Source organism: Argopecten irradians, chromosome 5 (genome assembly GCF_041381155.1).
Source record: "Argopecten irradians isolate NY chromosome 5, Ai_NY, whole genome shotgun sequence".
In the NCBI taxonomy this organism is placed as follows: Eukaryota; Metazoa; Mollusca; class Bivalvia; order Pectinida; family Pectinidae; genus Argopecten; species Argopecten irradians.
In genome coordinates, this window is record NC_091138.1 from 5,568,886 (window position 1) to 5,713,064 (window position 144,179).

General features: G+C 35.6%; 5 protein-coding genes and 1 long non-coding RNA gene across 7 annotated transcripts; 1 reads left to right on the forward strand and 5 right to left on the reverse strand.

The window, feature by feature from the left end:
* Positions 1-2,561: 2,561 nt before the first annotated feature.
* Positions 2,562-9,077, reverse strand: LOC138322719 (carboxylesterase 1C-like). Its single transcript, XM_069266773.1, has 3 exons — positions 8,426-9,077; positions 4,355-6,023; positions 2,562-4,008 (listed from the first exon to the last, which is right to left on the reverse strand). The coding sequence occupies exons 2-3, from the start codon at positions 5,887-5,889 to the stop codon at positions 3,750-3,752; spliced, it is 1,794 nt and encodes a 597-aa protein (XP_069122874.1). The 5' UTR covers positions 5,890-6,023; positions 8,426-9,077; the 3' UTR covers positions 2,562-3,749.
* A 19,654-nt stretch (positions 9,078-28,731) lies between these two features.
* LOC138324229 (uncharacterized) lies at positions 28,732-29,943 on the reverse strand. Its single transcript, XM_069269306.1, has one exon. The coding sequence runs from the start codon at positions 29,941-29,943 to the stop codon at positions 28,732-28,734; it is 1,212 nt and encodes a 403-aa protein (XP_069125407.1).
* Positions 29,944-39,691: 9,748 nt separating this feature from the next.
* Positions 39,692-53,158, reverse strand: LOC138322720 (uncharacterized). The gene is made up of 4 exons (XM_069266775.1): positions 53,019-53,158; positions 44,300-46,031; positions 43,376-43,556; positions 39,692-42,364 (listed from the first exon to the last, which is right to left on the reverse strand). The coding sequence occupies exons 2-4, from the start codon at positions 45,545-45,547 to the stop codon at positions 42,222-42,224; spliced, it is 1,572 nt and encodes a 523-aa protein (XP_069122876.1). The 5' UTR covers positions 45,548-46,031; positions 53,019-53,158; the 3' UTR covers positions 39,692-42,221.
* Positions 53,159-53,261: 103 nt separating this feature from the next.
* On the forward strand, positions 53,262-72,707 carry LOC138322721 (L-xylulose reductase-like). Its single transcript, XM_069266776.1, has 7 exons — positions 53,262-53,399; positions 54,421-54,518; positions 55,284-55,438; positions 55,602-55,644; positions 58,780-58,944; positions 69,255-69,372; positions 69,560-72,707. The coding sequence occupies exons 1-7, from the start codon at positions 53,348-53,350 to the stop codon at positions 69,661-69,663; spliced, it is 735 nt and encodes a 244-aa protein (XP_069122877.1). The 5' UTR covers positions 53,262-53,347; the 3' UTR covers positions 69,664-72,707.
* Positions 72,708-73,384: 677 nt separating this feature from the next.
* Positions 73,385-74,356, reverse strand: LOC138322722 (uncharacterized). The gene is made up of 2 exons (XR_011208462.1): positions 74,248-74,356; positions 73,385-74,198 (listed from the first exon to the last, which is right to left on the reverse strand). It is a non-coding gene; the product is annotated as an uncharacterized lncRNA (long non-coding RNA).
* Positions 74,357-74,378: 22 nt separating this feature from the next.
* LOC138322723 (AP-4 complex accessory subunit Tepsin-like) lies at positions 74,379-109,312 on the reverse strand. 2 transcript variants are annotated; one of them, XM_069266778.1, is made up of 12 exons: positions 109,187-109,312; positions 80,572-80,644; positions 79,603-79,694; positions 79,286-79,379; positions 78,621-78,688; positions 77,903-77,981; positions 77,542-77,613; positions 77,134-77,328; positions 76,590-76,719; positions 76,019-76,214; positions 75,352-75,486; positions 74,379-75,087 (listed from the first exon to the last, which is right to left on the reverse strand). In XM_069266778.1, the coding sequence occupies exons 4-12, from the start codon at positions 79,374-79,376 to the stop codon at positions 74,881-74,883; spliced, it is 1,173 nt and encodes a 390-aa protein (XP_069122879.1). In that variant the 5' UTR covers positions 79,377-79,379; positions 79,603-79,694; positions 80,572-80,644; positions 109,187-109,312; the 3' UTR covers positions 74,379-74,880. The 2 variants fall into 2 exon arrangements, with proteins under 2 accessions (XP_069122879.1, XP_069122878.1); XM_069266777.1 differs by having other exon boundaries at positions 76,590-76,722; positions 109,187-109,305.
* Positions 109,313-144,179: the final 34,867 nt, after the last annotated feature.

Here is a 144,179-nt window from a genome sequence, read left to right on the forward strand (position 1 = left end):
ATGACGCACTATTTTCTTACGTCTCTCGTTGTAGACTTGCACAAGCCCAGAAACTCGCAATTTTTTAACAAAAATCAACAAAAATCTAATACAATTGAATTGAAATATAAGGATTGAATCTTGCTTTGGTCGATTTCATGGGGTGATGAATTGAGTTGCTCTTGAAACAAATTCAACATGAACTGCTTCGCAGTTCATTCAATTTGTTTCAAGAGCAACTCAATTCATCACCTCATGAAGTCGACCAAAGCAAGATTCAATCCTTAAATATATCAAATAAAATGAATATTGAAATGTGGAGAAAGTGTTATTAAGGCAGTCAATGACGGATGTAGGAAATAATATTTGGACAGTGGTAAAGTGACACGTAGAGCTTTACTGCATCTTTGTGATGAAAGTAGCGCTAATTTTAATGTAATACTAGTATTCAAGCTGACTCCAACTTCCTGCCGATTCAAGTACTTTCACAAATAGTATGTTTCCGTTCCACTTCCTATGAACAGCCATGATCACACCATACTCATATAGCTAGACCTCTCATCTACATTCTTAATCTCAGTATTACGTCTGGTAAGTTCCCTAGTGAATGGCAACTTGCTAAAGTTTTACCCGCACATAAAAGTAGATCGATGTTAGATGTTTCAAATTTTAGACCCATATCTGCTTTAAATGTTTTGTTAATTTTTTTGTTAATGTTTATGTACATACAACCTGTCTGTATCTTCTCAATGTGGTTTTAGAAAAGATAATTCTTACTTAATTCTATGATTGTAATTTGTGGTCGTAATTACCAAAGATATTGGGAAGAATTGTTACTTTATTTATGTAATTACAATTACCAGACAGAGAGTGTTGTTGATTTTATGTACATCTTCAAAATTGGTAATAGTTTCTTGTGATGCATTTATGTTTTGTGAACGTTTTACAAGTAGTTTTGTTTGTTCATTTGTTGTCGTTACGACCGTCAAATAACACTATACCAGTTTCAACATATCATAATCATTACAAGTGCTACGATTTACAAAATGTGAAGAGTTACACAAGATATATTTGTAAAATTTACATAAACTTACTTTAATATGAGACTAATATAGATAAATTATTTGTATACAACTATGTATAACGATCATTCTGAACGATGAAATTATTATGAAATATCATTTATCAATCATACCGGTGTATATTTTTTCTAAATTGTTAAACTTTATTACCGCTCTCAAAGAAATGTTATGCTTTAAGTGAACAAACGGTTTCATCTCTTACTCCGGTGGACGTAAAGCATAAAGTTACGGCTGCAAAATACTTTAACAGTGTAATTCCTTTCATGTCCCAGGGGGCAGGTGATCGAGCGAAGAACCACGCGCGCGCGCACTCACGTGGATCAGCGGAAAGCTCTATAACTCAGAGTCGATCAATCACCAGGTGTTCCCCTGATCGAAAATACAAATGTCGTCTGACGTGTGTTATGTCAGGGGTCACTAACAAGATACAGATTACAATAAGTGCATCATCAAATCTGTCTAATACCCGGTTATCCTATTCTCTCAAGGACCACATGGCTTCAAAGCAAGTTGTACTATTAACTTTGAGCACATATATACATTGGATAGCACAAATTGAAGGAAAGTTGTAAAATTATACAGGTAGTATATATGCTATTTCTATAGATTAAAGAATTAGCCAGCTTGTTGTCACACACTGCCATGATGTAGGTCAAAACGATAATTTATTCTTATTAAGATGTTGGCAAATTTTGACAATAATCTGAGCTACATGTATTTGTAATTTATTGGAGACAATGTTGCACAGAGTAGATATTATATATTTGTTTTCACTGATACATTTATTGATCTGGCCACTTTTTATTCAGATTTTGTGCGAAAATTTTTTTTTTCTTACTTTTTAATCTACATTTGTGTTTTCAGCATCTATGGTGTTGTTTTGAAAATGTCTTATATATAGTGTCCTATTCCTGTGTTCGTATCGGGTTGTTTGTAAAGCTACGATAGAGTAGAGGAGATAACAGCTATATAATCCATATCTCAGGGGTAATATAGACCTGTTTACAAATATTCCCCTTCCTTAATTTGCCCGGGCTGATGTTCCACTTGTAGTAAAAGAACTTACACGCTACGTCGAGATTACCAAACAAACACACCAGCATAAAAACGGAATGAAAAGCGAGTAACATAGTGTTGCAGACGAAAGATAGCGTATCTCCGTGTATATTTCACACGTCATCAAAAGCGGCACCGCGACACCCGACAAGATAGCTTCTCTACACAATATCTATAGATAGTGCCTTCCAGGATTATTAGGATACAGTAAACAGAGATGAACTAGTGACCAGATTATTGTAAATACAGGGATATTAGAACGCAATATCTCCTTAATAAAGATATGTATATAAAGTTAAACAATTCATCAATTATAATGTAAAACATAATTTTCGGTACCATTTGATATAGAAACCACGCAAGAAATAATTAAGCCACTTCCATCGAATATCAGAGTGAATATAATCATTGATAGTAGTGTAAATAAAAAACGATGAACGAACCTGATTTCGCTTAATTTATTATTTTAGACACTTTGTACAAAATCACACGCTGACTCTTAACGTGATCGTATTCCACATTCCAAACACTTAAAAACATTTATTCAGACTAAGTATCTTATACGATCTGCGCCAAACACGTAATGTAGAGGATGTTAAAATGAAGCATGGGAGTATGTAGATAGAATGTTGTACAGTGATCTGAGGAACTGTTGTGGTGATGAATGTGAAGGACAGTTGGTAAATGTTACTTGCATATTTAAGTACAATCTTCATTTAATATGAAAATTCGTCAAGCAGGACATTACTTAATTGATTACAATAGAAAAATGAATACACAGATATGTGTCCCACACAAGTTACCACCCAGCAGTTCTCTACGGAAGGCCATTTGATACGATAAGGTGTGTCTCAATGTTTGGAATATATCAATCAACAAACAAACAAGCTAAACACTTATTCGGACTTGAGTGTGTTTCTCTATCTCATAACAAAAAAGCTAGCGTTCGAGCAGGACACGGCGATGAAAAAGTTTAGATAAACTGATAGCTTTATTTAATTATTATGATATATTTAGACAATATGTAGACAAAAACATTTAATTTTTATGAGTCAAACTATTACATTGTAGATTGATCCTTAGCACTTTCCTTTACTTTATAACATACAAGCTATACATAGTTTATTTTCTAATTCTTAGAATAAAATACAAATGTAAAGTTATTTTGTTCGTCTGTATATATCTTGTTGCTATTGAAATAAGTGATTAAAATAATAATCAATATAAATACATAAATATTAACACATTATTATGAAAACACCTGATACCTGAACACCTTCACAACAGGCCCTTGTTCAGAACGGATGCTGGTTATAAAGAAGGATAAGAATGGCCATACTTTTATATAGCTTTAAACTTTTTTCAGATGTTTCAGAGGTAACAATTTTCACTTTTCATAGCATGACTTTAGCTGTGACCATGAAGTTGTATTTCACGTCACAACATACAAAATTGTATAGTTGGTCATTAGCTTACCAAGCCATTAACAGAATAGAGCAAATATCACCTGTGATTATCAGCATCAACCTGTTTGCGATTTGAATGCATTCAAACAAGAGCAATTAAGGTACTGAGCAGTTTTTTCATCTCTCATATGAATTCTAACAATATAACGCTAATGACATTCAATAATTACATTCTCATGAACCAAAATAAATAATTAATAAACAAGATAATAGGTCCTATCCATCTGACCGTCGTTAGGGACGCTGCACCACCCGTCACCATTGTGCTGGCGATCCTAGGAAGATCAGTTTCCCAGAACTTTACACGGTCACTGTACATTGATTGATGCTGGGAGATTGACGACGCTGTGAGGTCAATATAGCTACGGTTTACTGAATCGTACTCTGGCCATCGGTCACCGTCACCGATCCCTCGATTAGGGTCACTACAAAAAAAGAGATTGGGATTAATATGGATAAAACACCTAGTAAATATATACTTAAGAATATACACAAGCTAGAGACAGCAATAAATGATAGCATATGTGGTTAGTTTGAAATTTATATAATGTGCATTACAAACTTTTTTTAATGTTTAAATTTTTTTATCTGACTTTTGCATTGTTACAGACGTTTTAATCATCTGTGTGCTCATGTTTGAATACCGTATATTTAAATTATCTATGATTCCATCGATGATACAAAATGTAACAAAGAACTACAATTACTAACGAAAATATTAAAGCTTCAACGCTTTTGCGTTGTTCAGATCTTATCAAATAATATCGTTACCCGTATTTGGCGAAGTTAGCCAAGTAAGTCCTAAACTGCATAACAAAGCCCTTGATAGAAGATGACATAGGTACATTCATTTCTTCCATTAGTTCCAGACCGAACAAGAACATCACGTCTGCACCATGTTCAGCCCAGGGGAACCAAGATGGCGGCGGCATCCCAGATACGGGCAATGGATTTTGCTCACTAAAGAGGTATTGGAAGGTCTTGCTCTCTGTGTTATCAGAGGCGTGTAAATCTAATGCTTTTATCATTGGTACATAGAAAAAGATATCGCCGTATAACTGAACAATTTTCCTTGCCTGGATTTCGTTGTCACTTGAACCAAACTTGTCTACAATAGCTTTCAAAACATTGCTTTTGTTATTGTAAAGCTCTTCTGCTATCATGCGAGCAAAATACGAGCGTAGTACTGAAGTAGGCACTCCTGCACTTGTATTAAATCCGAACGTATCTTCCATATACGGTAAAATAAAGTTAATTAGCGATCCCTCGCCATCAACACAGCCTGCCATTACATCAAGCGATTGGAAGAAGGTATATACATCCGAGGAGGAATTCTTTACTGACAACATTGGATCCTGTTTAATGAGCTCACCATCAATGACTGGCGCACATGACGGATGGAAGAGACTACCAGGGGATAGCATGGCCATGCGAATGGCGTTTTTCTGAGTTGGAATGATGGAATCAAGTGGAAGGCGTCGGGCACAATCTAACATAGCCTGTGAAGTTTGCATATTTTTACACTGAGCAAGATAGCTGAAGGTGATTGCAAAATCCTTTGGTTTTTCGTTAACAGCATATGCAGAACTAAACGCACCACTCTGCATAATCACTCTATTGAACAGTCCCTTATTTTCTGGTATAAGGGCCAGAAGAGAAACACTAAATCCTCCAGCTGATTGTCCAAAGATCGTAACAGAATCAGGATTTCCACCAAATGACCTAATGTTATTTTTCACCCATCTAAGAGCTTCTATTTGATCCCAAAGACCATAGTTTCCCTTTGCTACTGAGTCGCCCGTGCTGAAGAAACCCAAAACTCCCAACCTGTAATTTGCTGTAACTACAATGACATCCCCATTCAGTGCCAGGCCCGAACCGTCGTACAACTGGGATTGACCTGTTAGATACGCTCCTCCATGAAAATACACCATGACACTTTTGTTAGCCGTTGTTGTTAGCCCACCAGAAGTATACACATTGAGATGTAGACAGTCCTCAGATAATTCTGTGTTCTGTAATATAACTTTTGTGGCTGCAGGAATCTCCTGTGGACAAGACGGACCATGCTCCGTTCCGTCATGAATGCTGCGCCATCTTTCTGCTGGCACTGGCTTTTTGAAGCGTAATTCGCCTACAGGAGGTAGCGCGAACGGAATATTCAGGAACTGATAAATTGTAGCTCCAGATTCTAGAGTCAAATGTAGTCCCGTGACTTTCCCTAGAGGAGTGTCTAATGTATAATACTGAACCGGTGCCACCAGTGGCAATACAGGGATCAGACAAAGAAGGACTGTCAATACCATTGTACGTGGTTCTGTGGTGGAGACGTATTAATCCTCTGTACTGATATTAGGTGACTGTGTAGATACGTGGTGGAATACGCCGTAATGTTTAAGTTGTCATCATTTCCGACCCGATGTTCTAAAAATAAAAGCAACTGTAAAATAAAAAAAAAACTCATTAGTTACATAATTGACATTAGTTTGACTTTGTATAATGACGTCTCCATTGTTTTTATGCTTTAAAAAATCATATTGTGTGTGCAATTTATGCAGATTACGAAACTTGAAAAAGCATGCAGAATATTTTTACACATGTTATTTTGATAACTAAGGAACTCTTCATATGCCTTACCCACAACACGAGGGAAGCACATCCATAATAGTGAATGCGTGTCGGGCTGATTCTAAACAATATGTACAGACCTACTTACAACTACTTATAAGATCGCATTAGTTTTCATGCGGTTTGGAACAAACTCTATCATTGAGTACCGGTACACCTGTTAGAAGAGCTCTATACTGAAACAGCCTTGCCAGAGAGACATCATCACCAATAGAGTAACATAGGCACCTACAGGATATCGACATCGGCTAATTCTAGATAAAAACGCCATTTCATTCCAACATTAAAACATATTTCTCCCAATCTCACTTGTCATCCTATCGCAGCCGACAGATATGTACGGTATCTATTTTCTACATCGCACCGTTCAATCTGATTTTCCCATACCTCGAATCCTACGTAGTGTATTTCAGTACAGACCTTGGGGATTCCTACATCTGGTATTAAAACAATACAACTCATTGTAATCATAACTGCAGGCAATAACATCAATGTCAACTGATCTAGTTTGGCAGACGCACAGATGTACGGTGTCTTCACCAACATACATACACCGTGTCTGTGATAGCAAGCTGTAACAATGAAAACTGGCCTATTTGTTTGTTATAATGATAAAACTCACCTATTTTGTTTGTTATATTGATATAACAATGACAATTAACCTAATTTGTTTGTAACAATGATAGAACAATGACAACTGACCTATTATGTTTGTTATATTGATATAACAATGACAATTAACCTAATTTGTTTGTAACAATGATAGAACAATGACAACTGACCTATTATGTTTGTTATATTGATATAACAATGACAATTAACCTAATTTGTTTGTAACAATGATAGAACAATGACAACTGACCTATTATGTTAGTTTATTACAATGATGCAATGTATATCCGGTCTAGTGCGTTCACTATAATAAGATTCCACATGACAACTTGCCTATCTTTTTGTAATATTTGTATCTTTGGTTATAATGACAAGTGATTAGTCTAGTAACTGAGATTTTGTAACTTATGACTACTGGCGCTGCATTTGCATTACAACAATTTACAATGAGCATGAGCGCCAAAACTCTCCACTTTCCTGCAGGATGTCAGCCATATTCCCATGACCATTGCGATTGTACAATACACTATTTATATGTAACGTATCTGTCAGAATATCGTAGCTTACAGGATAATGCAGTTAAAGCCATTAAGGGATCATAACAGACCTCCACAGCCGGACAGGAAGCACTACTAATATTGACCCACAGATCCGATATGGCCATATTATAAAGTTCATGCACCGATATATATTGATTCACACTCTTGACGTTTAGGCAATGTGGCAGTAGAATCATGCATCAATCAATATTAAGTCGTGTTTACCAAGAGATTGGGTGCGAGATGCTGCCAAATGATTGTCAGTGGACTTGTTTAAATACCAAGGAATATTAACAGTCTCTACAAACATTTCGATTAGGCTAAATCGTTGGACTTACACCAGACCGACAATACATGTTTTATGATATTTAGTTACGTAATGCATTTGTCACTATCTTTTGCTGCATAGCATAAAGTCAAAGTAATGTAACGGCTACATCTACAGGCGCAAACTTTAATAACGATGGTGCAGCAGTATTTTATTGTACTAAACAAAAGATCTAAATTACCAACTGTATATAGATTAATGTATATGAAAATAGGACAGTCCTGGTTCGACGCTATATATCAATGAGTTATAATAATGAGTTAACGCTGTATATGTTTACAGCGTCCACCACTTAATGTCGACCTGCTTCCCGAAGGATGACAAATTGGGCAGACACCGAGACTGCATGTCACACAAGTGGACACACTTGACATGTAATCACATGTTGTCTGGTCATACGAGTCCATACTGTATCATGTCTCTGTAGAAGAGATCCAATAGAAATGAAATGGTGTTATGTAATTTGGAACACATGATGCACGGGACTTTCCTGCTATAACGATAATACAATGTGGTATGTATACCTGCAGGCAAGGATATAAATAGAATACAAAACACCTAACATTCCACACATGACCTCGTACATCATACGTATTATACTACCGAACTCATATACACTAAATTAGTTCTACCAAAACCTGAGAAAACCTATGTTGAAACAAAACATTTCGATCTTACTTTAATTGGCCAGACAAGCATGCACATTTCAATTTAGACAATCAATCAAGTCATTACCTGTTGTTTTCCCTGAGACTTTCTTTCGCCGAGAGAACTGTAATCCCCTGTTTCAAATAGTTTATACCAAGTCCAGTGGCGTACACTTCGTCACTCATATCTTGACTCTCCTCCTCGCTGGCGGACAAACCCCTCCCCACCAAGGGTGATATGGTACGTGCTGCTGTGCTACTATCTAGTCAGTATCGGATCCACCAGAAGATGCGCGTGTATTAAAATATAAAGTAATGTCGTGGCAGGCCTGGAAGGTAATGTATACAACGCGATCCTCTTAATGTAACGAACATAAGTGTACGAGAGTTACTGATGGGGATGGATGGATGTACAGACGAGCCATGCTACACACAGTCTGGTTAGCTTGAAATCAGTCTCGGTGTCAATAAAAAGTATGTCTGATGGTCGTGTAATTCTGGGTATAACTAATAAGCTAGTGTGTAACTGTAGGAAGCGCTATACCAGCAGATTATATAAACTCGCCATAAGATATTAACGACAGGCGATATTTATGCCTAAGCCCTTGTCTGCTAATCACGTGCTGTAGTAGACGTCCAAGCCAGTGTGTGGAGGGGAGATACTATTGCATTGTATTGATGAGTCACATACGCGGTGGGAAAACAGTTAATCGTCCCGCGCGCGCGCTGACATGAGAGATCCGGCCGGTACCCACGTGCACGTGCAAATCCAAACCTCAGTTGAATGGTAGAAGCATTGGCAATATATAATAAGGATGTAAGTTGCCGCCTAAGTTGCTGTATCGATTGCTGCCACGGTGGGAAATGTTAAAGTTCATATCCAGCATTTCATCAATTACAAAATACTGATAAACGTTATTGGCGCCGACTCCCAATACAAAATCAAATAAGGACTACTTACATCAATACATGTATGGATAACAGTTCGCACGGATGTTTTTTTCTTTTACGCACAGTATTTTGTTTTGTTTGTGATATGTTTCACGTCGTGTCAACCGATTTGTCATAGAGACCAAAGCGACATATGTGTCATATATATGTATATCATATATATGTACCTGTTCTCTACAACCACAGGTGTATCCTATCCTATAACTATATAGCAAGCTTATTTAGGTGGAAAACACCTATGCCATATCTAGCGTTCATCTATCTTTAATCCAAGTACACACTAGTTACAAAAAGAAAAGTGGTTTAGAACTTCTGTCGTCTTTATCGGAGGGGTAGATTTTAGATTTTAAAATAATAGTATATTACGAGTTGAAACTAACACCTTGATGAGCATACTGGTTATAAAATAGCTCTCTCCCTCCCCACCTCTCTCTTTCTCGTTCTTCTCTCACTCTCTCCCTCTCTCTGTGTCTCAAATACAACTTTATATATTATGTATATATTCTCTTTTAAATGCCATCTTGTCTGTAATTTGAATGTTTTATTATTTTTGGGAACGGGCTTCATATAAGTTGTATAACTTGTGCCCAATCCCATTGCACATTTTGCAATAAAATATGTTTAAATCAAATAGTTACAAAATGTTTCTAGAAAAACAGAAATCAGAAAATAAAATATGGAATGATATAATTTTATTTAAATACTATGACAACAATACAGTCTGTTCCATTCTATTAAAGATGCTCCACCGCCGACAGAGCACAAACTGATACTCATCATTTGAATAGTAACTGGTGTTTAATTGTGTGTGTATATATATAAGCCTAATTAACACAAAAAAATAATATAAAATAATTCATTTTGTTTTTCGTGGATGCAATATCAGAACTTCATTCCATATAGGACATAGTGCCACGGATTTTTTTTCGGGATGAAATTAATTACGTTTGATATTTTTTCTTGAAGTAAAATTAGAAACTCAACTTTTCAATGGTGGCATTGATCTTAAGTAAATAACTTTTGTAACCGAAGAAAAATACAAAAATCGTCTGCTCCTATTTTTTATAGAGAAAAAAACCCAGGCGCTATTCTATTAATCTGCCACCCAGATTGTATTTAATTTACCACTAGTGCAATCTAATAATCCTTTCATTATTAATTAAAACACGACATACTACAAACTCAGACTACATCCCTTCTAATGTCATATCATTACATAATCATGTTAATCTCCAAATACACAAACCTCAGACCACATCCCTTCCAGTCTCATATCATTACATAATCATGTTAATCTCCAAATACACAAACCTCAGACCACATCCCTTCTAATGTCATATCATTACATAATCATGTTAATCTCCAAATACACAAACCACAGACCACATCCCTTCTAATCTCATATCATTACATAATCATGTTAATTTCCAAATACACAAACCTCAGACCACATCCCTTCTAATGTCATATCATTACATAATCTGATAATCTCCAAATACACAAACCTCAGACCACATCCCTTCTAATGTCATATCATTACATAATCATGATAATCTCCAAATACACAAACCTCAGACCACATCCCTTCCAGTCTCATATCATTACATAATCATGTTAATCTCCAAATACACAAACCTCAGACCACATCCCTTCTAGTGTCATATCATTACATAATCATGTTAATCTCCAAATACACAAACCTCAGACCACATCCCTTCTAATGTCATATCATTACATAATCATGTTAATCTCCAAATACACAAACCTCAGACCACATCCCTTCTAATGTCATATCATTACATAATCATGTTAATCTCCAAATACACAAACCTCAGACCACATCCCTTCTAATGTCATATCATTACATAATCATGTTAATCTCCAAATACACAAACCTCAGACCACATCCCTTCTAGTGTCATATCATTACATAATCATGTTAATCTCCAAATACACAAACCTCAGACCACATCCCTTCTAGTGTCATATCATCATTACATAATCATGTTAATCTCAAATACACAAACCTCAGACCACATCCCTTCAATGTCATATCATTACATAATCATGTTAATCTCCAAATACACAAACCTCAGACCACATCCCTTCTAATGTCATATCATTACATAATCATGTTAATCTCCAAATACACAAACCTCAGACCACATCCCTTCTAATGTCATATCATTACATAATCATGTTAATCTCCAAATACACAAACCTCAGACCACATCCCTTCCAATGTCATATCATTACATAATCATGTTAATCTCCAAATACACAAACCTCAGACCACATCCCTTCTAATGTCATATCATTACATAATCATGTTAATCTCCAAATACACAAACCTCAGACCACATCCCTTCTAATGTCATATCATTACATAATCATGTTAATCTCCAAATACACAAACCTCAGACCACATCCCTTCTAATGTCATATCATTACATAATCATGTTAATCTCCAAATACACAAACCTCAGACCACATCCCTTCTAATGTCATATCATTACATAATCATGTTAATCTCCAAATACACAAACCTCAGACCACATCCCTTCCAATGTCATATCATTACATAATCATGTTAATCTCCAAATACACAAACCTCAGACCACATCCCTTCTAATGTCATATCATTACATAATCATGTTAATCTCCAAATACACAAACCTCAGACCACATCCCTTCTAATGTCATATCATTACATAATCATGTTAATCTCCAAATACACAAACCTCAGACCACATCCCTTCTAATGTCATATCATTACATAAAATCATGTTAATCTCCAAATACACAAACCTCAGACCACATCCCTTCTAATGTCATATCATTACATAATCATGTTAATCTCCAAATACACAAACCTCAGACCACATCCCTTCCAATGTCATATCATTACATAATCATGTTAATCTCCAAATACACAAACCTCAGACCACATCCCTTCCAATGTCATATCATTACATAATCATGTTAATCTCCAAATACACAGACCACAGACCACATCCCTTCTAATGCCATATCATTACATAATCATGTTAATCTCCAAATACACAAACCTCAGACCACATCCCTTCTAATGTCATATCATTACATAATCATGTTAATCTCCAAATACACAAACCTCAGACCACATCCCTTCTAATGTCATATCATTACATAATCATGTTAATCTCCAAATACACAAACCTCAGACCACATCCCTTCTAATGTCATATCATTACATAATCATTTTAATCTCCAAATACACAAACCTCAGACCACATCCCTTCTAATGTCATATCATTACATAATCATGTTAATCTCCAAATACACAAACCTCAGACCACATCCCTTCTAATGTCATATCATTACATAATCATGTTAATCTCCAAATACACAAACCTCAGACCACATCCCTTCTAATGTCATATCATTACATAATCATGTTAATCTCCAAATACACAAACCTCAGACCACATCCCTTCTAATGTCATATCATTACATAATCATGTTAATCTCCAAATACACAAACCTCAGACCACATCCCTTCTAATGTCATATCATTACATAATCATGTTAATCTCCAAATACACAAACCTCAGACCACATCCCTTCTAATGTCATATCATTACATAATCATGTTAATCTCCAAATACACAAACCTCAGACCACATCCCTTCTAATGTCATATCATTACATAATCATGTTAATCTCCAAATACACAAACCTCAGACCACATCCCTTCTAATGTCATATCATTACATAATCATGTTAATCTCCAAATACACAAACCTCAGACCACATCCCTTCTAATGTCATATCATTACATAATCATGTTAATCTCCAAATACACAAACCTCAGACCACATCCCTTCTAATGTCATATCATTACATAATCATGTTAATCTCCAAATACACAAACCTCAGACCACATCCCTTCTAATGTCATATCATTACATAATCATGTTAATCTCCAAATTCTACAAACCTCAGACCACATCCCTTCTAATGTCATATCATTACATAATCATGTTAATCTCCAAATACACAAACCTCAGACCACATCCCTTCTAATGTCATATCATTACATAATCATGTTAATCTCCAAATACACAAACCTCAGACCACATCCCTTCTAATGTCATATCATTACATAATCATGTTAATCTCCAAATACACAAACCACAGACCACATCCCTTCTAATGTCATATCATTACATAATCTGATAATCTCCAAATACACAAACCTCAGACCACATCCCTTCCAATGTCATATCATTACATAATCTGATAATCTCTAAACATGGTACACAAACCTCAGACCACATCCCTTCTAATGTCATATCATTACATAATCATGTTAATCTCCAAATACACAAACCTCAGACCACATCCCTTCTAATGTCATATCATTACATAATCATGTTAATCTCCAAATACACAAACCTCAGACCACATCCCTTCTAATGTCATATCATTACATAATCATGTTAATCTCCAAATACACAGACCTCAGACCACATCCCTTCCAATGTCATATCATTACATAATCATGATAATCTCCAAATACACAAACCTCAGACCACATCCCTTCTAATGTCATATCATTACATAATCATGTTAATCTCCAAATACACAAACCTCAGACCACATCCCTTCTAATGTCATATCATTACATAATCATGTTAATCTCCAAATACACAAACCTCAGACCACATCCCTTCCAATGTCATATCATTACATAATCATGATAATCTCCAAATACACAAACCTCAGACCACATCCCTTCTAATGTCATATCATTACATAATCATGTTAATCTCCAAATACACAAACCTCAGACCACATCCCTTCTAATGTCATATCATTACATAATCATGTTAATCTCCAAATACACAAACCTCAGACCACATCCCTTCTAATGTCATATCATTACATAATCATGTTAATCTCCAAATACACAAACCTCAGACCACATCCCTTCTAATGTCATATCATTACATAATCATGTTAATCTCAAAACACAACCTCAGACCACATCCCTTCATGTCATATCATTACATAATCATGTAATCTCCAAATACACAAACCTCAGACCACATCCCTTCTAATGTCATATCATTACATAATCATGTTAATCTCCAAATACACAAACCTCAGACCACATCCCTTCTAATGTCATATCATTACATAATCATGTTAATCTCCAAATACACAAACCTCAGACCACATCCCTTCTAATGTCATATCATTACATAATCATGTTAATCTCCAAATACACAAACCTCAGACCACATCCCTTCTAATGTCATATCATTACATAATCATGTTAATCTCCAAATACACAAACCTCAGACCACATCCCTTCTAATGTCATATCATTACATAATCATGTTAATCTCCAAATACACAAACCACAGACCACATCCCTTCTAATGTCATATCATTACATAATCATGTTAATCTCCAAATACACAAACCTCAGACCACATCCCTTCTAATGTCATATCATTACATAATCATGTTAATCTCCAAATACACAAACCTCAGACCACATCCCTTCTAATGTCATATCATTACATAATCATGTTAATCTCCAAATACACAAACCTCAGACCACATCCCTTCTAATGTCATATCATTACATAATCATGTTAATCTCCAAATACACAAACCACAGACCACATCCCTTCTAATGTCATATCATTACATAATCATGTTAATCTCCAAATACACAAACCTCAGACCACACCCCTTCTAATGTCATATCATTACATAATCATGTTAATCTCCAAATACACAAACCTCAGACCACATCCCTTCTAATGTCCATATCATTACATAATCATGTTAATCTCCAAATACACAAACCTCAGACCACATCCCTTCTAATGTCATATCATTACATAAACATGTTAATCTCCAAATACACAAACCTCAGACCACATCCCTTCTAATGTCATATCATTACATAATCATGTTAATCTCCAAATACACAAACCTCAGACCACATCCCTTCTAATGTCATATCATTACATAATCATGTTAATCTCCAAATACACAAACCTCAGACCACATCCCTTCTAATGTCATATCATTACATAATCATGTTAATCTCCAAATACACAAACCTCAGACCACATCCCTTCCAATGTCATATCATTACATAATCATGATAATCTCCAAATACACAAACCTCAGACCACATCCCTTCTAATGTCATATCATTACATAATCATGTTAATCTCCAAATACACAAACCTCAGACCACATCCCTTCTAATGTCATATCATTACATAATCATGTTAATCTCCAAATACACAAACCTCAGACCACATCCCTTCTAATGTCATATCATTACATAATCATGTTAATCTCCAAATACACAAACCTCAGACCACATCCCTTCCAATGTCATATCATTACATAATCATGTTAATCTCCAAATACACAAACCTCAGACCACATCCCTTCTAATGTCATATCATTACATAATCATGTTAATCTCCAAATACACAAACCTCAGACCACATCCCTTCTAATGTCATATCATTACATAATCATGTTAATCTCCAAATACACAAACCACAGACCACATCCCTTCTAGTGTCATATCATTACATAATCATGTTAATCTCCAAATACACAAACCTCAGACCACATCCCTTCTAATGTCATATCATTACATAATCATATTAATCTCAAATACACAACTCAGACACATCCCACATCCCTTCAATGTCATATCATTACATAATCATGTTAATCTCCAAATACACAAACCTCAGACCACATCCCTTCTAATGTCATATCATTACATAATCATGTTAATCTCCAAATACACAAACCTCAGACCACATCCCTTCTAATGTCATATCATTACATAATCATGTTAATCTCCAAATACACAAACCTCAGACCACATCCCTTCTAATGTCATATCATTACATAATCATGTTAATCTCCAAATACACAAACCTCAGACCACATCCCTTCTAATGTCATATCATTACATAATCATGTTAATCTCCAAATACACAAACCTCAGACCACATCCCTTCTAATGTCATATCATTACATAATCATGTTAATCTCCAAATACACAAACCTCAGACCACATCCCTTCCAATGTCATATCATTACATAATCATGTTAATCTCCAAATACACAAACCTCAGACCACATCCCTTCTAATGTCATATATATCATTACATAATCATGTTAATCTCCAAATACACAAACCTCAGACCACATCCCTTCAATGTCATATCATTACATAATCATGTTAATCTCCAAATACACAAACCTCAGACCACATCCCTTCTAATGTCATATCATTACATAATCATGTTAATCTCCAAATACACAAACCTCAGACCACATCCCTTCTAATGTCATATCATTACATAATCATGTTAATCTCCAAATACACAAACCTCAGACCACATCCCTTCTAGTGTCATATCATTACATAATCATGTTAATCTCCAAATACACAAACCTCAGACCACATCCCTTCTAATGTCATATCATTACATAATCATGTTAATCTCCAAATACACAAACCTCAGACCACATCCCTTCTAATGTCATATCATTACATAATCATGTTAATCTCCAAATACACAAACCTCAGACCACATCCCTTCTAATGTCATATCATTACATAATCATGTTAATCTCCAAATACACAAACCTCAGACCACATCCCTTCTAATGTCATATCATTACATAATCATGTTAATCTCCAAATACACAAACCTCAGACCACATCCCTTCTAATGTCATATCATTACATAATCATGTTAATCTCCAAATACACAAACCTCAGACCACATCCCTTCTAATGTCATATCATTACATAATCATGTTAATCTCCAAATACACAAACCTCAGACCACATCCCTTCTAATGTCATATCATTACATAATCATGTTAATCTCCAAATACACAAACCTCAGACTACATCCCTTCCAATGTCATATCATTACATAATCATGATAATCTCCAAATACACAAACCTCAGACCACATCCCTTCCAATGTCATATCATTACATAATCATGTTAATCTCCAAATACACAAACCTCAGACCACATCCCTTCTAATGTCATATCATTACATAATCATGTTAATCTCCAAATACACAAACCTCAGACCACATCCCTTCTAATGTCATATCATTACATAATCATGATAATCTCCAAATACACAAACCTCAGACCACATCCCTTCTAATGTCATATCATTACATAATCATGTTAATCTCCAAATACACAAACCTCAGACCACATCCCTTCTAATGTCATATCATTACATAATCATGTTAATCTCCAAATACACAAACCTCAGACCACATCCCTTCTAATGTCATATCATTACATAATCATGTTAATCTCCAAATACACAAACCTCAGACCACATCCCTTCAATGTCATATCATTACATAATCATGATAATCTCCAAATACACAAACCTCAGACCACATCCCTTCTAATGTCATATCATTACATAATCATGTTAATCTCCAAATACACAAACCTCAGACCACATCCCTTCTAATGTCATATCATTACATAATCATGTTAATCTCCAAATACACAAACCTCAGACCACATCCCTTCTAATGTCATATCATTACATAATCATGTTAATCTCCAAATACACAAACCTCAGACCACATCCCTTCTAGTGTCATATCATTACATAATCATGTTAATCTCCAAATACACAAACCTCAGACCACATCCCTTCCAATGTCATATCATTACATAATCATGTTAATTTCCAAATACACAAACCTCAGACCACACATCCCTTCTAATGTCATATCATTACATAATCATGTTAATCTCCAAATACACAAACCTCAGACCACATCCCTTTCAATATTCATATCATTACATAATCATGTTAATCTCCAAATACACAAACCTCCAGACCACATCCCTTCTAATGTCATATCATTACATAATCATGTTAATCTCCAAATACACAAACCTCAGACCACATCCCTTCTAATGTCATATCATTACATAATCATGTTAATCTCCAAATACACAAACCTCAGACCACATCCCTTCTAATGTCATATCATTACATAATCATGTTAATCTCCAAATACACAAACCTCAGACCACATCCCTTCCAATGTCATATCATTACATAATCATGTTAATCTCCAAATACACAAACCTCAGACCACATCCCTTCTAATGTCATATCATTACATAATCATGTTAATCTCCAAATACACAAACCTCAGACCCATCCCTTCTAATGTCATATCATTACATAATCATGTTAATTTCCAAATACACAAACCACAGACCACATCCCTTCCAATGTCATATCATTACATAATCATGTTAATCTCCAAATACACAAACCTCAGACCACATCCCTTCTAATGTCATATCATTACATAATCATGTTAATCTCCAAATACACAAACCTCAGACCACATCCCTTCTAATGTCATATCATTACATAATCATGTTAATCTCCAAATACACAAACCTCAGACCACATCCCTTCTAATGTCATATCATTACATAATCATGTTAATCTCCAAATACACAAACCTCAGACCACATCCCTTCTAATGTCATATCATTACATAATCATGTTAATCTCCAAATACACAAACCTCAGACCACATCCCTTCATGTCATATCATTACATAATCATGTTAATCTCCAAATACACAAACCTCAGACCACATCCCTTCTAATGTCATATCATTACATAATCATGTTAATCTCCAAATACACAAACCTCAGACCACATCCCTTCAATGTCATATCATTACATAATCATGTTAATCTCCAAATACACAAACCTCAGACCACATCCCTTCTAATGTCATATCATTACATAATCATGTTAATTTCCAAATACACAAACCTCAGACCACATCCCTTCTAGTGTCCATATCATTACATAATCATGTTAATCTCCAAATACACAAACCTCAGACCACATCCCTTCCAATGTCATATCATTACATAATCATGTTAATCTCCAAATACACAAACCTCAGACCACATCCCTTCTAATGTCATATCATTACATAATCATGTTAATCTCCAAATACACAAACCTCAGACCACATCCCTTCTAATGTCATATCATTACATAATCATGTTAATCTCCAAATACACAAACCTCAGACCACATCCCTTCTAATGTCATATCATTACATAATCATGTTAATCTCCAAATACACAAACCTCAGACCACATCCCTTCTAATGTCATATCATTACATAATCATGTTAATCTCCAATACACAAACCTCAGACCACATCCCTTCCAATGTCATATCATTACATAATCATGTTAATCTCCAAATACACAAACCTCAGACCACATCCCTTCTAATGTCATATCATTACATAATCATGTTAATTCCAAATACACAAACCTCAGACCACATCCCTCATGCATATCATACAAATCAGTAATCTCCAAATACACAAACCTCAGACCACATCCCTTCTAATGTCATATCATTACATAATCATGTTAATCTCCAAATACACAAACCTCAGACCACATCCCTTCTAATGTCATATCATTACATAATCATGTTAATCTCCAAATACACAAACCTCAGACCACATCCCTTCTAATGTCATATCATTACATAATCATGTTAATCTCCAAATACACAAACCTCAGACCACATCCCTTCTAATGTCATATCATTACATAATCATGATGTTAATCTCCAAATACACAAACCTCAGACCACATCCCTTCTAATGTCATATCATTACATAATCATGTTAATCTCCAAATACACAAACCTCAGACCACATCCCTTCTAATGTCATATCATTACATAATCATGTTAATCTCCAAATACACAAACCTCAGACCACATCCCTTCTAATGCATATCATTACATAATCATGTAATCTCCAAATACACAAACCTCAGACCACATCCCTTCTAATGTCATATCATTACATAATCATGTTAATTTCCAAATACACAAACCTCAGACCACATCCCTTCTAGTGTCATATCATTACATAATCATGTTAATCTCCAAATACACAAACCTCAGACCACATCCCTTCTAATGTCATATCATTACATAATCATGATAATCTCCAAATACACAAACCTCAGACCACATCCCTTCTATGTCATATCATTACATAATCATGTTAATCTCCAAATACACAAACTCAGACCACATCCCTTCTAATGTCATATCATTACATAATCATGTTAATCTCCAAATACACAAACCTCAGACCACATCCCTTCTAATGTCATATCATTACATAATCATGTTAATCTCCAAATACACAAACCTCAGACCACATCCCTTCTAATGTCATATCATTACATAATCTGATAATCTCCAAATACACAAACCTCAGACCACATCCCTTCCAATGTCATATCATTACATAATCATGTTAATCTCCAAATACACAAACCTCAGACCACATCCCTTCTAATGTCATATCATTACATAATCTGATAATCTCCAAATACACAAACCTCAGACCACATCCCTTCTAATGTCATATCATTACATAATCTGATAATCTCCAAATACACAAACCTCAGACCACATCCCTTCTAATGTCATATCATTACATAATCATGTTAATCTCCAAATACACAAACCTCAGACCACATCCCTTCTAATGTCATATCATTACATAATCATGTTAATCTCCAAATACACAAACCTCAGACCACATCCCTTCTAATGTCATATCATTACATAATCATGTTAATCTCCAAAACACAAACCTCAGACCACATCCCTTCTAATGTCATATCATTACATAATCATGTTAATCTCCAAATACACAAACCTCAGACCACATCCCTTCCAATGTCATATCATTACATAATCATGTTAATCTCCAAATACACAAACCTCAGACCACATCCCTTCCAATGTCATATCATTACATAATCATGTTAATCTCCAAATACACAAACCTCAGACCACATCCCTTCTAATGTCATATCATTACATAATCATGTTAATCTCCAAATACACAAACCTCAGACCACATCCCTTCTAATGTCATATCATTACATAATCATGTTAATCTCCAAATACACAAACCTCAGACCACATCCCTTCTAATGTCATATCATTACATAATCATGTTAATTTCCAAATACACAAACCTCAGACCACATCCCTTCTAATGTCATATCATTACATAATCATGTTAATCTCCAAATACAAAGAACAAACCTCAGACCACATCCCTTCCAATGTCATATCATTACATAATCATGTTAATTTCCAAATACACAAACCTCAGACCACATCCCTTCTAATGTCATATCATTACATAATCATGTTAATTTCCAAATACACAAACCTCAGACCACATCCCTTCCAATGCCATATCATTACATAATATGATAATCTCCAAATACACAAACCTCAGACCACATCCCTTCTAGTGTCATATCATTACATAATCATGTTAATCTCCAAATACACAAACCTCAGACCACATCCCTTCTAATGTCATATCATTACATAATCATGTTAATCTCCAAATACACAAACCTCAGACCACATCCCTTCTAATGTCATATCATTACATAATCATGTTAATTTCCAAATACACAAACCTCAGACCACATCCCTTCCAATGCCATATCATTACATAATATGATAATCTCCAAATACACAAACCTCAGACCACATCCCTTCTAATGTCATATCATTACATAATCATGTTAATTTCCAAATACACAAACCTCAGACCACATCCCTTCCAATGTCATATCATTACATAATCATGTTAATCTCCAAATACACAAACCTCAGACCACATCCCTTCTAATGTCATATCATTACATAATCATGTTAATCTCCAAATACACAAACCTCAGACCACATCCCTTCCAATGTCATATCATTACATAATCATGTTAATCTCCAAATACACAAACCTCAGACCACATCCCTTCTAATGTCATATCATTACATAATCATGTTAATCTCCAAATACACAAACCTCAGACCACATCCCTTCTAATGTCATATCATTACATAATCATGTTAATCTCCAAATACACAAACCTCAGACCACATCCCTTCTAATGTCATATCATTACATAATCTGATAATCTCCAAATACACAAACCTCAGACCACATCCCTTCTAATGTCATATCATTACATAATCATGTTAATCTCCAAATACACAAACCTCAGACCACATCCCTTCTAATGTCATATCATTACATAATCATGTTAATCTCCAAATACACAAACCTCAGACCACATCCCTTCTAATGTCATATCATTACATAATCATGTTAATCTCCAAATACACAAACCTCAGACCAAATGTCATATCATTACATAATCATGTTAATCTCCAAATACACAAACCCAGACACATCCCTTCTAATGTCATATCATTACATAATCATGATAATCTCCAAATACACAAACCTCAGACCACATCCCTTCCAATGTCATATCATTACATAATCATGTTAATCTCCAAATACACAAACCTCAGACCACATCCCTTCTAATGTCATATCATTACATAATCATGTTAATCTCCAAATACACAAACCTCAGACCACATCCCTTCTATGTCATATCATTACATAATCTGTTAATTCCAAATACACAAAACATATGTTCTTAATCTGATCTCCAAAACACAAACCTCAGACCACATCCCTTCTAATGTCATATCATTACATAATCATGTTAATCTCCAAATACACAAACCTCAGACCACATCCCTTCTAATGTCATATCATTACATAATCATGTTAATCTCCAAATACACAAACCTCAGACCACATCCCTTCTAATGTCATATCATTACATAATCATGTTAATCTCCAAATACACAAACCTCAGACCACATCCCTTCTAATGTCATATCATTACATAATCATGTTAATTTCCAAATACACAAACCTCAGACCACATCCCTTCCAATGTCATATCATTACATAATCATGATAATCTCCAAATACACAAACCTCAGACCACATCCCTTCCAATGTCATATCATTACATAATCATGTTAATTTCCAAATACACAAACCTCAGACCACATCCCTTCTAGTGTCATATCATTACATAATCATGTTAATCTCCAAATACACAAACCTCAGACCACATCCCTTCTAATGTCATATCATTACATAATCATGTTAATCTCCAAATACACAAACCTCAGACCACATCCCTTCTAATGTCATATCATTACATAATCATGTTAATCTCCAAATACACAAACCTCAGACCACATCCCTCTAATGTCATATCATTACATAATCATGTTAATCTCCAAATACACAAACCTCTATCAGACCACATCCCTTCCTATGTTCATATCATTACAATAATCATGTTAATCTCCAAATACACAAACCTCAGACCACATCCCTTCTAATGTCATATCATTACATAATCATGTTAATCTCCAAATACACAAACCTCAGACCACATCCCTTCTATGTCATATCATTACATAATCATGTTAATCTCCAAATACACAAACCTCAGACCACATCCCTTCTAATGTCATATCATTACATAATCATGTTAATCTCCAAATACACAAACCTCAGACCACATCCCTTCTAATGTCATATCATTACATAATCATGTTAATCTCCAAATACACAAACCTCAGACCACATCCCTTCTAATGTCATATCATTACATAATCATGTTAATCTCCAAATACACAAACCTCAGACCACATCCCTTCTAATGTCATATCATTACATAATCATGTTAATCTCCAAATACACAAACCTCAGACCACATCCCTTCTAATGTCATATCATTACATAATCATGTTAATCTCCAAATACACAAACCTCAGACCACATCCCTTCTAATGTCATATCATTACATAATCATGAGCATTACATGTCAATCTGATGTAATTATATGACTTTAATTATACATTACTAGATCGCTAAATTAATGTCAAAATTTAAATTTAATATGTTTAGAAAAATTACATTTACTACCCATAACTATATTCTACTTTATAATTACATTTTCTTGGTTTTCAAATACCAAACTGACTGGCGGTGATTGTTTCTAAATAGCACAATTACTAAATAATGTTAATTCAGAATGGAAAATCGATTGTACTAACAGGTTATCTGTACAACTGTGATGACCCCTCAAAGTATCTTGTACATGTTACAAATTGAAGATAAAACATCTTGTAACGTACAGTTAGTATCATTTGTATTACAAGTTGTATCTTGTACGTATCATGTTACTTACTACCCAAAAATATTATCTTGTACGTACAACTTAGTACTTGTTGTACGATAGTATCTTGTACGTACAAGAAAGTCAATCTTGTACGTACAACTTAGTATAGCTTGACATATACGTACCAGTTAGTATTTTTGTACGTACAACACAATAGTATCTTTGTACGTACACTATAGTATCTTGTATACAACAATGGTTGTATCTTGTACGTAACTTAGGTATCTTGTTAGTATCTTGTACGTACAATGATATAGTATAATAACGTACAAGATTAGTATCTTGTACGTACAACTTAGTATTTGTACGTACAAGTTAGTATCTTGTACGTACAAACATTAGTATACCCTTTTGTATACAAGTTAGATTATCTTGTATGTCACATTTGTATAGTACATATCTTACTCTTAAAAGATATCTTGTACGTACAAGGGGGTTAGTATCTTGTACGTTGGATAGTATTATCTTGTATTGTACAACTTGAAGTTAATTGTAATATACACAAATTTACAACTTTAGAATCTTTATACGTACAAGTTAGTATCTTGTACGTTACAAATAGTATCTTTACGTACAACTAATGCAAGTGTTTCTTAAATGTTGTATCGTACGTACAACTTGGATCGTATTTTTACGTACAACATACATTTTGTACAGTCAAGTTGAACAAATACTGTTATCGAATCACCACAGAATTGAGTCTTAACCCGCCTGATATTTTTACGTAATTAAAGATAATCAGTATAATTTTTATTTTTACAATTCAAGTACGATCACAGGTTTATAAACTTCATTTGTTAACAATATTAAAAATATAGATATATATTAATGAGGACAATACTTTTTCACAATCGTAATATGAAATTGCCGGATTATGAGTTGAAACTGTATAGTCACTTGCATTATTTTGAAACTGACACTGTATAGAATCCTTATCGAGGAAACTGTATAGTCGCTTGTTTTATAGACAAGATACATTAGTGATAAAATGGAATGATACATCTCCGATGAATGATAAGTTTTATCTATTAAAAAGAGTTTGAGCAAACAAACAAATTCGTAATATGACTTTTTTCTTCAGTAATAAAAGTTAAATACTTCACACTTGTGCCATTATTGGAAAAGTTGAGCATAACACATTTTATTTTTACTTCAGAATAGTAGTATTGAAAATAATTAACTGCCTCCGATAAAAACAATTTTAGGCATTATGCCCTAATTCGAATGATTTACTGATTGCACAGACAACAAAAGCAAAACAAATTATTTCATATATGTTTTTTTGTGTTTATTAGACATATATACACACACACATCAATTATTGTCAAAATGATGATCATAGTTAATACTCTGTTATAAAACATTTACATATATATGTAATTCGGAAACTTATCACAGCATTACAAATCCACATAACATCAGATAAATCGCAAGGTATTCTTTTTTCCCTTTGGCTTATACAAAGGGTTTACGTAATTACGTATAGCTTCATGCGAAATACCATGGTGACAGTACTGTCAGCAACACACAGCCTTTAATACCGAGAGTTTCAACATTTATATATCTTGTACGTACAAGATACCACAGAAAAATATCATACTTTACAAAGTATAGTAATTCAATGTTGTACGTTACAAATACTACTAACTTGTACGTACAAGATAAACAATAACTATTGTACGTACGACAAACATTGAGGTTGAGTACGTTCTTTCAAGATTACTACTAACATTGTATCGTTACAATGAATACTAACAACGTACAATAACATTCTTTTGTACGTTATCTTGTATAAAGCATAGTACTGTATTGTAAACGTACAAGATACTAACTTGTACGTACAAGATACTAACTTTGTACGTACAAGATACTAACTTGTATGTACAAGTACTAACTTGTACGTACAAGATACTTATTTGTACGTTGAGTTACTAAGTTTACGTACAAGATACTAATCATGTACGTACAAGTTAACTAACGTCTTGTATACAAAAATTATGATACGTACAAGATACTATCTTTTCAATCAATATATTGTTTGTACGTACAAAGATATACTTGTACGTACAAGCATACTAATTGTACGTATGTTTTAGGTGTTAGTATGAGAGTACTGTACAAGATACATTTAACTTGTACGTACAAGATACTAGACTTGTACGTACATAATTGACGTTACAATGAAGGTGATGACGTCTTGTATATGGGTACCTTGTACGTTTTAATACTAAAGTACTAGTACAAGTACTTGATACTTAACTTGTACGTACAAGATACACTTTGTTGTCGTACAAGATACTATCTTGTACGTTACAAGTATATACTAAGTTGTACGTACAAAGATACTAACTTGTACGTACAAGACCCTATAACTTGTTACTCCAAATACTAACTGAGTGTACGTAAAGATACTAACTTGTACGTTGTCAGTGTATACTGATAAAACGATGTAGCGTACAATTAGTAATTTATACATTATTATACATTACGTTGCGCTAAATTATTCAATAATTTAAATTTATGTTTAGAAGACATTACATTACTACCCATATATATATATATAATTATTTTTCTTGGTTTTCATACCAAATCTGGCTTTCTGATTGGCCAATATTTTTTTTGCATACCACTATGAAAAAAAAAAAAAATCCGAGAATGGCGCGAAACCCCGACGTTATCGTGACGTCACAATAGAGACACTGACGTTGCGTATTGATTCGGAAAAAAGAATCCCTTGAAAAACCACTATAATGTTACATTTAAACATACTTCATTTTATCAAATAGAGTATAAAATTAATTATAAGAATTGATGTCACTATTTTTTAATTTTATCGGGTTATGAAAACAATTTTTTTTGCAAACTTTTGTGAGAATCCGCTACGCGGATTCACACGGTTTGCAAACAATTTTTTTTTCATATCCCGATAAATTAAAAAAATAGTGACATCAATGCTTAAAATATATTAATTTTTAACAGTTATATTTCATACTTTATTCAGTTTCATGTGTATATTTACATTTAATATTTAGTTAAAGTTTGTGATTTCGTTTACATCGTATAAATAAGTTTAAAATGGAAACAGTATCTATTTAAAAGAAATGAAAATATTTATAATAATATTGTTGAACTGTCAACAGCTGTTTAATGTGGCAATATTGATTAATAACAGTGTGCTTATTGAATAAAAAAATGCAAGTTGTAATATTGGAATAAAATATGAGCTTATCAATTCTTATCACTGTTGTTATTACCATCTACTTTTCAGCTGGGGAAAATACCTTTTATTAGACAAAATGTTTTACGTTATCACATTTTAACGCAAACTTGATTTTTAAGAAGCATAATTAGCGTAATAATGAATTCCCGCACTTACAATAACTGCTCTAACAGATATACTGAAAAAAAACCCAACAATTATCACTAATTAATAATTGAAATAATATGGCTAATACACATTAGCCATATTATTCTATCATATTTATCTGATTTATTCTATCATACGGGAATAAAATGAAACGTCATTTAATATATAAGAATCAGTACATCTGTGAAGTCATATAATTGACATATATAATTGTATAATATATGCGGTTACCGTTTAGTCACGGAAAATTAGTACGGTGACATACTTTTTTATGTCAAAGAAAAAGACAATAAACTTCCACAAATAATACTAGAAATGTCGGTCTACTTTAATTAACATTATCAATTTATTTATTTTATTTCATTTTTTATTAGTTTTTTTTGTAGGGGGAGAGGGGGCGCAGTTAAGCAACTATTTTTATTACCTTTTTCGGCGCAGTATCTTGTAGGCTCTTTTTCGTCCTGTATTCAAACAAAATATTTCATAAAATGTTTTAGCATAGGTACCTGCAAGCTCAAGAAACACTATTTACGTGCAAAACCCAAAGTGTGTTCAGTGTTATGTTGATATAGTGAAATGAAAACCGGTTTTACAAAACTGCTCTATTTAAACCCATGTTTATCAACACTGGTAACTAGGTGTCCGAAAATAAAAATGACCCCAACCTCATTCGAAGCGAAATAAAAATGACCACCAAGTTCATTCGAAACGAAATAAAAACGACCCCCAACTTAATTCGAAACGATGAACGATATAGAGGGGGTCATCTATAAACAAGGTTTGAACGAATTAGGTTCATCTAAACACGACTGTCTCATTATAAGTTTACATGATTTACACTCACCCCGTCCAGGTATGGTACTAGAGGCATTGCTTCGGTTTGGTGGCGTTCCCGTCCATACAGATATCCAGAAATGAAGAAGGCCGCGCTATCTGAGCTACTGATAGCGTGTGTACCATTATCAATCGCCTGAATCCCCGTGCAAACAGATGAATGTCCATCAGTAGTCGCCACCTTGAACAGGGGTAGAGTAGCATCATCAAGTCGGAGAGAAGTATTACAGTAGGCAGTGACTACCAACGTATATTGCATATCAATTCTAAAAGCTGGCAAATGAAACACAAAATATCCGAGATGTATTCTTCTCATCGGCTGTAGTATGGTCATAGTTGCGTCCATGCCACCTCCATCAATTTCAATCGCTATTTCCACAGGTTCTGAGGTCAAAATGAAGCACACTGCTGCTGAAGGTGGAAATCGAAGGAAATTGCCAGTCTGCAGTGTATAAGTCATTTCAGGATGATTTGAACATTCGATGCTGATATGGGTATCGTTACACACAGCAACAATTGTCATGTTGTATATAGTGTTCTCGTCTGGCGGGAGAGCAATATGATACGTGCCCCACAATGCCACTGTTGGAAGTTGTTCGACTTGAATGCTTGATCCGGAGAACCCATTTCCACTAAACACACTGACTTGCGCAGATGACCGTATCCTTGTACCAGAGAAATCCGTAAAGGGATATTTTCCGGCATTTTCTACCAATAGTGTTTCGTATTCATTCAATGTTTCTTCGATTGTTTGTCCAGATTGGTAAATTGTATTTTGATATGATGCATTGTAGCGCGACTGAACAGTTATATTCACTGATGTGTTGGAATGGAGGCCAACAACAAGTAGCTGGGCTCTATTGAGCCCTGTAATTACAGAGTACACCTTTCCCAACGCTTTCTGTGGAATGCTGAGAAAGAAATCTGTTGATGAACGGATTGTCGATCTGCTGCTACCATAAACAAGTATGGGGAGATCAGAGCCGATCCGAATACCTTTAATAGATTTACAAGACTCGTTCACAACAAACTTATCAAGAGGTATGCTGATAGAATCATGTTGTCCAGTTTTCAGTAAAACCTCATTGGTTGGAAGCAAATAACTTGAATGAAAAGAAAGATATGCAACTGTATCAACCTTGTTTGGGTTAACAAGTGTAATCTCTATTTCAACATCCTCATCCTTGTAACCCATACTAGGAATTTTCAAAGTTATAAGAAATCTTATTTTTCCTTTATGATATTAGAAACATGTACGTTCCATTTGCATGTGTATTTTTACTGACAGCCAGTGCATCTTTCACCAGGACGTTGATGTCTTTTTGTGAGATCCTTCTTAAATAGCATAAAGCTTGTGTGTTTATGAAACAATCTAAAGTAAACTGTCCTAATTCAGCCCTGGCAGCTATATTCAATGCATACTTTCCAACATCCAAAGCCATTTTGCAAAATTTCAAATTAATTTGCTCGAATGGTGTTTTATCAATTAAGGAAAATGGGTTAACAATGCTTTGTTCGAGCAAGCTCTTTTACTAGCATACAGTTCTATTGTGACACTCGATGGGGTTTTTGATGGCTGTAAACAGTTGGCTAGTTCTTCCAATGGCGGTCAGTGCTATGCTCAAATGTTTTACTATGGGTGACATTAACTACCTCTGAAGGCACTCTATTTCATATGTTTTCGGGTATCCATTCGCGTAGCCTGTGCGTTCTGTGTTTATATATAATGTTAGTTCGTGATCTCTCCTGACGCTGTTCTTGTTGAATGTAATGAAGGATGACACCTCTGGTTCATTTGTTTCTGGCGTCAATTTTATGTACATGTAGTTCTATCATGACACATCTAGCTCTTCGTTATACTATACTTGGCAATTTTGTCCCATGATGCAGATTGTTAGGTGAGTTGTGGACTCCAGACTTGGTTGCCATACTCAAGGTACTGGCTCACGAGTTCATCGTATAGAGATGTCAATATTTTCTATGTTAAGAGCTGTATAATATATGTTGTTTGATCCATGAATAACATCGTCCGCCTAATAACTAATAACAACCATTACGGAGCTGCTCTTATTTTTTGTTCGGATATTGATACTAAATGTTAATTTGTTGTCGATTATGTCATCAATATGTTTTTCGTTTTTTTTTTTCTATTGGGAAGTTTCAAGAGGTCAGTTTAGTCGTTGACCTGTTGCTATTACTTGTATCTGATGGAAAAGGTTATTTTCCGTTTCTAGTTCAATATGATTAAAATACAGATCCTTACAAGCACTCCCTATTTCAATAAGAATCTGTCAGATGACCTTTCCCCCTGTACTTTCAGATCAAATGCAATTTCAGCCCATACTACACTCAATTGAAAACGCCATTTTCGTCCCTAATAGAGAACACCATTGACAGATGTACCTTCATAATCTTCCTGTAAATATTTACACAATCCTCGCATGTATATGGAGAGACCATCTCAAATTTAGAGCTTTCCGATTTTTTTTTCTTTACGAAATGTACTGTAATCACCGTTTTTTGAGGTCTAGATTAAAAAACAATAAAAAATCATACTGTTGTAATCTCAGAATAAGTCAGATTCAATCAGACCATTTTAGACGTTCTAGAGGTCTAGATTAAAAAAAACATAAAAATACTGTTGTTATTAAAACATTGTTTGAAAACATTGTTGTGATGTCTACGGTGGCTGGGAGCGGACATGAAATAGATAAAATTATTAGATTTATTCTATAAGGAATAAATCAATTTATAAATGGGACAGCTTATAGGCTACTTAGGTGTTGAATTTTATATTTCGGTATATTCCGGATCGGTGTTGCCGTGACATAATTTACAATGACCCGGAAGTTGGAAGTTTTTTGAGCGGGCATGCGTAAACGTCCTTTCTTGTCACGGCTCTGAGAAAAGAATTCATAAGAAATTCTCACGTCTTAGAAAAAAATCATGCCCAGACCCAGTAAACGGTTACAAGACAAAACGGCCCGTGGGACAACTCATCCATATGCCCCTTCAGTGAGGAGTCTACCTCAACCCTCCGGTCCTGAGGAGATGAGTCTACCTACACCCTCCGGTCCTGAAGAGAGGAACTTACATACACCCTCTGGCCCAGCAGAGAGGAGTCTACCTCCACCTCCAGCACAGAGCTTTGAGAGCAATCCGCAGATTGCTAATACAGGTACTAATATCGGTACTCCAATATCTGGGGGTCATCATGTTATATCCTGTGAGGAGGTTATAAACCCCTCACCACTACTTAGTGTATGTAACCAGCTTGGGGCTAATGTTCCTTTGTCAGTTAAGGATAAAATATGGAATGGCGAATTTATCGAGCTAGGAACTTTGCTGGTAACAGATCCTGAAAAGTTTAATAACCAGTCTTTGATCATTAAGAATGGTATCATCCAGGTTAAAAACTCAATCAAGAAAAAAATTGAGTCAATTGACGAATGGACTGATGCTATTATTATTTTCGTTAGCCTTCTGTTGGTCAGATCACCTGAAAAGGCTCAGAAGTTATTGAAGTATGTGAACACAGGTCAGCTCACTCTACTTTTGGAGGTATGGGTTGGTTAACTTATGACACTCAGTTCAGATTGCGTCAAGCGAGGGACCCATCCCGATCTTGGGGAAGCATTGATGCAGAGTTATGGCTTACTTGTCTAGGCACTGGCCTTTCTACTGTTCCTCAGAATAAAGGTTTCCAAAATACACCTCAGATTAACCCAAGGGTGTGTTATCCATATCAGCAAGGGATCTGTCAGCGTAGGCCTTGTAATTTTGCACATATTTGTATGCGTTGCAGGGGTTTGCATCCCAGTTCAAACTGTTACAAGTCTAATCGAACATTAGCTAGGGGCACAGAGAATTTTGTTTTCCCTCGTCCTCAAAACCCAATGAGTTTTCGCCCCTCCAATCAGAATTCATTCAGAGGTAGAAACCCGCAGCAATTTAGGGGAGCTAGATTTAGGCCAAATCGACCATCAATGTAACAATTCCAGCCTTTCCATGCTAGGTGTTACTCCAGTGAAAGTTGAAGTTTTGAGGCAAAAAATATCATTGTACCCTTTGCAAGAAGTAGCAGAGGAATTAGTCAGAGGTTTTCAGGAAGGTTTTCATTTGCATTATGAAGGTCATAGAGAAGCTTTTGAATGTAAAAATCTTAGATCAGCATTCACTAACCCTGAACAACTTAGGGATAAGCTTCAGTCTGAAACTGACTTGGGCCGGATAGCAGGCCTCTTTAATGAGAGACCATTTTCAAATCTTAGAGTGTCCCCTATCGGTTTGGTTCCGAAAAAGTCTTGGGGTTGGAGAATGATAACCAATCTATCATATCCAAAAGATTTTAGTGTCAATGATTTTATAGATCCGAGCTTGACTGCTACATATTATACTTCCTTTGATAAAGCAATAGAAACTGTTCAGAGGCTAGGGGTAGGTGCCTGGCTAGGTAAGAAAGATATAAAATCAGCATTTCGTCTCTTGCCTATACATCCAGATGATTATGTTTTGCTTGGTATGAAGTTTCAAAATAAGTATTATATAGACAAATGCTTGCCTATGGGATGTAGTATTTCTTGCTCTCTTTTTGAAAAATTCTCATCTTTCTTGGAATGGTTAGTCATCAAAGAATCTGGGCATGACACTGTGGAATATTACCTAGATGATTTTCTATTTGCGGGGATAGAGTCTGAGAATATGTCTGAGATCCCTGGTTCTGTATGTCAATCTTTGATGAATGATTTTGATAGACTATGTTCTGAACTTAGTGATCCTGTTGCTGAAGACAAGACAGAAGGTCCCACACATAATTTGATATTCCTTGGCCTAGAAATTGACACTATTGAGATGGTAATTCGAGTACCGAGAGTGAAAGTGGAAGAGGTTGTTCGGTCAATAAGGTCTGTACTCCCTAAATCAAAGGTCAAATTAAAAGAATTGCAGTCTTTAGTCGGTAGTCTTGCCTTTTGTGCCAGGGCAATGCCAGGTGCTAGGGCCTTCTGTAGAAGGATGTATGGAGCCATGTCTGGAGTTACTCAACCATTTTATTACATTCGCATTACTCATGGGATAAAAGAAGATCTCAAAATGTGGTTAGAGTTCTTTACTCAATTTGATGGTGTCTGCTACATATCAGAATCTAGTTGGTTGACAAATTCTGACTTGCAGTTATACACTGATAGCGCAGGAAATGCGAACTTGGGTTGTGGAGCTATTCTAGGTAAACAATGGCTTGTTTTAGCATGGCCTTTGGAATGGAAAGGCTGTGATATTATGCGTGATATCACATTTTTGGAATTGGTGCCAATAGTTCTGGCCTTGTATGTGTGGTCTGATGTGTTACGCAACAAAAAAGTGGTTTTTCATTGTGACAATTTAGCCTTAGTGAATTTGTTGAACAACAAAACTTCAAAGTCTGATAGGGTTATGAAACTTGTTCGCCCACTAGTTATGTAGTTATGTTTGCCTTAAGAAAAAATGTCCAATTTAAGGCGCGTCATGTACAGGGGGTCTGTAATTCTGTTGCTGATGCTTTGTCTCGATTTCAGTGGTGCAGATTCCGACAACTGGCACCTTGGTCCTGCCCAGAGCCTTGTACAGTTCCTCAGGAGTTTTGGAACAGTTTCAAGTTGAATTCGATACTTTAGTTTCGGCATCCTTAGCGGAAAATACAAAATTTGTTTATGAAAATGCAAAGCGAGTTTTTGAGGACTTTCGTGTTCAATTTGAGTTTAATAGCCACCACCTCTAGCTCATTTGGTTAATTTTGCCTTGCATTTGTCAAACAAAAAGATAGCCCCTTCGACAGTTAGGACATATATGGCTGGTCTCAGTTTTTATAGCAAATGTTTTGGAGGTGAGGATCACACCCATAACTTTTTGTTAAAGAAAATTTTGGAAGGTATGAGACGTACTGTGTCATCAAAAGATACTAGGGCCCCCATAACATTGGATATGCTTAAGAAAATGCCATTTGCTTTGCAGCAAATCTGTAGTTCACATTTTGAATCCAAGTTGTTTTTGGCTTCATTTTTATTAGCATTTTTTGGTTTATTATGGGTCAGCGAAATAGTAGTGTGCAGGGGAAATAGTGAAAGAGTCTTACAAATTGAGGACATTTCTTTGAATTCTAACTCAGTAGAAATTAACATCCGTTTTTCAAAAACGGACCAGTTGGGTCGTTCAACAAAACTGTCTATAGCTGCAACGGGTGCATCTATATGTCCTGTACAGGCAATTAAACAATATTTAGCTATCCGTCCTAGTACAGCGAAAGGTCCGTTATTCTGTCACTTCAATGGAAAGGCAGTTACTCGTTTTCAGTTTGCTACAGTTCTTCATAAGGCTCTAAAGTTTGCTGGTAATGATGTTTCATCCTACAAAACTCACTCGTTTAGAATAGGCGGAGCAACACAAGCGGCTATTAAGGGTTTAAGTAGTGATACCATTCAAAAATTGGGAAGGTGGAAATCTGATGTCTATAAACGGTAAATTCGCTTACCTGTGTCAAATTAGAAATACCAGGTAATCAATGTACATACTATAATTTTACTTATAGTAACTAAGATTGTTTCAGATCCTATCAAGATTTTCATTGTTGGCTCCTCCATTGTGAAACGTGCCCAAAACCACGCCATGCTTTGGGGAAGATTTAGGTTTGTATCATGATAGAGGGGATAAGGTTTATTGGAGAGCTCAAGGGGGCTTAACAACGGACAACTTGGTTTTTTAAGTGTCCGAGTTGGTGAAAGAAGCAGGTAGGCCTCATATGTTATTGCTGCATTGTGGAGGAAATGACATAGGTCAAGGAGCCAATACCTTCGAATTAGGGGTTTCCATTAACAGCAATTTGGAATTCTTAAAAAATTCTTATCCAGGAACTTTACTAATTTGGTCACAAATTCTCCCTATGTTCAATTGGAGAGTTTGGTCACCTTGGGGCCATCATTGGTGTGATAGGGCCCGTTCCCGTGTGAACAGATCGGCAGCATCATATATGTTACAATATTGTCATGGTGCATACATCAGATACCCAGAGTTAACATTAAGCAATCCAAACATGTTCAACAAGGATGATGGTGTGCACTTGTCTGATATTGGAAATGACAAGTTTTTGGGCACAATCAAAGCTGCACTATGGTCATTTATGGTTTCAGAAAATAAAGTTTCCCCCCTTTAAAAATAGAATTTGGCATTAGGTAGCTAGGGTATACAGATCAATTAACATTCCATCACCTCCCCCCCCCCCATCACCCCCCCCCCCCCCCATCCCCTTTATGGCACAGCTTTGTTTGTTGTTGTTAGGCGCCTCTCGTGTTATCACATTGGCGGTGGTTTCCTTTCCTTGGTTCAAGAAAATGAAACCATTTGGCGGAACTTCGTCAAACCAGAATCATGGTATTCAGATTATGGCCTGTTGTGGAGAGCCTCGGGCATATCAGTATTGAACTATTTGTGATAAAGGGCCCGTTGTGGAGAGCACTTGTTGGAACACCGATTAAATGCGGCATATGGCACTGGAAAATTATACTCTAGCATAGATTTAAATCTCTGACTCTAGTAATAAGCATGATTATCAGAAGAGAGAGCGTGGTATTTTACTGTTAAATGTTTGTAATTACAAAAAAAAAAAAAAAAAAAAATAAAAAAAACCTGAAAACCTGAAAAATGACGTAAATTGGGCCTTTAACACGGTTGAAATCAATTCTTTACATTTGCTTTTAATTTTAAAATCAAATTTCCTAATATTTTATTATATTTCATGCATTTTGACATCTTATAATTAAAGTTGCTTGAAAGTAATTATTGGAACTCTTACACTATATACTGTATATATCTTTTTTAATCCTGATCATCACTTTAAACATGGAGGGCCAACCATCCCTGATCCACAGTCTGTTTCATCATATAATGTTTTAAAGTAAATATTTGATAATGCAATAGAATATATTTAATTAAATAATATATTTTAAACAGATTATTGATATTTTTTTTCAAATTTTCATATACATGTGCATTCCAAAATCTATACCCAACCTTTCTTAATAATTCATGTATTTAAATAAAATGTCTCTTATTATTGAAATGTGACCTATAGGCCTATTTGTTTTAATCTGGTGTATTGTACTTTTATGTACAAGCTTGCCACACCCTTCATATAACAACTTTTTAACAACTTTAATCGATCGTCACTGCTGTGCATCTGACACAAACAAAGTTTCATAAATTCGTAGAAAATTATAGGAAGGAAAGTCAATATTTCTCATACAGCGATAGACTTTATTAAACAAAAGACTTAAGTGCCGAATTCTCTTCAAAAAGTGCCGAACATTCCAAATGCCGAAAATAAAAGTGCCGAGATTACCAAGTGCCGAATATCAAAGTGCCGAGGTCTCCAAGTGCCGAGACGTCTATGATTCCCTCGATACAGTTCTCTCTCCCACATATTGTACAGTTTGAGGCTTATCTCCATAACGTACTATATATCCTTTCGACGGCCGGCAGGATTCGAACTTGACTCAATTTTGATAGTAGGTTATTACAAATGCCATCTATGAAAGCAGTTTGCATCTAGATTTCGGTTTGATGCCATTTTCACGATGATAACAAACAGTACACACTACAAACAAGCAAAAACAGTCACCGGAAGTCCCCTAAAGGTCACCACGCACGAGTCATGGGAGGCAGAAACCTGCGCGTGGGACTAATTAAGCTCACAAACGACAGGTTTCCGGGCACACACTAAAATCCGGATTTCAGACCTCAATTTTTGACTTATTTGGGCATGTTCAAAGGTGATTTGTGACGTCACTAATGCAATGATCGCATCAATATTGTCATGCTATATAGGGATGAACATCTCCTTTTCAAAAAACTAGTATTTAGTTTTCAACGGTCTCAGTGGGGCTCCAGAAGGGTGCATGAAATGGGGCAAATGAATAATTACGCATAAATACGTTACGGCCGTCCAAAGGATATATACGTATATGATATTTACCGATTTGTTGTCTAGAAACCTGAAACGTCTAAAAATGGTATTGGGGCACTCTGGTGGGTCCATGATTATATAATCTGTAACTAATTCTCAGATTCATGTGCATAAAACGCCAAAAATGGTTGATGGCATTCTGGTGAGTCATAATTATGTAATCTGTAAGTAATTCTCAGATCCCTGCATCCTCGATACTCCAGGAGTTCCGATTACTTTCGATCTCTACACCCCTGGACTATCTCATAGTGAAATTGAAGGCAGCTCAGCGGAAAACATTTGACCAATCACAGGCTAGCAAAGATTTCCTTTGAAGACTACAGAGAGAGCGACGCCTAACATTAAAGCCACACAGTCAACCACAGTGTACCGTGATACGGCTCTTTTGATGTACATCAAATGACTAAATTACCTGTTCTATTCTGTTGCCTCCAGTTTTACTATGAGATAGTCCAGGGGTGTAGAGATCGTAAGTGATCGGAACCCCTGGAGTATCGAGGATGAGATACCTGTGGCTGTAATATTAGCTTGCCGTCATTATTTGAGTACAGTTAAGTCACTGTACGTGTTATAGGTGTTGAAGGTTATTAAAAGCGGAGGATTCTATTTATGTAACAAATTACTTCTTTTAATATCCTTTTGAAGGCTGTGTAGGCCTGGGGATGTTTTGTTACGTTGTATTATTTTATTCCTTCGTTCTCCGCGAAATCTGGGCTTTCCTCTTGGTGAATACTGGTATGAAAAGAATGGACTACACTTTGAACAACTTTTTATCCATATCGATTCGGGTCGTGAGATGCTGATCTTTGCTTTTTGGTTTAGTTTTATATTGATCACAGTTCCAGAACTTGTGCTGTTTTTGGAATTTGCGATTCGTACATGAAAGTATTCTTGGAACATTATTGGATTGGTTGTGTTTAGTTCGCTGTCTCATCTGACGTTCCGATGGCTGTTGGGCTGGCATGTGGTGCAGACCTGTATATGGATGCATTTAATGTATTCCAGTGTTCGTATAGAAAGCTATCTCGAATAGTTTTTACAAAGAACTCAAAACTTCCCACGTCGTATGAACATGTTGACCACTGACGAAGATGTTTGTTTTCAAGTCTTCCAGGATGTTGGTCAGAAATTATTCGTGTTGTTAAGTTAGGCATCTGCAAAGTTTAGATTTCGTATGAATATTCCATAAGCCAATGATAACAAAACATGTACCACACTATTGTTCATTTTGTTCGGTACTTTCAACTTCTGATTTTGAGTATAGAGGACGCATGACCATAGTACTAATTATATAATGTAATAGAGATTGTAAGATGGCTGGTCTTAATTCAATCCAGACAGGGGTTCTGTGGAAAACGATGTATTGTTTGCAACATGATATAGAATGGAGATCATTACCTTGACCTATGGACATGAACAATCATCCCATGCACACTATTTGGCTACTGGCGTTATGTAGGAAGTTTGAGTTTATTTTTGTCAGCATGTAATGGAGCTTTGGACCACCACGTCTTGACCTTCAGAGCTGTGAAACACTGGGTAAGAAGGCAAAAATCGCCTTCATCTTTTTTGTCTCTACCAGGGGCGGATCTGGAAAAAGTTGAAAGGGAGAAGGCCCCCATGGTGGCCGCAGGCCAGCGCTTCGTGGCCGAAGGTCGAAACGAGGGTATGGGGGATCATTTGCGTAGGGGGTTATGGGTGGATCCCCCCCCCCCGAAAAATGTGATATTCTTGATGCTTCTCAGCTAAAAATTAATGTAATTAGTCATTCATCAAAAATATGCTAATTCAGTTCCATCCAACAGTTCAAAAACTCTTGTATGGGGGGGGGGGGGTGTCTCCATGCACTTCATCACATGATAAACCATGAGACATGTATGTATGAGAGTACATACACTTTATTGAATATCATACTGCTTTAACTAAAATGAATATCAGAAGACAAATAAGATTGGGTTTAACAAACACTTTATTAAGATACAAAGAGTTTTTTCCTGGTTTCCTGATGCATTATCACAGAAGTAAGCAAAGGCTGTAGGCATACAGGCATCACTATCATCTCATCTGGATCAGTCGATATATGTGATAGCAGCCTTGGAGAGGGCGTTTGTAACACGAGGAGCATCAAGGATACAGTTTTATATAGATACATTTATATGGTAAGTATAATAATCACAACCTAAGTTTCTTTGCATCATACAACCAATCAAACTTTCTGTTAAAATAAATAAAATAGCTCTTACATGTATCACAATGTTTACAGCAACAGAAATGTTTAGAATGATTTCCTGCATAGAAAAATAGATTTCTCAAAACCTAACTAGTGTTAGTTTGTATAATTATAATGTTTCACTCAATTCATGTAAATGTTAACTCTATTCAATGATGGAAATGTCTTCATTGCATACTTATTTATTTTCACACATCCTTAATTTGTATATTTTTACAAATGAATTAGATGCAATTTAATTAATTGATATTCTGTATTATTTTGTTGATAAAAGAAATATGCTTTAAAGCATCTACATGAGGTATACTGTATATATGGTGAATATAAGAACTATTACACATGTAGCTCTTTGGCAGATTTTTAGTAATACAAAGCACTTGTAACACTGATTGTCTATCAGTTATGGAGGCCATATCAATCAAATAAAGGTTTTTAGTGTATTTTGTAACAGAAACTAAAATCTCCTATCACATAAAGTACAAATAGTGTAGTGTTCGGCAAAGTGACTATAAATCTATCAACAAGCAAGCGGTATATAAATCTAAATGTAAGAAAATTTTTATCTTTAAATTTATTTATATATTTTTTTCTTATGCAGAGTTATATTCCCTTTCATATAATTGATTGTCACTTTTTTTCAACAATTCATGTCATTGATTTCAAAAAAAATAATGTAATATTATGCTCAAACTCACTTCCAAGAGTAGATAACTCTGGCAAACCAAATAGTAAAGCTTTTACACTGCCAGATCTGTACACTTGGTCTTAATTTTTCAGGTGGCAAAGGCAAATCAGTTGATAGTTGGTTTTTTTTTAAATAAAAGAGTTTGTAAGAAAAGAATTTGCAGTTTTTTTCTTGATTTATACCTAGTACACTAGTGTTGATTTTGTATACAATGTAAACCTGGATTGAGACAACACAGCAATGCAGTCTCCCAACACTATAGTGAAGGATATAGTTTGTACAATGTAATTCTTGTAATGTACATACAGCAAATCACTGTTATATCAAACCCTTGCAGACCACTTTGTTATAAGCAGTTTTTCTAACACAAAACGGTATATTCTATAGGAAATTTGACAGGGAAAGAAAATACAACATTATAATCATAAATTTGTTTGTAAGCATGTTCCTTATAAACACATTTGACTGTATGTGTATGTAAAATGTCAAAAATTACAGAAGGTCAAGAGGACCACACTTTGGATGTCACACTCTGCCTTTCCTGAAGCAAAAAATACCCCAATTTATATAAAGTTCAAGTGACATGTAGAGCCCAGAAAATATAATTTAAGAAATGCTGGGCAAAAGGACAGGTAAACACAAAGAACTGTAGCTCTACCCCCGCCACTGATACTGGTTAAGGATAATCAATCAGGGGAGGTAACTGTAACTTAAAATGCACCACACTACTAAAGATGTCCAAGGACATTCCATTTGTACATTGTGTAATCGTAAAAATAAATTTGTTTCCTTGAAACCAAAACACAACATACTTTATAGTATTTCGAACAACACAATTAAAATATCACACATGAAATTAATACTAAGTAATTTCAAATATTAAATAAAAATAAAATATAAATAATTTTACAACTGTAAATAAGTCATCTGCATATAAAGTATCACAAATACTAATGAATTTTATGTTACATTTTTTAAGTTTGTAATACTTTATATCAAATTAACCCAATATGAGCATAATTATGTTGTATCTATATTTCACTGTTGAAAGGTTAGATCACATAATCACATTTAATGTGATTTACAATTCTGTAGCCACATAAACAAAATAATATTGTTTTTGATAGATATGATCAAACTACTGTTCAAACAATCAGTTTAGACAACATTTCTATTTCAAGTTACCAGTGCCAAATTGATTTTTACAACAAGATTATATAATATTGGGTTTGAAGAATCCTTCAGAAACATCTATCTTTTAGTACACTAAATTATCTTTTAGTACACTAAATTACTAATTCTGTGTGACAGGTGTGTAGATACATATGTACTGCTTTGAATTTAATAATAAATATATATCTAGTCTTGTTTAAGAAAAGTATCGCATAGTGTACTACATTATTAACAATCAAGATAAATATGTGCAATCCATTCTCATGTGGCACTTTAAAAACATCTCAAGATATTCATGTATGTAGTATTTCCTCTCAAGCTTTTAGAAAACAAAACAAATACGTTGTACTCATAATAAATATAATGCTTATCAGGATCCATACATTCAGCTTACTATAGTCCTGAACATTCTCTCAGCACCCGTAACGTAGAAAAGCTACCAAACTGTTTCGCAATGTCCTCTGCTGTCATATCTCCCATCTTCAGAGACCAGTCAGCTTTTGCTTTGATAAGCATCTCAACAACATTTTTGTGTCCTACAGAAAATAAAAGATGCAATGGAGTCACATATTTGTCCTTTTAGATTGTATATTTCTGTTTTTCTTCACAGTTTTTTCAGCCATTAAATGTCAATTTAATTAACATGTTTAAAACTAAAAAAAAAAAAAAAAAAAAAAAAGATTTATAAAAGACAGTTGTCCAATAACAATATGAATAATATATACCATATCTGACCTAAAGAGGGCGCAGGTAACTGGCAATGGGGGCGCCCTAATTAAGTTTGTCACTAGACAGTCGTTACTTCAAAGTAAACTGCCCAAATTTTAAAACAGACTTTTGCGAGTTTACCTGTGAAAATCCTTTAATGTTTTCTAGCATGTGGACCTGAAAACTTCAATAAAAGGAAATGCGTTAACCTGTCAACTGTCACGATGAACTAATTGTTTAAAGGTTTCAATCAGAGCAATGTTGATGTTGCTCAAGGAGTTTATTAAACACCAGCTCGGATGTGTACAATTAATGTTAAATTGAGCTATCTGAAAGCAGCGACTCAAAAAGTGATATTGATATGGTTGACGACTGCTATGACTGTGCCAGTCCAGGTCATTGACATCCAAACTATATCATATCAGATAAATATGTGGCTGCTTTTTTTTATTCTGTTATTTGAATAGGAAATAAAAATCTAAAGAAAGGTGAAGTGCGCTGTTTATTTGTGATACTAGCTGGACACTGCAGTATTTGATTTTTTAGGAAAAAAGGGAAGGTCGCCCTTATTACTGCAGGCGCCCTCTTTTAGGTCAAATATGGTATTTATACAAAATTCAGAAAAAAAAATTAATTTCCATACTTTTATAAATAATAAGTATAAAAAAACCAAAAAATATATTTTCCTTTTTTGATATTCAGACAAGAATAAAAATCGTTTGGTACATAGATAATACCATATAAAACTTTTATCATTTTATTTTCATAATGTTTTCTTAACACAATTTTGGATAGACAAAAACTGTCATCTTTTATATATATTAATTTGTAATCATTACCGTGCATCATGGCCAGGTGTAAAGGAGTGGCACTCTCACACTGTGGATTGATGACATTTACATCGATGTTAGGACATTTCAGCAGAATTTCAACAAGGCGATCATTGCCACTGTTAGCTGCTGCATGTAGTGGTGTGTTACCGGTGTCTGCAGGCTGGTTCACATCTATCGCAGGCTTCACCTAGTGTACAAACAAATCGACCATAGCTAGAGTCAAAAATTAGAAAAACAGATAACTAAAACTCGCCTATGTCACCAAAAAATGCTAGATTTCTAGCATAATCTGTTTACAGTGCAGATTCATTCAATGTTTAAACTGTTTTGCTGTCTTGTAGACTGATAATTAACCAATGCATGGTAAGGACAACGGTGGGAAACATAAGACGGCCTGAGTTATCAAAATAACAATACATTTGATTTATTTTAATTAAATTGTTTAAAAGGTGACGTAAGTGTAGTATTAATAGTAAATTTATAACTTTTGCGACTGTATTAATTTACCAATCTCGTTTTACATTCCCATTTTAAAAATTAAATGTTGTTTTGGAAAAAAAAAAAAAAAAACTTTTAATTTATTTTACATTGATTACGAAACAAGTTATACAACTTATGCAAATCACTCTCGATGGCCCTGATGTAAGTGCGCGTGGGAGCTTAGTGTGGGATGAAACCAGAGTCCCAGGAAAAAACACATGTGATCGGGCAGGTGACCCCTAAACTTTTTACGTCTGTGCTGGGGAGCGAATCCCAGCCGGTTAGGTGAAAGGTGAGTGGCCATGGCTTAACCACTACACCATCTGATCACCTTGGAAAGGTAGTGGGCCTTTAAATCCAATCTACCTATGGCCATAACCTTATGTTTATAACCAGATTATATTTTTAAGTGTATAGTATAGCCAAGTATAATACAGATTCATTACTTACCCTGCTGATCAAGTAATGCAGGACATTACACTGGTTGTACATGACAGCGGAAAAGATAAAGGTGCGACCATGTGTATCGATCAAGTGTGGCTTGACATGACCTTCAGTGAAGTAGTAGTGCACTACATCTACAAATCCCAGTCTGATGGCCTGTCCTAGTCTCGTCAGGTTGATGTCCTCATCAGCAGAAGTGCGACTTGAGGACGGTCTTATTGGCGATACCTTTCCCAGTAGATTGCGATAAAAGTTCACCACTGCTGACCACACACTAACTAAGGCAAAAGAACGAGTGGCCAGTATCCACTGAGCATACTGTTTGTTTTTGGTAGAACACTTCACATCTGACAGCAGTGTCTTATACTGAGCATGTTTCTGAGAAGACAGAACATCCAAGTGGTTCAAGAACATATTGGGTCCCTTGGTACTGAGCAGTTTATCTGGGTATTCTCTGAACAAGGCTCTGATAAAGTTATTAATGTCTCTTTGATTCACTTTGCCCTGGTCTTTCCCTACAGCAAAAGCAAAGCTCATTTCCTCAATTAGAATACTATGCTCTAGATCAAACAATTCAATTTTCTGAACATCTTCAAAACCAGAAAACCAGAAATGTGCGAATGTAACAAAGTTATCCTCGCTGTTACAAAATGTTGTTATATCTGACACCATACTGTTGGCTCTTTCTAACCAGTTGGAGACAACAGTGGCATCCATGTAACACAAGATGTCATCAAAGTTCCCCTCAGCCTGAGACTTTGTCATTTGTGAACCATACCTATGTAAAGGCCTAGATTCCATGTCCACATCAGAGTCGTTATCAGAGCTGAAACTTTTCTTGTTTTGAGATCGCAATGGAGGGATTCGGGGTGGTTTTGGTAATTCATGTCTAGAGGGTTCTGTGCTTAATGCTTTATGTGGAGTCCTTTTCTTCTTCCTCCTGGTCTTTCCAACCTTGGCTGGGATGGGCGGAGATTTGACAACAATGGGCGAGGTTGGCACTTCCTCCTCCATTGGTATTTCTGGAGGAGTGCTGCCATTAGTGACACAGCCCGAGTCTGGAGATATGTGTCGTCCTCCATTTCTAGCCTCAATGCCTCCAACGGAGTCCGAACTACTTATTGATAACTGATCAAAGTCTTTTACTACCACCTCTTCATCAGAGAGAAACTGGGGTTCTTCGTCATCACTGGCCCGAAATGTCAGACGTGACACACATATCAGTTCACGCAAATCTCTTACACCACGACTCATTGTCAATAAAATATCACAGTTTCTTTGGACGGAATGTGAAAAGTATTTTTTTACAACTAATTACATAATTGTGGTGTGTTTGTCAATGCATAGTTTGACAATCTAAAGGAAATCAAATGAATTTCCAAAGCTATTTTTATCCTACATTTTGAAATTCAATCATTACTCGAACACGAATATTAAGTGTCCATGCTGTTACAAGAATGCTCGGTAGGGTGAATCTAGATTGCCAGGCAAAACGAAAGAAAAACATCAAAACTGATGATAATCTTCCTGCCAGCATCACATATTTTTCACACAAATTTGTTGCAATGACAAACATCAGAGAAATGTGTTCAGTCAATATCAATTAGGATATAATATATTTCCGGTGTTTGAAGATTAACATAAATTAACTAATGCTGCAACTGAACAGATGAATGGTGGGAATTTGTCCATATCTGGGAGGATATCTTTTTCCATACAATATGCGTCATAAGTGTACCTGAAATGAAAAACAAGAAATAGTAAGCATACTAAATGTGTTACAAATATCCCAAACAACATAAAATGTTAAGATTTCAGTGGTCAAAATGAAATGATTTGTAGCTTTTACTTGTACACATACATGCTACACATACATGATTTATATTGTCACCTACTAATTTCAGGCTATGGAGAATCTCCATTTAGCTCAGTAGATATAGAGCAGTGAACGAGTATATCCATGCAGGGTTGTGGGTTTGATCCAAGCTCAGAGCCAAAATTTATACAAACTCTGTTTACCTTCCCCCAAAGATGTTTCTGGCCAAATTTGGTTACATTCCATGCAGAACTCTATGACTAGTAGCGATTTAAAGGAAATGTTTACAGACGTGCAATGGACTGATGACGGACAGATGGACTAACGATGGACGGATGGGCGGACGAGAGACGTCCCTTCAGGACAGGCGAGCTAACAAGACTTAAGTGTATTAGGCCTAACCCATGTACATATGTACATGTTGTAAATATTGAAGCGGTGGTTAATATTATGGATTGAATATAAAAACAGAAACCCGCTGTAAAAAAATAATTAAAAAGGAGGAACAGAAAGGGCTACATCTATAACAAGAGGCCCAGAGGGCCTGTATCGCTCACCTGGTTTGTAATGCCAAGTAATGTTCTGAATACAGGTTCATTGTTTCTTTTCTGAAGGAATTTTAATATTAACCTCTAAATCCCCTATTGGGCCCCACCCCTCCTGCCCCGCAGGGGGTCAGAGCCAAAATTTATACAAGTTCTGTTCCCCTTCCCCCAAGGATGTTTATGGCCAAATTTGGTCACAATCCAAGCAAAACTCTATGACTAGTAGAGATTTAAAGGATTTACCTCTATTTCCCCTATTGGGCCTCGCCCCTCCTGCCCCCGGGGGGTCAGAGCCAAAATTTATACAAGTTCTGTTCCCCTTCCCCAAAGGATGTTTGTGGCCAAATTTGGTTACATTCCATTCAGAACTCTATGACTAGTAGCGATTTAAAGGATTTACCTCTATTTCCCCTATTGGGCCCCGCCCCTCCTGCCCCCGGGGGATCAGAGCCAAAATTTATACAACTTCTGTTCCCCTTCCCCCAAGGATGTTTGTGGCCAAATTTGGTTACAATTCATGTAGAACTCTAGGACAAGTAGAGATTTAAAGGATTTACCTCTATTTCCCCTATTGGGCCCCGCCCCTCCTGCCCCCGGGGGACCAGAGCCAAAATTTAAACAAGTTCTGTTCCCCTTCCCCAAAGGATGTTTGTGGCCAAATTTGGTTACAATTCATGTAGAACTCTATGACAAGTAGCGATTTAAAGGATTTACCTCTATTTCCCCTATTGGGCCCCGCCCCTCCTGCCCCCGGGGGACCAGAGCCAAAATTTATACAAGTTCTGTTCCCCTTCCCCAAAGGATGTTTGTGGCCAAATTTGGTTACATTCAATTCAGAGCTCTATGACAAGTAGCGATTTAAAGGATTTACCTCTATTACCCCTATTGGGCCCCGCCCCTCCTGCCCCCGGGGGGTCAGAGCCAAAATTTATACAAGTTCTGTTCCCCTTCCCCCAAGGATGTTTGTGGCCAAATTTGGTTACATTCCATTCAGAACTCTATGACTTGTAGCGATTTAAAGGATTTACCTCTATTTCCCCGGAGGGGCCCCGCCCCTCCTGCCGCCGGGGGATCAGAGCCAAAATTTATACAAGTTCTGTTCCCCTTACCCCAAGGATGTTTGTGGCCAAATTTGGTTACATTCCATTCAGAACTCTATGACTAGTAGCGATTTAAAGGATTTACCTCTATTTCCCCTATTGGGCCCCGCCCCTCCTGCCCCTGGGGGATCAGAGCCAAAATTTATACAAGTTCTGTTCCCCTTCCCCCAAGGATGTTTGTGGCCAAATTTGGTTACAATCCATGCAGAACTCTATGACTAGTAGTGATTGAAAGGATTTACCTCTATTTCCCCTATTGGGCCCCCCCTCCTGCCCCTGGGGGGTCAGAGCCAAAATTTATACAAGTTCTGTTCCCCTTCCCCCAAGGATGTTTGTGGCCAAATTTGGTTACATTCCATTCAGAACTCTATGACTAGTAGCGATTTAAAGGATTTACCTCTATTTCCCCTATTGGGCCCCGCCCCTCCTGCCCCCGGGGGTCAGAGCCAAAATTTATACAAGTTCTGTTCCCCTTCCCCCAAGGATGTTTGTGGCCAAATTTGGTTACATTCCATTCAGAACTCTATGACTAGTAGCGATTTAAAGGATTTACCTCTATTTCCCCTATTGGGCCCCCCCCTCTGCCCCCGGGGACCAGAGCCAAAATTTATACAAGTTCTGTTCCCCTTCCCCCAAGGATGTTTGTGGCCAAATTTGGTTACATTCATTCAGAACTCTATGACTAGTAGCGATTTAAAGGATTTACCTCTATTTCCCCTATTGGGCCCCGCCCCTCCTGCCCCCGGGGGACCAGAGCCAAAATTTACACAATTCTGTTCCCCTTCCCCAAAGGATGTTTGTGGCCAAATTTGGTTACATTCCATTCAGAGCTCTATGACGAGAAGCGATTTAAAGGATTTACCTCTATTACCCCTATTGGGCCCCGCCCCTCCTGCCCCCGGGGGGTCAGAGCCAAAATTTATACAAGTTCTGTTCCCCTTCCCCCAAGGATGTTTGTGGCCAAATTTGGTTACATTCCATTCAGAACTCTACGACAAGTAGCGATTTAAAGGATTTACCTCTATTTCCCCTATTGGGCCCCGCCCCTCCTGACCCGGGGGATCAGAGCCAAAATTTATACAAGTTCTGTTCCCCTTCCCCCAAGGATGTTTGTGGCCAAATTTAGTTACATTCCATTCAGAACTCTATGACTAGTAGCGATTTAAAGGATTTACCTCTATTTCCCCTATTGGGCCCCGCCCCTCCTGCCCCCAGGGACCAGAGCCAAAATTTATACAAAATTCTGTTCCCCTTCCCCAAAGGATGTTTGTGGCCAAATTTGGTTACATTCCATTCAGAGCTCTATGACAAGTAGCGATTTAAAGGATTTACCTCTATTACCCCTAATTGGGCCCCGCCCCTCCTGCCCCCGGGGGTCAGAGCCAAAATTTATACTAGTTCTGTTCCCCTTCCCCCAAGGATGTTTGTGGCCAAATTTAGTTACATTCCATTCAGAACTCTACGACAAGTAGCGATTTAAAGGATTTACCTCTATTACCCCTATTGGGCCCCGCCCCTCCTGCCCCCCGGGGGGTCAGAGCCAAAATTTATACAAGTTCTGTTCCCCTTCCCCCAAGGATGTTTGTGGCCAAATTTGGTTACATTCCATTCAGAACTCTATGACTTGTAGCGATTTAAAGGATTTACCTCTATTTCCCCGGAGGGGCTCCGCCCCTCCTGCCGCCGGGGGATCAGAGCCAAAATTTATACAAGTTCTGTTCCCCTTCCCCCAAGGATGTTTGTGGCCAAATTTGGTTACATTCCATTCAGAACTCTATGACTAGTAGCGATTTAAAGGATTTACCTCTATTTCCTCTATTGGGCCCTGCCCCTCCTGCCCCCAGGGGACCAGAGTCAAAATTTATACAAGTTCTGTTCCCCTTCCCCAAAGGATGTTTGTGGCCAAATTTGGTTACAATTCATGTAGAACTCTATGACTAGTAGCGATTTAAAGGATTTACCTCTATTTCCCCTATTGGGCCCCGCCCTCCTGCCCCCGGGGGGACCAGAGCCAAAATTTATACAAGTTCTGTTCCCCTTCCCCAAAGGATGTTTGTGGCCAAATTTGGTTACATTCAATTCAGAGCTCTATGACAAGTAGCGATTTAAAGGATTTACCTCTATTTCCCCTGAGGGGCTCCGCCCCTCCTGCCGCCGGGGGATCAGAGCCAAAATTTATACAAGTTCTGTTCCCCTTCCCCCAAGGATGTTTGTGGCTAATTTTGGTTACAATCCATGCAGAACTCTAGGACAAGTAGCGATTTAAAGGATTTACCTCTATTACCCTATTGGGCCCCGCCCCTCCTGCCTTTGGGGACCAGAGCCAAAATTTATACAAGTTCTGTTTCCCCTCCCCAATGATATTTGTGGTCAAATTTGGTTACAATCCATACAGAATTCTAGGACAAGTAGCGATTTATAGGATTTACCTCTATTTCCCCTATTGGGCCCTGCCCCTCCTGCCCCCGGGGGGGGGGTGGGGGGGGGGGGGGGTGGACAGAGCCAAAATTTATACAAGTTCTGTTCCCCCTCCCCCAAGGATATTTGTGGCCAAATTTGGTTACAATCCATGCAGAACTCTATGACTAGTAGCGATTTAAATGAAATGTTGACGGACGGACGGACGACGGACGCCGCGCCATGACATAAGCTCACCGGCCCTTTGGGCCAGGTGAGCTAAAAAATGAATATTTACGTGTTCGTGTTCTACATTAAGTCTGATATGTGTACAGATGTGCATGTCTTGTGTTGCATACTGGAGGAACGAGTAAGTCTTTTCTAATGTTTAATTTAATATGTGTTATTCGATGAAGCATGGTTAGTCGCATGTCTTTCCTACAGTGTTCTAGAGAGCGCCAGTTTACATGTTGTATCATGTCACCAACACTGGAGGTGTTTGTTGGTGACAAATCTTGCTGCTCTTCTTTGTACCATTTCAATTGTACTGATGTCTGATTTATCATAAAGGTCCCATACTGAGCAGGCATACTCTAGTGATAATCTAACAAGGGTCTTATAGACCTGTTCTTTATTAGAGGTATAGCCGATCTTAAAGTTGTATGGTCTATAACTTTCACTCTTTTTGTCATAGTGAAAACTGTTTAAGTGTTATACATATTTTCTCCGTCTGTCTGAGGTTTAAACTTTCTAATTTTACCACTTTTTATAAAGTTGCAGCACTGGAAGTATCTTTAATTATAAAAGTAAAAAATCTTTTTAACGTGTACACGTGAAAAATAGGCTCGAAAGATGACGAATCATTCCGAACTCTTCCGAACATCGTCGCGACAATCTCGAAGTAAAACGAGAGTTGTGAAACCAAGAGAAAATATCAACAATTTTTCATAAACAAAATATGTGGTCGACCTCATCAGACTCTATCTACAAAGAAAATAATGCCCGCACATTACAATATTTGATACACACAACATTTTACGGTAATGTGTAATTTGGCTGTTTCAAATACTCTATCTGTGGACATATACTAGCATGATTTGCTCATATAGGCCAGAAGGAAAACGTAAACAAACACATGTGTGCTTACGCTAGTTACCTGGCTGACCACGTGCAGGTCGTGTCGAACGTCAGTCACGTGATACGATTAGGAATCCGACAAAACCCGAAGTCACTGAACATGGCGGTGATTGAAGGCGCTTTATTCAAAACCAGGAATATATGATTCCTAGATTTCGGCTCTCTTATAGGCCGACTTATGCTTTTGGGGAGCTAAATCATCAAGTTACTTGTCAATGTTTAAATATCAAATGTTTAAGTTACATATCGTTACAGTGAAATTAGCAGCAATACAACTTTAAGGTTTCTACGGAGAAAGCCCAGGGTGACGTTGGCTTTTCCACAGATGTTGGATACAATAGATAAAATGTGGTGGACCCCACTAATATAATTGGAATGGGGTTCCAGAAAAAAGAGTGGTATTCTTTTGATTTCCATGCTTAAAACCCATATAAAGACGGCGTAAACGCAAACCATGCTGTAGTCTAGTTAGTCTATTGCAGTATCCACTGGTGGATATAAAACTCTGAATTTCCTCGTTTTTGGGTAGTTTTAACCAACAACTCTGAGTTTTTCAGCGTGTCACGATTATATTCAGAGTGGTGAGGTTATATTCAGTGTGGTCAGGTTATATTCAGAATTGTAACAGAAAACTCAGTGTGTAACATTGTATTCAGTGTGAAGACTGAAATCTCAGCGTGTTACATTATAGTCAGAGTGAAGACCGAAAACTCAGCGTGTTATATTATATTCAGAGTGAAGACCGAAAACTCAGCGTGTTATATTATATTCAGAGTGAAGACCGAAAACTCAGCGTGTTACATTATATTCAAAGTGAAGACCGAAAACTCAGCATGTTACATTATATTCAGAGTGAAGACCGAAAACTCAGCGTGTTACATTGTATTCAGAGTGAAGACCGAAAACTCAGTGTGTTACATTATTTTCAGAGTGAAGACCGAAAACTCAGAGTGTAATATTAAATTCAGCGTCTCAGATTAAACTCAGCATGTTCGGTTATATTCAGTGTGAAAATCTTAAACTCAGAGAGTAAGATTATATTCAGCGTGTCAGATTAATCTCAGCATGTTCGGTTATATTCAGAGTGAAGACCGAAAACTCAGAGTGGAAGATTAAATTCAGTGTGAAAATCATAAACTCAGCGTGTCCGATTATATTCAGTGTGTTCTGTTAAATTCAGAGTTGTCGGGTTAAACTCAGCATGTCCGATTATATTCAGCGTGTTCTGTTAAATTCAGAGTTTTGTGTCAATCAAACTTGCGCAGAGCGGGGACCCCGGGTCAGTCCTACCTAGCCAAGGGGGGGCATCACACCTCGTATGCTACTGCTCAGCTGAGCTGTCAATCACCAGCACGGTACAGGCACTGTTCCTTATGGCAATTCAATCGACTCCAATTAATATAATATAACACGCTGAGTTTTCGGTCTTCACTCTGACTATAATGTAACACGCTGAGTTTTCGGTCTTCACTCTGAATATAATGTAGCACACTGAGTTTTCGGTTACAATTCTGAATATAACCTGACCACACTGAATATAACCTCACCACTCTGAATATAATCGTGACACGCTGAAAAACTCAGAGTTGTTGGCTAAAACTACCCAAAAACGAGGAAATTCAGAGTTTTATATCCACCAGTGAACTGTCTGCTTATAATTAGACTACAGAGCCACTTTTGAAAATCTAAATAATGTTGGTATCAGATAAAGAATTGTTGTGCATACTTACTCTTTATAGCTTCTTTAGCAGTATTTTCATCCTTTATTTGATTTTTCTTCTACACGGACAAATCTAAGCTAGCAGCTAAGTTTGTTGTAGACGAAATAAACCCTAGCGTCAAGGCATTTTTCTATCCGTCCCTATCAACGAAAAGCTTTCACTTATTAATTAATTCAAGCGCTGCGGAGATCATGATCGCTATGCAAAGTTGAGTAGACGCTTCATGTTATCTCATATATTTTTTGGCGGACAACAAGCGTTTAAATGATCCAATTTTTACTTGTTTCGTCGCGTCGTCTGCAAGCAGCTGGCACAATATAGGCTTAGAACACTGCACGATGGAAATATCTTTTCATGGTAAACGTGCCCTGGTGACAGGTGCAGGAAAAGGTAGCTAGCTATTGACAAAATTAGGATATTGTCAAAATAGGGCGTAATATGTGATCTTGGTGTTGGGCCTTCTGTTAGTGTACGTCCATATCACGATGACCTAGAACATGTGTAACGTTATACGTATTCCAGGGTTACTAAGTATCCTCGATGATACAGGGTTACTCAGCTACCATTGTCGTTAGGCCCTATACGTACCTATATATCCATCCCTGTCCTAGCAAAACGGAAGCTTAAAGGCTTATAGTGCATCAACAGAAAGACAGATAAGCTTATATAAGTCATCAAATGAATCGAATTACAATTTGGTGCATTACATTTCTGCATCGACATTCTCTTTGCGATTTAAAGGAAATTTCTGTAGTTTTGTGATATTAACCCCTGGAATATTGAGGGTTTTATATTGTATAACTAACAGGAGAGGAGAAAATGTAGCGGTCAGATCGGAATTCAAATCCTGACCTCCAATTATTTGCTAAATGCTGTATCGCTGTGCTATCTGGTCATATATCATGTAGTACATGTACATGTATCTAGTCACTGATAATCGACCCAGTCCAATCCCACTACACAATACTGTACATGTAGATTGACAGTTCATATTGTGGTCATTAGTCTTAATTTACAGATATTGTCTGATGCAATTATTATTTGTTTTAGATTTTTTTCAAAATCATTTAAACGGGAACAGGAAGGGATCCCAAAGTTGCTTGCAGGCACAACTTTGGCGATTGTAATGCCAAAAAATTACTTCACAAACACCAGAAAGTGGGACTAATCAACTTTTGTTTACCAATATCATTTCAGAATTAAAAACCGACCACTTATTTAGCATGTTTTAAAAAAATATAAGTCATCCTAGATAGCTGGGTTATAATAGTAAAAGAAAAAGGGACAAATCAGATAAGTTGGATAAAAGTTGATTTCAAATATGGCTTTCTGATACATGTTTTATCTATGTTAAGCTAATCTTTTAATATTGGAATCTCAATGTGTTGTGAAAAAATGTTTGTGATTACAGGTATTGGGCGTGAAATTGCAAAGAAATTAGTAGAATGTGGAGCAGAAACTTTTGCCCTCAGCAGGACCCAGGCAGACCTGGACTCATTAAAGTCTGAGGTAACATTTAGACCCAGGCAGACTTTGTCTCAATAAAGTCTGAGGTAACATTTAGACCCAGACAGACCTGGACTCAATAAAGTCTGATGTAACATTTAGACCCAGACAGACCTGGACTCAATAAAGTCTGAGGTAACATTTAGACCCAGACAGACTTAGGCTCAATAAAGTCTGAGGTAACATTTAGACCCAGACAGACCTGGACTCAATAAAGTCCGAGGTAGCATTTAGACCCAGAGTGAGACAGACCTGGAATCAATAAAGACTGAGGTAACATTTAGACTCAGACAGACTTTGTCTCAATAAAGTCTGATGTAACATTTAGACCCAGACAGACCTGGACTCAATAAAGTCTGAGGTAAAACTTAGACCCAGACAGACCTGGAATCAATAAAGTCTGAGGTAACACTTAGACCCAGATAGACCTGGGATCAATAAAGTCTGAGGTAACCTTTAGACCCAGACAGACCTCAGGACTCATTTAATCTGAGATAACATTTATCTAATGAAATCAATAAATGTAATGTATTTATGGTGGATAAATCTCATAATTTGTTCAATTAAATGATAAATAAAAACATTTTAAAAAAAGAAACATGAGCTTTAAAGTATTTAGTTATTGCTCTTGAATTGGAAATAAAGGGGAGACAATTTGGCTATAGAATTCCATTACAAACAAACACAAATAATTTGAAGGATAAGATTATTTAAAAGTACTGGGTGTGTACAACTAAGTACATTTTTGTGATATATTTTTGAACACAGGTAACTAGTATGAATATTGTGCAGGCTGATTTACAAGACTGGGATGGTTCCAGGAAAATCCTTGAACAGCTTGGTCCCATTGACCTTCTCGTTAACAACGCTGGAGTGTCATCCCCTGCACCGTTCATGGAGGTTAAAAAGGAGCAACTCGATTTGTATGTAATTATTGAGGATTGGTTTTGGGAGTTTTAATAAAGACTTAATGGAAAGTTCTCAATTTTAATGCAATAACAATTGGATTAATTTGAGTAAATTTTCTACGCTCGATTGAATGATAGTGTGATTCCACTGAACTTTTCACTTTTTTTTTTCTTTCAGTACCTATGACATTAATGTGAAAGCCATAGTTAATGTATCACAGGTAAGTATACATGTAATTATGTAGGAAAGGGGAGATAACTTCTCACATATGTAAAACATCTCATCTGAATAAAAGGTAATAGACATTTCAAAAAGTAAGCGTAAACGTACTACGCATGCGGACTCAGACGCGTACTAGACGATTTCTCGGAGTTGTCTCAAAATCAAATCTGTAAAATAAATGTAAAGTAGGAAAATGAATATTGAGTTCATATAATTAAATACAAACAATCAAAGATTAACACAAAAAATGATATCATGAATTTTTTAAGGAACATTTGAGTCTTTACAATGCCAGAAATTTAGATACTATCATCTCAGACAATGTACAGTATATATATACCTAATATATATATGCATTTTGTATTTATAGATGATGCATACATTACTGGTATGCTACATATTTTTAGTTTTTGGTTAACAGAATAATTAATTTATAAAACAATATGTATGGAATAGTATTAAACATGCAAGGATTTTTTTTAATATATTTCATACAGCCGTCAAGGTATGATAAAGAGTGATCATAACTCACGATTAAACCACTGTCAGTGGAATGTACTTGATGGTCAAAGTTCATCTGACTAAATCTATCAATACATGCAATATCAGAGAAATGGTATGGTATTTCCCTCTCACTTGATAGTACTTAATCAAACATAACATATTACTGTATCTCTGCTGAGATATATATAATATACATATATTTGTAACCTGCTAGTTAATGAAAGCAATGGTTTTGTACATTAGATGTCAGAAACAATTAATTGCCTTTTGTACCATTGCATTAACACTTTTGATTGCTTGTTTGTATTTTGTAAGTATCTTATTGTCTACACACAGAAATCTCTCATCTGTTATTGGCATTTACAGACACACACACTACACTGCTACACCTATGGTAGGGCTTTATTTGTGAGTTCAAATGATAACAATCTTATGCACTGAGCAAGCCATTAAAATTTATGACAGACCATTAGTTGACACATTGTTGAATTCTGTACCTAGGATAGCGCCAAAGAGTGCTTAGGAATCTATACATTTTGATCTCTCAGAGGACATGTAGCCAAATGGTGATGATGAACAGGTTGTCGGGTACTGTATAAACTCTGTACACATTCTGATTGGCTAACACGACGAACTTTGACTGAACTACTATTTTGTTGGTGCCAATTGATATCTTTTCAACGTCATCAATAATAATGGACTTCAACTCGAATACAATAGTTTGATGATTATTTTTTTGATGAGTGTTATATGATCGCACTACGTACGACATACTAAAAACCAGCGTGAGTACACCCTGCAGACATCTTGCACACATATTGCACCCAACTGTGCGATGTGTGGTACAGACCGCACATTTGTGCGATTTGTATTATACACAGCACATTTTGGAACGTAGGGTTGATTAACATTACGAAATCATTAGCTGGCATAATTCTTGTTTACATTACATGATATATTACACTACCTTAGTAATTGTTGTTTAACTACATGTACATACATGTACAATGATAAATGTTTAGAAGTGGAGTCGTACATTGTATGTTTGCATAACTGTACTACACAGAAACAAATTTCTACTTGATAAATTTGAAGTAGGGGTGGGGTGGCTTCGTGTGAAAGCTGGGCGGTGGGCGGTCACCATGAGGGCAAGCGCCCCAGAGACAATACAATATTTTAATCCCCCCACCCCCAATGTTTTATTTCTGTGTTATGTGATATATTTCAATTAATCACAGACACTGCTATAAACATGAGGTACAATATTAACTGCAATTATGTAATCTGCAAATTGTGAATGAATTATAAAACATTTTACATATTGTCAACAAAATACATCGTAATGACAGAAGAATGTCTGAATTAATTATTCAATATTTATTCTATTATAATTAATGGATGTGGAGTACTGTTTAAAATTACGTTCATTGCAAATAGGAACTTTTCTTTTGAGAGGACCCCCAGAAATTGACTAGTACACATCCGAGTACGTGCGCGTAGGATGATGGCACCAATAAGGCAATTGTCTTTTCTGCTTTTGTTGATAATATGATATTTATCATCTTTTAGTTCGATTAGTGCCTATATAAAGTACATTTGAGACATTCAATAGTGTTTAAAAGGGACAATTCAATGAGGCTAATTCTTTTACATAACCACAAAGCAAATATGACATAAATGTATTGTTCTACATTGCTTGTGAAACATGTAACAAGAAATATTGACAAATTCCATATCATTGTTAAGTTATATTTTAATTGAAATGCCTAATCGTTGATCAATATACCACACAGATCTGGCACGAAATTATTTAACCAACAGTATTTATATATATACATGTATATATATTATATATTATAGTATCAAGGATACTATAATATACTGTATATATGTATACTGTTGGATAAAAAAGATTGTGCCAGGTCCCTGTGATCAATACATTAAGCAAGTAAATGTATAACATGTATGCTGTACCCATACCCAAATGCAATACATAACCACTGCAAAACATGCACCTAATAACGTAAACACACTACTGTAAGAGCGATTTGAGTTAAAGTTCTAGACAAAAATTTCTTTACTACTCTGGCAAGGGCCAGAGTTCTGCATACAAGACGTCCGACCACAATGTTTAATAGTGGACCACAGGGACCTGGCACAACACTTTTTAACCAACTGTATACATATTTATATATACATGTATGTTAAAATATATGTATGTATACTGTTGATTAAAACATTTTGTGCCAGGTCTCTGTGTAGTGGACAGCAAGGGAGTTTGAAAATTTCACATACATTTCACTACAGTGGGCTTTTCTGGCATATCACAGTTTTAAAACCAACTAATCTAACTTCCATTAGAATGGTCTGTTTCCGATATACATGTATATGCAAAGCTTAATGTACTCTTAGACTGTATTGTTCCTTTAAATACTTTGACTGTATTGTCCCTTTAAATACTTTTGTAAAATCTGTTTTACCAATTTAAACAAATGACATATTCAAATTCTAAGAACAGCTTTAGGGCACTGTAAACATTGTACATGTTTTAATGTGAGAGAAATGAAATGAAAATGAATGCATGTAACTCTTACTAAATTAATTATATTGAAAAAATTCCATGAAACAGGTGTGCGCTAAAGGAATGATAGAGAGAGGGAAAGGTGGTGCTATTGTTAATATGTCCAGTGTAGCGTCCACTATGGCATTAAAAGGCCACACAAGTTATGGATCCTCTAAGGGCGCTGTAGACATGCTGACCAAAGTCATGTGTCTGGAACTTGGTCCTCACAAGGTTAGTTAGACAGCTTGTTATCAAGAAAGTTACCGCTGGTAAAGAAATAAAAATAACAAGGCACCTTCACATCAGGCACTTTTCAGAATGTTTGTGGCCCATACCCCATACCCTGCTGAGATAAGGTGGCCCATACCCCATGCCCTGCTAAGATTAGAGTGGCCTATAACCCATACCCTGCTAAGATTAGAGTGGCCCATACCCCATACCCTGCTAAGATTAGAGTGGCCTATACCCCATACCCTGCTAAGATTAGAGTGGCCCATAACCCATACCCTGCTAAGATTAGAGTGGCCATTCCCCATACCCTGCTAACATTAGAGTGGCCCATACCCCATGCCCTGCTAAGATTAGAGTGGCCTATACCCCATACCCTGCTAAGATTAGAGAGGCACATACCCCATACCCTGCTAAGATTAGAGTGGCCCATACCCCATACCCTGCTAAGATTAGAGTGGCCCATACCCCATACCCTGCTAAGATTAGAGTGGCCTATAACCCATACCCTGCTAAGATAAGGTAGGCCCATACACCATGCCCTGCTGAGATTATAGTGGCCTATAACCCATACCTGCTAAGATTAGAGTGACCCATAACCCATACCCTACTTAAATTAGAGTGGCCCATACCCCATACCCTGCTAAGATAGGTGGCCCATACCCATGCTAAGATAAGGGTGGCCCATACCCCATACCCAGCTAAGATTAGAGTGGCCCATACCCATACCCTGCTAAGATAGAGTGGCTACCCATACCGCTAAGATTAGAGTGGCCCATAACCCATACCCTGCTAAGATTAGAGTGGCTTATAACCAACCCATACCCAGCTAAGATTAGAGTGGCCCATACCCCATACCCTGCTAAGATTAGAGTGGCTTATAACCCATACCCAGCTAAGATTAGAGTGGCCCATACCCCATAACCTGCTAAGATTAGAGTGGTTTATAACCCATACCCTGCTAAGATTAGAGTGGCCCAAACCCCATACCTGCTAAGATTAGAGTGGCCCATACCCCATACCCCTAAGATAGAGTGGCCCTACCATACCTAGATTGCTAAGATTAGAGTGGCCCATAACCCATACCCTGCTAAGATTAGAGTGGCATATAACCAATACCCTGCTAAGATAAGGGTGGTCCATACCCCATACCCTGCTAAGATTAGAGTGGCCCATAACCCATACCCTGCTAAGATTAGGGTGGCCCATACCCCATACCCTGCTAAGATTAGAGTGGCCCATACCCCATACCCTGCTAAGATTAGAGTGGCCCATACCCCATACCCTGCTAAGATTAGAGTGGCCCATACCCCATACCCTGCTAAGATAGAGTGGCCCATACCCCATACCCTGCTAAGATTAGAGTGGCCCATACCCCATACCCTGCTAAGATTAGAGTGGCCCATACCCCATACCCTGCTAAGATTAGAGTGGCCCATACCCCATACCCTGCTAAGATTAGAGTGGCCCATACCCCATACCCTGCTAAGATTAGAGTGGCCCATACCCCATACCCTGCTAAGATAAGGGTGGCCCATACCCCATACCCTGCTAAGATTAGAGTGGCCCATACCCCATACCCTGCTAAGATTAGAGTGGCCCATACCCCATACCCTGCTAAGATAAGGGTGGCCCATACCCCATACCCTGCTAAGATTAGAGTGGCCCATACCCCCATACCCTGCTAAGATTAGAGTGGCCCATACCCCATACCCTGCTAAGATTAGAGTGGCCCATACCCCATACCCTGCTAAGATTAGAGTGGACCATACCCCATACCCTGCTAAGATTAGAGTGGCCCATACCCCATACCCTGCTAAGATTAGAGTGGCCCATACCCCATACCCTGCTAAGATAAGGGTGGCCCATACCCCATACCCTGCTAAGATTAGAGTGGCCCATACCCCATACCCTGCTAAGATTAGAGTGGCCCATACCCCATACCCTGCTAAGATAAGGGTGGCCCATACCCCATACCCTGCTAAGATAAGGGTGGCCCATACCCCATACCCTGCTGAGATTAGAGTGGCCCATACCCCATATCCTGCTAAGATAAGGGTGGCCCATACCCCCATACCCTGCTAAGATAAGGATGGCCCATACCCCATACCCTGCTAAGATTAGAGTGGCCCAAACCCCATACCCTGCTAAGATTAGAGTGGCCCATACCCCATACCCTGCTAAGATTAGAGTGGCCCATACCCCATACCCTGCTAAGATTAGAGTGGCCCATACCCCATACCCTGCTAAGATTAGAGTGGCCCATACCCCATACCCTGCTAAGATTAGAGTGGCCCATACCCTGCTAAGATTAGAGTGGCCCATACCCCATACCCTTCTAAGATTAGAGAGGCACATACCCCATACCCTGCTAAGATTAGAGTGGCCCATACCCTGCTAAGATTAGAGTGGCCCATACCCCATACCCTGCTAAGATTAAAGTGGCCCATACCCCATACCCTGCTAAGATTAGAGTGGCCCATACCCCATACCCTGCTAAGATTAGAGTGGCCCATACCCCATACCCTGCTAAGATTAGAGTGGCCCATAACCCATACCCTGCTAAGATTAGAGTGGCCCATACCCCATACCCTGCTAAGATTAGAGTGGCCCATACCCCATACCCTGCTAAGATTAGAGTGGCCCATACCCCATACCCTGCTAAGATTAGAGTGGCCCATACCCCATACCCTGCTAAGATTAGAGTGGCCCATACCCCATACCCTGCTAAGATTAGGGTGACCAATCCCCATACCCTGCTAAGATAAGGGTGGCCCATACCCCCATACCCTGCTAAGATAAGGATGGCCCATACCACATACCCTGCTAAGATTAGAGTGGCCCATACCCCATACCCTGCTAAGATTAGAGTGGCCCATACCCCATACCCTGCTAAGATTAGAGTGGCCCATACCCCATACCCTGCTAAGATTAGAGTGGCCCATACCCCATACCCTGCTAAGATAAGAGTGGCCCATACCCCATACCCTGCTAAGATTAGAGTGGCCCATACCCCATACCCTGCTAAGATTAAGAGTGGCCCATACCCCATCCATCCCTGCTAAGATTAGAGTGGCCCATACCCCATACCCTGCTAAGATTAGAGTGGCCCATACCCCATACCCTGCTAAGATTAGAGTGGCCCATACCCCATACCCTGCTAAGATTAGAGTGGCCCATACCCCATACCCTGCTAAGATTAGAGTGGCCCATACCCCATACCCTGCTAAGATTAGAGTGGCCCATACCCCATACCCTGCTAAGATAAGAGTGGCCCATACCCCATACCCTGCTAAGATTAGAGTGGCCCATACCCCATACCCTGCTAAGATTAGAGTGGCCCATACCCCATACCCTGCTAAGATAAGGGTGACCCATACCCCATACCCTGCTAAGATTAGAGTGGCCCATACCCCATACCCTGCTAAGATTAGAGTGGCCCATACCCCATACCCTGCTAAGATTAGAGTGGCCCATACCCCATACCCTGCTAAGATTAGAGTGGCCCATAACCCATACCCTGCTAAGATAAGGGTGGCCCATACCCCATACCCTGCTAAGATTAGAGTGGCCCATACCCCATACCCTGCTAAGATTAGAGTGGCCCATACCCCATACCCTGCTAAGATTAGAGTGGCCCATACCCCATACCCTGCTAAGATTAGAGTGGCCCATACCCCATACCCTGCTAAGATTAGAGTGGCCCATACCCCATACCCTGCTAAGATTAGAGTGGCCCATACCCCATACCCTGCTAAGATTAGAGTGGCCCATACCCTGCTAAGATTAGAGTGGCCCATACCCCATACCCTGCTAAGATAAGGGTGGCCCATACCCCATACCCTGCTAAGATTAGAGTGGCCCATACCCCATACCCTGCTAAGATTAGAGTGGCCCATACCCCATACCCTGCTAAGATTAGAGTGGCTCATAACCCCATACCCTGCTAAGATTAGAGTGGCCCATACCCTGCTAAGATTAGAGTGGCCCATACCCCATACCCTGCTAAGATTAGAGTGGCCCATACCCCATACCCTGCTAAGATTAGAGTGGCCCATAACCCATACCCTGCTAAGATTAGAGTGGCCCATAACCCATACCCTGCTAAGATTAGAGTGGCCCATAACCCATACCCTGCTAAGATTAGAGTGGCCCATACCCCATACCCTGCTAAGATTAGAGTTGCCCATACCCTGCTAAGATAAGAGTGGCCCATACCCTGCTAAGATTAGAGTGGCCCATACCCCATACCCTGCTAAGATTAGAGTGGCCCATACCCCATACCCTGCTAAGATTAGAGTGGCCCATACCCCATACCCTGCTAAGATTAGAGTGGCCCATACCCCATACCCTGCTAAGATTAGAGTGGCCCATACCCCATACCCTGCTAAGATTAGAGTGGCCCATACCCCATACCCTGCTAAGATTAGAGTGGCCCATACCCATACCCTGCTAAGATTAGAGTGGCCCATAACCCATACCCTGCTAAGATTAGAGTGGCCCATAACCCATACCCTGCTAAGATTAGAGTGGCCCATACCCCATACCCTGCTAAGATTAGAGTGGCCCATACCCCATACCCTGCTAAGATTAGAGTGGCCCATACCCCATACCCTGCTAAGATTAGAGTGGCCCATACCCCATACCCTGCTAAGATTAGAGTGGCCCATACCCCATACCCTGCTAAGATTAGAGTGGCCCATACCCCATACCCTGCTAAGATTAGAGTGGCCCATACCCCATACCCTGCTAAGATTAGAGTGGCCCATACCCCATACCCTGCTAAGATTAGAGTGGCCCATACCCATACCCTGCTAAGATTAGAGTGGCCCATACCCATACCCTGCTAAGATTAGAGTGGCCCATACCCATACCCTGCTAAGATTAGAGTGGCCCATACCCCATACCCTGCTAAGATTAGAGTGGCCCATACCCATACCCTGCTAAGATTAGAGTGGCCCATACCCCATACCCTGCTAAGATTAGAGTGGCCCATACCCCATACCCTGCTAAGATTAGAGTGGCCCATACCCCATACCCCTGCTAAGATTAGAGTGGCATATAACCCATACCCTGCTAAGATAAGGGTGGCCCATACCCCATACCCTGCTAAGATTAGAGTGGCCCATACCCCATACCCTGCTAAGATTAGAGTGGCCCATACCCCATACCCTGCTAAGATTAGAGTGGCCCATACCCCATACCCTGCTAAGATTAGAGTGGCCCATACCCCATACCCTGCTAAGATTAGAGTGGCCCATACCCCATACCCTGCTAAGATTAGAGTGGCCCATACCCATACCCTGCTAAGATTAAGAGTGGCCCATACCCCATACCCTGCTAAGATTAGAGTGGCCCATACCCCATACCCTGCTAAGATTAGAGAGGCACATACCCCATACCCTGCTAAGATTAGAGTGGCCCATACCCTGCTAAGATTAGAGTGGCCCATACCCCATACCCTGCTAAGATTAGAGTGGCCCATACCCCATACCCTGCTAAGATTAGAGTGGCCCATACCCCATACCCTGCTAAGATTAGAGTGGCCCATACCCCATACCCTGCTAAGATTAGAGTGGCCCATACCCCATACCCTGCTAAGATTAGAGTGGCCCATACCCTGCTAAGATTAGAGTGGCCCATACCCCATACCCTGCTAAGATTAGAGTGGCCCATAACCCATACCCTGCTAAGATTAGAGTGGCCCATAACCCATACCCTGCTAAGATTAGAGTGGCCCATACCCCATACCCTGCTAAGATTAGAGTGGCCCATACCCCATACCCTGCTAAGATTAGAGTGGCCCATACCCCATAAGGCTTATACCCCATACCCTGCTAAGATTAGAGTGGCCCATACCCCATACCCTGCTAAGATAAGGGTGGCCCATACCCCCATACCCTGCTAAGATAAGAGTGGCCCATACCCCATACCCTGCTAAGATTAGAGTGGCCCATAACCCATACCCTGCTAAGATTAGAGTGGCCCATACCCCATACCCTGCTAAGATTAGAGTGGCCCATACCCCATGCCCTGCTAAGATTAGAGTGGCCCATACCCCATGCTAAGATTAGAGTGGCCCATACCCCATACCCTGCTAAGATTAGAGTGGCCCATACCCCATACCCTGCTAAGATTAGAGTGGCCCATACCCCATACCCTGCTAAGATTAAGGGTGGCCCATACCCCATACCCCATACCCTGCTAAGATTAGAGTGGCCCATACCCCATATACCCTGCTAAGATTAGAGTGGCCCATATACCCCATACCCTGCTAAGATTAGAGTGGCCATACCCATACCCTGCTAAGATTAGAGTGGCCCCATACCCCATACCCTGCTAAGATTAGAGTGGCCCATACCCCATACCCTGCTAAGATTAGAGTGGCCCATACCCCATACCCTGCTAAGATTAGAGTGGCCCATACCCCATACCCTGCTAAGATTAGAGTGGCCCATACCCCATACCCTGCTAAGATTAGAGTGGCCCATACCCCATACCCTGCTAAGATTAGAGTGGCCCATACCCCATACCCTGCTAAGATTAGAGTGGCCCATACCCCATACCCTGCTAAGATAAGAGTGGCCCATACCCCATACCCTGCTAAGATTAGAGTGGCCCATACCCCATACCCTGCTAAGATTAGAGTGGCCCATACCCCATACCCTGCTAAGATTAGAGTGGCCCATACCCCATACCCTGCTAAGATTAGAGTGGCCCATACCCCATACCCTGCTAAGATTAGAGTGGCCCATACCCTGCTAAGATAAGGGTGGCCCATACCCCATGCCCTGCTAAGATTAGAGTGGCCCATACCCCATACCCTGCTAAGATTAGAGTGGCCCATACCCCCATACCCTGCTAAGATTAAGAGTGGCCCATACCCCATACCCTGCTAAGATTAGAGTGGCCCATACCCTGCTAAGATTAGAGTGGCCCATACCCCATACCCTGCTAAGATTAGAGTGGCCCATACCCCATACCCTGCTAAGATTAGAGTGGCCCATACCCCATACCCTGCTAAGATAAGGGTGGCCCATACCCCATACCCTGCTAAGATTAGAGTGGCCCATAACCCATACCCTGCTAAGATTAGAGTGGCATATAACCCATACCCTGCTAAGATAAGGGTGGCCCATACCCCATACCCTGCTAAGATTAGAGTGGCCCATACCCCATACCCTGAGATTAGAGTGGCCCATACCCCATACCCTGCTAAGATTAGAGTGGCCCATACCCCATACCCTGCTAAGATTAGAGTGGCCCATACCCCATACCCTGCTAAGATTAGAGTGGCCCATACCCCATACCCTGCTAAGATTAGAGTGGCCCATACCCCATACCCTGCTAAGATTAGAGTGGCCCATACCCCATACCCTGCTAAGATTAGAGTGGCCCATACCCCATACCCTGCTAAGATTAGAGTGGCCATAACCCATACCCTGCTAAGATTAGAGTGGCCCATACCCATACCCTGCTAAGATTAGAGTGGCCCATACCCCATACCCTGCTAAGATTAGAGTGGCCCATACCCCATACCCTGCTAAGATTAGAGTGGCCCATACCCCATACCCTGCTAAGATTAGAGTGGCCCATACCCCATACCCTGCTAAGATTAGAGTGGCCCATACCCCATACCCTGCTAAGATTAGAGTGGCCCATACCCATACCCTGCTAAGATTAGAGTGGCCCTACCCATACCCTGCTAAGATTAGAGTGGCCCATACCCCATACCCTGCTAAGATTAGAGTGGCCCATACCCCATACCCTGCTAAGATTAGAGTGGCCCATAACCCATACCCTGCTAAGATTAGAGTGGCCCATAACCCATACCCTGCTAAGATTAGGGTGGTCCATACCCCATACCCTGCTAAGATTAGAGTGGCCCATACCCATACCCTGCTAAGATTAGAGTGGCCCATACCCATACCCTGCTAAGATTAGAGTGGCCCATACCCCATACCCTGCTAAGATTAGAGTGGCCCATACCCATACCCTGCTAAGATTAGAGTGGCCCATACCCCATACCCTGCTAAGATTAGAGTGGCCCATACCCCATACCCTGCTAAGATTAGGGTGGCCCATACCCCATACCCTGCTAAGATTAGAGTGGCCCATACCCCATACCCTGCTAAGATTAGAGTGGCCCATACCCCATACCCTGCTAAGATTAGAGTGGCCCATAACCCATACCCTGCTAAGATTAGGGTGGCCCATACCCCATACCCTGCTAAGATTAGAGTGGCCCATACCCCATACCCTGCTAAGATTAGAGTGGCCCATACCCCATACCCTGCTAAGATTAGAGTGGCCCATACCCCATACCCTGCTAAGATTAGAGTGGCCCATACCCCATACCCTGCTAAGATAAGGGTGGCCCATACCCCATACCCTGCTAAGATTAGAGTGGCCCATACCCCATACCCTGCTAAGATTAGAGTGGCCCATACCCATACCCTGCTAAGATAAGGGTGGCCCATACCCCATACCCTGCTAAGATTAGAGTGGCCCATACCCCATACCCTGCTAAGATAAGAGTGGCCCATACCCCATACCCTGCTAAGATTAGGGTGGCCCATACCCCATACCCTGCTAAGATAAGAGTGGCCCATACCCCATACCCTGCTAAGATTAGAGTGGCCCATAACCCATACCCTGCTAAGATTAGAGTGGCCCATAACCCATACCCTGCTAAGATTAGAGTGGCCCATAACCCATACCCTGCTAAGATTAGAGTGGCCCATACCCCATACCCTGCTAAGATTAGAGTGGCCCATAACCCATACCCTGCTAAGATTAGAGTGGCCTATAACCCATACCCTGCTAAGATAAGGGTGGCCCATAACCCATACCCTGCTAAGATTAGAGTGGCTTATAACCCATACCCTGCTAAGATAAGAGTGGCCCATACCCCATACCCTGCTAAGATTAGAGTGGCCCATAACCCCATACCCTGCTAAGATTAGAGTGGCCCATACCCCATACCCTGCTAAGATTAGAGTGGCCCATACCCCCATACCCTGCTAAGATTAGAGTGCCATACCCATACCCTGCTAAGATTAGAGTGGCCCATACCCATACCCTGCTAAGATTAGAGTGGCCCATACCCATACCCTGCTAAGATTAGAGTGGTCCTACCCATACCCTGTAAGATTAGAGGGATCTATACCCTGCTAAGATTAGAGTGGCCATACCATACCCTGCTAAGATTAAGTGACCCATAACCCATACCCTGCTAAGATTAGAGTGGCCCATACCCCATACCCTGCAAAGATAAGGTGGCCCATACCCCATACCCTGCTAAGATTAGAGTGGTCCATACCCCATACCCTGCAAAGATAAGGATGGCCCATACCCTGCTAAGATTAGAGTGGCCCATACCCCATACCCTGCTAAGATTAGAGTGGCCCATACCCCATACCCTGCTAAGATTAGAGTGGCCCATACCCCATACCCTGCTAAGATTAGAGTGGCCCATACCCCATACCCTGCTAAGATATTGATTAGAGTGACCCATAACCCATACCCTGCTAAGATAAGGGTGGCCCATACCCCATACCCCATACCCTGCTGAGATTAGAGTGGCCCATACCCCATACCCTGCTAAGATTATAGTGGCCTATAACCCATACCCTGCTAAGATTAGAGTGGCCCATAACCCATACCCTGCTAAGATTAGAGTGGCCCATACCCCATACCCTGCTAAGATAAGGGTGGCCCATACCCCATACCCTGCTAAGATAAGGGTGGCCCATATTCTGAGAACACCCCGGAACTACTTTTATAAGTTGACTTTTTTGTCATAATTTTTGTTGCCATGGTAACTCGGTCATTACACCCAGGTTTTTGTCGAAAAAAAAGGTTCAGACAATTCATCAACATCCTTAACTGTCGAAAAAAAGGTTCGGACAACTTATTGACATTCTTAACTATGATCATTTCTATGCAACTTTGCACTCATGTTTGGGACCAATATGTACAGATGTGCATGCAAGTTTTTGTTTGTAAAAATTTGGTTGCCATGGTACCAGGTTTCAAAATATGTCTAACAACTTCTAAACTACTTGATCAAATTCAATTTAACTTAGCAGTATTGATATTGTTTTGGACAATGTGTAGATGTGCATGGCGCTTTTTGTTTGTCAAAGTAGATAAGTCACTAGACAAAGGTGTTTTGTTAAAAAAACCAATGTACGAACAACTCCTCCTAAACAACTGGATCAATTTCAATGCAACTTTTTACTAATGTTGGGGACCTTACAAACATATTTAGTCAGCCATCGACTTACAATTCTAGTTTTTTTCTGTTATAGATAAGAGTGAATGCTGTGAATCCCACTGTGGTATGGACCGATATGGGGAAGGCGTCATGGACCGATCCAGTTAAGTCTGGTCCCCTGTTGTCAAGGATACCACTGAATAAGTTTGTAGGTGAGTTTAACACAATGAAAGCAGCTGTAAAAACAAAGTATTTATTTATTAGTTAAAGATAAATGTCAGTAATTTAATAGTCATAATTAAAACAAATGTAGGGCTCCCTTATTTAGTCATAAACTTCTATTGAATTAAAGATTGTATTGATGCTGTGTCATAATCTCAAGTCTGACTTTTTTGGCAGAGGTTGAAGATGTTGTAAATGCCACCTTGTTCCTGCTAAGTGATAAGAGCACCATGGTCAACGGTACCTGTATGTTACTGGAGGGAGGACTGTCCTGTTGTTAGCCTGGGAACACAGCTGTTACACTGTACATACATTGTACAGTACAATCATCCACTTAATGTGTAACATAACAGTTGATCAAGATGTATTGATGAATAATTTTGTATGGTTAATTTTGAAATGAAGATTCATACATTTTACAATAATTATACTTTCACTTTGTAATTGATAAGAAGTGATTTTGATAAGAAAATTATTATTTGTATGGTTTATTTCAAGAGACGATATTGATAAATGATTTGTATGGTCTGTTACGAGAAGCGACTTTGATAAATGATTTGCATGGTTTATTTCAAGAATTAAGTGATATTATGATTCATAAATGAATAGTATGAATGAGATAATATATCATGATATAATTATAACATACACATTTATTATGCAATATTTATCCTCCGCAAACACCTTTTCCATGCTATAACTCCAAAACCGTTCAACGCAGCTCCTTGAAACTTGAAAGTGCCCTAGTTGGGCCGTTTGCTATTGTGGACCTTTCATGTTAAAGATGCTCCACCGCCGACAGAGCATAACTGATATTCATCATTTGAACAATAATTGGTGTTTACTTTTGTATATATATGCCTAATTAACACAAAAAATAACATAAAACAATTTAGTTTGCCTTTGGTGCACGTGCAATCATTACTTCATTCCATATAAGATATAGTGCCACGGAATTTTTTCGGGATGCAATTAATTATTTTTCATATTTTTAACTTGAAGTAAAATTAGAAGCTCAAATTTTTCAATGGTGGCTATGGTGTAAAGTAAGTTACTTTTGTAACTGAAGAAAAATACAAAATCGTCTGCTCCTGTTTTTGATAGTGAAAAAATACCTTTTGTCAGCGGTGGAGCATCTTTAAGTGGTTTATCTGTTACCATGGAAACTTTGTCAAAAATACCAGATTACTGTTTCTTTCTGTTTCCGGGCTATTACTCCAAAACTGCTCAACAGAGCTCCATGAAACTTTTTGTATATATCAGACAATTGCCCTAGTTGTGCATTTTGCTGTTACAGACCTTCAGGTTTTGGAATTTTTTCTGTAACCATGGAAACTCAGTCAAAATACCAAATAATAGTTTCTTTTTGTTACCCGCTGTCATTTTTTTTACAGGTTTACAATACTCTCATACGTTTAAAGTTATACTTGAATAATCGTTACTTTGACCTTGATGTATTTGTAACTGCGGGGCGCGTGGGATAATACCACACTTTGCAGCTCCTTATTAGGTCATCTGATCCCAAGGGTCAGGATGACATAGTCATCATGTTTCGTCCGTCGTTATGCGCCATCCCCTGTCCGCTGTACGTTAACTTTTCACATTTAAAACTTCTTCTCATGCAAGTTCTAGTGGTGCGATTTAGCTGAAACTTGCATGAAAAGATCCTGACATGTTCCCGACAAAGTGTTGTTATTTTTCGGGTCGATCCGAAATCCAAGATGGCCACCACAGCAGCCATCTTGAAAACACATTCTGAACTTCTTCTTAGTTCTATTTGGCTGAAACTTGCATTAAATTATCCTGACATGGTCCCGACAAAGTGTTGTTATTTTTCGGGCCGATCCGAAATCCAAGATGGCCACCACAGCAGCCATCTTGAAAACACATTCTGAACTTCTTCTTAGTTCTATTTGGCTGAAACTTGCATTAAATTATCCTGACATGGTCCCGACAAAGTGTTGTTATTTTTCGGGCCGATCCGAAATCCAAGATGGCCACCACAGCAGCCATCTTGAAAACACATTCTGAACTTCTTCTTAAGTTCTATTTGGCTGAAACTTGCATGAAATTATCCTGACATGGTCCCGACAAAGTGTTGTTACATCTCTGGGTGATCACAAATCGAAGATGGCTACCATGACACTATATCTAATTAATTTCCTTTACGATAATTTGCCAAGGTAGTCAGATGACCGTTAAGGCCCTAGGGCCTCTTGTTTATATTTCTTAAGTTTATGAATAGTATTAATTTAATATACATTGCAGTTAAAAATGTATCAATTTTTCTTTATATAAATACTTTAAATCTACCTTGATTATAAGTCACTATCATATTGGGGATTAATTTTTGCTAATGAATTTCTTGAACAGTGCATTCTTAAAATTCATCATGACAAAATCAAACAAAATACATGTATGCTGTTTGATCTAGTTGATATGCAGAACTACTTGGTATTTTTGTATTATTTTAGAACTTCATTATTAACATACCGGGGTACCATGTTTTAAATGTGTTCTACTTATATTACATGAAGGTCTGGAGTTATACATGTATAGTGCTATGAGAGATTTACAATTTACATTAAATCATATACTGGTCTGTTAAGCAGAAACATTTATCCATTGGAGCAATCTTTATTGGTGTATATTGATGAATGGAAGTATTAATTCATGACTGTTTATTAATATAAATTGTAATTAAGAGGATACATTTGTAATTGTTTGGTGTAAATGAGCTGTAACTGCATGATAATTTGTTAATGTGTTGTGAGTATATATGTGGAGAACATTTGGGCATACATGTAGCCTCTGATATTTATACATATTGATTTTATAGACAACATCATGGGGCATCAATTCATCTTATGATTTTAAAACTAAATAAATGTTTCCCTGTATGAAATTCAAAATTGATTGTTTTCTGTTATTGATTTTGTGCACCTATATTTAAAACACATGGTTTATATTTTCGAACAAATGTATTTATCAAGAGGCACATTATTTTTGCCAAATTAAGCACCTAAATGGCATTAATTCCAATGGTTTTAGTTCATTCCTTTAATATCACATCTTAAAGTTTCAAAATTTGTAAGATTATCAGAAGTGTAAAACTATTGGAACACATGCTGGGTACTTTGTGATATAATCCAAAATGAATGAGGGTGTTGGATTTTAATGTCATGTGATCCGAAGGGTCAGGATGACCTACATCTCTATGTTGTCATCCGCTGTACGTTAACTTTTCACATTACGAACTTCTTCTCAAGTGTTACCAGTGCGATTCAGCTGATGCATAAAATTATCCTGATATGGCCCTGACCAAGTGTTGTTATTTTTTGGGTCAATCTGAAATCCAAGATGGTTGCCACAGCCGCCATTTTGAAAACACATTTTCAACTTCTTCTCAATTTAAGTTCTACCAGTGTGTTTTAGCTGAACTTACATGAAGTGATCCTGACATGGTCTGATCAAGTGCTGTTATTTTTTTTATGATTGATCTGAAATCCAAGATGGCCAACACAGCCACTATCTTGAAAAACGCATTTTGAACTTCTCAAGTTCTATCAGTGCGATTTAGCTGACGCCTGCATGAAATGATCTTAACATGGTCCCGACCAAGTATTGTTATTTTTCGGGTCGATCTGAAATCCAAGGTGGTCACCACAGCCGCCATTTTGAAAACACTGTTTGAACTTCTTCTCAAGTTCTACCAATGCGATTTGGCCGAAACTTGCCTGAAATGATCCTGACATGGTCCGACAAAGTGTTGTTACATGTATATCTCAGATTGATCCCAAATTGAAGATGGCTACCATAATACAATATCTAATTGTCTATAGGACTATATATATTGCAAAGGTAGACAGATGATCGTTAAGGCCTTTGGACCTCTTGTTTTATAATTAAACTACAATCCTAAATCAGTTCTATCAACTTTATTGTATGTTATTATTGTGATAAATGTATTATAAATATCATTTTTAAAGAACAAAGCCAAAAAATGTTACATATTAACTTATTTCATAAATCAAAGTACCGGTACACTACTTCCTCCACAACTTTCAGCATTAAATCAGCAGACATCATAAAAATAATATATTGCACATATTCCTAGGCAAATGTTGATACATGAAGAAATAATAATAATCCAGGTGGAAGATGTATACTGTATCAAACACACATTTTTGAGTGACGGTTTGTTTAGACTGGGGTCTGGTTGTAGTAATGACTCTATATCTCAGACTTATACAGACTAAGACTGGGGTCTGGTTGTAGTAATAACTCTATATCTCAGACTTATACAGACTAAGACTGGGGTCTGGTTGTAGTAATAACTCTATATCTCAGACTTATACAGACTAAGACTGGGGTCTGGTTGTAGTAATAACTCTATATCTCAGACTTATACAGACTAAGACTGGGGTCTGGTTGTAGTAATAACTCTATATATCAGACTTATACAGACTAAGACTGGGGTCTGGTTGTAGTAATAACTCTATATCTCAGACTTATACAGACTAAGACTGGGGTCTGGTTGTAGTAATAACTCTATATCTCAGACTTATACAGACTAAGACTGGGGTCTGGTTGTAGTAATAACTCTATATCTCAGACTTATACAGACTAAGACTGGGGTCTGGTTGTAGTAATAACTCTATATCTCAGACTTATACAGACTAAGACTGGGGTCTGGTTGTAGTAATAACTCTATATCTCAGACTTATACAGACTAAGACTGGGGTCTGGTTGTAGTAATAACTCTATATCTCAGACTTATACAGAGTAAGACTGGGGTCTGGTTGTAGTAATAACTCTATATCTCAGACTTATACAGACTAAGACTGGGTCTGGTTGTATAACACTTATATCTCAGACTTATACAGACTAAGACTGGGGTCTGGTTGTAGTAATAACTCTATATCTCAGACTTATACAGACTAAGACTGGGGTCCGGTTGTAGTAATATCTATACTCAGACTTATACAGAAGTAAGACTGGGGTCCGGTTGTAGTAATAACTCTATATCTCAGACTTATACAGACTAAGACTGGGGTCTGGTTGTAGTAATAACTCTATATCTCAGACTTATACAGACTAAGACTGGGGTCTGGTTGTAGTAATAACTCTATATCTCAGACTTATACAGACTAAGACTGGGGTCTGGTTGTAGTAATAACTCTATATCTCAGACTTATACAGACTAAGACTGGGGTCTGGTTGTAGTAATAACTCTATATCTCAGACTTATACAGAGTAAGACTGGGGTCGGTTGTAGTAATAACTCTATATCTCAGACTTATACAGACTAAGACTGGGGTCTGGTTGTAGTAATAACTCTATATCTCAGACTTATACAGACTAAGACTGGGGTCTGGTTGTAGTAATAACTCTATATCTCAGACTTATACAGAGTAAGACTGGGGTCCGGTTGTAGTAATAACTCTATATCTCAGACTTATACAGACTAAGACTGGGGTCTGGTTGTAGTAATAACTCTATATCTCAGACTTATACAGACTAAGACTGGGGTCTGGTTGTTGTAATAAATCTATATCTTGTCCTGTGCTTGCATTAACGTCCTTGACTTCAAACTGTGATCCCAAAGTGTCACACTTAGAAGCACCGGTACCGGCTATTAAAGACTTTGCTGTATCTCTATCAAGTAAACTGCTGTTTGATAACTTCTCCATAATCCTAATGATCTGAAAATTAACCAAAACACAAGTTTAAATGCATGAATGGTTATCAGGCTTTAAATTTTGTTTTTAGAATTACACTTATAATGAATTATCTCCCTTTTAACAATAATAAAACAAGATGGCTGATGCCCATTGGTCTTGCTCCAAAATTATCAAATTTTAAAATATTTTATTTGTGTGACCTTGGAATTAAGATCAATTCTCTAGGACTATCTCTATAAATCTTTAATCACTTAACTAAAATATTTAATGTAAACCCTAACAAACCTTATTTGCCTTTGATGCTATCGGTCCTCTACAGTTGCCCACCAACCAGATGAGATTATCTGTACATGTCCGAATCATTCTGTCCACATTGATTAAGTCTGTAGTTAACAGATTCTCCACCAGTAACAGGGACCTCTGCAAGGTTATCGTTCTCAATTTAGTATGTATAAACATTAATGGGTTTTTCATTGAGTAATCATGCTTTTTCAATAAACTTAAACATTATACATTTGATAAAACTACACAATTGACCATTCATACAAATTAGCTGGTAAATAACTGCAATCACCGGTAAATCAGATTTGTATTTCCTCCAGGAAGATTTGCTGCTTAATTATTTGTAATATTCAGTTGGAATTAAATACATTTAGTGTTCTCAGAATATTTTCAGATCTTTTGAATTATTTGTAATCATGACTTTAGCCCCTTATTTTCACAGTGATTTAAAACTACTTACATATTCAGGATGTTGAAATTTTGTGATCTAGAATTTTATGATACTTATTCCACTTTACTTGTGTTCGAAACAATATTGCAACATTTTTTTTGTGGTTTCCTAATACCACACAAAATTTACCACATGTGAAAATCAGTTGGTTTACAGTAACAAAACAATGGTACTCGGTAACGTTTTAGTGAACAGAACTGGTTTCACAGTAACACTTACCATTGTATGGTTATTAACTCCAGATTTAAGTCGCCGATTCAATAGTTCAATAATTTTAAAGCAACTTAATTGGTGACAGCTGTTTATAAAAGCTTTAATCTCTGTCCTTGTAAGTAGAAATGCTTGACCATTGTCCACTGTACTGGTCACTAGATTTTCTTCTCCACTCCAGTCTTCTAGTGTTATACCATCCAACCTACAAAAAGTACAGAAATTTAATGAATAGAAATTATATACAATCACATGTTAATAATAATCATTTATAGTAATGTCAATTCTTTCAAAAAGATTTTAAAATATAGAGTATTTGGTTATGTGTGCTCAAAAGTAAACTACATAAATTGTCTCCCCTTTTTCGGACTATTAATTCTTTTGTTGAAATTACCAACCATAAGAAAAAATCAGCCTCAACTCAGGAAGCTTCTTGAATATGTCTCTCATTTATCTTTGACATTGCCAGATAATTAGAAAATATTCATTTTACTGTAATAATAACTTTTCCCCCACTTATAATCATCATTATTATTTAATTCTTTCAAATGACCTGCACATAGCATTTATCAAATATTACCTGCTATCTAACATATCGTTACTTTCTGTACTTTTCTTGCCGGAGGAGTGGCTGTGTGCTGGGTAACATTCGTCATCACTGTCGTCCCAACCACCACCTGCCTTCCCTGGAATGTGTTTCCGTAAAGGTTCTGCTGCATTAAGGCAAAGATAAAAGCCATTAGAATCTATAGCATGAAACACTTTGTTAGGATCAAATATTCAATGATATAAATCTTATTGTTACATACCTTCATACTTTTATCATACAACTGGTTATAATACTCCCATGGATCTACTTATTTAACACACATAAATTATGTACTTCCCTTTAATCCCCTCAAATAATTGCAAAATACATGTGCATGTAGTTTAAGATCTGGATGAAGTAAATAAAAAAAATCCTTGGATGGCCTGGCATTCAGCTGATGTGTTGATTGATACATAATAGTCTATCTATACCTTCTAGTTATCTGTCTTTAATCTATAAACTATGCAGCCTCAAAGAGTAATGGTTTTCTATATAGTTGGGTAACAATATCATGTATTGTTTATACCAGATGTACCTGGGTGAGATTGAACTTCACGTTTTTTGAAGGGAACAACAAGTGGGGGTATATCAGCTGGATAGTTTGTTGGTGGTTTGTATCCTCCAACATTCTGTACTGTCTTTAACAGCTCCCTCTGGCGGTCAGCTGGCTGCTCACTCATTTTCTCAGTCAGTTTGTATACATTGTCCATCAGGCTGTCCCCAAGAGTATCTTTGAACATACACAAATAACTCTTTCATGTATAAATTTAAACGGGGAAAACTATTTTTTTCAGGGCAGGACTTTCTCATGTTATATTTTAATTTTGTTGCTGGAAATCATTTTGAACGAACTTTAGATTCTCTTTTAAAATGGTCTATTTAATGACATTAAAATAATTTGGAAATAAAATCCCATTTAAACATCTTTATAAATATAAGTTACTTTTTTGCACAGCTGGAAAATTTCCAAATCCTTCCAATTTTCCTTTCTGAGATCTAGATGAACCAATACTGTCTGTCAACAGAAACAACATATACAAGAAAAATGACTTCATCTATCAATCATGATAAATACAAAACATAATCCAAATAATCAATACCAAATATAATATATGTTGGCTACTGATTTATTTTTTATTTGGCAAGACATTGGTCTGATAATGATATAAACTTCACAGTTATGTATTTATTGATTTCTATGGTGTTACTTTGGCTCTGAATTTTGGTCCCTTCAGCTGAAGAGCCGTGAGAACAGCATGAAGTTAAATATTATTTAAAGAAGAATTCTGTTACTACATAAACACCTGTTTTAATCTGCCTGGGTGGCTCTCCTTCCTGATTGGCCTCAAACATTTCTGTATCAAACAAAACTTCTGACAGCTCCTGTAACCAGATATTGATCACCTACATGTAGGTCATGTTTTAATTTTTTATTCTAATTATAAAGAGTAGCTATTTGCTGCCCAATTGGTGTGTTGGGTTGTAAAGATATCAAGACTTGTTGGCTACCTATACAGTACTGGTTATCTTTACTTACATCCACACAAAGTACTTAAATAATCTTTCATTACATAAACCAATGATATCTGTTGTAAAAGTATTGTTGTAATTCATGTGTGTTGCAAGACAAAAAAATGGCTATCTGCATGTACATTACATTTTAGTACCTGATTTTAAGATGTATCAACTCTCCTATTTAATTGCCACAATGAAAATCTATCCACATACATTATACTATGAAGTATACTGTAACTGTTATTCAGCAATTTGAGCTTGATCTAACAAAAGATCATGAGTTATTGTACAGAAACAAGATTTCTTCTTGCAGTAAAGGGCCTCCATCTTTGATCTTTGGACTAGAAAAGATCTCCATGCTATAAAGTCTGGTTAACAATTATACATTGCAAACTTAATAGTCAAGAGTTGTTTCTTAGAAACCTTGGTGTGGACAACAAATAGTTACAAACAATGATACCTATACATGTATATTGAAGAGATCACAAAAGTGACAATATGATTTACCTGAGCAACTTTGCGGACCATGAGAAAGGGAACATTTCCATGTAGAGGATCAGGCGGACCACTAAATTCTGATAAAAGAAAACATTCTGTTTAAGTATTGCGTTGTGTACATTAGGGTGAATTTAAAGCTTGATTTAGAGTAATTTATATACACAATTTATTTAAAGATACTCCACCGCCGACACAGCATAAACAATACTCACCATTTTGACAATAATTGGTGTTTAATCGTGTATATATGTGTCTAATTAACACAAAAAAATAATATAAAAAAAAATTATTTTGCTTTTGATGCATGTGCAATCACTACTTTATTTCATATAGGACATAGTGCCAGGGATTTTTTTTGGTATGCAATTAATTATTTTTAATATTTTTATCTTGAAGTAAAATTAGAAGCTCATACTTTTTAATGGTGTAAAGTAAGTAACTTTTGTTACTTAAGAAAAATACTAAAATGTCTGCTCCTGTTTTTCATTGAGAAAAAATACCATTTGTCAGCCGTGGAGCATCTTTAAAACAAGTCAATGACATGTCTAAAATTGAAAAAATAAAAAGTCAGAGAGCAATATATCAATATAAATTTGACACCAGCTTTGTTCAAAAATTCTTTTTAGAAGCATAAAACTTCGACATATATAAATTAATTCGGTTTTGTCACTTACTGGTGGCCGCAGTAATACCGCCTGAATTTTTCAATAAACCAAATCTAAAGTTTCTGTGGCCGTTTTCTAGTATGTATTTCATCACTTTCATCACCTTCAAAAATAAGATACATATACTGTATCAATGAACATACATATATATTAATGGTATCTAGACATTATAGAAAATGCATACGTTCTGTAGATTGAGCGAGAATCTACATAATTTTCATCAAACATTTGGCTTTATTTTTTTTACGCTTTTTATAAACAAACAAAGTATAATTAGGTTGATATAAATAAACTGTTTTATCATAAATCATAATAAAATAAACAACCTTTAGTTTTATGTGACATGAGTCCTTTGCCAGTCTGTCAACAAGAAACTCCAGAGTACTTTCACAGTATCCATCAGATTCATATGTGATTTCTGGTTATTATCATTAAGAGATTTAAAAGTACACAGTTCTCTATTTGATTGTATCAGAAAGTATGATGTATATTTCCATAGATTAAACAATTTCAATCACAAAAGAGATCCATGTTACCAGTATTGGAATGAATTCAGACTACGTAGTCCCTTCAATGATTACAGTAAAACATGGTTATAACGAACCTCTAGGGACATTTTAACAAAATCACTTTGTTGTAAGCAAAGTTCTTTATATAAAGTGTACATTGTATATATATATATACTACAAACATCCAGTCGTTGTAACAGAGTGTTTAAAATGTCTCTACATATTACCACAAGCCCTCCACCTATATGGGTCAAGAGTTTGAATCCCACGTGGGGCAGCTGCCAGGTACTGACTGCTGGTCAGTGGGTTTTCTCCCAGTACTCTGGCTCTCCTCCACCAACAAATCTGGCACATCTTTACATGGCCTTGGCTGTTAATACGACGTTAAACTAATAAAACCCAATAACATCTTATAGGAACATTCTTGGGGAATAAAAATTACTGTGATACATGCAACTATGAATTTTGGTGAAAGCGTGTTTGCTATTAAAGTGTTGTACTGTGCATTCAAAAGCATATATATGCACATATCTTTTAATATATGTACACATGTACACATGACAGCTTAGATAGGTCTACCTAAATGGATTTCAAACAGCTAGGGTCATGCAATGATGCATCAGGTTTAATTTAATAGTGGAGGAATTCAGAGTACACAGAGAAAAAGCACAACCAGTAGTCTAGGCCTGGTAACTGCCCAATATAGTAAGTTTTTTTAGTAACATGCCAGGACCTCTTAACCACATTTTTTAAATGGACTGTATCAAATTCATGAGTAAAGGATACTGCAAATTTCTTGGTAAAGATAGCCAGGTATTGGTTTGTCGTCATCAGAAGTTGCCTTCAATATTGTGCTTATCTGAAAGTATACAAAGAAGTAAAACAAAAGTAAAACCTGAAATGTATATAATGTACCACAACATGTTAACAGAATTATTACAAAAAAAAGTAAACATAATAAAAAAAATGTAAATAAAATAAATAGAAAACCATGCAACCTAAAGATGCTCCACCGCCGACAGAGCATAAACAATATTTATTATTTGAACAATAGTGTTAAATTGTGTATATATATCTCAAATGAACACAAAAAATAATATAAAATGATTTCTTTCGCCTTTGATGCATGCGCAATCAGTTCTTCATTCCATATAGGATATAGTGCCATGGAATTTTTTCGGGATGCAATTAATTGTTTTTCATAATTTTAACTTGAAGTCAAATTAAAAGCTCAAACTTTTCAGTGGTGGTAACGGTATAAAGTAAGTAACTCTTCTAACTTAAGAAAAATACTTAATCGTCTGCTCCTGTTTTTGATAGTGAAAAAAATACCATTTGTCAGCGGTGGAGCATCTTTAATTGTACTGTGTACTGTATGGACAATAAAAGTTGTGTCATCAACATGATAACATCTTTATAGTGGGAACCCCTGGCTACAAGAGCCAAAGCTAGAGTTACCATGCCACACAAATTCATAAATAAGCATGTGGATATCGACCCATCACAACATATAACATCAGGCGACAGGAGAACAAGAGGGACACACAGATTAAATCAGATACCATCTAGCAAAAACCTCTACAATTTTTCATTTTCCCTCGTACCATCATCGAGTGGAACTCACTACCAACATCCCTAGCCCAGGAGCCTGTACTGGACAAGTTCAGGACAATCCTGGCTAGACACAACCTTCCATAATAATATACACGGCCTGTTTTTATCTATCTAATATATAAAAAACCATATATTCGCTCAATATTCGCTCAGTTGACATCATTGGTAAGCTAAGACTAGCTTGTGGAGATGTATTAAAGTTTCTTCAAACAATGACATTGTGTACTCCTAACGCGTACTATGCACTTCCGGTTGCTTAAAATAATGTATTATAATACAGTCATTTCATTAATGTTGAAATCCTTTTCCGTTGTTAGGGGAACAGGAGATATATATATACACAATGTTACTTAATCTCATAGTAATGAGATACCGACACATATATGTAAGTGCCAGACACTGATAAAAACACTGATTAAAAAGTTTCCATGGGTTTAGAATATTCACAGGGTTTGCTGTCCGTTCCTGTGAGTAATTTTTTCACCCCGATTTATACAATTTTGTCAGAAAGATGGTTGAAATTTTGCTGGGTGGTTTTTCCAGTACTTATTGAGTCTTGACTTGAAGGTGTTTAGAGATGGTGAACACACCACTTCCTCTGGTAGAGAATTCCAGATGTTGATAACTCTGTTGCTGAAGAAGTGGCCTGATTTTCCCAGTCTGAATTGCCTTTTATATAGTTTTCTGGAGTGCCCCCTTGTTGAAGTTCGTCCAATTTCATCGAATAGTGACTCAACGTTCAGTATGTCCAAATGATTTAGAATTTTGTAGGTTTGGATGATATCTGCACGCTCTCTACGATATTGAAGTGTTGGTAGACTTAGACTCTTTAAGCGATCTTGGTAGGATAGATGTTTTAAACACGGTATCCTTTTTGTTGCTCGTCTTTGTACATTTTCAATGACGGTCATGTCTCTGACCAGGTGTGGTGAGGATACTGGTGTTGCGTATTCCACAATTGGACGAATAAGTGATTTATACAGTGCCAGGAACATTTGAGGGCTCATATATGAGAATGATCTAAACATTTAACCGATGATTTTGTTGGCCTTTGAGCTTGACGAGTTGGCATGAATTGAGAACTGCAGGTTTTGGTCAATGTTCACTCCTAAGTCCTTTTCCGACTCTACTTTTTGTACTGGTGTTGCGATGCCATCTTGACTAATAGTATAAACATGGTTTCCTTGAGATCTGCCTATCTCCAGGTATTTACATTTGGATGTATTAAGTTTCATTAGCCAGATCTGTGTCCATCTACACATTTGGTCTATGTTGTGCTGCAGGTTTTGTCTATCATCCATATTGTTGATTTTGGAGTATAACTTTGTGTCGTCAGCAAAAAGTTTAATTGTACAGTTTAGCATGTCTGGCATGTCATTGACATAGATCAAGAAGAGGATTGGTCCTAGTACACTCCCCTGCGGTACTCCACTTGTAACTGGATGGGGTTCTGATGTTGCTCCATTTACCGTTACTCGTTGTGTCATGTTGTCGAGAAAGGCTTTGATCCATCCCAACAGTTCACCGTTGGTTCCGTACTGGTTTTAATTTATGGAGGAGGAATTTGTGCGAGACTTTGTCGAAAGCCTTGCTAAAGTCCAGATAAATGACATCAACACTTTTTCCTGAATCTATGCTTCTGGTCCAGTTTTCCATGGATTCTAGTAACTGAGTGACACACGATTTTCCAGATCTGAAGCCATGTTGATGAGGAGTAAATAGGTTGTTGATATCCATATAAGCTACAATTTCATCCCTCACTATCCGTTGCATGATTTTTGATGGGACTGATGTTAGGCTAATTGGTCTGTAATTGCTAGGATCGTTTTTTGCTCCCTTTTTGAATAATTGAGTGACTATGGCTTCTTTCCATGCTGATGATAATTTACAGTTTTGTAGGGACTTCTTAAAGATAATTTTCAAAGGTCCTTTTAGTTCTTCTGCTGCTTCGGTTATAAACTTTGGGTGAATGTTGTCAGGGCCAGGAGACTTGTTTGGGTTAATATTCTTAATGGCTTTTAGTACCTTTTCTTCTGTAATATCTATGTTGACTATGTCGTCTTGTTGATGTCTTCGGGGAAAGGGAGGTAATTCGACATCTTGGTCTTTGACAAATACACTTGCAAAGTAGTTGTTTAATGTATCAGCTGTTTCCTTGTTGTTGGTTGATAGTTCGCCATTTGGTTTTTTTATTTCTCCTATGGTTGATTTAACTCTGGATTTGGATTTGACATGAGACCAGAATAGTTTTGGGTTTGTTTTGATCTTCCCGGCAAGGTCCTTTTCGTAGTTGTATTTCGAGGATCAAATTTGTTTTGTAGCAATGTTTTCTGGCAGATTTGTAAAGTATGAAGTTATCTTCTGTCTTACAATGTAAGTATTTAATCCAGCGACAGATGGCTGACTTGGCCTCGTGACTCAATTCACGGTTTTGAGGTTTGTTGGTGTTTTCTCCCCTTACTCACTGGTATAAATTTCTCTATAATGTTGTTAAAATGAACAGTAAGGGAATTCCAAGCTACATCAACATCTTGGATTGAGTCTAAGCGATGACAGTCTATCTTGGCTAGGTTACTTTTTATCTCTGTGTACTGACCCTTGAAGAAATTTCGATGAGTTGAAGTTTGGTACTCTAGAGGTGTTTCCTTGTAACAATAAAGTCTAAACTGGAGACTTAGATGGTCACTTTTCCCCAGTCCTGATTCATAGGATATGTCTCGTATCATTTCTTCTTCGTTGGTAAAAATGAGGTCTAAAGTAGATGGAGTCTGATTTACTCGGTAACGTGTTGGACTAGTTACGTGTTGGATCAGGAAATTGTCACGTGTTGCTTCTAGGAATTTTGTTGCTGGGTTATTTAGGCCTGACAGTGATAATCTGGTTTTTCCAATCAATCTCCTTGTAATTAAAGTCACCGAGTAGCAATATGTGTGAGTAGCATTTTGTGTTTCCCAGACTGTCTATCAACTCGTTCAGATGTTTATTGTTGTCCTCTGGGCTGTTTGGGCTTCTATACACACAGCATATCAAAAGTTCATCTTTTTCGTTTAGTTTTACAGAGATTGTAGTATATTCTTGAAAAGGTATGTGCTGATCAGTTTTTTCAGTATTCAGTGTATCTCTGGTGTAGATTACTACTCCTCTGTGATTGACTGTTGAGATATTAGTTGTGTAGTTTCTCAGATGGTAGGAATCCTCGTCGAGATGAAGGCTTGTATGTTTTGGAAAAATTTCAGTTAAACTGATGATATCTGGCTTGTCATTTTCAATAATTTCTAATAGCTCCAATTTTTTGTCTGATGATAAGGTGTCAACATTTGAATAGAAGATTTTGATGTATTGCCTGTTGATTCTGATGGAAGTGTCTTGATTTGGTAAGGCGTTAAAATAGTTAAAACCTGAATCCTATGTTCTATCCACCACAGGTGATGTAGGTTGTTCTGGTGAGGGACTACACGATAGACGTGAATCAGAGTAGATTATGGTAGAGTCTTCATTGTTTGTGTCATCCATAATGGTGTTGTAGTGGTATGCACTGTTATTCTGCATGCTTGATGCACTTTCATTTATTATTGGACTCAGTGGGAGTTGCATCTGTTGTTTTTCTTTTTGCTGGGTTACCCCAGGTCGTTGCCGTTCCATATTTGGACTGGTGATACTCTGTGGATTTGCCCGTGGGGCATTTATGTTTGAGACTTGGGGAGTTCGGCCAGGATTTTTGGCAGGCATTTTCAGCGAACTTGAGTCGGAGCATTCCCCAAACATCAGGTTACTACTGAATGTCCTGCCAAAATTTTCTATGTGAGGAACGATATGGCCCAAGTCGGAGCATTCCCCAAACATCGGGTTACATCTCGTCCTACGTAGAGCTGATTCTGTTGTATCTTCTTTTACTGAAGTTTGGTCACCCCGGTCTTGTAGTGCTTTTTTATCTTTTCTTTCCCTCCTTTGTTCTTGTGTTAGGTCCCGTGTTAAGATTACACGGATTAGATTTTCTGGTACGGAGTCTTTTATTTGACGTGCCTTCTCAAGCAGTGATTTTCTCTGTTTTTTGTGTTCTAGGACAGCAACAAGTGGTCTGTTTTGTCCCTGTTTTCTTTTTCCCATCCGAAACTGGGCAACAATAGCGAGGTCGTCTGTTCCTAGTGATGAGGCAATAGTCTGTATTGTTCTTTCATCTTTCCGTTTGTTGTCCAGTGGGTCTTGACTGGTTTGCTCTGGAACGTTAAATAGGATGATGTTATTACTTTTGTTTTTCCTGTCCTCAAGTTCCTTATGCCTGGCATCTACCAAAGAAGTTACATTTGTTGCTAGGGTTGTCTGGATGTCGTGCTTGGCCTTGGTGATTTCGTTATGTACCAGCTGCGGAGTTTCTACTTCCAGTTTATTTACTCTCAAGTCTATTTCTTTTAAACGTTTTTTCGTTGGTAATCATCAATTTCCTCATTGAGTCATCAATGTTTTGTAATGTTGGTTGAATTCTTTTACACGACTTACAGTGGTATGAAGTACCTACTGTTTTATTACCTGCTAGGTGAGTGTAAACTTCTTTAGGGATTCCAGTACAGACTTGACAGAAAAATAGACCACAACAATCACATTCAATATGGTTTGTGTCATTTCTCAGTTGTATGTCACACTTTCCACAATACTTTGATCCTGAGTAATCTCTTCTTCTCTTGTTGATATTAGATAGGTTATCATCTTCACCACTACTGTACTCCATTTTGATAGTATTTACAAACTGTGTGTTGTGGGAATGAAATCAGAGTAGTTAGTTCGTAACAGTTTAATGTGTTCATACACAGTGAGTTTTCACCAGTGTTACTATGAACCTCCTTAGCCAATGTTTAGCTAACATATCACCTGGGTGAACTCCATCTTTAAGTAGGTTGTATGAGATTTTCTTAGATGTATTGTTCCTGTTGTGTTTTCAAGATGTACACATATCTTCAGGGAATTTAGGAGCATGAATTTCGAGTGACCTGTTTAGGTCTCGAATGATGTTGTTGAGTTCATCAATAGTCCCTTCTAGTTTTTTTGTATTACATTTGAATACTTCGCTGGCGTTGTGACCTTTCAGACAATTCCAAATTTCGATCGAATAATAGAGGCACTCCAGAAACACTATATGAAGGTTGTTTCCATAACGCTGACCGATTTGTGTTAACCTTTCGTATTGTTCAACGATGGATTGAGGTGTGACTCTGTCGTTTATGTCGATAAACCGATCAACTTTCCTTGTCAAATCACAAGTCCCTGTCCATATGGCCAATAAAATGGATCCATATCTTCTAATCCAGGAGTCTATATTTTCAATCACAAAATTGATGATGTATCGCGAACCTTTCCCTGGTTTAATGTACCAAACTATGTAGTTTCTCTCATCGCTGGAGGCCTGCTCACATAATTATCTCCCTTTACTGTCCGATACAATAATCAATTTACGTGATGTGCTCCCCAAATCTATAAGATCTCGTTCAGTTCTTTCCAGATATTTGGATAGTCTTTGAACACTCATTTATAAACAGTGTAGTTAGCTACATATACTCACAAAGTATTGGTATCCTCACTGACTTTTCGCCATATCAAAATCGGTGAGTAGATCGCACCTCCAACGTCCAACACATACTTACACATTTAACGCTTAAGCGTATCAGTTAAGTTACATTTTTGCTAACCGAATAGCTTCAGCATGACATGCCTGATAGTTCTGTTAACTATTTAACCTATTTTCCGAAGATTTCTCACTAAAAATTTCCAATATTTTCAATATATAATATATTGATGCCACCTCCCCCTCCCAGGGACAAATGCACTAAAACCTTTGAGTCTGTCCCTTAAATTGGAGGAAGAAGAAGAAGAAGAAGTAGTTCTTTGACTTACCAGCGTGCTAAACACTTATGATGTAGCTGTTGAGACACTGATCATGAGTAAGTTCGTGGTGTTTGACAAAGCAGATTACTTTTAAAGTTAATTGACATGAAACTAACATAGTCAAAAATCATGTGCTAACAACTGGAGACTAATACTAAGAACCCGTCACTAGAATTACTGAAAATTGTTTGGTTTTTATCGGGTATTTTATGTAAATAACGAATAAATAGGAACTCACCTTATTGAAGACACAAATGACATGTCGAAGTATTGAAAGTACTATAATCCTCGAGATAGAAGGCTAAATTTTCGACTTAATACTGGGTTGATTGAGCACACAAATCACGCTATGGTTTACATGTATATATAAAGTTTTTTCTGACATTAAATCTAAGTAAAAATATATTCTTGTGAATTTTTGGATAAGTCAGCTTTTGTATTATGTCTGCTATGATTTTTTCCCAGGTGTTTTCGTTTTCAATATATATATCCTCCTACCCACCTTAATATTTCACTTATGTACCAAATGGGAGCTATCAAAACGTTTTCCTGGAGGATTTTCTTATTCTGTTTTGAGCTTAACATATGCAACGATTTTAGGACATCACAACAGATATGATAGTTGACAGTTAGTAAATAAATATTTGCCATTTTTGATTTTTTTTTAAACATTTTTTTATGAGGAAATTACAGGGGCAGAAAAAGGATCATTCAGGGTAGGAAAAAATCCTACTATTCCTTCAGTAAAGATTTTAGTCTGATAAGCTTTTTGTCAAAGATAAGTTTTGACATTTCATGGAGATTCACACTAAATAACAATACCTAGAAATTCAAATATTTCCTTTCTCTACTGTAACTTAAGTTTAGGGAAAAATGAGTCTCCATTATATTTCTTGCTTCCAATACAAATTCCTTGAGTTTTATCAACATTGATCACTTTACTGTTCAGTTACCTGATTGATATTTGTAGAGATTTCTCGGAACCATCTAGTATAAGTGAGGTATCTTCAGCATACTAGGATAACAAAATTGGGCAATGTTCAACATTTACACTTTCACATATTTATTATGTTATAGGCAATAACTTCAGTGCAAAACATGAAAAAATATGGCGCGATTGAATCCCCTGACGGTAACCCCTCCTACTACATATTTATCCTATTAGAAAGTATCAGATGCAATGTTATAAAAATGTTCTAAAAGGATATACGTCTCCCAAATTACATGCAATCAACTTCTTTGACGTAGAGACAAGTCTTTGAGAACATCTTCAATAACAAAGCCAGAATATCATAAAGGGGACACATCTTGTGTATTTCTTTTTCGTCGTTATCTTTCATTCATCATATTATGGGAGTGTAAGAAAGTGCAATTGTTACTTAAAGGTTTTGAAATATTATTGTAAGGCTTAGCTTTCGTCACATCGTCACATGCATCAAAAAATGCGTAAGGCATAAACAAACAAGAATTTTACAGTGTATAAATTCTGTGTTGTAACTAATGTTTAGAAGACATCATACATGTTTTTCTGTCCATTTGAATGGTTTTTACAGCTGGATTTATCAAACCGAATGGTTTTTAATAGATTAGTGAAGAACAAATAGCATGTCAATTTTTTTGTCCTTATAGCACATGTAACTTAAATAAGAAATATCTCATTTTTGCACTCTTGGATGATAGTTATAGAGTGGACAATGAAATCATTATAATTATAAAGCAATGCATTTACAGAATGATATGTTTACAACTTTACATAGTACATCAAGCATGCAATTCAAAAACAAATTTAAATAAAAGATGACAAGGTAAACTTAAATATGAAAATGAATGAAGAAAATGGGGAAAACTAATCAACCAAAAGTTCATATTGTCACGCATATATGTTATTAACCTTTTAAATCCATTTTTACCCTCCAGGTCTCTAGTTTTTTATAGATTAAAACAAAAAATGAAGGAAACTTTAAAAACTGTAAAACAACAATTTATACAGCAAATATTGGCCTAACAACAAAGCAACATAAGTACATGTAAACATTGGGTAACATTAACATCGCTTTATTGTTATGATGTAACTGTAAAATGAGCCTTCCAATTTTATCTCCACACAAAGTTATTACCTTGCTGTATATATCAGTCATCACCTTTAATTGATTGTCATATATAGTGCCGGCCTCATCAGCTTTCGCGTTATCGGTACACCCTCGGATAGTGCAGATGTACGGATGTTCCACGATTAATAACTGAGTCAGGTGCACATCATTGACACAAGGGATAGGAATAACAATAATGGGCAGTCGTGGAATGAAATACAAATTAGAAGCGCCTTTCATTACATGATTTATGATTTTCATTTCATGTATTAGCTAGAGTTTACTAAAACGATATTGAAGTTTTTGATGGAGTCCTTTGACAAACACTTGAAGATTTATCTTTCTATCTGTGCATCTCTTATATCTCAATGTTTTATTTTGTGTGTGTGTAGGTGTGTGTGTGAGGGTGTATATGTGTGTGTGGGAGTGGGTTGCGGCAAGTTGTATAATTTTCTATCTTTTGTTAAAGAAATACATGAAATTACATCCATGCGTGACGAATAGTACATTTCTCTCTCGTTAAAAATTAAAAAAAGATAAAATATTTGCTTAAGATATTCTTTATTTGACAATAATTACAGTGAAACAATGCAATGCCCCACTGCATAGAGAGATTTAAAATAAGTGCAAATAGGGCAAGGTACCGTGCACCGAAACAGGATATGAGTAGCATAATACATGTCTGACCCAGGGACATTTGCTATTCTTGGAAAACCGTGCTATTTTGATAGGGTATTGAGGATTGCTGCTGGTTTTATTTTTAAACTTTATCTAAAAGGGGGCTTTCAGTTTGTTTTATGAGTGTCGTACATATATGAACAGCTCATTGATATTTTTGCATGGAATAATGTCTCGTTCGTAGGCCTAGCGAACAATTCAATTTACATGAAAGGGGTATTTTCCCACTGCAGTTCTACTGTCTGAAATGAAAAATATATACATATTTAGTGTTTCCCTGTAGATTAAAATTTGATGCTTAACATTGCATTAATAAAATCTCAAGATGTGGAAACTGAAACATACAAAAACAAATAAAATAAAAAGTAAGGATATACACCATGTTGATACCTAGACGACATTGTTCATCGAATCACTTAGAGCTGAAACAAATTAAGTAAGTAGATTGTTACTATCACGTGTTTAGAAGAGTTGTGCACAGGAAAATGTTGGTGTACTTAAATATTGGATTTCAAAACCGAACTTTATTTTCATTGTTTTATTTCAGTTTGAAAAGCAAATATTCAAAATTGACATTTAAATAAATACATGTAGTCACAACCATACAAACTATACATTGAATCTTTTGATTAAGTAACCTTGTATAAATCTTTTTATCTCAAATTTTAATGGCATCATTCTTTTTTTATTTCTTTGAGAAGCTTTGTATAACATAACCAAGTTCGTATTCCATGGGGATCTCTATTCATAATAAAATCATTTCAAAGTCATTTTAGGACTTCTCTTAAATTGTTACCATTTTCGCGTGTTACTGCTATAACCTCCAGTTGACATTCCTCTTTTTTTCTAACTGTTTTACTACACATTTTTTTTAAATTTTGATACACACCTATTTCATAGTGATTCACAACTAAAAAATTCTGTGCCAAAGAGCTGAACAAAAAGAGATTCTGAAGTATTGGTTATAAAACAGTCGTGGCCTGCAAAATAATGTACATTGTTAAGAAAATACTATTATTCCGATCATTCATTAGCCAGGTAGGGCTTATTAGATTGATATCTACAATTAAATTAAAAAAAAAGAAATGACAAGAAATCCACATGAATTTGATCAGAAATCATCCAGAATATGAACTTTAAAAATTAATGTGAAATTCAGGCCGATTTCAAGTGAAATTAAGGTTAGATTTTAAGCTCGTTTCGGGTCAATTTCAGGTAAGAATTTTAACCAAATTCTGGTTAATTTCTGGTCAATTTCTGTGTATTAGTTTTATAGTAACTGTTGCGATTTTGTGATTAATTTGAGTTGTACTATGTTTTAAAAATTAGTTCTACTTTAAAGTACATGTACGTTTAAGCGTGAACTGAAATTTATTCATTATCTTATGTGAAAAGACAAAAATAATAACAGTAAAAAAGCGACAGAAAGAGAGATTATATGGAATATCAAATGATGATGAAAATAATGAGGATGTAACATTTTGTGAGTGAGAACATTTATGTACGTATTCTTAACACCAGTTTATGCCTTAATGGAAGAAAGTGAGACTTCAGGAATGAAATAATGCATGTTACGTGACATTTGATTCCTAATTTTCCCAGGAATAGAATAATTACCAGACTTCTATTGACTTGATAATTTTGTTTGAAAAACGTTATAACATCGACAAATAGTGTGTGGTTTATTAAGAAATATTGTATTTGTATTTTGTTACAAAAACTACTACATTTTATAAAGTTTGAAACGTGTGATATTTTCATTTATCTTTAAAGTCAAACATATTCGTCTGCGCTCTTAAATGATCATCACGAGTGTTAATTTCATATGAAATTCTACAAATAGAGTCTTACAAGATTTCATTTTGAGATTTCATCAGATATCATATTAAAAATTTGAAATACATTCTATCACATAACTACTACACACTACATTTTGAAGACATTCTACGTCAAAATGTGTTGCAGAAAAATCCAATATAGGCATCCATTTTGCCTCGCCGTCTTCGAATACTGATGTCGAGTCATTATTTTCTGACGTCACTTCATTGTTTTTGCCATGCCGTAACAATGAATTTACTGCCCAGCACAGTCAATGAAATTCGTCCCAGATTATATTATGCGACACCACCAAAATAAATCATCTACATCATACTTTCAGGTGATAATCAAACCTGAACAGTAAAGCTATACGTGTATAACGAACACACGTCCATCAAATTCGATATCCAAGTTTCGGTAAACCTTCTATCCTTTACATCAACGGAAAGCTGGTTTACCAGAACAGCGAATCACGGAGTGATTTTATTGTTCCCCAGAGGTTCCTTGTAACCGTGTTTTATTATTCATACTGAGTTAAAGATGCTCCACCGCTGACAAATGATCAAAAACAGGAGCAGACGATTTAGTATTTTTCTTCAGTTACAAAAGTTACTTACTTTACACCATTACCACCATTGAAAAATTTTGAGCTTCTAATTTTACTTCAAGTTAAAAATATGAAAAATAATTAATCGCATTTGACAATTAAACACGTAATTTCTGTCAGCACTGAACTATTAAAAGGTATAAAGATTATAGATAAAATGTCGAGAGCTTGAAGTTATCTAGAAAACTATGAATAATATTGTGTAATTTCTCGACAGTTTTTCAGTATTTGAAAAAAATCACGAGTTTAATTGACGAGTACCCTTTTCACGCATACAGCTGTATTGATGCATTACACTGTACACCATGTGACTAACTGATACCTATACGTTTATTCACAGATGGCTTAAGTAATTGATTTTAGACGTCAGTATGTATTTGTTAATATCTTTAACATATATTAACATGACCAACAACGCATTTAGAAACAGGTTATACCTTAAAAAACGAATTTATTCGTTCCATCAATTAATTCCAATGGCACTATAAAATACCACTACATTCACATTTATTGTAAGCTTATTCAGCTGACACCATAAAATACCACCACATGAACACTTATTGTGAGCTTATTCAGCTGGCAACACCATAAAATACCACCACATTCACATTTATTGGCAACTTATTACGCTGGCATCATAAAATACCACCACAGTCACATTTATTGTGAGCTTATTCAGCTGGCAACACCATAAAATACCACCACATTCACATTTATTGGCAACTTATTCAGCTGACACCATAAAATACCACCACATGAACAGTTATTGTGAGCTTATTGAACTGCAATAATAATCGCTCAGTTTTATTCGGTTGCGATTGTATTGAAATATTATGATGTGTTTGCCGCAGATGCTCCATCGCCGACAGAGCATAAACGATATTCATCATTTAACAATAATTGGTGTTTTATCGTGTATGAATATGTCTAAATGTCTAAAAAAAACGCAAAAAATATAGGGTAATTTATTTTGCTGTTGGTGCATGCGTAATAGGTAATTGAACATTTTGATTATACCTGTTTTATTTTTATGGTTATTGCCACAAAAATGACTTCTGGTTAAACTGTTGTTAATTATACTTTTTTAAAAAATGTGATTTGGAAAATAATAGTTTTGTACTACGGGACATCATTGATATCAATGGAATCTTTCTACTTCATCTGACGAAATAGTCCAAACATGTGATAAAAGTAAAATGCCTATAACTGAAAAGCATTTTATTTGTCTGTCTATATCTGTCTATGTTTCGATAGTCCTGATTATAATTTACAGAACAAGCAATTTACATTGTAACCCTATGAAAGAATCTTTCCGTTTCAATAAGGTCAAATAGATTATACGTTTCTTTTTTGATCTTCCGTCCTTTTTATTGAATCTTTAGAATACATATTTTTTAAATTTAATTCCAACAGTGATTAAAAGGATTAGGTTTTTAAACCGCCAGTAATGTAACTTTGGACATTCTTAAAGATGCTACTCGACAGTAGAACAAGAACTGATGTTTAATCATGTATATATGTATGTCTAATGAACAGAACAATACATATTAAATTCATCTTGCTGTTAATGCATGTGTAATCAGTACTTCATTATATATAGGACATAATACCAATGTCTTTTGTCGGGACACAATTAATTATTTTAAATATTTTTTTCTTGAAATGAAATGGCAATATTGTGAAGCAAGTAAGTTTTGTAACTGAAGAAAATACTAAATCGTCTGCTCCTGTTTTCGATACCATTTGTCAGCGATGTAACATCTTTAAAAATACCAAAACAACTAGCTTATTTAAAAGGAGAAATTCGGTTATTGCTAAATCGTTTTACATTACGCATCAACAGCAGATTTGGTTCAATGGGAGGTCTGGAGTAGCCGGATGGCATTTGCTGTATTTCCTTGTCCTACGTAAACATGTCTCTGACTCATCTTAAAATCACATTTAAATAAAGATTTCAAAAAACATTTTCTTAAAAAGAGGACATGTATAAAAATCATAAAAAAGTCATCAGTTGCAATGTGTGACTTCACACTAGGTAAACCTATATTCTATAAAAAAAACATATGAATTATAATTTAACAATCAGTATGCAAAAAGGAAAGAATTGCATTACAAAATCACTTTAATACAATTAAATAAACAAGCAATCCTAAACTAAGATACCAAAATAATATACGCTTGTAAGCTTTGCCTTCTTTTTGATGTAGACAAAGTGATTTTTATTGTAAATAATCCGTTACTTTAAAGCAAGACGATGAAGAACACCCTCCTTTTAAAGTGCCAATACACATGTTAGTTTGAAGAGAGGCTTGGATAGGGCGAAATGAGGTTGGAATAGTAAATTTGCTTTTGTTGGTGACTTTAATGCCAAAACACAATGTAATAATGATTATATACAGCCTGATGATACTCTTATTGATGTTTTAGATATCAATTCTAATGATGAACTCTATAAATACTTTTATGATCTACAAAATCTAAGTGATGCTGGTATTTCGTTACAGAGAACAAGTCAGTGTAAAGGAAGACTTAATAGTTTTGGATATAAACTTCTAGAGTTTTGTAAAAATAATAATATATTCATTGCTAATGGTCGGATTGGGAAAGACAGATTTATTGGAAAAGTTACATGTAACGAAACTAGCGTGATTGACTATCTACTACTTTCATCTGATTGTTTCAAGCACATATCTAACTTCGAAGTATTTGATTTTGACCCCTTATTTTCGGATGTTCACTGTAGACTTGAATTTTGCGTCTCTAACAAAATGGATATAGCTAGAACAAACAGAGAAGATATAGAGAACTCTTCAGCAAATAAGTATATAAAATGGAATAATGAAAAATTAATGGCTTATGTTAACCATATCGAAGAAGATGCGTTTGGTAGTCTTCAAGATATCATTGGAAAACTGGACAGGTTAGTAGTTAAGCCGAATGAGCTAGTCACCGCTTCTGAAATAGACAATGTTGTAAATGATTTAGGTATATTATTCAAAAATTCGGCGAAGCATATTTTTGGCGAAAAGAAAACATCCCACCATTCATTTAGATGTAAAAAAAGAAATAAACCTTGGTTCACTAATGAATGTCATCTTAAAAGAATTTTATTTCACCAGGCTAAAAGATGTTATAATCAAGATAAAACCTCGACAAACAAGACTACCCTTAAGAATACTTGTAAAGAATACAGAAAAACTCTGAATAAATTTTATAGAATTCACCAAGAGAAAATGGAAAGGGAATTACGAAACGTATCCAAATCAGAGCCCAGAACATTTTGGAATATCCTCAATAAAATTGACGGAACTAGTAAACAAAATATTATTGATAAATCCATAGAAGATTTGTATGATTATTTCAAAAATTTAAGCAAGGGAGATAACTCTAATAATAGCTTTGATGGCGAAATTGTTGATGGGATATTTGATGATTTATTAAATAACGAAATTACTGAGGACGAAATAACTTGTTCTATTGCCGGTAATAATAATAAGGCTCCAGGTCATGATGGAATTCTAAATGAATACTTAAAATCCACCGCAGAAATTCTTATGCCATTATATTGTAAGATATTTAACATCATATTTGATACGGGCTTCATTCCAAGCTCATGGAAAATAGGGGTTATAAAACCTATATATAAGCGTAAAGGGGATCCTAACAATTTAGATAATTATAGAGCAATAAGTCTTGTTTCTTATCTCGGTAAAGTTTTTACATCCATATTAAATTGTAGACTAAACAAAATGGCTGATGAAATAAACTTGATAACTTCTGTCCAGGCAGTATTCAGGAAAAACCATTCTACAACTGATAATATTTTTATTCTACATGTTCTAACTTCTATCTATTTCTCACTTAGTTAAAAACTGTTCTGTTCGTTTGTTGATTTTAGAAAAGCTTTTGATTCAGTTTGGAGACTCGGTTTATGGCAAAAAGTTCAAAGAAGCAATATAACAGGGAAAATGTTTAAAGCAATTATTAATCTATATGAAAATACAAAATCCTGTGTCAAAAATGGAAATGATGTATCTGATATGTTTACTTGCAACGTCGGTGTAAAGCAAGGAGAAAATTTGTCACCCTTCTTATTTGCTATTTTTCTTAATGATATTGAAACTTTTTTTGAAGAGCATGGTGTCAACTGTTTGAAGAATGTAAAAGATTTAGGTAATACTATTGGAATGTATATTAAACTATTTGTAATTCTTTATGCAGATGATACAGTTATAATGGCTGAAATAGCTAACGATCTACAGTCAGCCTTAAATAAATTTGAAATATTGTGAAAATTGGAAACTTGAAGTAAACACAAATAAGACAAAAATTGTTATTTTTTCAAAGAGGAAGTCTCGAACTCGTCCTCATTTCACATTATTTAACAAAGAGATTGAAATTGTAGATTCGTTTTCTTATCTAGGAATATTGATGAATTACAATGGGAGTTTTCATAAAACGAAATTGAAACTGTTGGAACAGTCAAGAAAAGCTATGTTTGCTGTTTACAGGAAAATAAGAAACATCTCTCTTCCTATTGATCTCCAGTTAAAAGTATATGATTCCCTTGTTTTACCAATATTGATGTACTCAGTAGAAGTATGGGGTCACGAAAATATTACAGCTATAGAAAAGCTTCATTTACAGTTTTGTAAACGTATACTCGGCGTTAGGAAAAGTACGTGTAATTACATGGTATATGGTGAATTAGGGAGATTCCCTCACTATATAGAGGTTAAAAACAGAATTATTATGTTCTGGCATAAATTGATTACTACTGATAATCTTTCAAGTAATATATATAAGTTGATGTTAAACTTGCAAACAAATAATATCATGGAATTCAAATGGATGCAAAATGTTAAAAACATTTTTGAAGAAACTGGTTTGAATTATATATGGGACTTCCAGAATGTATGTACATATAATAGAGAATATTTGAAATCTATCGTAAAACAAAGATTACAAGATCAATTTGTACAAAAATGGTTTAATGATATAGAGAATTCATCAAGAGGTCGTACTTATTCTATTTTTAAAAGCAATTTTGAATTTGAAAAGTATCTTGTGAAACTAAAGCCAATAGATAGACAAATCATCATAAAATTCAGAACCTCGAACATGCACTTACCTATAGAAACTGGAAGATGGACCGGGACCCCTGAAGTAAATAGAACTTGTAATCTATGTTTTACTGATATTGGAAACGAATATCATTATTTGTTTCAATGCAGTAATGAAATGGTGAAACGTTTACGAGAAATGTATATACCAAGTTACTATTATAGAAACCATAGTGTTATCAAAATGAAAGGCCTGTTTACTATATGTAACATTACTGTTCTGACAAATATATGTAAGTTTTTGAAAAAATTTGAAAAACTATTGATTGAGCATGTACATCACTAATACATATTGTAATGCACTGTTGCGCTATGGGCCCAATATACTTGTATGTTTATATTATGTATAGTGACCTCCTGTTACATACTTGTATGTCTGAGAGTGAAATAAAATCTGAATCTGATAGGGCACAAATAATTAAATTGCCCTCGGTCATATTTATTGTTTCTGAGATACAGCCTGTGTCTCTGTATTATGTAATTGCTAAAACACCATGTACCTTATACACTATGTGTTGGTGATCCAAAAGTTTAGATTTGAATTTGTTGTCGAAATTATAATCTGTTGATGATTATCACGTATGTACAATTGGTAGCCATGTATACATCCAGGTATTCAAACTGTTAATTGAGAAGTTGATTGTGATCCTTTCAGGATGCCTGGCGGACCATCACTCCGTCACTTAAAGATACTTTCTCGCGGACGTGGATGTGGCGGCCGAATGGCGTAATTAAGGCGCTGGTATGTTTGACTAAGCGATTGGGTGCTGTAGATCGTGAGTTGGAGGCCAGGGTTCATACAATAGTATTCCTTCGTGTCACTTGTGTTTCTGAGATATTACAATGTATATATTTACTAAAACACCAGATATCAGCATGGGTCATACAATAGTATTCCTTCGTGTCACTTGCGTTTCTGAGATATTACAATGAGATATTTACTAAAACACAAGATATCATATACCCTACATATGTATGTGTTGTTGATCCACATTTAAATCTGATATTCCTGTCACATTTGCATTCCGTTGATGATGATATAACGTCATTGGAATTTTTTGAATTACTGTAATAATTTTCAATGAAGAAACTACAAAAATGTCAAGCACTCAAGTTACAGAATACTGCAAGGTTCGTTTTAAAGGCTCAAGATGGGGCAGTAATGATGTAGTACACACTTCATTAGAGAAAAACAGTGTAAGGCAACAGCATTTTTGTTAAATTTCTGGTGAGTGTTCATATAGTAAGATTCATCATTTAGCAAAATTTCTTTGGTGAGACCCAACGATGTTCTGAAAGAAAAGATATTACAAAATAATAGTTCTTGTTGCACGGCCACATTTCGAGGGAGTCATCAACTTCAAAGTTATGTTTCAGAGAAAATAACAAAACATTTGCGTAAAACAAAGCTTAATTATCAATAAATGATGCATCTTTGGTGTCAATACTGTGAAAGGAGTTAAATCTTATCCACAAAAATGTTTCAGCTGTTTCCTCAATTTGTGTATCAATATGGGTACACAGACATTATAACTAGGTACAGTTTGTGTCCTTACTGATTGGTAAAACGTATCAGGTATTGATTACATTTGTGAATTTCAAATATTCAGTACAATTCTGATACAATTTGTAGAATTAAAATAAAAGCAGTGTATTTTTTACCACTATATTTGCTATGGTAACCACACTACATCTGCATAAAATATGCAAATAGGGACGGTTTGTCAATATTGGCTATTTTTATATTTATTAATCATTGAAAACATCATGGAGCAAACTTATTTTATTATTGTTAATCTGTTCTGAGTAAATATCATTTGTTGCAGATGACAAACTTCGAACAAATAACAATAAATTGAAAAAAAAATAATTCAAAATTGCAAAAAATTCGCAAATTTCGGATGGTTATCATATATGTAAAGCTGCAAACATTTGCTAACTGCCTTTGTAATAGAATCAGGGATGCAACTAATATTTAAATCTCAATGTATTGTTTAGCAGAAGTTATTGAATTCGAAATATTACATGATGTAATTATATTGAATGTGTTTATAATAAACCAGAAATTAGATGCTTAAGTTTATTTGTGTTTATTGTCAAGTCTATAAAACCCCATTGTATTAGGCTACAAAATAACTTCACAGCCTAAAAAGACTTAAACAACACCGTATACATGTAAATAATTATTTCGATATCAAAACGTCAAGTATATGCTATGTTTAAATAATGATAAAAATCACATATTGTCAATCGAAGTCGAAGTCTTTAAAACACGCAATTAAGATATACATAGACAAGACTAGTAACATGTCTGTCACAACAACAAACAAACATAGATATTGTCATTGGCTGCAAAAGCATAATGCTTTCGATTGTTCAGGACCTTGTAATTTCTGCTTCTTCACCCATATAATCAAGAAACTAACTATTTAAATGTAATAACAGGTGTAATTTTGGTGTCAAAATAATTTAGTATTCACGAGGAACAACAAAAGACTCTTTCATATGTGGATATGAATGATAGGGATACTTACCCGAAGGTCACAAAATGTTGTAAAATCCGAGGCTTGGCGAGGTAAAATCCGAGGCTTGGCGAGGTAAAATCCGAGGCTTGGCGAGGGCTTTACGTTTTGTGATCCCGAGGGTAGTGTATCCCTGTCCTTCATATCCACGTGTGAAAGAGTATTTTTGTCTCATACCTCGACTTTTATTGCAAATTTACTGCTATGACTTTCAGCCATTTTGAAATAAATCCGGAAAAAACGCGTTTCAAATATGTTCCCGTTATTGGACGTGAGAGTTTAATCTGTCAACCACTATAGTTTGACAGAATACCCGTGCTAACATTTTAAAAATTACAGCCAAAAACAATTATATAAATATCTATATCGATACTATCTCATCCTTTTTATATAAGAAGTAGTAAAAATAACCATTCCCTTCAAAATACCTCGAAGATGTGACAACCAAATCAGAACCCTTTTAATAAACATCCATCCCTCGTGTTGGACGTTCACGAATGGATTTATGTTTTCGATGTCTCATCCTAAAGCTATTTTAGTGTCTACTACCTTTTTCTTCGGAGTCTTTACTCTATAAATCTTTCTCACACTGTTAACATAATGGAATGTAGCGGTAACTTGTAATCGGAATCGATCGACACCTTTGCACTTCTTAGTCTCAATATCATTTTAAAAGCGAGATCAAAATGATCTAATCGGAAGTGTTTCGGATTATTTTGAGAATGTTTACACATTTTTAAACAACTATTTTTAATTTCATATTTTTGTTCACGTCTAAAGCAAAAGTCAATTTCAATTCATTTTATTAAATATAATATCTAAATAAAAATCTTGATAACCCCAGAAAATCATATAATAGAAACAATTCAATTAAAAGGCAAACTTCAGAAAGTAGTTTCATGGTAAGGGAGACAGCTCATAATTTGTTCATGCAGACGCTTGAGTTTGCCAGTGTCTTAATCACTTTCAGTATTTGAATGACCGTGTTTTGATAACTATATCTTTTCTGAAGTTTGAAGTTATGAATAAATGATGTTATTGGTTTTAGAAATAAAAATATTAACCCACCAAGCTTTGCATTATTATTTTATGTTAAATATTGAGGAAAACATACAGTAAATATATTTATAATAGGGGAGATAACTCCATTCTGATAACGTCCTTATCAATCAATCAAAATGTTTTGGGGTTCTAAAATGCCATATCTTGAAAAATTGTGGTTAGATTTTCTTTAAAAAATGACTGCATAAAAGCAATGATGTTTTTATTGAACGTCACTATTTTGATCTCATTTTTGAAAGAATGTTTTAAAGATGCTCCACCGCGACAAAGTATTGACGATATTCATAATTTGAAAAATAATTGGTGTTTTATCGTCTATAAATGTGTCTAATTAACACAAAAAATCATAGCAGATAATTCATTTTGCATTTGGTGCATGCGCAATCAGTACTTCATTCCATATAGGATATAGTGTCACGGAATTTTTTGGGATGCAATTAATTAATTTTAATATTTTTATCTTGAAGTAAAATGAGAAGTTCACACTTTTCAATAGTGGTAATGGTGTAAAGTAAGTAACTTTTGTAATTGAAGAAAAATACTAATTCGTCTGTTTCTGTTTTTGATAGAGAAAAGTTACCATTTGTCTGCGGTGGAGCATCTTTAAGTAATTTACACGCATTCTTTTTACCTCATGTCCACCAAAAATCATCACCAGAAATTGATTATGACGAAGAATAAGCATTTTGTCTTGTAAAAATATTGATATATATCACATTAAACAATAAACATATCATAGACCATTCTGTTTCAGATTTTAATTTAAGGGTCGGATTTACCACATACGAATGTTGGTTTTTCATGTAAACTACTCAAAAAATGACAAATTTGAATATAAATTTTTAAAGATGGCTGGCTCGATTTCTTCGAAAATTTGACAGAAGATGCATAACACTATGCTTACTTCATAGAACCACTGTAAAGAATATTGAACTACAGGGAATTTTCGGGGAATGTGAGACTATATTTCCACTAAATCGGTCTTATCTGTCGTCAGGCCGTTTGTTCTATATATTGTAGTCATTGGTGACAGGAAATAAGTTTTTTTTATAAACCATCAGGGAATGTTTAATCAGTTCCATCATTGTGATTTACAATTTTAACTTATAATACTTTAATTCAAAATTTTCTTTTACATATTTATCTGTTTCTAATGTGCTGGCATTTATACAAAGAGGAGTAATTCAATTTCAACAAAAGTTAATTTCAATCAAATTGAAAACGGATTAAACAACAGACCATGTCTATGTAAGTTCTTTCCCTGGTAACAAAATGTATATATTTAAACATTGATGGCACCATTTTTTTAACTTCATCGGGGTATGAAAGAAATTTTGTTAGCAAATTCACAAAACGAAATTTCAGACTACTTGATAACATAAAACACGTTTAAACGTATGATTCCATTAACTTTCTACTGGGTTATTTTTTCCAAATCAATACGCAACATCGACGTCTCTTTTGTGACGTCATAAGTCGGGTTTTCGCGCCATTTTTGGATTATTTTTCTTCATAGTATATGAAGAAAAAGTATCTGCCAATCAGACAGTTGGATTTAGTATTAAAACAAATAAAAATTAAGTATATACAAATGAAGTGAAAGAATATCTTTTTAATTGTATAACAGTATAGTATAGTTTCAGAACATTTGTATAGAAGATATTACTAAGTAATGACAATACCAGATATTATGTTAACATAAGGATACTAATTTCGCGTTTTCAAGAAGTATAAAGAAATAAAGCAACCATGAAGGAATTCAATTCGCCGACGGGATACAGACAAGAAAGAAGGAGTAATACAATCTGTTTCTGAATAAATATATTGATAGTTCACAAGAAAACTAACCAAAATAATGAAATTTAACGTTGGTTTGAAATCAAGTGCCACAGTTATAAAATCTTTCTGGTTATCAGGTCTATTTAAGGATTCAAGCAAAAAAGTTATGTTTACTCTAAACTTGAAAAGAGATCCGTCTGTCGATTTGTTTGGTTTAGTGATACATGAATATTGAAGTGATAAACAGAGAAATTCTGTGAAAATTCCTGAAATATGTATGCTATAGATAATGAACTGAAGCCTTCTATGCATGTTAAAAACTGAAGCAAAGATATGGCATGTTTCAAACTTTTACGTACTGTATTACACACATGTGTAATAGCCAAATGAGCAATATAATATCAGAAACAATTCAGATAATAAGGAAATATTTAGATATTTTTATTGTAAAGTAAGCAGCATACAAATACAATTTCGGCTTATCTTATATTGTTTTCGTTGTGAAATTGTTTCAAGGGGGACACAAATTTACTATAATCGATTATGAGATATAAAATGTAAATAGGCATTGATATAAACTAGTCTACCTTGTATGTGGCCTTACATAATGAGTAAGACACTACGTATTTAGTGATGGAGTCAGCTTCATAACATTTACTGGTCTGGAACACGCATTTATAATTGACTAAAAAAGATAGGATTCTAGAATCCCTTCAAACAAATGACTGAAAATGCATTTTCTATACACATGTTATCAAGATATGCGTGTACTTTATAGTGCACGCGTATTGTCTTTCAGTGTATTTTACAAGATCGTTGACATTTTTGCTATAACCGGGTGTATATTTTCCAGTTAGTATATATTATATGAAATAATGATGTAAGGTTTTGACCTTAAGATCATTTCTATTTCATTTGCGTCGTTATATGTCGACTATTTGTTTATGAGTTCTACAATATCTCACTTACATTATGATCCATTTTTGATGTTTCAATAAATCAGAAACTTGAGCTTTTATTCTAGAAATAACATTGAAATGTGCACTGATACAATTATATTTTGTGCAAAAGTATTAAAAATAAAAAAATAAACTTTGATAAATTTCAAACAAAGACAAACAAAAATACTTTATGATCGAAATAAACCCTCAGATTTAGAGATGACATGTACGATAACGGTCTGCTTTAACCTCATTTCATCTCTAACCAATAATATACCTTCACCATAACCATGCTCAAAATATAGCCTAAATATGCAGATAACAAAATTAATATTGTTGACATAATTATGCTTTTCTGTTAAGTTACCTGCACGGAGTTTGTTTATTTCCTTATATATGCTATGTTAAATGGATTGCAATTATTTGTTCAGTAATCTTTTGAAAACCATTAGATTTGATGAATTACTCTGAAATTCTTCAAAGGCACATAAAATATATGATGTTCTAAGCATGAACAACACCTCAAAATGTTCTTTTTATGCTTTATGTATGTTTAGATAAATACCTATGTGAAGAAGTCAGTTTAGATTTATAAATATCAATGTATAATCTGAAATGATATTGTAGACCACTGCTTGACTTCTTGTTTTGACTGTGTGTACTCATTTCAAGGTATTAAAGTCGTAAATACACAGAATTATAGACGTAAATACACAGTAAATTCACAGTATTATAGACGTAAATTTACAGTATTATAGACGTAAATACACAGTAAATTCACAGTATTATAGACGTAAATTCACAGTAAATTCACAGTATTATAGACGTAAATACACAGTATTATAGACGTAAATACACAGTAAATTCACAGTATTATAGACGTAAATACACAGTATTATAGACGTAAATACACAGTAAATTCACAGTATTATAGTCGTAAATTTACAGTATTATAGACGTAAATACACAGTAAATTCACAGTATTATAGACGTAAATTCACAGTAAATTCACAGTATTATAGACGTAAATACACAGTATTATAGACGTAAATACACAGTAAATTCACAGTATGATAGTCGTAAATTTACAGTATTATAGACGTAAATACACAGTAAATTCACAGTATTATAGACGTAAATTCACAGTATTATAGTCGTAAATTCACAGTATCATATAATGATTTATAGGCCCACTACCTTTCCAAAAGGGTTTTTAATTTTCTAAATGGAATGTAACCACAAGAAAATATAATTTCGGGGAGTCGCAAAAGTTCTTAGCTTACCGTTAATACTACTTATCGTCACATCCTAAACAAAAACAATATTCAAACAAATCATATGTTAATTCTTTTAACGTGGGCCGTCTTATGTTTTCCGCCGTCGTCCTAAATACCACTCATTTGTTGATTATCACTGAATCACAAGGCAAAACAGCGAAATCGTCATTGTTAATACAGATTACACAGGACATATTGCATTTGTATATCGATATATATTTCCTTATGATATTTTTATTTTCAAGAAACTTAATGTTTTATTCGGTAAGTTGGTGAGCATATAAGGCAGTACTGCCAATATCTATTTTGGGTTCTTATTTGATATTGAAAAATTAAAATCAATTCATCGTAAGTGTTGTAATTAACGAAACGGTATTTTTGTGGTGAATAAAATATTAAAAGCTCTTCTTGTTTCGTGAATATGAACAAAAGGCGCACGTAACTTTAAATAACGTAAAATCTAATTTTATTTGATACTTAAAAAGGAATATAGAAAAATTTATATAGTAGAAAGATAAAACATTGGTATATTTCAATAGAAAATTGTGAGCTGTCAAAATATTTGAAAACGCAACATATCTTTTTAAATTTTAGTATATAATTTAAGCTTTTCACCTCATAAAATGTGTTTGTTAAAGTATGAGCTTGCTTTAATATTATTAGGTATCATACGCCTCCATGTGCACATACATATGAAAACACATTTTATTATCGATCTATTAGTAGTATCGGTTCTATTGTTCATTTAATTAATTTTGAAAGAAAAAACCACAAGTCGCTGATTTTGCAGAAAGTGGAAAATTTTGTGTTTAAAAAGTTAATCTATTTTGAAGATCGCTAAAAAATAATATTGCGACATTCATTGTTTACGGAGAGGCGAGAAACACTAATTTACATATACGCATTTCACCAAAAATATAATTTTATGTTTAAGTTACTTAGTAACCACTCTTTATGCAGTATAAAAGGTTAAAGAAAACAAGGTCATCAAAAATTAACTGTCCCTATATGTTCTAGGTCATGTACTAATTTTACACATGGAATCCTTTTACAGACGGTGCTAACACTCGATCGGGTATGTGAATATATAGGACACGGGGTTTAGCTGTCAGCCAATCAAAAACCTACTAGAATTGACCAATCAGAATACTGGCACGCGGAAGTAAATTCCTTCTGTTCACAAGGTGTGTATATTTGTGTGTATATATTTAAATAAGAAATATAGTGTGTGTGTACCTGTATATATATATATAAGGGTATGAGTGCGTCTTTCATTCACATTTAGTTATATCAAAAATTTTATCACGATGATTGAAACAATATAATGTAACTACATTCGATAAATAACTTTGAATCGAACAAATGATACTGAAATGTTAATAATAAAATACAACATGCAAAAAATACAAATATATCATTATGCTTATTTACACATGCATTTGCTGTTAATTTATAAATATAACACTCACTCGTATGTCGTGTTGCTATAGCCACACTCACAGGGTATTTACCATCCTGGTTTGGTGGAAATCCCGCCGAGGATCAGGGCACGCTTCGTTTAGGATTTCTGGGGGCATTTCCATCGAATATAAGGGAAGGGATGCCAACAGAAATCCCAAATAACGTGCTTCTTCATTTCACGATCGATTCCGTCTTAGGTGTTGTAATGGATCCATAATATTAATCAACTTTAAACCTATGCACATGTCTTTCTCCGAATTGGAACAATAACACTAGTTCCCAGTAATAGTTCATACCCGGTATGTTTTAGTTTCATTTTGTGAAATCCTACATACACGTGTGCGACCAGGGTAGTTTTTGACGCAGACAGTCGGACACGCAACCATAGGTCTTATATTTTTTATGTGACCCCGATAAGTTTTAACCCAGATAACTTCGAAGGAGACACGTTGAGACACAAATTACGATAGTAGTGTCAATGAGTTTCTAGTTTCTACACATGGTCAAACTGACTTTGGTAGACATAGGATGCTATCTTTGTTTTATTACGTATTACCAATGAATCAAGTTTATTTAATTTTCAAATAAAAATATTTCTATTCACAGCACCCTATTGCAATTTGCGAATGTTCATTTTTAAATCAATTCTAAAATCATCACAAAATACCGATCACAATAAACTCAATCAGAATAGCAGATTTTTGTGTGTGAACATGTTATTTTTTTCACTTGAACATATTTAATAAGGCTAAGTCAGATTACCATCAACCCAAACATGGTAAGTCTAAGTTAGTAAAAAAATAACGTTAATTTCTTGAATAACTTTACAACAAAAATTAGCCATATTATATTATAAAATTAAAACAAACATATTTTCTGTGAGTCATTTCCAAAGATAGTCTTACTTAAAATAAATCCTGTATTTATGGCAAATATAATGAAGATATATGTCATGTTTTATATTACACTCTGGATTATATTCCAGAAAGAAAAACAAAATCAAATACTTTAATTATATTTTGACCTCCAACTTTATGTAATAATTTTTTACTGGAAATATATTAAACATTTAGTAAACAATGTCCGCTTCTTAAAACAAGGGAAGTAACAAATTTTAACATGGTGCTAATTCTGGTACTTGTTAGTGCGCCTATGTGGGACATTACAGTTAAAAGTACCAATATAATATTTTTTATCATCATGTCAAACGAATGGTATAACTGTACCCCACAATACATTGACATATCAATGTAAATATAACTGATGAGACTCTTTGTAAAACATCATAACACTTCTGGGATAGACATCATAGTGCATATAGATAAAGTTCGTATCCATCATTAAAAATTATAGCATATTCTCATATTATAGTGGTTCTTCATACTGTCAAAATATTAAAGTCACTTTTGGTTTGTAACATAACTCCGAATTGTCATTTTCTGTATGGAGAAACCCAACTGGTGGTGAGGCTATCCCTACCTACATTTACGTGTCTCACACTAAATGGTGGTGAGACTATCCCTACCGACATTTACGTGTCTCACACTAAATGGTGGTGAGGCTATCCCTACCTACATTTACGTGTCTCACACTAAATGGTGGTGAGGCTATCCCTACCTACATTTACGTGTCTCACACTAAATGGTGGTGAGGCTATCCCTACCTACATTTACGTGTCTCACACTAAATGGTGGTGAGGCTATCCCTACCTACATTTACGTGTCTCACACTAAATGCTACAAAATTAGCATTAGAAGAAAGTCTGTGTTCTCCACACGAGAGAAAGATGATTACTTATGATTCTTTAAATGTGATTTTGACATAACATATCGGAACTATTCATTTATATCTTTAAAATAGCATATGCATTGTAAGCCTTATCTAAAAGTACATATTTTAGATCATCATACAACATAATCATATTCATATGTTCAAATTTGGTTCCATTTGTATTTCTTGTATAATTCCTTTGCGACAATTGCAACCTGTCTTCATCTTCCATATGAAGTACATTCTGCATATTCAAGCATTAAATATGTTGTTACCTTTGCTGATATTATATCATTAGTACAGTATTATGCATTTTCTAATTTACAAGACCATTCCTGATAATAGGCGTTAATGTGATATCATTAGATTAGTATTGCATAGATAAACCTCTTATAATAACCATCAACATGGATTCCAACACATATCCCCTTCAAATGCAGTTCTAGAGGCACGGAGGCATCTAGACGTTTGCACCATAACGACTACTCGATATATGCATTCAAACCTCAGATTCAAGTACCATGAAGTAACATTGGATCAGCTAGAGACATGTCTGAAGCATTACATACTTGGATATTCAGCTTAATGCGTAAATGCATGTATATAGCAACAATAACATACCGATAGACGATATCTTAAAATGCATGTAAGCAAAATGAAAGGTCGAACATACTGTCAATGATGCATTTATTCAAGTTCTGATGATATATATAGTTTAACATGAATGGCTTATGGTATGATATACACGCATTGGTATATATTGGGTTAATCAAAATACTTACATGTCCATCTTTCTCAAGCTTTATACTTCATGTAAAGCGTGGAACTATTATCCCACGCTTTGCTGTGGTCATGATCCGATTGGCTGCGCTAGGGCTAATCACTTACGTCCCTTTGAGTATTTGTAAAGATAATGATAAACGAAGTTTGATTTGTATTACATGGTTAGCTCGGGAGTATGTGTTGGTATCTATATTTACAAACTTGAGAGTCATACTATCATGTAAAATTTAATTGTTATCCTTAGACTAGAGGAATGGAAACAATACATATTGAACAAGTGGAGTTTCCTATTTTACGTGTAGGTTATCGTATCTAGACACTGGTTATTTTTAAACACGTGTATAACATTTACACCTGTCTAATTCTGTTCATTTAAATCTGTTTTATTCTGTTCAACAAATTGTTGATAATTGTTTTCTACTGAATTATCTTCACATGGTCTTAGGATCCAATTTCAGACATGCCCCAGTGAGAAAACAAGTCAAATTTTAGTTGTTATGTTAATATTCTAGAGAGTGGTGACAACTTCTAGCTAAGAATATCCAAGAATTGAACAATTTTAAATTAATCATCATAATGTTGCATAATGGTGGAAACAATGCTTGTTGATATTCAAATGTTTTAATTTCGCTTCTTCTTAAAGAAATTAATAACAATAAAAAAAACCAAAGGGAAAACAGTAGACTGATTTATGACTTAATGAATGTCATTGAAGAAAAACACACATGGACTTTATGTATTTATAAGACTTATAGAGTTTTCTTGAAATTTTCTGGGATTTTTTTAAAACTTTGGGTTAGCATCAAAAATGGATAGAGATATTTGATAAAAACGTCCTACCATAACACAAAACTGTCGCTTATCAGGCTTCTTTTTATTAGTCTTGGCTATAGCACGGCGACCCTAATCACCCTATCTGTTTCTACTACAGTGTAGCGAGAGAAATACACGCTATTATGATAAAAATAACAGAAATATTAGTGGTTTTAATTAGTGATAGGTGGAAATAGTTATTTATGAATTCTACCTGGGTGATATAACACCATATTGATATCAACAACCATAGTTGATAAATGTCGAAACTCATAATTGTCACTGATGTCAATCATCAATATGGGAAGGGGCTTTTGTTGTTAAAGGCACAAATATAGATAATACCATGCCTTCTTTCTTCTTCTTTTAAAACATGTTATATTGCTTGCTGCTCCAAGTCGAATCGACTCGAGGATGTTACTTACAGTCAGATTGTAATTTGACCATACATTATTAGAATACACAATTATTGGTCGCATAAAGGAATATTTAGACACAAGTATTTAAAAGAGAAGGAGTAAGCATTAGAAAACTTACTATATAATTTGCCAGAGAGTTGAGAAGTACACCTAGGTGCTGATGATTAGTAACACAATTAATTTTGCTATTATTGAAAAATCAATCAGTATGCGACATCTGACAGTCGATTTGCCTTGAGAAAAGTAGAGGTACTGATTAAAAAAAGTAACCCACACTTATCAATTACTAAACAGGCTATACATCACGTATTTTTTGTATCATTACCATTTTATACATTATTTATTAAATCTGATTGTACTCTAAATAAACCGCGAAGCATAACATAAAAAATATATTCAAATTAATCCTTATAATTCAATTTACTAAAGATAATCTCTTCAATATTCAAAATAATCATTTTGGGACTCCTTTGTCTATGAAATCATTACGCCGTCATCTCAGCCAATCAGAAGCAATGTTACAAACGGCGACGCCATTTTTTCCTTAATGAGCTGATAAAGTAAATTTGTAGGCCAATGAAAATGCTCGTGACAAGCGATATTGAATTTTTGCATTTTATTGCTCTGGCAATACCCCTATGCAATCCTATCATGATAAAAGTATCTTTTTTCTGTCTATTTGTAGTAGACTCACCTGACCAGCGCTCGAACAGGATAGTGCTCGAACGCTTACTTTATTTTTCGCTTCTCATTTCTGAAATCAGTCGATTCTTTTGTTCATGGTGCATGATAATTGTGGTATATGTTGACACTTTTCTTCTGTCAGTAAGAAAAGTTCTCTTAATTTGAATATGAGCAGACGACTTCTGACGGCAAATCACAAAATTTACGATCGCCAAAATAAACAACATCGCATGAAAATTTAGAAATATTCTAAAAATATTTGAATATGTTAAAATGATAGCAAAACATTTCTTCTCAAAGGCAAATAGCACAAGCAATATGTTTTTGGTCTAAGTAACGCTACAATGTTAATTTTACAGTTTTGGTTCACTTCCTGCCTCGTTAAAACGCGTGTTAATCCATGATTTCCAGTGTATTACCAACGAAATAGTTTACTTTGTTTTTTGTCAAATATGAACAGGTTGTTGATTTAGAAAATAGTTTTTGTTGTTGTTTTGAGAAATAGAGAATAGGTAGAAAACCTATCATAAATACAATCATGTTTATTTTTTATTGGGGTGTTCGAGGACTGGCCCCTTCTTTCGCAATTTCCTCCATTTTGACAGTGGTCTTTGACTAGCTGTCGTAAACGAACCAACTTCATTTTAATTTTGTTGAAAATATTCGCCATAAGTCTGTCCTAAGTTAAAATAACACAAACTTCAACCATTACTTACTATTTTAATTTTAACATCCAGAATTCGTGATTTTTGTTCGAGCACTGGTCAGAGGAGTCTATATATTGATCATGTGTATATCATATCTTTCAATGCGAGAACAACATTGTGTCTTTTCATTGGTGGTCTTGTGTATTTAGTAGCAAGAACGTGTTTTTCTTTCTTTTAACCATTAATATTAGATTTGTGGCTATGATATCCTTTAGGCGAATAATTTAAATTATATGAGCTCTCCATATGAGCTTATGAGTTCCTCGGAAATCCAAGATCGCCGCCACTGCTGCCATCTTGCAAATAAATTTTGAAATTCTTTTCAAGTTCTACTTGTGTGATTCAGCTCAAGCTTGCCTGAAATGATCATGGTCCCGAGAAAGTGTTGTTATATTTCTGATCGATTTGAAATCCAAGATGGCTGCAACAGCCACTATCTTGAAATAACAATTTGAATTAAGTTCTACCGGTGCTATTTAGCTGAACTTGCCTGAAATGATCTTGACATTGTCTCGACAAATGGTTGATCTGAAATCAAATATGGCCGTCATGGCCTACATCTTAAAACACCTTTTGAACTTCTTCTCATGTTCTAAAGGTGTGATTAGGCTGAAATATGTCTGAAATGATCCTGGCATGGTCCCGACAAAGAAAACACACTTTTGAACTTCCTCTCAAGTTCTAAAAAATCCAAATCTAAATCCAATGAAGTAACCTTGATATCATATCTTATTAGTTTTCTATACGAATGTAGCTTAAGTTGTCAGATGACCGTTAAGAACCCTTTTGGCCTCTTGATTACTAAGTTGTTGTTTTAGAAACTGTAGAGCGCATCCTTAAACAAACTTTGTATTTCTCCTAAAGATATATTGGAAGTGCATACATGTTCTCAGTAAGTTTGTCCAAGAATGCATTTTACAGTTTTATAGACAAAAATATCGCTAAAAAATGACCTAAATTGTTAAAATTTCCACATTCCACAAACTAGTCATAAAATTGGAATAAAGGATGTACTAAATTTTAAAATACAACAAATTAATCACTAAATAACAGTTTAAATTAATCACTAAATAACAGTTTTAAAAATTTGATGGATTTGGCGGCCAAATTAATCCTTTATATTTTTGTCAATAGCGAAAGAGAAAAAGGAAACCGATGAAGTTTCGATAGATAATTGTACGTTTGTGATTATTTGTCACATATATTAACCTGTCTGTGCTAAAGACATATATGTTAAGAATACAGTACTGTGTATGTAGATGAGATACAGCTGGTAGTATAACAAATTGTACCTAAGGAAAAACAATGTTGTAATTGCATGCTGAAAGTACGAGTTCGAAGTCCTAACAGACAACCTAATAGTGTACCTCATTCATTTACCTATTAAATATACACATATACTACTAAATATAGATCATTGCGGTCATCCGATTGACAGTAACAAAGGGTAAATAATTTACAAAAATAAACAAAGTTTGCTAGACAAATATAGAGAAATGAAGATATCCAAAAGTGAAGTGTAATTCTTCATATATTTTTCATAAAGAGAAAAAGAGGGGATTCAGAATGCATTCACAGGCAACTGCTTTTTGTTAATTAATATTCATTTATTTGTGTGTTTTGCAAGACGTGAAATGGGAAGAAGATCAGAGAAGCTACTATTTTAAGAAAATATGTCATCATATTAGAACTATAAACTTAATCCGTACAAAAACTATATCAATGCAATTGTAATATTAAAATGGCAGTGAAGAAAGAAGCTTTAAAAGTAACATTATGATAAACGTACTAGGGCCTGATTTTATAAAAACAAATGATAACCTGATACCCTCATCCCGAATCCTGAACTTCTTCTCATGTTCTAAAGGTGTGATTGGGCTGAAATATGTCTGAAATGATCCTGGCATGGTCCCGACAAAGAAAACACACTTTTGAACTTCCTCTCAAGTTCTAAAAAATCCAAATCTAAATCAACTAAGTAACCTTGATATCATATCTTATTAGTTTTCTATACGATATGTAGCTTAAGTTGTCCTAATTACCGTTAAGAATTATTCATTTCCTCTTGATTACTGTTTTTTTTGTATATGAGAGCGCATCCTTAAACAAACTTGGGAAATGTTTAAACACAAACGATATATTGGAACACCGATGTTACATGGCATCAGTAAGTTTGTCCTATGTTGCGTTTATATCTAAAGTTTTCAATAAAAAATATGCTAAAAATGATCTTAAATTGTTTAAATTTCCACATTCCACAAAATAGTCATAAAATTAGATTTTAATAAAGGATGTACTCAATGTTTGAAATGTAAATACAAAAAAAAAATCACTTGCTTAACAGTTTTAAAAAATTTGTTGCACAGATATGGATTGGGCGTGGAAAATTATTCCTTTTATATTTGTCAATAGCGAAAGACACTCAAAAGGAACCGATGAATTATCGCTTTCCCTGTTAATTGTATCCGTTTGTGATTATTTGTCACAATATATTAACCTGTCTGTGCTAAACTTGGAAACATATATGTGTAAAAATTGTACAGTACTGTGTCTGCCATGTGAGATGAGATACAGTCCTCCGCTGGTCGTATAAACGAATTGTACGTTTAAATACATAAATTGTAATTGCATGCTGAAAGTACGAGTTCGAAGTCCTAACAGACTGGAACCTAATAGTTGAACACTTGTGAAATAAATTTACCTATTAAATATACAAGTATCCAGAAACAAATATAGATCATTGCTTTGTGTCATCCGATTGACAGTGGGTAGGGTAAATAATTACAAAAATAAACAAAGTTTGCTAGACAAATATAGAGAAATGAAATATCCTATGGCCGGAGTAGGGAACTTAGTGAAGTGTAATTCTTCATATGATTTTTCATAAAGAGAAAAAGAGGGGACACCAGAATGCATATCACACAACTACTTTTTGAAAAAAATTAATATTCATTTATTTTGTGTTTTGCAAGACGTGAAATGGGAAGAAGATCAGAGAAGGCTACTATTTTAGAAAATATGTCATCAAAATAAACTATAACGATAATTCCGTACAAAAAACTATATCATGATGCAAAGTAATATTATTAAAAAGTGAAGAAAAAGAAGCTTTAAAAGTATTATGATAAACGTACTTTAGGACCTGATTTTATAAAAAAAAATGATAACCTGATACCCTCATCCCGAATCCTCAGAAATGTGGGACCAACCTCAGCAAGATGTGTGAGGGAATGTGATTTTCTCTGCTGCATTACACTGATGGAAACACAATAAGCTATGGATAAATGGAAACATCTCTAAAGTTGTTGGAAATTTACAAAACATTTATACAGATTTAGAGGATGTGTTTTCTGCATTACACTTTTATATGGATAATACATTTTAAATATTATTCAGGAAAAATATTTACACACATGTTTTATATTAGTCATTCAATCAGTTAAATGGTCATAGTGAATTATGAAAGAGTAAGGGCATTGTTAATACAATGGACATTTCATTTACCACCTAATTGTTTATAAATTCCGAAATGACATTTGTTATGTTCTCATATGTATTGTATTTCATATACATAAAAGTCTAAAATACTACGATCTATATCTAAAAATGTAAGTGTATGTATTTAGATTGATAAATGTAAATATAACCTAATTAGTTATATAATTATTCATTTCAAAATATTTTCATTTCCGTGTTTTTCTTTGTTATATAAACCTTACCAAATGGGAAGTGTGTAAACACAATTAACATTTAACATTTACAAAATATAAGCCTCTGTACTGACCTTCATATTAACTTATAGGTTAATAATTCCATTTAATATAGTAAAAGCCTTGATTTAAATGGAAACAAGTTAAATCAATACTGATGTGCTTGTGTGTTAATAAACAAATTTTCATTTTATGAGATCGTGATTCTTTAAACGTGTCTACTACTTATTAATCATATATAAGTAACATGCAATTAGTAAATATCTGTATATATAACCTAATTAGTTACCTCCTCTATGTTTTGTTATTATATAATTATTCATTTCATTATATGTGTTTATATGAACACTTTATCCACCCAAGGAAAGAAATTATATATGCATTACCTGTTATTGCATCCGTTTCACTCAACATATTGCCAATCAAACCTGTTGAAATGAAGTACGTTAATCTTAGAAACAATTATGTAAAAACGTTAACTTGTTTGCCGTCTATGTAGACTATTGTTGATTCGAGATAGGAAATGAATAATTTTATAACACAGTTGAAATTTGGTTATACCAAACTACTTAAACTTTTGATATATACCATCGACAAATCTTTGTACTTTTAATATATACCATCGACAAATCTTTGTACTTTTAATATATACCATCGACAAATCTTTGTACTTTTAATATATACCATCGACAAATCTTTGTACTTTTAATATATACCATCGACAAATCTTTGTACTTTTAATATATACCATCGACAAATCTTTGTACTTTTAATATATACCATCGACAAATCTTTGTACTTTTAATATATACCATCGACAAATCTTTGTACTTTTAATATATACCATCGACAAATCTTTGTACTTTTAATATATACCATCGACAAATCTTTGTACTTTTAATATATACCATCGACAAATCTTTGTATTTTTATTCGGTTGACGAAAGGCAGCGTCAAGTCTTCCTTAGCTGAATTTGTCTGATAACCAGTGCATGTACGGAAAATACCGAATTATTTTACAGACAAAAGACACAAGGTGGTCGCCACAGCTAGACTCCATCCTGAAATACATTATCAATTTTGAAAATATTCAGTTTCATCAGAGAGATTTAAAAATAAATCTATTCCGATTGTTCTTTGTGGCTTTCCAAAAGGTCCTATCTGGAATCCATAAATACTGTTTTATTTGTTGGATTAGGATCACATGACCATTGAGATCATTCGGCCTCGTGATAGTTGTATAATAAGTGAGACCAGAATATCACCTAGATATGTATTTCACGATTGAACAAGACGAGTTGTTCCTCTTACTACAACTGAAGGTTGAGTACCGTCAGTTGTATATTTTAGAAACTTAATTTTGATTGGCTTACAGTATGATTCTGACTGACTATGTTTGATTTTCCAACTCTTACAGACTGCTTCAAACACACAAATATGTTTTTAGTCCACGGGTCGTTTCGCAATAGTTGTTTCTATATAAATCCTATAATGTTGATATGTTTTACCGGATTTATTGGTATTTTTTTCTATACCTGCAGTGGTTTGATTTTATTATTTATATTCTGTCGGTTTCTTTCTCACTTTAGTCAACAAACGCAATATATCCAACTGGTTAAAACAGTAAATATTATCACATTTATTCTTCTCATTTAACCTCCCTCTTTTCACCAACCCTAAATATAACTTATGAAAGAAAATTCAACTCTAATTACTTCACTACAAATTTTATATATCCATGAATTTATTTCCATCATGCAAACTGTTAAAATACCATTGTCGTTAATATAATGGGAACTAATATCAAATGTCAGCTTAATTATTGTAAACAATTCTAAATGACAAATGTGAAGGCGACAGTAGATGTGAAAAGTAAATGTGTCCCAGGTTTTTTATGTATAGACTGTAAAGACATTCATTCGAGGTTAGTCCAAACTTACTATATATGTTAATCGTACAAAGCAATTCATATGTACAAATCTTGAATGCATGAACGTTATCTGGTTTGCCGTCTATGTGGAATTTAACTCCTGCTGATGTTAGAAAATATTTAATAATGATTGGATGTTTCGAGGCTTTAATAACACAGCTGAAATATTTAATTAAACTTTGAATTAATATAATCGAGAAATCTTTGCATTTGTATTCGGTTGATTAAATAATGAAAGGAAGCGTTAAGTGTTTCCTTAGTTGATCTGTCAGTGGTCAGAATATCTGTAAAGACAACCCTATAACCATCTTCGATACTCCAGGGGTTTCGATCACTTACGATCTCTACACCCCTGGACTATCTCATAGTAAAACTTGAGACAGCAGAACAGAACAGGTAATTTAGTCCTCTGATGTACATCAAAAGAGCCGTATTACGGTACACTGTGGTTGGCTGTGCGTACACTGTGGTCGACTGTGTGGCTTTGAAGCTGGGCGTCGCTCTCTCTGTATTCTTCAAAGGAAAGATATGCAGGCCTGTGATTGGTCCAGGTGTTTCCCCTTGAGCTGCCTTCATTGTTACTATGAGATAGTCCAGGAGTGTAGAGATCGTAAGTGATCGGAACTTCTGGAGTATCGAGGATGGCCTATAACCTAACGGAATACATCTTGTTTGTTACATGTTGTTCATGAAATGCGCTAATATATATCATGTAATGGAGAATGAACATTTATATATCAGAATCGTGCATAGGTTCTGTAATGAAGACTGCACATTTTGGATTTCAGATTGTGATTTGATATGTTTTTATTAGCTTTAACAATATGTTTCAAATATTAAAAACACTACGAACAACGCAGACAAAAACAAAATACAACAAAGCGGAAAGAAAGCAAACAACAATAATTGTTATACCCCTACAGAATAGTTTCTATAAAAACTCTATTGACAAAAATGCCAATAAATCAACTGTTCCGTCGAGCGGTCCAAAAACTGTTAAAATAGACTGTTAAAATGTGCTGTTGGACCGGAGTGACGTCACACCTACAATTCGTGACGTCAATGCATTGTTTAAATGGGTATAATTCATGTAATGAAGACTGCACATTTTGGATTTCAGATTGTGATTTGATATGTTTTTATTAGCTTTAACAATATGTTTCAAATATTAAAAACACTACGAACAACGCAGACAAAAACAAAATACAACAAAGCGGAAAGAAAGCAAACAACAATAATTGTTATACCCCTACAGAATAGTTTCTATAAAAACTCTATTGACAAAAATGCCAATAAATCAACTGTTCCGTCGAGCGGTCCAAAAACTGTTAAAATAGACTGTTAAAATGTGCTGTTGGACCGGAGTGACGTCACACCTACAATTCGTGACGTCAATGCATTGTTTAAATGGGTATAACAAAACAGTCATCGACTGGGTTTTCGAGCAACAGATGATTTGTTGGACCCTCATACAAACTGTTGCACTAGGCCTACAGTTTGTCTTCGGGTCCAACAAATCCGGCATCTGTTGCCCTCAACCCCTGTCAACAACTGTATAATAGTAAAATAATTATGTTATTGCTTTTGTTTCCTCCGGACTAAGAAGTACAATACATGTGACGGTAACATAATTGCTAACCAGTGCAGGTAGGGAAAATATTTCACTGACAAAAAGACACATCATCCTGAAATTTATCATCGGTTTTGAATTATTACTTTAGTTTCACTAGAGAGATGGCTTTCATAAAGGTCCTATCTGGAATTCATTAATACTGTTTTATGGCTTTGATAGATGGTGATTAGTTGACCATTAAATCCTTCGGCCTCGTGATACCTATGTAATACGGAAATAATATGACTACGATATTTGTTTTATGATCACACAAGGCGAGTTATTCCACTTAATACAACCAAAGGGAACTTACTCTAGTTACCTTAACGATAAACAATATAACACTATACTGGATACTGTATATAACGTTACATAGTACTCATATGTACCCGCTGATACAAAATGATTTATGCACCCAGTTTGATGAGATATTGAATCGTTTTATTCTAGTGTAAAGCACATTTTATGCCATGGACTGTGACACGTTAAAAAGATATATTATTGTAGCACGGACGAGATAATACAATTGATATTTTCGTGAATCCTATATAGCGTTCTACCCCTACCGTTAGTCATAGAATATCTTGAAATGAAAAAAACAGGATATATACATATGTATACATATATGAAACAGAATATTAGTATTATAAATAAAATGAAGTCATGAAGTTTTATAATTTATAGATTTACTTTAATAGATTTTGATGTAATTGGGATATAACACAGAAATCAGAGTGTGTTCTCATCATGAGCCGCTGTTTACTTAAAATTCAATCCAATTCCGTGAAATTTTAAATGATAAGAGGGATTACGCCCAGCCTATCAAATGTGACGTTACAAACTGCGACGTCAATTTATGTTAATAAGTTGATAACAATATCCAGCCAATGAAAATGCTCGTTACAAGAAGAGTGGATAATAAATAAAAAAAACTATACATTACTACTTTTTACTAGATATATAGAGATTGAACGCATATGCTTGCATTTCTCATATTGCTACTTATCTATCATAGTGAATGTGCCAGTGCAGTGTAATGGTTGTCAGCTTACTTTTTATAACAGTTTTTTTTTAATTATAGGCGTATTGTAATATCCTCTTTTGAAAGAAAAGGTTAAGACGTCTTTATGACGAAACACGATAAAAGGGAAATAACTTTATGATACAGTAAAACTCTACTGTTTGAAGTTGCTGATATTTGAGGAAAATATATTAACAAAGGGGATATGTTTTAATTAATTTGAACAAAATATTACTGGCTTGATCGTAAACGTCTGTATTAAGTCTATCAAATATTGCGCATTATGCATGTTACATATATTAACAAAGCGGAATCATTATATGCATGTACACATACCAAGTCAACATTTGAAAGCCTATGGTATCGTTACAGAAATTGAACCAGGATAGCGTCGAGTTTACGTGTATAATGAGTTGTGTGGTATCCCACTGTAGTCCCATGTTTATTACATAAGAGTAAACATGTGTCTGGTGTTACAACAGCTTATATTGTTAGATTTATTGTCACGTATTTAAGTTTAACTTATCCATCAACATAAAAATAGATTTTAATCCTGTAACTGACAAATTTGCATTTTGTTTTAACTAATCATAAACTGTTTCAAAGATATCATGTTATAACAGAAGGTAATTCAAATGTTTCACCTGATAAAAGCATGTACAGAAGTGGAATTATAAGATAAAGGATGTTATCAAGTAAAGTATTAAATGGCCAGAATCAAAAGGAGCAAGAGAAAAAAAAGATATCCGTCCGTGTTATTCTTCCAGATTTATTGAAGGATTATTTGAAGTATTTTTGTTTCCCCTTGTATTCCTATATTTACATATAAGTCACCAGATTCCAGATTCAGCTGCATTTGACAATACCACAACATATCGCATTTAGAAGTATGTTTAGCACCCGACAAAATAAAATGTTTTCTTGTTCATTGACATCAGTACATATGTTTACTACTTGTCCAGTTCATCTGACTTTGCGATAGAGACGTCACTACAGAATTTCTAGTATTCTAGAGACGGCCTTGAGCCTTAGTAATGTTATACTCTCACTGGTAACCCTATCATATAAAGTCCTATCAGACTTGTTTACACAGGAAGCCCATACAAATAAAACGGCTATTGTTTTAAATGCTATAACACCGCTACAGATAATGTTGAATGGTAAAAATGACATTATTGAAAGCCGATAACGAGCCATTTATGCATACACTAACAGTATGAATGGATTATCATTGTGCTTACATTTATAAACCGTCAGCGATTGACTTCTCGTTCTCGTCAACTGGATCTCGGGTTTTTTATTGTATGCATAAGAATGTATGACTGACGTGTTGTGTTGTTTGCATATTCTATACAAAATATGACAAATTGAAATGTGGCTTTCTTATTATAGTATTTACCCTATGATTTATACTTATGTAACATATGGACTGTATATGTTTGATATGATCATTGTTATGTCGTTATAACCTCACGCTGCCAGCATTAAATTATGTACAAATACTTAGTGGATGAGGTCATATCTACAATTGTGACTTCACAATTTCGGGTTTTCCCAAAAATATTTCTTCATTCACCGTGTGGTCTCCTGTGGTGGTCTACAAACAATATTATACTTATCTCGATCAAAACACAAAACAAAAATAGTTCAATTGAATTTGATACATTCGTGATAAAATAAGAGATGGTAAATGATACTGTAATCAGGAGGTCAAAGTAAATAAACAAGAAAAGAACTGAAGAACTTTGCTGGGTTTTTTTAAATATCTGAAACAGTTGTAATTGTAATGTCTTTTCTAAACACACTTTATAATTGTTCATTATTTCTTAAAGACCCGAAACACTGACTTTGTTCTCTTTTAAACATTCGCAATAGTTATAAGTTTCGTGTCGTTTTGAAACACGCTCAACAGTATGTGATAATATTCTTGTTTTCTTAAACAAAAAAGTTATTTTTCCTTTATATTTCCAATATTATGGTGATTTCATTTCAACACGTTGTCATTTAATACTAACACTAATTACTAATTTAAAAGTTGTGTAACAGGCATTAATTCGGTGATTGTTCATTGTGTGCTTTCTTTTTATATTTCCCGGGGCTGTGAAGATAAAATGGCGGATTGGTTACGATTTGGTGAAATTGTAACTTTATTTTACCTCATTCTGTTCTATTAAGAAATTTAAAGTTTTGGATTTCTAATCCCATTTTTGATATCAATGCTACCCGTGAAGTGCGTCAGAACTCCGAGTCAATAAAAAAGACCTTGTTAACCATTACTCATGCGTTAGATAAATTTAACCACCCCCTCAGCCAACGAGTAGAGTGGTGGCTTATTGTGTAGAACCTGAAACAGATGAAAGTCTATTAAGAGAACTTTTGTTTTAAAACATTGTTTATGGCACACTAGCATGATCAATATTGCATTAAACTGATAAAAATGTTTGTTCAACTTAATTAAAATAATCTGTTCATGGTTTTGTAACAGACGATGACCTGACAGAGGATTTTTATTATATTGTGATTGGTTTATCACATTATTTATTATTTGAGAATAAAAAGCAAACATTGTATATTATATAATTTATTGCCCTGGCGGTAAGGAGACATAACGATTTATTTACCAAAGGCAGTCATATTTTAAGAGGGCGTAGTATAAGTTTTTCTCGCGCCACTATACAAACGACAAAATAAAAAATGACGTCTCTCGGACCAATCAGCGACTGTGATTCATCGGTGAGGTAGAATAATATTTTTTATCCAGTTTAATTGAATCGCAAGCGGAATGATTTATATCAATTATAAGCGCAAAACCAATAGTACATCTGTCGCATACATGGGAATGTATGTCGTTTTTGTAAATGTACATTTATCTAGGGTGTAGACCTGTTGAAAAGAGAAAGCTTGAAGAAGATCATCCAGAATATTTTTTTCTAAATAATTAAATACTATTATCATTGAATCTACATAGATTAATTATTCAATAAATGATGATACCACTCCATTTCCGTTCAATCACATAAAAATGAAAATAGTTCGACGGGAAATTATCAAATAATGAAATTGACTTAATGTTGACCACACTTAATGTGTGAGACCAAACCACCATTGATTATCAATTTTGTGTTTATAACATAATTTCATATGGGTCACATGCTATTAGGAAATGAAAAAAACAAGTAATGAAATATGATTAAATCAACATGCACTTATTCATTAAAATATATTACTGAAAACAATGTTTACTCCTAAATGTGGATCTAAATTGAGTTAATATATATATATTTTTATTTCCCTTCCAGGCCCTAATCCATCTCTGTAAGGTTTTTATGAATTGTTAATGTTACGTTCAACATGAAATAAATTACTATTGTTATACATCATGACGAGACAATGTAAATTTGACAAATAACTTAGTTTTATGAAAGAAGAATCCCACATGATAAAAGTTAACTGTCACTTAAATTTATTTCCGTCTGCAAGCTTTAGAATCCTCGTTATATTACGTTCCCCATGTTGATATATGTTGTATAGTCAGTCCAGGCGGAAGGTTATTTATAAAGGTGGTACTGGGTCGCGACTAGTTACCGTGATTTTTTCGAATTATTTTTAAGGATTTTCTCAAAACTAACGCTTAGAATTCGTAGAAAATCGACATTAATAATAATTAGTCAAATATGTTTTAGACGCAGTACACGAATTTATCAACAAACTGATAAATATCCCTTCTCGTATGTTTTGACTGCCGTTCTAGCTTCAGGGCTTTTCACTTTCCGAGTAGAAATAATCCTAAATCCGGGTCACTAGAAATGATTAACTTAATTTTTATAGTTTCCTTTTATTGTTTTGTGAAATAGATACATTTTCCACGCCATTGTTTGTGGCGATGATGCATTAATAACTTACTGAATACATTGTTATACACAATAACAACTTACCGAATCCATTGTTATACACAATAACAACTTACCGAATCCATTGTTATAAACAATAACAGTTAGTTTACCGAATACATTGTTATACATAATACTAACTTACCGAATACATTCTTATACACAATAATAAATTAACGAATACATTGTAATACAGTGATGCTAAACACTGGCGGTATTAAACGTTTCCATTATCGTCAGTGTGAAGTTAACACTGCAGAATTAAACGTTACAATTATCGTCAGTGTGAGTTAACACTGGCAGAATTAAACGTTACCATTATCGTCAGTGGAGTTAACACTGGCAGATTAAACGTTACCATTATCGTCAGTGTGAAGTTAACACTGGCAGATTAAACGTTACATTATCGTCAGTGTGGAAGTTAACACTGGCAGATTAAACGTTACCATTATCGTCAGTGTGAAGTTAACACTGGCAGAATTAAACGTTACCATTATCGTCAGTGTGAAGTTAACACTGGCAGAATTAAACGTTACCATTATCGTCAGTGTGGAAGTTAACACTGGCAGTATTAAACGTTACCATTATCGTCAGTGTGAAGTTAACACTGGCAGTATTAAACGTTACCATTATCGTCAGTGTGAAGTTAACACTGGCAGTATTAAACGTTACCATTATCGTCAGTGTGAAGTTAACACTGGCAGTATTAAACGTTACAATTATCGTCAGTGTGAAGATAAACACTGGCAGAATTAAACGTTACCATTATCGTCAGTGTGAGTAAGTTAACACTGGCAGAATTAAACGTTACCATTATCGTCAGTGTGAGTTAACACGCAGTATTAAACGTTACCATTATCGTCAGTGTGAAGTTAACACTGGCAGATTAAACGTTACCATTATCGTCAGTGTGAAGTTAACACTGGCAGTATTAAACGTTACCATTATCGTCAGTGTGAAGTTAACACTGGCAGAATTAAACGTTACCATTATCGTCAGTGTGAAGTTAACACTGGCAGTATTAAACGTTACCATTATCGTCAGTGTGAAGTTAACACTGGCAGTATTAAACGTTACCATTATCGTCAGTGTGAAGTTAACACTGGCAGTATTAAACGTTACCATTATCGTCAGTGTGAAGTTAACACTGGCAGATTAAACGTTACCATTATCGTCAGTGTGAAGTTAACACTGGCAGTATTAAACGTTACCATTATCGTCAGTGTGAAGTTAACACTGGCAGTATTAAACGTTACCATTATCGTCAGTGTGAAGTTAACACTGGCAGTATTAAACGTTACCATTATCGTCAGTGTGAAGTTAACACTGGCAGAATTAAACGTTACCATTATCGTCAGTGTGAAGTTAACACTGGCAGTATTAAACGTTACCATTATCGTCAGTGTGAAGTTAACACTGGCAGATTAAACGTTACCATTATCGTCATGTGAAGTTAACACGTGCAGTATTAAACGTTACCATTATCGTCAGTGTGAAGTTAACACTGGCAGATTAAACGTTACCATTATCGCAGTGTAGTAACACTGCAGATTAAACGTTACCATTATCGTCAGTGTGAAGTTAACACTGGCAGTATTAAACGTTACCATTATCGTCAGTGTGAAGTTAACACTGCAGTATTAAACGTTACCATTATCGTCAGTGTAAACGCAGATAAACTTACCAATCGTCAGTGCAGAACGGCAGAATTAAACGTTACCATTATCGTCAGTGTGAAGTTAACACTGGCAGAATTAAACGTTACCATTATCGTCAGTGTGAAGTTAACACGTGCAGTATTAAACGTTACCATTATCGTCAGTGTGAAGTTAACACTGGCAGTATTAAACGTTACCATTATCGTCAGTGTGAAGTTAACACTGGCAGTATTAAACGTTACCATTATCGTCAGTGTGAAGTTAACACGTGCAGTATTAAACGTTACCATTATCGTCAGTGTGAAGTTAACACGTGCAGTATTAAACGTTACCATTATCGTCAGTGTGAAGTTAACACTGGCAGTATTAAACGTTACCATTATCGTCAGTGTGAAGTTAACACTGGCAGTATTAAACGTTACCATTATCGTCAGTGTGAAGTTAACACTGGCAGTATTAAACGTTACCATTATCGTCAGTGTGAAGTTAACACTGGCAGTATTAAACGTTACCATTATCGTCAGTGTGAAGTTAACACTGGCAGAATTAAACGTTACCATTATCGTCAGTGTGAAGTTAACACTGGCAGTATTAAACGTTACCATTATCGTCAGTGTGAAGTTAACACTGGCAGTATTAAACGTTACCATTATCGTCAGTGTGAAGTTAACACTGGCAGTATTAAACGTTACCATTATCGTCAGTGTGAAGATTAACACTGGCAGAATTAAACGTTACCATTATCGTCAGTGTGAAGTTAACACTGGCGTATTAAACGTTACCATTATCGTCAGTGTGAAGATAAACAACACTGGCAGAATTAAACGTTACCATTATCGTCAGTGTGAAGATAAACACTGGCAGTATTAAACGTTACCATTATCGTCAGTGTGAAGTTAACACTGGCAGTATTAAACGTTAACATTATCTTCAAAGTTATGTATCTAGGTCGTGCGGGTCTGTATTTTGTATTACAGAGCTACCTCCAACTAAATAAAAAAGACCTTCGAAATGGTCTCTGTATTTTAACCCGGTCGCTGATTGCTTGGCTAATCATGAATTCCAAAAGTAAAAATATTTTCTGACAGGTAATTATTCCTAGATAACCATGATATGAATTTGGAAATTCAGATTGAGATTTAGGTTCAAAATATCAATTTTGGAAATGAATAGGTAAAACAAGATTAGAGTTTCAGGATTTTTACAGCAAAATGCGCCTGATTTCAACCTGGCTAACCTTGTTGAAGTTTGAGCTGAAGGACCTAAACTTTTTTCCTAATCTAGTGTTATATGAGAACCTAGACTTTAATTATAGCTAACTAATATTTCTTTGTTTTAATAATATATTACAAAACTTTAACAAACTTTAACACTGTATTCTATGTAAAATTATTTAGTTGGTTGTTCTCTTTAGGTATTCAATTTGACATCATTATTTTATGATTGAAATTCACATCGTTTTCTCTGAAAAGTATGACGCAACGCTTGCAAACAAATGACGTCACCATCAATAATTACCAGCAAGGGCATATAACTATGGAAGATGCAAATACAGAATAAGGTGTAGTCGAAACTGGTGTCTGACATCTAGTACTTTATTATTTACATATCATGCATAACGTGAAGGCGAGTGAAGTAGTTGTGATGGTACAGAATCGTGTAAACGTCATGTCATCATACCATACATTTCCATTGTGACATGCATGCTATAGAGGCCTAAATATATGTAGACGTTATACAATGATCGTGCATTATATTTACATGAAACCCTCAACGGTTACACGCATTGAATTATTATTAATCATTACACATAGCAATAACATGCGTTTATAATTGTATTTTGTATTGAATAACGATGGACAAAGGGGCGTCTAACAGCAACAGATTGGATGTCACGGATTCACAATAGGTGTCATCAGGTACACATTCTAGATGTCTGCTATTATCTATCCCATGTCTGCTATAGATTAAGTGTAATCATATCGTGTCTATTCCACATGTAATTGGTCAGAGGTTAATGCCATTACCTCGTGTGTATAACATTAATTTGGTTTAAAAGTAATTAAACAAATAAACTTAAAATGTTCTTGTTGTGCTAACGCCATATTAAGATTATAGATATAACTGACTATTTTACCCAGACTTTTAATCGTTTAGTCTTTTAATGATTTAGCGAGTAAATTATTATTATAGTTAAATAAAATTATGTACGTAATGCACAAACAAGTACAAAACATCACTATTTCAAGCCGCCTTTCTTTCACTTAGACTCAGCTAATACAACACAACAAAGGTACATTGAGAGTTGAAGGATGGAATAGCAAACCTGATAATTAATTCACCAACATGATTCACATGGATCTATGTTAATTACACTACAAAATAACATGTCCACATTTTGACATAGGAACCTTATTTGAACAAGGTGATGTCCTTCCATAATCTTGACTTATACCCTTGAAATTCCCAAATCGGAGAAGAAGATATGATGGTTGCAACACTTTCAAGTTTAAACATAATTGTACGGCCATATAAAGCGTGTTTATCAGTGAACGAGGTTGTCTCACCTTGAACACCTAACTATGTCACGAGACTCATCGCTTATAATGTGTTTTGCTGCTTTTGAACTATAATCTATAGAAATTGTTGATAAGTTTTGTTACCTGGGTTTGGTTTTTAATTTTAATGGAAGATTTGCTGTAGCACAAGATACATTAGCGTCTCAAGGCAGGAAAGCATACTTTCAATTAAAAAGAAAAATGAAAAACTTTAGTCTTTACATAGAAACAAAAATATCCTTATTTGATACATATGTTACATGCATATTAAATTATGGTTGTGAAGTGTGGGGGCAAGATGTTTCGCCCCAAGTTGAAAAAATTCACCTCCTTTTCCTTAAAGACATACTTAATGTTAGAAAAACAGTCAATACATCTATGGTGTTTTTCGAAACGGGTAGATATTCATTGTATGTTCAACGTAAGACAGCTGTTATGAAATATTGGTTAAAACTATTGAAAACAAACAATTGCATTCTGAAATCTTGTTATGATGCACTAGTCGAATTGAATAGCAGAAAACCTAATTGTAAAACGAATTGGGTCTATCATATTAAGCACGAACTTCATAGTTTGGGATTTGGATATGTTTGGAAAAATCAATGTGTTTTAAATGAAAATCATTTTTTGCAAATATACCACCAACGTATTAATGATGTTTTTGTTCAAGAATTATATAGTGCGTTTGATGTATCTCCTCAATGTTATTTGTATAAACATATTGTTGATAATTTTTGTACACAGTTCTATTTAATTCAGCCTGTAAATCATAAATTCAAGAAGTTTTTAAGCCAATTCCGTATGCAATGTCATAGTCTTAATATCGAATCCGGGCGTTATAATAATATTCCTAGAAACCAAAGGACTTGTTCATTATGTGATAAAAATGATGTCGAAGTTGAAGTACATTTTGTTCTTTGTCCGGCATATTCTGAATTAAGCGAAGAATACATTAACAGATATTTTTATCATAGACCAAGCGTGCATAAGTTTATAGAATTATTCTCTAGTAAAGATGTTTAAATTTTGAATATGTTGGGTAACTTTTTGATTCGTGCAACAGAGAAAAGAAAAACTCTGCTCACAATTAATTAAATGATAAAATTGCTTTTTATTTGCCGTCAGCATCAACGTGGGTTCTGTTGTGATCACGTCTTTTATACATATGTAGCTTATTAGTATATTGAAATACTGAAATATTGTCCTCCGCCATTTTATGCTTGTATACATTGAATGTCATATTATAATGATAATAATTGTACTGTTCCCTATATGCTTGTTATGCATTTGGATGAAATAAAAAAACTTGAAACTTGAAACTTGAACAATAGTAACACCAATAGTTCACAGAGGGAACTACTGGATCACTAATATCATAAAAGAGTCTGATTCGATCCTAGCCTAAGAATATTTAACACTTTCAATGACTTATGTTTGCTTGTCAGAACTATTCGTGATACTTTCAATGTAGACATTTCCGTAGTAGCACTTTACGGTAGTGACCCAGACAATATGTATGGTCCGAGATCACCGCGATAAACACACGCAAAAAGGCTTTGTTTATGATGCAAAATGACATATTTTGTTAATCATGACCTTAAAGTTGTACTAACCCTATCGTAGTATGACTGGTGATTTTAAAGTACGGGGTTTTTGCATTTACAGTATACTGCTACTCGGAATCCTTTAGAATGCTAGAGGTTTTAGTTAGACGCCGAGGGGAATGTAACCAGCGCGCTCTGTGGTATGAACGAGTGTTCCTCAGTACGGAGGACCGATGAATCCTCATACCGGTAATACCTTATTTCCCGTGAAGTTTGAGGGTACTGCCTAACCTACCATGAAGGTCGCGTGATCTTTATGTGTTTGAATTAAGTAATTTTCTCCGGTTATCCATTGAAAAACCAATCTATTACATTTTTATTTATATAAATGTCACGGGTGAGCGAGATTCGTGTATATTTCAATGGTCAGTGGCTTCTATAGAAGGTCAAATAAGTTATCCCGTACTTGCTTTCATAGCTATTGAAGTATTTTGTGAAACTCTTTAAATTGATAAATAACGCCATTTTAATAGGGATATTGACAACTCTGGTATTTGAATGGTCTGGTCATGCAACCATAACGACTATAACATGATCAAACGAATAGATATTTTATATTCCATAAAGGTGTTACGAAAAGTCAAACGTTTACTGACCTTTTGATTGGGGTCTTTACTGGAGGAAAAATATCTTAATGATAGTCAATACCCTGGTTGGTTTATTCATTTTAAATGATCAGAAATATTTTACTGTTGTCTTTTGGTCGTGAAATGATGGTCATAATGGGCAACGACTTTCCTTTACATTAAATGCTTAAAGAGTTATTGCAAGATATTATTGACTATATTATCATAAATTATAAATCTTGGTTAAGGACAACCCGTATTTGGTCCAGCTGCTTCATATTTTTTTATGATATCGAAAGAAGTCATCCATAGATTTCCCTGTTACAGACTACAGATTTTTCGGAGCCTATTTCAACAAATCAAATCCTACTTTTAGTCATTGATTTGTTTATTCGGTTGTGTACGTATTACAGAGTTGCTGAGTGCCGTCATTTTCACACTCACGAATCAAGAAGAGGTTTTTAAATGTTATTCACCACCAAAACCTACGAACAATTGCAATACTTACAATGCATAAGTAAAAATAAGAGCTGAAAATGAATTTGAGCAGTACTACCAATAATCATTACGTTCACATCTACAGTCAGTGAAGTGAGCACATTCGGCCAGACCATGAAGCCAAGTTGTTGTCTATAATTCCATTTACATTTTCATTGTGTTATTAGTGATTGTAAATGATTTCTGTAGGGATGTTTCTATCTAAACATTTATAAGGCATAAAAGGATTTTACAATGCATATTTTCTGTGATGTAAATAATGTTTATAAGCTACCATGGATGTTTATTTGTCCATTTGACTGATTTTCACAGCTTAATCGACCAAACCTTATCATTTGCATGTTACTGAAGAAAAAAATAACATTACATTTTCGCCCAGTTATGGCACATACAACTTTAGGACCAATATATTGAGACATTTTGTACCTAATTTTTAGAGAATAGGAACGTTTTTGTTCGGCTGTACTGTTGTGGCCATATAACAGGAAAACCACACTAACGAGCAGTATCGCTAAAACCATCTCATATTACAGAAGTATGACCAATGTCGCTGGCAGAACACCAAGTACGAGAACATATTTTGATAAAAATCATGATCTTGTTATTCTGAATCCTGTTTCTTATAGTTTTAAAACATTCAGACAAACTACACGCCCTTTTGAAAGTTTAACATTCATTTTATTTTCGTTGATGCAGCTCTACAGAGAGGTAACGCAATATAAAATTGGTGGATGTGGTGAACTCCTTCTTCGCTCTTTCCCTTTTAACTAGTACCTCGCCTAAGCACTAATGTGAACACTTAATCCTAAAAAGCCACAATAGGTTACAATCTAGTTAATCTAAACGAGACGAGTAGATGGCATCATTTACACGGGGACATATTATATATTATGACGCTTGTAGTTATTCAGAATTCATGATTTCCTCGGAAATATTTGAGTTGATGTATACCTTACATTGTCTTGTTTACGTCATAAGCAGATGCAAGGTTAACCACACGCAGGTGTAATCCGGGTCACAATAATATTATTAGTTTTCCTCATCAGCAGATGTTGTTGTCTATTTCGTCTTAAAGTGACCAATAAGCTATCGAAACACCTGTTAACGGTGTCTTATTTCTCAAAGTGACATGAGTTATATGTAATATATCGACAAATCTCTCAGGTGGTAAACACCTTCCCGACTGTAATATACATTGTAAGACGTCACAAAAATAAGGTAAATCCTAAAGCTATGGGTGCATCTGATTTAGTGACCCCGAGGGTAGAATATAACTGTCCTTCACAGCCAGTCGTTTTCTCTCTCGTATTACACCATTGATAAGAATCCCGCCTTTCTTCTCCCGGATTTGGCCTTTGTGGACACCACTTGCCATGGAGCATAAAACGCCATGTAACCATTACGTTACAAAATTAAAAGGTTCTGTCACTCTGGCGCGTAAACAAAACTTTACATAGATTTTATTGCCGTGGACAGATTTATCGGACACAAGAGCACACAAAAGAATAATTGATAAAGGTGCCTTAAAGTTGAAGTTGGTCAAGTCATGACGTCACAATAAATTTCCAGGAGTTATTTTAATTAAAGCGCTCCAGGTTATATTACATAAGTGACATACTAGCATGCAAAACTATTACATACACGAAGTCATTGGATATATATAGGATTATGTGATAGATAAAACTATTTACTACATGAATAGTGCCATGTCTAAGCATTTTGGAAGGACAAAAGAAAAAATAATAATAATAATAATAATAACCAAGTAATGAGTTTTGATATCATCCTTCTGCTGCTAGTCTAAATCACATAGCATCAAATGGGGATCATTGTTTGATTTGTCTTTGCTGTTTTATTTACCCATGAACAAGTAGCGGATATGTGCAGGTGTCATCAAAACAAAGATATTGCTTGGCTGGGCACATTCCGCTGTTTTTGAAAACTTACCAAACATTTTAGGACCCACAAAGGCTATTACGTAAGTGGTAATATAATTGCTTTGTTTGAACACATTGATCAGGATAGTAGTCCAATGAACACTACATGAAGGGCTTTGTTATAATGTCTTTGATAGTGAAGTTTTTCCTAAGCATAATAATATACAATGCTGTCGTAGTATAATTTTAATTCAATTAACTACTTTGGACATTTACTGTGATCTTACATTTAGAAATAAAAACTCTAATTTGACGTATTTTGATGCTGTTGATAGTTGCTTGTCCCCTTGTCTCCTGTTCCCAGACACTACAACATGATTAGCACGTCTTTACCCAGTAGGAACTATGATTATACTCCACAGTTATTCTGTTCCACAATACATCATCCCGTTTTTACTTAACGTAACTCATTTAACATTCACCTTGTTCATTGAGAACCTCTATTGTGTATTTCCTAATGAATAACAATGTCTACGTTATTCCTGGGAAAAGATCTTTAAAATAACAACCTCTTCTGAAGTGAGGAAAGATAGCTTGCACTATATGCTTAAAGAAATTGCGATTACATATGAAGTGTCATAAATGAGCATAATACATATTAAAAGAAATTCTCAAAATAAGTGGTATATTTCATATAATACATGTACAAAACAGTTAATTTGAAAAGAAATAAAATAAAATTGATTGTAATAAAACTTGTTTCTTTACGTCTCATGAATGCAGTGATTGAACATAACCTTTCTAGCTAATAGTACCGATACATTGTACATATCAAACTACATATCGTTGGTACTTTCAGCAAGCATCTCCTATTGCCTTCCGCTTTATCAGCGCTTTACATGTTTGTATATTTATCGTTACGCTATCGTTGTGTTTATCAGTTGTATCAGACTGAGTTGTGTTCACGCGATTAGGCAATTATTGCTGGTTAATTAGGCATAAAACAGATATCATAAATTAATTATAACTGTGGACGTAACTCGTGAGGGCTATTTATCAGAGTTTATAGGTCTACTAACAATGAATTTAAATCTCAACATCAAATGTAATTAAAACTGATTGCGGTCGATTAGGAAACTGTTTGGTAATGACAAATACATCAGACTTTCTGATAAGCTTTTAAAAAAGTTTGCATTGCCGCTAATGTTCCATTGCTAGAGGTCATGATTTATGAAAATATTCAATCGACTTTGTAAATATGTCGTTAATACAAATAATTCCGTGTTAGAGGTATTGACATAAGTTAAATACAGAGAACACGAGCACATTGGAGGTCCCGTGCACTTGGCTTTGTGGGTTCCTCGCTATGGTTACGTAACTGATACAATCGTTGTCCCAACACCTCGTACAATGGGCGATATTCGCTGCTTTGTGGACGGGACAGCCACATTTGTAATAACTTACATTCAGACAATGTTAACAAACCTCGTAAATTGTCTTCCAAAGTACACGGTGATTACCTGATCGCCCGGTACAGTCTGGTCGGTAGCCTTTGATTGCTGAGCTGTGATCTTCTATCTCTAACTACAATGCTAATGGTTAGATCATTGTTCCGTTCGTCATACGACGGCGAAAGGTCAGGACGATAGACCTTTCATATCATATATTGATTTTGCCCAAATTAGGAAGTCTTTTTAGCGGAGCGATTATCCGTAAAGACAATCATAATTCCTATTTCAGATTTAGATAATTATTACAAGTTATTTTCAAACCTCAAATGCCATGTTTCAATTGGATACCAGATTACACAACTCGTAAGGTTTTCATGATCAATACTTAACACAATTGAATGAATTTGTTAAAAAAGTACAATTTGTGCTTATAAAAGAGCTTTATAAGCTCTCATTATATTCATAGTTTTCTAATGAAGTCGTCTATTCGATACAGCCATCAATTAAAGATACTGGCTGAGACTACTAGACACCTGTCCGCAAATGACTTCCTCTGTGTCACCTAGACAGCGGTCACCAATTAAATGCCTTTTTATATTAGACACAAACATGATTCTAATTGTAATATGGATGCTTAAAACTTTTATATGGAACCGTTTATCGAATGGTGAGACATTGTATGTGGTCTGTAAATTACAAGGGGCTAAAATTAAAATACGATATTAAACAAATATATTATTTGTTCTTAATCGTTTTAAATTTTTATTTAATTATAAAGAAATAAGAGACAATATAGAGGAATTAGCAGAGCAATGGCTATTCAATTTGATATGGATTCGATTTTGCCTCTGAATTCATTTCCATGTAAGCTGACACATACTTTGAAAGAAGGGTAAATACAATCGTGTCTGTGACAATACGACTAGGTTTTCATCAATGATAAGGTATATGATGATGGAGATCAGAAATAATCCAATCCAGACGACAGTGGAGATGTTACGACCACAATCACATAAACTTCTGACATAGAACACCAGGAAATAAAGTACGACTGGCCGACATAGCGATCATAATATCGGGGAGTTTTGAGGAGTATATGCGATTTTTAAATCTATATCAAGGATTGTTACAGTAATAAATCTGTCTGTCGGAGTAACAGGTACTTTAAATTTGTCTCAATATCATTATATTAATCCACTATTAAACAATGCTATATATATGATGTAGTTTATAGGAAAACACCGAGAGATGTTGTTCTAAGTATATATCACCGGGAACTGGACAGTATACATACACGTATATATATATGTTATAGTATCTATAATATATATATATGTATACTGTTAGATAAAAAATCGTGCCAGGCCCCTTTAGTATATATCATACTTCACAAATATGTACTTGCCAACGCAATGGGCCTATTCATTGCGTAAAGGATTTGTAAAAAAAAGGAACATGGAGTCATTTGGACTTTGTTGTTATTTTTTTTTTATTAGAAAAGACATTATAAAATCAATATACATCCATCTGTTCTTTTCCTCACCACACAGTATCTATGAAGAAGAATACTGACAATTTGATTAGCAAATAGGATTCTACGCCATAACTTACTTCAAAAGTGGTAAAATTTGTTTTTCTTCCAAGAAGTGACCACATTTTGCGCGTTCTTATCAAAGTAGCTGTTAAAACAAACATTTGGATAAATATTACGACATCACAACATATATTTGACGTCAGCGATCAATTAAACAAACACAAAAGTTGTTCAAAAACAAACTTAATGGCATGTCTTTGTGTACATTGGCTATGTATTATACCACAATTTTAGGAGCCAGACTGCCCATATGCTTGGTGCTATATATTATTGCTGAAATAGACCTCAGCCGAAGTTAGCGATAAGTCAGCTCACAGCATTGTGAGTTATATCTATACAATAACAGTGTTATCTACTGCTGCCTTTGGTATTATTTTGTTTGTTATGTGCTTACTGATGAGGACAAAACTAATGGTAGTTTTATCAAAGACAGGTAGGGCACACTCGTACCCATGGTTCTAAGTACAGCGCAGTACATTTACAGTTAAGTACCGCGATTCCATCAAGGAACTGTATGATAGATAACAGGTTGTAGTTCATTATCACATTAAGTATCAGCATTGGTCAGTGTTAGACAGATATTAAAGGTGGTTGACCTTAACGTTTGCACTGAGGGAAAGGGTCAGGGCAAGGTTCCATGAACATTCCGTAACTTTAAGGAATTCCTTAACTTAAACTTTAACATATGATAGCATTATAGAAATTAAGGGAAAATCTGAAGTTAACGCGAATTCCTTCAAATGTGTAATTAATGCTTTCCTAATTTTTATTTACGAAATATCGGAGAATTCTTAATAGCTGCGTTAAGCAAGTAAAAAAAGAAATGGTACATATGTGTCTACATGACATACATATGTGTCTACATGAGGTACATATGTGTCTATATGAGATACATATGTGTCTATATGAGGTACATATGTGTCTACATGAGGTACATATATGTCTATATGAGGTACATATATGTCTATATGAGGTACATATGTGTCTACATGACATACATATGTGTCTACATGAGGTACATATGTGTCTACATGAGGTACATATGTGTCTACATGAGGTACATATGTGTCTACATGAGGTACATATGTGTCTACATGAGGTACATATGTGTCTACATGAGGTACATATGTGTCTACATGAGGTACATATGTGTCATACATGAGGTACATATGTGTCTACTACATGTGTCTACATGACATACATATGTGTCTATATGAGGCACATATGTGTCTACATGAGGTACATATGTGTCTACATGAGGTACATATGTGTCTATATGAGGTACATATGTGTCTATATGAGGTACATATGTGTCTACATGAGATACATATGTGTCTATATGAGGTACATATGTGTCTACATGATATACATATGTGTCTAATATATTGGTCTACATGAGGTACATGTGTCTACATGGGTACATATGTGTCTATATGAGGTACATATGTGTCTATACATATGTGTCTACATGACATACATATGTGTCTACATGAGGTACATATGTGTCTACATGAGGTACATATGTGTCTATATGAGGTACATATGTGTCTATATGAGGTACATATGTGTCTACATGAGGTACATATGTGTCTACATGAGGTACATATGTGTCTACATGAGGTACATATGTGTCTACATGAGGTACATATGTGTCTACATGAGGTACATATGTGTCTACATGAGGTACATATGTGTCTATATGAGGTACATATGTGTCTATATGAGGTACATATGTGTCTACATGAGGTACATATGTGTCTATATGAGGTACATATGTGTCTACATGACATACATATGTGTCTACATGAGGTACATATGTGTCTACATGAGGTACATATGTGTCTACATGAGGTACATATGTGTCTACATGAGGTACATATGTGTCTACATGAGGTACATATGTGTCTACATGAGGTACATATGTGTCTACATGAGGTACATATGTGTCTACATGAGGTACATATGTGTCTACATGAGGTACATATGTGTCTATATGAGGTACATATGTGTCTATATGAGGTACATATGTGTCTATATGAGGTACATATGTGTCTATATGAGGTACATATGTGTCTATATGAGACATTATCTAAAGGTTACACCTTATATCACCATAATCATTACACAGTTCTCATAATATAAACAAAATGTCCTGATTACATGTCATCAGCAGCACAGGGGGCCAACTCAATGAAAATGGATGTTGTCATACAGTTTTTTGTATTTGGTGGATGGACTGATGAGTAAACATGACAGTCATGTGCTTTTTTCAGAAAATACGGGATTTGAAATTTATTTAAAAATCGGGATATTTTTCATTGAGTTGGCCCGCTGTGATCAGTTGGCCCGCTATGATCAGTTGGCCCGCTGTGATCAGTTGGCCGGCTGTGATCAGTTGGCCCGCTGTGATCAGTTGGCCCGCTGTGATCAGTTGGCCCGCTGTGATCAGTTGGCCCGCTGTGATCAGTTGGCCCGCTGTGATCAGTTGGCCCGCTGTGATCAGTTGGCCCGCTGTGATCAGTTGGCCCGCTGTGATCAGTTGGCCCGCTGTGATCAGTTGGCCCGCTGTGATCAGTTGGCCGGCTGTGATCAGTTGGCCCGCTGTGATCAGTTGGCCCGCTGTGATCAGTTGGCCGGCTGTGATCAGTTGGCCCGCTATGATCAGTTGGCCGGCTGTGATCAGTTGGCCCGCTGTGATCAGTTGGCCGGCTGTGATCAGTTGGCCCGCTGTGATCAGTTGGCCCGCTATGATCAGTTGGCCCGCTGTGATCAGTTGGCCCGCTGTGATCAGTTGGCCCGCTGTGATCAGTTGGCCCGCTGTGATCAGTTGGCCCGCTGTGATCAGTTGGCCCGCTGTGATCAGTTGGCCGCTGTGATCAGTTGGCCCGCTATGATCAGTTGGCCCGCTGTGATCAGTTGGCCCGCTGTGATCAGTTGGCCCGCTATGATCAGTTGGCCCGCTGTGATCAGCAGCTGACTTTTGTAACTATGTTATTGTTAAGGTTATTAGGACAGAAAATAAAATATTTCCCAGTCTTGAACCATTTCTTACAATTCAATTCCAAATAAATAAAAATAACGTTGCATTTCCGGCCACGGTATAATCCATGATTTAGTAAGGCATATTTCGTATGGGGTACACTTGAAATTTGTATGTCTCAAAAATAAATCAATGTAAGAAAATTACATAAGATTTGGTACCACGTGTTGTAAACAGATTGAAGCAGTGATCTTTAAGTAACTTTGAGTAGTTTTAAATACCTGATGATCCCAGCTATTCTCCTTTTGGTTTTATGTAGCTGGTTACTACAGTTTGTTAGGTTGACGGATTCGTCTATTGTCACAATTTCACATTGGCGATGATTAGTGTTATAGTGTTATAAACAGGAAATGGTTCTATTTTATTGCGATGAAACAATGTCATGGAACTGTAATTGCATATAATGCCGATCCGCTACATAGCTTTAGTTTGTGAAAATATAATGCAATGGTGCCATTTCAGAAAGAAAATACCGGAATGTAAATGAGAGGTATCTATATGTACAAAGAATATATTATGTGAATGTTAAATAAATCAAAAAGAATGAAAAGTATATAATGTATTTATGGTTGTGTGTTGAATGCACCTCCGTCTGAATTTTTATTTTGCACACGAGGGTTATAACTCGTATTGACTTCAATATTACGTTAAAAGACCTGTGACTATGGATCATACAGCCGTTGATTTCCAATGGATTAGTTTGGCGTTTTTACATACTATTTGCTTTGTTACGAAAATTTAATCGGTGAAATATAGGCTTACAAAAAGATCGCAAACAAACAATATTTAAATTAAAATTGCAAAAATCTAAATATGCAAAAATAAAAGATATTAAAGTTATTTGTATAGTCCTTTCTTGACCATGAAAACAGAAACGTGTATCGCATATGTTAAAAAGAAAAGCATTCAACAAAAATCTACGATATCATTTCTATCATATATATTTATTTCTCAAAGACACTCACCTCCAGGATACTAACTAGATCTATTTTCTGTAACAAAACGAAATACATCAACAATTTTGGTTTTGGATGCTGTATTTCATATGGGGCCATAGAATCATTTTTGTACTAAAGCAATATATATATGGCTGGTGTTATAATGGGATGTGTAAGACGGAGTATTGGAGAAATATATAATACAATACATATCTACCAAAGTGTTGAAAATGATCTAATAGAGTTTATCTGTGTGTTATGTTGATTTAAGTTTGCAGATATACAGTGCGTCCACTACTCACTATCAAATCAATCTTTTGACAACACCTTTTTAATACTACTGAACTGAGCAGACACACATCCAACAAGCAGACTATTAAACCCATACCGCTGAGCAGACGATAAAACAGTTGTTACACCCAGACGTAATTACTAATGCACTGAACCATTGACGTATTGAGTGAAAATAACATTTAACATCATTTTGTTTGCATGAATGTTTATGTATAAACATAATTATGTAAAGATATCATCTCATGTTTAAACTAGTGATACTTCACCTAGAAATCATTCCTTTGGTGCACTTATAGGCAGAACCAAGTTGATCAAAAGTGCTTAAATGCATTATTGCTAACTTAAAGTCAAAACGAAATCAAGGTGCTGCTTTTTTAAAGTCAAATCTGGTCAGACAAACGCCGGTAGTACATTCTTTTGACGACGCTAAGATAATATAATATGGCTATTTGCTGACAGAAATATGTTCTAAACCCTGTCGACTTTAATTCCTTTGAAATGTTCATTTTTGCATATTCCGATACAATATACAAACTACACATCAGTATAAGATCCAACACAATAATTCTATAGGTTAATCGTGATGCATCCATACTTTTTATCAACTTAGTAATGTTCAAGTACACATACAAAGTAAGATATAGAGGCCTGCAAATCGTCACTCGTGTAAACCAGGGATACTACAAGTACCTTACCCTCTGTCGTTTAAAGTCAAATATTGTGTTTTATCTATCCATCTATATATACAAGAATTTACATACAGTAACATGCTAGCCACATACAGAATCTTGTTATAATGGAAAGTAAACGGCGGTAACTTATTTTAGCAAACGAAACAAAAATGTATTAAAATGTACAACAATGTTTCAAAAGATATGTTTGTAATATGTATATAAGACAAAATATTAGATATTATTCATATTTAACAACTTTTCACTTTTCTTTTTCCGTATACTGTCTGTCAAATATCAGATCTGGTAAAATGTTCAAGGGTTTTTGTTTAACAAAAGAAATAGTTGTTTTAAACATTTCTGTGGAAGTAGAAAGTCAGGAAAGTTAGCACAGACGTGCCAGGAACGACCCTTATGCCTTTAAGTATATTTCGTAAATTAATTTCATGACACAAAGGAAATGGAAAATTATCCTTTCCTAGTGCAAAATTTGTATTGAAAATATGACAGTGGTGAAATGTATGCATATTTAATTACATGAAATTCTTCCTTCTTATATTTTTGTGAATTCGCTGGAGAATTCGTCATGGGGAAGTTAATCAAACAACAACTTCCTCGTGGCGTGTCTACTTCAGTAAATAATCACGTGTGAGTGAAGGAGTTCGTTTTCAAATGACCATTGAGCAGCCAACAACAAGCGTAGTACTGCCAAGGTATAAACAGCACTAACCTGATAATTTTTTCTCATCACGTAGAATTAACTGGAAAATAAATACATATTATTTTTATAATTTATTGACGATCACGCCGTCAAAATACTTTTACAGTCGGTAAATAAAATTAAATAAGTAAAATCTATATGCCGTAGTTCTTTACGCCTAGCATTAGTTGTTCCGCTCGACCGACCTGCTATGCATGCTAATTAGCTACTAAGTGGGTACTCCCGACATGACAGGACATAAAGGCAGAATCTGGACGTTGTAGCACGTGGCTGTTAAACTGATAGCGATAAATCAAACATTAATGAAACCTTCAACACCATAATAAAAGCAGAGTTCAAAGTTACGTTAGTAATTCAAACATATTCATGTGGCTCAGAATTGTTTTTAGAACCAATCTCCAAAATAAAATGTGCAATATAACTCTTAACACATGTACATGTATATGTTAATTCATGACTTTTATATACACGTATTGGCAAATACTATTATAACGAGGCTACCCACGTGGTATAACCACTCACTAAACCACCTCTAGTCCCAAGCGGTCTGTTACATAAACAATCGTCACTATCCATATCAATTCTAAACAAGTCACCTTAAACATACGACACCAAACTACTCCACACAGTTTCGCGCACGTTAGGCCTCAGCTCTTTTGAAAACTTGTCGGTATTTGTTTCTGTAAAATTAACCAGTTCAAACAGAGGCGACTAAATTTAGAATTCTTAAGTAAATGACGTCAGTTATATTCACATTGTAATGGGAAGTCATTAAGATCTGCATACACTAGTTTAATCTATTAAGTATCGCTCTTTCCTGCGCTTATGGTGACCGAAACAAAACATCACGATACAAACAAATAGAACATGTAACCAAGGACAACCCCTCCGCAGGTCCTCGTGTTCATTTCACTGAGAGGTGGAAAAGTCGTGTCTGAGTTATTCATTCCACTTTTGTATAAGCAGGATTGTTGTAAATTTGCCACGTTATACATCCGCGTTGATGTTTTACCACCTGTAGATACACACGTACACACAGTGATACATACGTACACACAGTGGTACTACAATTATATGGATATTGATTAACGTTTAATACTCTGTCCCAGTTCCTCACCTCCTCAAACAGCAACTATACAAACATTATGGTAGGTAACAGCAAAACTGTTCAATCTTAATGCTAGAAAATTCAAGGTAGGAAATCATTTAGAATCAACATATGATATGTGATTTCATTGGTGTGTATCTGATAACACTTAAATGATAATCACATTATCCCTGTAAATGTAGACACGTATTCCGTATTGTAAAAAAACGCTTCACAGAAATGCGTCGTAATATTCTAAAATTACTCAAAATGCACAGCATACATTGGTCATGCTTGGTCTCGTGCCAAACCTATAAATAGTTCTTGTATCAATGTTATCTTGTGACTCAAAACTAATTATGAAGTGGATGAGAAAATAACATGTTGATGAATACAGAGATGATCAATAATCAAGTGTCCGATTGTTAACAAATAATAGGCGCACACAAGCATGGTTACGAACTATTAACAGCTAACTAACGAGAGAATGAGAAATGACAATCTGTCAGGCGACCGTACATCTTCTTTGTGAAATGGGGTGAAAATATGACAACAAACATATAGAAAGTGTCGGAAAAAAGGGTTGAACGAGTCGACGCAATGGTAGACGAAATATTACTGATCAGAAAATGAATAAAAATAAATAGACACAACAGTATACAAAACACTTAATTAAAGATAAACATAATAAAATAAAGGTACATAGGAAGATAGACAACAGTAGTAATGGGAAACAAATAAAAAGTTGTTACTTACAGATAGAGCAGAGAAATACGACAACAAAACCAAGACGAAATGACGCCAAAACAGACACGAAATGTAAATATGTGTTAAGTAAAATAGAGCATAAAATGACGTAAATTAGTCAGTAAAACGAGCAGTGTAAAACAACACAAATGAAGGGACATAATCATAATTGTATCATCTTGATAGAATTGTAAATGGTTTGAAAGAGAATATAGCTGTCAGCTGCATGGCAAAGTAAAAACTAGAAGAACGGTGCTGGTACAGAGTGTCCTACATTGCACAATGTCTTAAAATAGAACACTGACTTCACACTTGCATCCAGAACTGCGTAGAAACAAACACATATCCTGGTGGACATTTATCGAGGATGTTCCATCTTCAGAGGTAATTATTACCAATTAACACCGTCGCACAAAACAGGAAAACACATTCCCCATTTACAGCAGGAAGAAACTTACTCCATTTGGGATTTTGCAGGCCAGTATGATTTGAACAACATGACAGGCGCGCAAAGGCCCCAACGAGTAAGGATTTATTCTTCAGTACGTGAAAGTATCCCCGTTGCTCCACAGCTGAGGGGAGAGGAACTTTTATTCATCTGGAGGTAAAGTCACGTTACCAAGCATTGAGGACACGAGGAAGTACACTGTTGTTAGATATTGATTTCCGTCATAAATTCAAATCTGCAATATATTAAGCATACAGGTGTATATAGCACTTAAACACGAAATCAAACTCATGCTACACGATCTATCCTATTACTCACCTGGTGGGAGCCGAAGAAAAGATATTTTAAGAGCTGAAAATCTCGTTATGTACCGCTGACAGTAATTTTCTTGTTAAGGCAAGCGTCTCTTTTATCCACGTAATTCAAATGATTGTTAGAAAGTTGTACACCCACG

Excerpts from the sequence above, each read along its gene's own strand:
- LOC138322719 (XM_069266773.1), bottom strand. The coding sequence starts at position 5,889 with ATGGTATTGACAGTCCTTCTTTGTCTGATCCCTGTATTGCCACTGGTG. Across the intron at positions 4,009-4,354 it reads GCTAACTTCGCCAAATACGG|TGACCCTAATCGAGGGATCG; the intron begins GTAACGATATTA and ends CTTTTTTTGTAG.
- LOC138324229 (XM_069269306.1), bottom strand. The coding sequence starts at position 29,943 with ATGGGTTACAAGGATGAGGATGTTGAAATAGAGATTACACTTGTTAAC.
- LOC138322720 (XM_069266775.1), bottom strand. The coding sequence starts at position 45,547 with ATGAGTCGTGGTGTAAGAGATTTGCGTGAACTGATATGTGTGTCACGT. Across the intron at positions 43,557-44,299 it reads TGCATTACTTGATCAGCAGG|GTGAAGCCTGCGATAGATGT; the intron begins GTAAGTAATGAA and ends TTTGTACACTAG. Across the intron at positions 42,365-43,375 it reads ACACCTGGCCATGATGCACG|GACACAAAAATGTTGTTGAG; the intron begins GTAATGATTACA and ends TATTTTCTGTAG.
- LOC138322721 (XM_069266776.1), top strand. The coding sequence starts at position 53,348 with ATGGAAATATCTTTTCATGGTAAACGTGCCCTGGTGACAGGTGCAGGA. Across the intron at positions 55,439-55,601 it reads AAAAAGGAGCAACTCGATTT|TACCTATGACATTAATGTGA; the intron begins GTATGTAATTAT and ends TTTTTCTTTCAG. Across the intron at positions 58,945-69,254 it reads TGGAACTTGGTCCTCACAAG|ATAAGAGTGAATGCTGTGAA; the intron begins GTTAGTTAGACA and ends TTTCTGTTATAG.
- LOC138322723 (XM_069266777.1), bottom strand. The coding sequence starts at position 79,376 with ATGAAAGTGATGAAATACATACTAGAAAACGGCCACAGAAACTTTAGA. Across the intron at positions 77,982-78,620 it reads TGGTCCGCAAAGTTGCTCAG|GAGCTGTCAGAAGTTTTGTT; the intron begins GTAAATCATATT and ends ATCTGGTTACAG. Across the intron at positions 77,614-77,902 it reads ACCCAGGCAGATTAAAACAG|ACAGTATTGGTTCATCTAGA; the intron begins GTGTTTATGTAG and ends TTCTGTTGACAG.